Source organism: Aptenodytes patagonicus, chromosome 3 (genome assembly GCF_965638725.1).
Source record: "Aptenodytes patagonicus chromosome 3, bAptPat1.pri.cur, whole genome shotgun sequence".
Lineage (NCBI taxonomy): Eukaryota > Metazoa > Chordata > Aves > Sphenisciformes > Spheniscidae > Aptenodytes > Aptenodytes patagonicus.
This window is the reverse complement of record NC_134951.1, coordinates 102,030,176-102,148,452: the sequence shown is the minus strand read 5'-3', so window position 1 is coordinate 102,148,452 and position 118,277 is coordinate 102,030,176. Positions and strand designations below refer to the sequence as shown.

General features: G+C 36.9%; 1 protein-coding gene across 2 annotated transcripts; it reads right to left on the bottom strand.

Moving 5' to 3' along the window:
• Positions 1-3,589: 3,589 nt before the first annotated feature.
• On the bottom strand, positions 3,590-98,782 carry LRPPRC (leucine rich pentatricopeptide repeat containing). 2 transcript variants are annotated; one of them, XM_076334448.1, is made up of 38 exons: positions 98,720-98,782; positions 87,057-87,262; positions 83,950-84,072; positions 83,115-83,236; positions 82,966-83,024; positions 82,147-82,233; positions 81,537-81,663; positions 80,325-80,469; positions 79,409-79,551; positions 79,017-79,122; positions 78,828-78,935; positions 72,776-72,894; positions 72,051-72,144; positions 68,149-68,218; positions 64,995-65,022; positions 62,635-62,692; positions 61,410-61,516; positions 61,120-61,197; positions 60,722-60,772; positions 59,894-60,007; positions 58,555-58,685; positions 57,038-57,123; positions 55,203-55,407; positions 46,831-46,955; positions 46,086-46,192; positions 32,722-32,790; positions 32,364-32,454; positions 28,836-28,978; positions 28,639-28,726; positions 23,788-23,911; positions 19,959-20,047; positions 16,347-16,551; positions 14,026-14,165; positions 13,748-13,863; positions 10,713-10,787; positions 9,155-9,239; positions 5,380-5,522; positions 3,590-4,090 (listed from the first exon to the last, which is right to left on the bottom strand). In XM_076334448.1, the coding sequence occupies exons 2-38, from the start codon at positions 87,250-87,252 to the stop codon at positions 4,034-4,036; spliced, it is 4,014 nt and encodes a 1,337-aa protein (XP_076190563.1). In that variant the 5' UTR covers positions 87,253-87,262; positions 98,720-98,782; the 3' UTR covers positions 3,590-4,033. The 2 variants fall into 2 exon arrangements, with proteins under 2 accessions (XP_076190563.1, XP_076190564.1); XM_076334449.1 differs by having other exon boundaries at positions 87,057-87,259; positions 98,720-98,780.
• Positions 98,783-118,277: the final 19,495 nt, after the last annotated feature.

Below are 118,277 nucleotides of genomic sequence, written 5' to 3'. Positions count from 1 at the left end.
ACTGGCAAACCACCAGAGGCTGCAGCCATTCTGGAAAGGAAGTATCTTTTTGCAGTTTACTTTACACAGAAATTATGAGAATGATTTTAAGAAATGCAGAGAAATCTTTGCTAAAAAAGGCTAAACTCAATGACAGTCTCAGCTTTTTCTTACACACTCACTTTTTTCACCTTTACAGCAACAACATAGTGGTGCAGGAAATTGGACATTCCTTCTAGGTGCTGACAGATTTCTCACATTGACCAGCAAAACCTCCTGGTCACATCCATCACTTCTGTCCCTTCCTCCTCTGCTGTGCTCCTGGAGAGTCCGGAAGCATCACACCTTTGAGAGAAGCAATAAATACGGCAGTACTCCGGTGAACACGCTTCCAGTCTTTTTCTCTGTCAATATGTGCACTCGTGGTCCTACCTTCAGTGTTATGATCCTCCCTTGTTACTGTAAACTGCAGCTGGAATCCTGCTGACTCAGGCATTCAATCTATAAAAACCTTCTGAGCTGCCACTGCCAAAGACACGATCCGTTCAGCTACTCCATTTTCAACAGTGGGTACGTATTAAGGAAGTCTGAAGACAGCTACTAACCTACCAAGCTACATTTCTTGCTATAGAAAAGGGTCTCAGGAGACAATGAGTTGAACGAACTGTTTTAGTAGGTAAGGATAGAACTACAGCATGTAATTATCATGCTACAAAATGACTGTATTGGTAGTTAACAAGCTTTCCCATACTGAGCTCAAAAACCAAAAAGCACCCTCCTCCTGCCCCTACCTCAAGGGGAGTGGGGGGAAAGAGGCGAGTCCGTAATGCGGTGCAGGGCACGGAAGTGAGATTAAGTCGTCTCAATTCAAGCAGCAAGCTTTTTCCAGTCCTCTCAACCCCAATCAAGACACACTATTATGCAAACACACACACACACTCACACAATTTGATTTTTACAGTAACGTGTCAGGTCGTTTCATGTCAGCACACTCTCAGCTTCCCACGGAGGCCTCTGGAAAACCGCACTCCTATCTCACAGACACCGCACCTGGTCTGGATCTTGCACAATCCCAGTTATCCACTAGCCGGTGGCAAATAATTCTTTTCTGCTTTACAGGGATAAGTGCTATGGCCAGTATGACAGAGTACATTTGGTATCTGGACTAATGAATCACCGTGACAAGTTTGCAAGACTGCCATTCTGCATTTCGTCATCTTACAGGTTTCTTTCTTTGAATATGAAGAAATAAAATAATGAAACTGCTTACTTATTCGGTGAAGAAACGCTAACCTTCTAAACCGCATTTTTCTTCATGCTTGAAATGGCTGAGTCTCAGCACACCAATGCACAAGAAATATTATCATTTCAAGCGTATTCTAGAAGAGTCGGCACAAATGCCGATTCTGCAAAACCTTCCCAGTATAACCTCGTTTCAGACGGAGGTGATCGTGTCCCGGAGTGGCACAAATCCCTCACTGTCCCACATTTTAAAGACAGGAGAGACTGCACTCCTCTGTGTAATGATTCCTTAATTGTACACGAAACATTTACTGGAACAGAAAATCAGAAATATTATCACACAATGGCAGCCTTTCCCTATCCTTTGAATAATCTCTGCTTTCCCATCTCTGCCACAAGGCTCCATGGGCCAGGGCTATTGCAACGTGATCCCGAGCGGTCAGCGTGCACCTTCACCCGTTACCCTATCACTGCTGCCACGAAACCCCGGTGCTGTTTGGTGTCATGCTCCTGCAGTGCCTCACTGATGTTTGATCGCCTCAGCAGCCGGCTCTTTCAGCCCACAGCTTTCCGTGAGGTCACCCAAAATGCAATTTCAGAGCTGGAAACAATTTAATTTATATTCTTCAGTTACAGGCTATCAAATTTACTTTCCACTTCCACAATTGCAACTATAAAATCACAGGGCATTATTCTGTTAGAGTTCAGGTCAAGCAAGTTCGAAGAAAAACGTGTCGATGCTAACCAGTACTAATCCTGCATGGTCAGACCTCACGCATGGGCACTAGCAACAGGCAGTCATGCAGCTGGCTGCGGCCTTGCGTGCTGCTTTTCGGCCTCAGAAGGCAGCAGCCAGCAAACACAACCCGCCAGTATCACAGCACAGACTCATGACAAGCTGCAGCACCTGACAGTCAATTGCACCTGGTCCACGACCACATGAGATTCCACCTCCTCGTCAAAAAGGTAGTTAAGATCTACAGATCTGCTGTTAACTTCCCCTGTGATGACCTGGTGGTTGCTTCAAGTAATACTCATTCTCTTCCTTATCCTATGTGCTAGCTTAGCTCAAAAAGCATACAGGCCCGTTGCCACCAGTTATGCTCAGATGTGACTCCACTTACCGGAACACGGCTACCGCTGTGGAACTGATACTCACAAGATGACCTCTACAAACAAGAGCTGTGGCACTAGAGAAAGGGTCGCCAGCTAGCTGACAGTCTTCAATATGCTGCTATGACACTGAAACACATGTAATATAGCTGTAGCTTTAGAAAAAAGAAACACCTCCATTTGTGAAGCGAAATAAACCCAGTACTGCCTAGGCTTGCTTTCAGATAGGGCACGCAACCATTAGGCTATGAATGAAATTCCAAACGTTAATGCCCGATCTTGACAACGCAGGAACAAAGGGTGCCAGACGGTTAGAGCCATGCGGGTGCAGTATGTTGCCGAGTCTACGCTCCTGAAGTAACAAAGGTCATCGTAAAACCACACCACCAACGGAGCAGACACAGCTAGGATCCATACAGTTTGTTTGGAAAACAGAATTTACCACTCACCTCAGCCCCTGGTTAGTTATGCCTCATTTTTTTTGAGTACAGCGGGAGTTTTAATGTATTTATAAATATACTAACTAGGTAACAAACTGGAAATTTTACTTCAAAAAATTAGGTCCCAATTTCTTCCCAACTTTGACACTTTCAGATTACTGTACAAGTCTTTCAAAATTTTGTCAAAACCTTGTGTGCACACACGAATTTTTAATTACCACAGTGTTGCCTATGTGGGAAAACCTAAGAAAGATAAAGTTAACCCACTGAAAATGTAAAGATCAATCAACAAAGTCACTAAATGCAGAGAAACAAGCTTTCATTTCATTAAAACCTGTTTGAAGTACTGCATAGGCACTGCATTCCATTTGTTACACCAAGGTGTGCATTTCTGAGTTTCCATCATTATTCACAGAGATAATGGATGTATTTTCTATGTATTCTTTCATCTTTGTAATTTAGAAGTGTCTTATTTTCATGATCCCACAACTCTGGACTGTAAAACTTCACATCAGAGTAGGTTTCCTCCCACATTGATACAAATAAAGCATGCCCGCCAGTCTCCCAGCAAGCAAACAACTGCTACCCCTGCAAGTCATGGGCACTGCTTTGTTTAGAAGGCGTGTTTTCATGGATATGCGGTTCTTGTACCCATAAAATTAACTGGACTAAGAGTTATGAGAATGAATTAAAGATGCTATAAAACTACAACACACAAGCTAGTGTAAATGATAGAAGTATTTTGTCTTTACCTATAATATCGAACGCCCTAACGAGATACTTAACACAAAATAAGTACATTTAGGAGAAATCTAAAAAAAAAAGATGCATTTATTTTCTGTGTAGATACAGATGAATCCTGAAGATGATGTTCTTTACCCTTCTACTTTCACCCCAAAGTAGTAGGCAAACAGCAGCAAAGGGTAAGACAAGTTTGCTTAAGTTACAGTTACATACCCCTCTAGTGACTTTCTTGATATACATATATTTGGTGAATCAACAGGAGCCAAAATACAGTTCAGGTTATAGCAGATCATACATTAAAGCAGAACTAGCCTAGAAAGCTGCGTCTTGGTATTTCATTAGCAATTTTAACAGCATTTCTATTAATGAATGTTCCTATCAATTACAGCTATGGAAAGTGCTGTTTAAACACATTTATATTAGAAATTACACAGAACAACATGCTTTTTTAAATTTTTATTGAATGTAATATTTAAACAATTTCATAAACAACTAAAGCATAAAAGACTGTCTGTTCATGATGCTTCCAATCTTCTTTTCCTCCATTTTTCCACATAGAACCTGAATGTCTCCTATAAACAGAGTGGAATAAACAAGTTCAACACTTTTTCAACTGAAAAGTTACTAATTCTGAACAAAGTCTTATGTCCTGACAAAAGCAAAATCTATTATTCTCTGTCATGCAAAACTAGATCTGTATTGAAGTCTGTATAATTAAGAGAAATACCAGAGAGAGAGAGAATAAAAGGAAAAGGAAAACCTTGCCAAAAACGCATAATGAAGCTTCTATTACAAAATGCAATAATATAATCAATTTCATTTTAAAAATGAAAATACTTTTTAACTGCAATCTGCAATTGTGTCAAAAAAAAATTATGAGACACTTTTAAAGACCAAGCTGCATTAGAGAAAAGTTGAACAGGGAAAACCAGAAAATGAATCATTTCAGTGACTTTGAAAAAACACTCTTATTTTCACTAGCTACATGTAACAGACATTCTAGGTTTTAAATTTACACAGTCCAACTGAAAATTCAGATTATAAATCATCTGCAGAAAAAACTCCATGGTTGTTAAAAGGCTAAACTGAACATTTTATGCCAAAATTTTCTCCAATTCTTTGCAAAATGAGAAAAGAAAATCACATTTATCATGAAGCAATATGGAGAAACAGCATATAATCAGGTCTTTACAGAACTACAGAAAAACACTTAGTTTAAAATATAAGAAGTGGCAAGAAAATGGCAATAAAAAGTTTGCTTAGAGAGGGAAAAATATAGTAAGTCTTTAAAGTCTGCTTCGCTAAAATGGTACTAGTAGACTATTAGTCAAAGGAATGATGTGAAAGAAGTATTTACAGTCTTGACAGATTTAGTGTCATGCTGCTTGTCACCCTCAAAATAAGATATATTTGCACAGTTGCATATATCTCTTGGCAAGGCAGCTAGAAGCAAAGCTGCAACAGAAAAATAATTCCTACAGTTCTAAAATCCCATCCTACTAAAGCAGCAAGTTGTACTGGATACAAAGCAGGTAATTAATGAAAACTAAAACCCATTAATTGTTAATGATATACACGTGTAAAATGCCCCACGGACAGTTGATCAAGGTACACCTGTAGATGAGTGCCTGATAAGGATCAGGTAGTTTAAACATCGTAAGCCCCAAGAGATTTTATTTCCTCAAGTCAAATCCAATGCAAGATTACTATAGCTCCTACAACACTCAGTACTTCATACGTTACCTCCTTTGAGGAGTCTCTGCAGAGATCTAATCCCTATGTAATTATTCATGCAATTTGTTTTACTAACATTGAACATACACAATTCTGCATATCTATTTCTTAATTAGGAAATACTCACAGGGGGTTCAGTGAAAGGGACGGGCTCTCCCACTTTCTTCAGAAAAGCTGCTAAAGATTTCAGAGATAGCTCGTGCAGCTGTATATTCTCCGCTTTTGTTTTCTCATACACAGCCTTTACAGAAGCAACATCCCCATCCAATTCTGAGGAAAAAAAATAAAAACAACAAAAAAAACCCCAGTGGTTAAGTGTTCCTCTCTTCACCTGTTTCCATGATGTCACGCGTTCCTACTACTTGCCAAAACATATTCCAAGTATTTTAACATACAATATTCCAAATATTCTGGATATTCTTCATATCCTACTGACAATTCACATAAGAGAACAGAACGTACAGCCATTCTAGCTTTCCTTTTTATTTGAGGCTGGATGATCAATTCCTTAAAGAATGTGCTGAAACCACAAAGGAGTAAGAGCCGCACAGTGAGAACACACCACTCTAGGATGTGAGATACAGAGCCATATGCCTCTTTCTGAAGCAAATGATAAAAAATAAAAACAAAAGCTAGAACAAAAGCCCCCCCCAAGTTCAGCATGTGAGAACTCTAGAGCAGAATTTAATTCCCTTAAGTAAGTGCAGAATATTGTTATGGTTACAGGTGCTGGCTACATCAAAACTATAACCTAAAGGAACAAAGAAAACAAAGGTCAGATGTCATTTTAGAACACAAAGAAAGACCCATTTCATCCTATTGAGCAGGAGAAAAGTTTTGCTGACCCACTAACACTATTACAAACCTTAACTGCTTACAAACCAGTAACATTTTGTGGATATTCCAGAAAAGGCACCATCCCCTGCAACAGGTTCTAACTAATCCATTCTTCATTTATTTAAAGGACTATTCACTTCTGGTTGTAGACGAGTGGAGTATATTTCTCCTTCCTCTAAAGTGGGAGAGCGGAGAAACCCCTCCTTCTACATGGACTCTCACTTAACCATAGACTTTGCTACTGCTCAGGCATTTGCTTGAGAAGCATCAGGATGAAATTAAAGTGACCCCTGACAGTTTCACGGTTGTCCTCAGGGTCCTAGAGGCAGTACAACAGTTCCTAGCACCTTGTGAACAACAAGGAAGCCATCATATCCAGCTAAATTCATTTTATTGCTTGGGAAAACGCAAACATCTACAGTATGGGAGCTGTCTCAGGTCTTACTTGTTCACATTTGGAAACACTATCTTCACAACCAAAGGGGCTACAAAAAACAATGGTTCTTAAAGAAAAAAAAAGCTTTAATTATACAGAAATGGATAGCTTGTGTCCCTTTCTCATGAGAAAAAGCTTCCCACTCACATCTGTCAAGTGGCTGAGCTCCTTTTTGAATGTGGGAGGCTACTGCAGAAACTGCACGAAGTGATAGCTTAATGAAAGCCTAATAGAAATCCTTACCTTTCTATTTCTTTAAAATAGATGTATTTACTGTATGGAAAATAAAAAAAAAGCTAATACTTAGATTGCGTTTAATAGACCACGCAAATGTGATTTTACATATTTCCTTTTTCTAGAAGGTATACAGCAAAGGAAACCTAGTCCTGGTAATGCATCATATCTCAGGACAAGGAAAGGAGTAAGTGTCCCTTTATTTGTTCAGTCATGGATGTCTGATATACGATCAGACTTCTTTCAGCTGTGATCTATATTCTACTGTATCTTTGCTAAACATAGAAACAATTATAATTTTATTTGTCCATTTATTTTGATAACTAGCAACAGTAACCAATTGTAGTAATAGTACTCTGTTATTTTTAATTAGTTAGAAAGGGGAATGAAAGATAACAATAGGTCTGACAGGAGAATCATTTGTTGTCTAGAAAGTGATGATACTACAAGGTTGGACTTGGTCCAAAATGAGAAACCATGTTTTAAAGCTTACTAAGTGTAAAATGAAAAAAAAAAATCTTTTATTTAAAAGATCGTATTTCTAGCCCTCTTGGCTAGAACACAACCTAAGCACAGCCTTCGACATTTCAGTTATGCTAAATGTTTTGCTGATGATCATTTTAACAGCCAAATGAAACTAGCATATTCACCACTGCAGAAAGTATCAAAATGGAAGAGAAAGGATGAGGGGAAGAGGCAGCTAAATTGCTGTTCCTGTGTACAGGTCTGTACATATTATACATGGTGGGGACAGAATATAGTAAATGCCCCCGAATATCCTAGAAGCAGGACACCACCTGACTTCCTTAAAACAGAAAGATGCAATAGAAATGCAAAGATATCCTAGTATGACTCATCCAGCCCAGCCCTGGTAAAGTGGGTCAAGTAACTGATGTGCACTCTTCTACCCCATACAGGAGTGGAATCGATGTCTCATACAGGTAAGATGCTTGTACAGAATAACCTGGGAACAGCTTTTAAAACTCTTCATGCTGGTACTGAATGTCTCCTCTAGAACTTGCTATGAGCCAGCTACATCTCTGCCGGAAGAAACTACAGCAACCATCTCTTCACATACAGTGTGGCTTCACATGTTGAATACACTCTAACCACTGTTTTAGGTAGAATAGAGCAAGCGACTGATTCTCTGCAATCTCTTTATGAAATTGTTGTACTATGCTGTAGTCGGAAAGGATATTGAAAAAATTAGTTAGTGCACTTAGGGAATTTTTACTGAGGTAAAAGCAGTAAAGGGCTAACGACAGTGTAAAGCAGCAAGTACAGTGCTGGCGACAAAAGGGCGGTTTTTTGTTTTATAAAAACATGTTAGAAAACTTACCCTGCTGTGAATAAAACTATGGTGCTAAACGATTTTGGTAGTGATTGCTGTTTTGAATGTTGCTGAGCAAGTGAATTTTCTAAGTTAGATACTACATCATGAGAACTTCTACAAGTTGATTCAAATACACTGAAGTTTGTATTCCTTTAAAACCATACCTTGGATTTGGGTTTAAAGTGTTTTACTTAATTATTCCTATTTATCTCCTCTGTGATAGATTGGAGCACAAGGGCTTCTGTCATTATATCTTTTTGCTTGTAATACACGTGTGAAGAGTGTTTACTCCCTGTAATAAAACTGGAGGACCATACAGAGTACACAAGGCAAAGGACATTACAGCACAGAGACGCAAGCCTCCAACTGAGTGTTGCCATAGGGGCTACATGTCCTGGTTTTTCAAGAGTGAGTGTTGCAAATAAACATATTTAAATAAGCAACTTGATTTTTTTAGAGCTGTTCCTCTCGGACTTCAACTATAAAGAGAACTGATTAGCACTTCAATCAACCATTTAGGTAAACCCAAATGAAGGCATCTGGAATATTAACTTTGGCTAAATTAAAACAGGTATAAAGAATTTACACGAATAACAATAAGGTCCTTGCACGTTACCGATAGAACTAATCACTTAGGATTTTGAAACACACACATAAAAGGAACCAATATACTTATTACATGTTTCGGGGAAAAAAGCTAGATTCATTTTAAAAGCCATTCATTTCTACAATATTTCTCTCCATGGGTTAGGATGGATTCTTTTTTATTCCACGAAGCCCCTACTTAGCCTCTATTGTAGCAGTATCCTTTAATGTAATACAGCTCCTTTTGTAAAGGATTCAAGGCTTGCGTCAGTTGGTTGCTTTTCCAACCTAATAGCTAGGGTAGTATACAGACCCAACAGATTTAAAACAACAATAACCCCCCCCACCTCTTTGTGGCTCAAACTGTAAAGCAAGTTACACGGTGCAGATCCTACTCCCCTTTTTAAGGGTTTCCATGACCTTTCTGAATGTCTCAAGAGTTCTTACTAAAAAACTATTCCAAGGAGAGTAAATTACCGTAACATCTCACGAGGTAACAGTATGCAATTTCCATATCTAGATGCTCAGGAATCAGTTCTAGAAGTGTCTCGATCTTCTTTGCCTATGAAGTTTAATGCACAGACAAAAAGAGCATTAACTTCAAATCTTAAAGAAGAAAATAAAATTGCCAAAGTTAAAAGAGCTAAAATAATTATTCTAAGTGATATGAACTGTGCTGATAACAAGGAATGGAATATGCAACTGAAAGTAGACATAACTTCCTTCCCAAAATTTCACGTGCAGATAAGAAATACTCAAAGAAATCAGGCACAAAATAAAACAAACGAAATACAGGACTAAAACCCATACTCAAGAAGCCTAAACATTAGTTTCTCAATTTTTTTTTGAAGGAGGCAATTCGTGTATTAATGAGAATATGTCAGGATTTCAACCCATTTAAAAAAAAAATGCAAACCATTCAGCAGCCTTCGCTGACCTAGACGTCAATGGTAGCTATGATCAGTGCTTAAAAGAAGTCAGATCACTAACTAATGTGCTTAAATCTGGAACCTCCCTCCCTCAACCTCTGATTCCAGTTTCAAAAACGCTCTGGTCCTGAATTAAAAAAAGTTTACAGAAATTAATAACATCTTTATCACACACTACTAACTTCTATGTTATTAAAATTTCAGCTTGAAAAGCTAGAAAATGTCAAGTTTTTTAATGTCTTCTACAGACATCAAAAGGTGGTGTTTACCATTATCTTATTTATCATCACCACTTCAGCAGAACTTTAAATCTACAGAGTATTTAATGGCAATTTCCACAAAACATAAATGTGCATTTTCCTTCATTTGAAAAGTATTTATTCTAGTTTATGTATTAACTGTCTCGTGATGCTGCTCCTCTGTGAAAGAGAAGTCAATGTGGTTTTGTATGTGTGTGAGTGTTTTGGGGTTTTTTGTTTGTTTGTTTGGTGGTGGGTTTTTTTGTTGTTTGTTTGTTTGTTTTTTACCTTGAGGAGGACATATGAGGAGGGAGGGACAGGAGTAGAGAAGGCACATAAATGAGAGCATTTTGAGCAATAGGGAATGAGTACAAAGCCAGGAATCTAAATAAATGCTCAAACTAGATACATGCCCAAACCACCATAACAAGTAATATGAAATGTGTCTTTTAATGTAAACATAGAGGCATTTTATCATTAGAGAGAGGCTGAGGTTTTTACTTGCATTTGTATTCATACAACGTAGCCAACAAAATAAGTACTTTCAGGTTGCGATACTGAACTGGATAGTGCAGTAAAACATTCAAAGCACAATGTTTGTAGGATATAAAGTATAACATCAAAAATGCAGGAAATTACTGAAACAATAGAAAAATATTAACTCCACCCTCCATATCCATCATCATATCCATCATGCTCCATAAAGTAAGCTGTTCCTTTAAATGTAACCAGCTCTGCAAATTAACCTACCCAAGAAACCCGATAAAGCCGTCAACTGTGAAGTTCAAGATTCAAAACACTTCAACAAAGGTTGATGAAATAGTATTTTGCTACATATACAATGATATACATGAAAAACTATCATACCTGTCCAGGCCTAGATGCTGATCTAGCCATAAAACTCACTAAAGTGCTCTTCTCCTCAACTAATGCACCACACCTCTAAAGAAAAAGAAATAATTAATGTAGCAGTCATGAGTAGGTTAGTGATAAACAAAATGACTAAGATGAAAATTTCCAATTACAGATGTTTAAAATAATATACTAATATACTACCTATTTACAAGGTAAATAATTGACCATTAGTTTGAAAAAAAAAAGCCACCACTGAACATAGGAAACAAGTTCATTTCATGCACCCTTTTGGCAAACATTGTTTTTAAAACAGTAGGTATAAAGTTTGTTTAAAACAAAAGGGGAAAGAATTAAACTAATACTTCAACATACCACAAAAACCGAGGTTTAGGACTGCAAAAGAATGAAAAAGAGAAACACTATTCCTCTCCAATTATACTGCCAAACATTCACAAGTGAGCTAGGGATCATAAGGTTAATTATACATTTAATAAGGTGTCAGGGAGATAACTGCTCGTTTCTTTATAAAAATTAAAATGTACAAAGCAAGTTCTCTTTAAAGTATAATTACCTACACTTATGCATACAAAGGACTGATTTCAATCTCTATTTTATAAAAGGCTTTCACTGCGATAGACAGTGTTTGAGAGAGAGAGGGAGAGAGAGAGAGAGAGAAGTTGAACTTAAAAAAGTTTGAGACAGACCAGATAATCAAAAATCTATCTTACTTTAGAAACACAGGCAAAATAAAATATACAAGACAGTATTTTAGTGTATGTTCCTCAAAGGTGTCAGTCTTAAAATTCTTACAACGCAGTGCTTTTACCAGCTGTGAGATATTTTGTCAGTACCAAAATGCACAGGAAGAAGAGAATATTGTGCATAAATATACACATACCATGAATTTACTACATTCAATTAGTATTTTAGACATATGTGGACAAGAGATTTTGGTTTATGCCATTATGAATGTACTGTATGTGTAATATGGTTTGACAAGCTCTTTAAGGTCCAGGTGAAAGGGTGTGAAGCCTCATTCCATCAGGCAAACTGAGACAAAAAGGTACTCGTAGTGTTCTGACAAAAAAATTGCTTTATGGTGATAAACAGAGGCGAAATATTCATGGGAGAAACTTGCAACGTTTTATTTACCTATTCTAGCCATTCTCACCTACTGTCAGCATAAGAAGTAAGGATGCTCTGAGAGGAAAGAGACAGTCTAGTTGGAGAAATGTTTTCCACAGCCCCCTTTCATGCTGAAATATTAAACCACTTTTGACTTCAGTCAGTAAAAGCATTCTCCCTCCAGACAGTACAAAAGACACTGTTGCTGTTTCTTGAACTTTTAAATAGACTCTTAGATGCATTTTTGAAAGCAAGGATGTATATACCATGTGTATACTAGTATTTCAGATTATTACAAGCAAAATAATTAATTTAGATTGTGGCTTACTTTTCAAGAAAATAACGAACAATGGACAGTGATTATTACTATCTTCTAGTTACCTATTAGTAAAATGCTAGATCCACAATAGCAATCAAGAATGTTTAAACACAACTGGAAGTTTTTCCTGCACCATATAAAAAACAAATTTTCTCATATACACAGAAGTTTCAACTTGAGCTTATCTGTTAATGTGCACTTAACATGAAATATTTTAAAATTGTCCCCTAAGATATAGTATATACAATGTTATTTCAAGTATGCTATAGAGCCATGAATTTAATTCCAACAGTTGGATGCTGTTGTAATAAGAAGTTTTGGGAATATATGAATGGAAATTATTCCATGTTTTGAAAAATTTTAATGCCACGCAGATTTTACTTAAAAATGCAAAACCCCCTATCTTCACAAAAGTAAGCAATTGTAACCGATTTTCATTCACTCATTCCATTTCATTCATTTCAATGAAAGAGCAATCAAAAAATCAGGAAGAGTAAAATAACTTGAGATTTTTTTTGCATTTTGATGTTTCATGCTATATAGCAGGAGCATTTTATATCAAAATTGCAGTCTCCTTTTAATTTAATACTCAGATGACCTGTTAGGCAAAGCAATAAATGAAGTAATATTCCAGAGCAGGGAATATACAGATAATACACCTCACACCGTAGCAGAAGTAACTGAACACATTTGTTGGTATGCATTCTTCTCAAAAAATGGTCTTGGAATATCATAAAACATCTGACGGATGAAGCAGAGCTTTTTCTTTAACAGCTTAAAATACTTAGGAACTGCTAAATGAGTAGTATGCACTACCAGGAGACGGTAAGAGGCCTCAATTTGAGGCAGGAGCCTACGCACGCAGAACAACCTGCAGAATCGGTGTGACTGTTGGACTGCCACCTGCTGGGATGAGCCTCCCTGACGGGAGCCTGTTTGTGCACGCTGTCAGCGGCAGCTCCCATCACCCATAGTTCATCCCACCTCTGTACAAATGGCACGAATGCAGTTGTCTCATCCCCTGAAGACCGCTAACTCAGCTGAGACCGTGGCCCAGAGACCAGCATTTGTCTTTTAATGCTTCTGTGACACTCAAGTGAATAGAAAGCAAATTCAGCTCTTAATAAACCTTGAATACAGCACATACAATATAGCAACCAAGTAAAATAAGGTCCATGAAAAGCAAACGTTGCCTGCTTCTGGTTTGCAAACTGTACAGCTGTAAGGTATTATTATGTCTATGGCACTTAAGAAATTATGTGAGAAGTTGCAAGGAAATGGTTTGCAGGAAGCAACTGCTGTCTAAGAGACAACTTAAAAAAGAATATTTGCTTTGGATGGAATTTCAAGCAATATACAAGTCTTCCTTTATTTCCTTCAGGTTGTTAGAAGACAAAAAACCTTCCGACTCTGGCACCCACTAGTACTATTCGTACCAGAGTACTAGCTCATAGTTTGGAATAGTCTGAACTGTGCTACTGCTTCTCACACTGTAATTCAAAAGCATACTAGCCTATGCTATACCACACCTCTTTTTGACAATTTCTCAGTTAACCTTTGAAGAGCTGTAAGCATTTCTGTACCTCTCTTGTTATGTCATTACCTGTATCAGCGATCTGGCATCATCCACTCTGTCTGCACTGACATATTGAAGGAAAAGATCTGTGACAGGTCTGTAAATTCCAAACTGACTGGCCAGTCGTTCTGCCATCACACCAACTGCAAAATGATGGGTACATAAGGAAAATCTCTGATTGAAAAGCCACTTTTGTAAACTTCACCGGCACAATTTATGCTGACTGAGCAGGTTTTACAGGTAATAGCTCTTTCATAACACCTCTGTCTAGTCAGAATATTTAAATATAGTTGTAATTAACTTACATTTTTCCAAAGCTGGTTCTAATCCTTCCTCAGACACCTTTCTTAACAAATAGGAAATATTTCTGACAGCTTGATCAGGATTCTGTGCACCGGAGATAAGCAGAGGCTCAAGGTACTCCACGGCAGCATCAAGGTCATTGCTAGGAAAAGAGATTGAACTGGCTTAGTTTCTGAAATCAAGATTTCTAAACCTAAAGAAGCAATTATATTAAAGTTTTTGTTTTCTACATTAAGGTTATATTTCCCAGGAATGGTTGAGTACCTATGACTTCATTCAGATATTGTAAAAGTGAAACCATTTATGACTGAATGAATAAATTGACCCGTAAGTAAAATTTTTTTAATGACCTTTGATCTGTACAAAGCCTAAGTAATTTTGACACACTTGTTTCCTCATTAAGAGTTTAGCTAGCTGCTTTAGGAAAGTGTGTTCTGCAAATCTAGAAGGCAAAATCAAAACATTAACAGAAGGTATCTGAATAATTAATGCACACAACTCAAGTATTTTTTTAATGCTATTCAATTAATTATTTACCCGATTTTTCCCATGCCTGCCTTTTTGGATGCAAAAGACAATAGTAAATGTCGTTTGGTCAGTACCTTGTCTAAACACTTTTAATCTTATGGCCCAAGTATAGCAAATGCTAATAAAATAATGCAGGAAGTATTCACTGAAGTGTAAACTCTACTTCTAGCATTCTAAAAAGTTCAAATGACAACATCTCTTATCAGTCCACTCTAAAAACTAATTTAACTGAAAAAGAAAATCGGAGCACTACGAATGCTTTTAGGTGAAGCAGAAAACGCAGCACATTTGAAAGCTATGAAAAATGCTTTGAAAACTATATCAGAAACATGAATCTACCAATAAAGGAACAGGTATTAAAAATATCTGTAAGAATCTGGTTTTCATAGTTCTCAAGGTACAGCTTGCAAGATATTTAAGAATATATAAGGTGCATTATTATTTATGGTGCTGCTAAGTCTTTTCATACATCCAAGCTAGTTTTGGTATGGGAAATGAAAAGTTGATGCTGCTTAAATAACCTGTGCCTCCATACAGCAATTTATTTATTTATTTATTCTTCTCGCCAATCTACACCTTAAGAACATGGCATGACTTTGCAACACTTACGACGTGGAAATACAGGAAAATATGCAGCTTATGAGACAAATCCTGAAGTATGTCACCTATTTGGAGTGTTTAATTTAGGCAAAAGTCAATGCACTAGAACTGTGTGCCAAGGACCACTCAGATCTAAATATTTACAGGATCAGTCCTTTACAGACAGATTGGTTTTCAGTGGCTGAAAATATAGTGAGCTCACTGCTGGAACTGGCCTGCATGGTTCTCCTTCAATTCAACTCTTCTTGCTGTTCCAAACACTTCAGAGGCTATTCTCTCTGGTCTGGCATGCCTGAGGCGATCAGGTATCTGTCATGTACTACACAGTTGTACAGCTTTCCTGCCAAGTCAGACACAGGAGCTCTTCCTGATGAAACTGTTTTGAGCTAAACTAACAGAATATGTAGGGTTCCTGAAGACTGGTTCTGGCAAAGCATATTTGAGAAGTTCACAGTATGCCCTTTCTCCCAGAAGTACAGTTTTATACAAAGGATAAACTAGCACAGTACCAATGTATCAACTAAAACAAAAATGCTAGGCAGAACACGATACTGAATTAAACAGTTGAATCAAAAGATACTCAAAGTGTGGGGATAATTATCATGATCGAAACCGTGGCCTAAAACAGCACAGCAGCCAGTTTTTTTTATAATTCTGACAAAAAAACCCCACCACTCCACACATATGTCTGGCTTTCACATTTTGAGGGTAAACACAATAATATTTTGTCATTTCAACTACTGGAACAGGTAGCAGATTTTTGTCTCCAAACAAGTATTATATACATAATCTGGGGGTGCTAAGTTCCAAGATTTTTTTACCTTTATACTGATGAAGTAATTCAATTTTACATTCAGATTTCATAGGGCTTTTGATCTAAGACCAAGGAGAACACTTCACATGAGGTGTAACATGTTAGAACAAAGGTGTCAAAGCTAAATTACACCACCAGAGAAGACCTTATGCTCTCCCAAATGCTTCATAGCTATCTCTGTATTTCATTAAATGATTTTCAACTCCAAATGTGTTTGGGAAACGATACCAGAACAGAACTGAACAGCACACTGTGCAACTTGACCAGAATTATAACAGGTAGGACACTGTAAGAATAGAAACAGAATGAAATGGATAATACAAGTCATTTCCCACTACTCTGCTTAAAAGAATTACATGTACCAGTCCTAGAAATACTTACTTCTTAGTATGAGCCAATGCAATAGCATTAGCGATTAGCGAGGCAGATACACCGATTGATTTTGTGATGTCTTCCAGCATGTTTTTAAGTGCTTGCAGGTTCTTTAGATCTCCTTTTTCTGCCAGAGTCTGAGTGAGCGCAATAACTGCTGGTCTAGTAGGCAACAAGCCGCTGTCAAGCATTCCTTTTAAAACAGCCATGGCATCTAACGATGGTAAAGAAATAAGTGAAAAGGAAATCAGATTTTAGTTCAGAAGGCAACCCTGCTGTTGGTATCATTAACCCTACCCTTTTAAAAACATGTACAGAAAATAATTATCTTGCTGAACCTAAGCCCCAAAATTGCATAGTGAATTATAACTTGAATATATACACACGCAAATAAAAACTTTCAAGAGTAATTCAGGTTAAAATGCTTTAATATTTGCTCCATAAAAAGTATTAAGATACTTTTAACATTTATTTAATTTATTTTAGTATCCAGCTCAAGGAAAGCAGCTGTGTCATAAATGTCCTTCATTATGACCTTAAAGTCATGACCTTTTCAGCTTGTTTTTTCTCCAAACTATAATCAATTTTCATTACTAAAAACCAAAAATGTTGCATACTTAATAGTTTAAAAATGGAATTCATTACTGAAACTGCTAAAGTCTAGTATTCAGATTTGTCTTTTTAAGTGTGCACCAAAACTTTGTTTACCAACATTTAATTTTTAAATAAAAGCACGGGACACAAGTCTCCATATGACAACCAACATAAACTCAAAACTGGACAGTTACCTCAAGAACTCCTAAAATTATAGCAATTACCTGTGTTAAAAACACACAAAATCAATCTCCTGTCCATCTGCCACAAATTTCCCAAACCCACCGCAGATACAGTCACCCTCATTTCTCTAACCAGAATTCTTGTCAATTTACATTATACATGAGCAAACACACACAGAAAGACATGCCCCTCTGGTAAAAATCTCTTACTCCTTACCAGCACAGGCAGGATTAATCACAGATAATAATTATAATACCAAGGGATAACGCTTCTAACATAATATACACCCACTTGAACTCCACAGCATTAACATTCCAATTCAATATGCAGCTACTGCAGAAACCAAATATTACCTTTAACATGAGAGGAAGAAAAAACATCCTGTATGCCTAACCTTCCTTCGCAGCAAAGTTTCTTTCTACGTGCCCCCCCCTTCCTCCCCCCCCTTTCTTTTTAGGGGGGAAAAAAGGAGCAATACATCAGGGGCAAGGTTCCTGAAATTTAAAAAGTAAACTTAAAACACATGCTAAGTTCAAATTCTCTCCTGACTATAAGGGTGAACCTCCCTTTAGCATGGAGCATGACCAGCCTTCTCAAGAACAAGGACAGAGGAAGATTTGAAAGTTGCATGTGTGCAGCACTACTGCAAGAAATTATGTACTAGTAGTATACTAGGTAATTCTGCTGGTATCTTTTTTTTCCTTATGCAAAAGCACTCATTACTATTAATCTGAATTCGTAAGTCAATGCCTTGATCTTTCAGTACTTAAAAGCAGATAACTACGTGCTCGTGAAAACCGACCATTTACCGTTTAAAAGGCTTTCCTATAAACTCTGCAAATTCCATACCGTGAAACTCAAGTTCTGACTCTTAAAATAACCTGGGTTTTACCAAGTTCTTGCTAGAAGATATTAGAGCTCTTACGAGTATACTTAGGAACCTACATAAAGACTTTTAACTATACCACATTACGTGGCAAAGAATGATGGTGAACTATATGAGGAAGCGATAAAGCAAGCAAGTTTTACACAAGTGAAAGCCTTCACAGGATGTAGGTCAAATGGAGCTCACCACCAAAAGATTACAAAAAGACTGTGCCCAAAAATTTTTTAGGTAATCTATGAGCCTCAGAAAACGACCAGTATGGTTATAATACTTAGTAGCTTGCATTTTCAAGGCTTCACTTACAAGAAGAGCAGTATCTTTCAAATCAAAATAGAAACAAGGATCAAGTCTGACTATTGAATTAAATTACCAAAGTAAAGCTTGTTCAATGCACAAGATAAAGGAAAATGTAATTTTGCAAAACAATGTAATTCCACAGACTTCTTGAGCAACTTTGTATTGTGCAAAACGAAACACTTTTAGAGTACAGCAAGGGAGAGGGTTGACATGGCAGAGAATTTAGTATGCTAGCTAAAAAGAAATCATGTAGTTAGCAGAAGAGATTGGCAGAAACGTCAGTGACATTCTGAAGAAGTGAAGATTTTTGGTGTGCGATATTTAGGAAGAACTGGCAAAACTTTGTGGCACATAGGACAAGAAAAAGCAGAAAATTTGTTAGAATAAAATCAGACAGGAAAGTCAGGTGAAGGACTTGAAAGCTGCAAAAACTTAAGACTTGCAAAGAGGAAGAGAAGCAATTGCATTCACCACAACTACTTCAGTCGATGACACCTGGCAATGATGTCAGACTGGAGACTGAATGGGGAAGGAATCTGAAAGAAGTGAAGTTTATCAGCTGCAGGAAAGAGTACAAGTGATGTACTCTTGTACAGGTCTAGATGCATCTAAATGCTCATCTTGGAGTATTTTAATGTAGCTGATGTTACATGGGTATGGGCTACTACAGCTACGAATAATGGAATAAAATAAAATTAGCTGATGGCAGAATGGATCAAAAATATTTTCTGGTATGCCTTCTAGTATGAAAGTAAAACCCAATTCAGTGTAATACATCCTCTTCGTACATAGCTGTTTTAACGCTTAAAGGTACTGATGAAAATACGTATCAACACTGTACTTACCCTTGCACAGGGATAAAAGACACAGCACTGCATGTAAAACTATGTGCTTGCAGAGTTTTCCTCTCTCACAAGAGTTCTACAGAACAACTAAATAAGTAAAATGTAACGCTGTGGAGCTGAACTCCAGGCTGCAAAACAACCAATGCTTAGAACTAAAATAAGACAACTATAAACTTTATCCACCATCTTGTTGGGTACCCTTACATACTCTTCAGCCACCATTTTCTTTTCTTTTTAATGTAACAATGATGAAAGAAAACGAAACTGAATATTTTGTTACTGTTGGTATTGAGAACTATTAAAAAGTATTTGATTAAGTTTTTAAATCAATATTATAATCATTTTGTGCACAATCATGCACATTTAACAGTCAATTTAACTCATCTGGTATCTCACACAACCAACACAATATGCAAGAAACAACTGCTGGGAATTGTTTCAGATGCTCTAAAGTATGTTAATTTCCAAAGCAAAATGACTTGTGCTGTGAATTTTAACGCACTTGAAAGCCTGTACTTTCTCTCGTTCTGGAGCACAAATTTTGCATGTCTGAAGAGCTGTGATTCATCTTAAGAAAACCCATCTTGTGTTAAATGGAATGGAAACTGGACTAAGTGGTCAAATGACAAGTACATTCATATTCAAGCTGTATTATAAATGCATGTACAGTAATTTACGTCTCTCAGCTACCACAAAAGGCTCTTGATAAGCAGGTAATTTGCTAAATGGACTCCTTTATCCAAGTATTCGAAGGGCGTTACAAGAAAAATCTGCAGAGGCATTAATGTGACGTAAAGGTCAAGCATTGTGACATACCTTTCAAATAATCCCGCCTAACTTGCGATATGATGAGGAGGCTGCTGGCAGCACTGTTCAGTGTGAAGCCCTTGATGTGGGTCTCAGCACTAAAAGAAGCAGACATTTAGAAAGGAATTACTGACATGCTTCTGATACGATAATAAATGGTTGAGCACCAAGGTGAAATTATAAAAACTACTGTTCGTATGTTAAAAATATTGCTGCAAAATATCGACCTGGAGACAGCTTTTGTGTTATCCTGTCAATGGTTATAGAAGGATAATTTTTTTTTGCATTCTGACAGATGACAAAGTTGGAAGTGAGCAACAAAAGAAACAAAGTACAAGATTTTTTTTAAACAATCGGTTCAGATTCTTGAATGCTGACATATTAGATGACTAAAATAACTGCATGCCCTGCATTGTTCTGTTGTATCCTAAGCTGGATACTTTTTCTTCTTTTTTCAATAGTCACCATAATTATAAAATGTAAAACTATTCTTTCAGCAATAAAAATGAAACATTTATTTTCAGCACTGTATATTTTAAACATAAACTAAAGCATATTATGAACTAACACCATATCATTTGGTTGATTAATTTTCAAATTTCTGTCATCTAGATGTATACAGGTTTTAAAGTGAACATACGACATTTGCTGCCTTAGCCACGTTAAAATTGTATTTCGCTTAACAATTCTTTATCTCCTATAATACAAAACTTCACGTATCTATAGCAAAGAGAATCTTTAACAACACTGCTAAAGCTTTTCTAACACTCTGGAAATTAGTCAAGAGAGACTAACCAGCGATCACGTTGATCTTATACTACAAAATGTTCCCGTTCCTAAATGGCATATAGCCACATTTTTAATATATCAGGATAACTTTACAAACGTTCATTTCTAGATTACAAAATCTCTACACAGAAAAGGGGGGCATTGCCATTTACCATATCAGCAATCAAGATAAACCTCACTGATCATCTTGTGGCAAACAACTGAGCAGCCTACCTACTTGAACTTAGAGGCTGAGCGGATTGGGAGGTAAGCAGGGTCATTGCTAAATTATTCTCCTCAATCCCAAGAAAATCCTTCACATCACACACAATATGACTATCCTCTCAGTCACTTTCAGCCTCCCAGGCTCACAAATGCAGTCACTGGACTCGGGATTTTCTTACTCTCCCAACCAATCCTCTTAATCCCTGCCTAAGCACCCACTGCTCAGTTCCGCCTTTTTTTTTTCCCCTTTGTCCCATCTGTCAAAGCCCCTAAGTCAACAATTCATGCATGAGACTGTAAATTACATATAACAAAGGATTTACTTTCTCCAATCTTCCAATCTTTAGTGTGATTAAATAGATGTTAGCTACTATTACAGAACTAATCCATCATTCTAATACTCCTAAATTTCTATTTAAAACTTCTTGGACTAAATGCAGTAAATATTCCTCAGAACAGTGCTAGAATGCCAAAGCAACTAGACTTGGGTTGACCAACAGATCAGTAACCTTCTGGGTTGGTTGATTGGTTTGATTCCCACCCCACCCCCCAAATGCAGAGTAGGAGTGCAGTTTGCTTCTACCACACCACTTTCTCATGGAAGTTTCTCAGTTCTGATAACAGGAGGGTAGTTTTAAAATTATCTGGCCTTTTTAAATTAAAAAAAAATACTTATTTTGTTGCCTATGCTAGTACTCATACTAAGGCTCTCTAAATAGTATTTAAATTTCAAATTTGGCTTCAAGCAGAGTAAAAAGAAAAAGATGTTAGCTTATATAAATGAAGGTAGCTTTCCTGTATTTTATGGAAATATTAGGAGTTGCACAAGTTTCAGGCCACTGCACACATGTAGGCTTTGTAGGAGTAATCTCTTTGTAATATGAGGTTGGAAAAATTGTCAAGCATGCAGAAATGTGTGCGAAACACACAGATTTGCTATTCCTCAACCATGTATACACACACAATCACTTTCTCTATTTCAGTGAATAATTTAAAACTTAGACTTTTGAAAATGCTTAATGTAAGCATGATTTTGTTACTAGAAAAAAAGATACACAGATAAACACCATGAACACTGCCAATATGAAGCATTTTCTGTCTTGATGCAACAGTGAGCTGTTACAGGCTTCTTAGAATGTCATTATTTGGCATTTCCATGCTACAAGATGGAGTATGAGAGTTCTGAAAAGCACAGGGTTTATTATGATGGTTAGCTTTGACCAGTGACCAAGAATAGAACCTCTTATTAAATCCTATTTTCTTTTTTCCTAAATATCTCAAGGTTCAGAGGCTTAGTCCTTTAAAACACATCTCCAACTCTTTTAGTCTTTAAATTTTTTTTTGTTCATTTTTTTCCTGCGTTTTGAATTTACATACTAAAACACTTATCTAAAGCGGGGATTCTGAATCATCAAGGAACAAGCCACCACCTTCTTTCTGCTCTTCCAATCTGCAAACTACTGATAACATGCAATACTTTGTGCATCTTCCTCACAAGTGTGTTTGAGCCATGGAGCAGGGAAACAGTCAATGCATGTACAAATCTTCAGTAGCAAGTTTCAAACTTCTTCCCCGAAGAATCTTTCGATACATCTTTTGATACATGAATATTTTCTGCATATGTTTAACAAACTACCTAAATTTTATCAATATTCTTTGTACTTCTAAAACATGTCCTTTCCATCTTCTGTTTACAAAGATGTATATCAGTTACTTCAATTTCAGGGAGCTTAATTTGATAAACTGTTTTAGTTCTTCCTTGATATAAGCCATATATCCATCAAGCACAAACATTCCTTATCATGAAGTCCAGTTACTGAGACCTATTTGAAAAAACATTATTTGCTCTGCTGAATGCAGAACTCAAATACTTTTTCAATGAAAGACATTTCTTCAGTCTAAACACTTTTAAAGAAAACATGAAAATAATAAACATCATCTTACACTATACTGTTCCCGGACATCAAAACCTAAGTTGACTCTAAAAATTATCAGATTTTTATAGTGCCCTATGCATCCCGTAAGTTACCTACAGGCACTTTCAAATTCACTGTATTCAGTCACACACACTTGATGACAACCACTATTCTTGTTTTAGCTGAAGAAACTGAATGACTTAAATTACTTAAACTTAAATTTTTGTTGTTCTTACCTCTACATTGATGAGTAGTTAACACTTCTACTTTGAAGCCTATAATCTGACCAGAGTACACATTACAGGCAATAATTAAAGCAAATGGTGTACCATTTAAACTAAAGGTGTACCAATTAAACTAAAGGTTTAATTAACTAAAGGTTAATTAAATTCTGGTGATTCTAATAATATGTGACAGCAGGTTGGATTTATTTCAGAAGTAAGAGCTGGATCTAAGGTTTACGGTCATCTCTTAGCCACTGGCATCACATTCAAATGTACCATTTTGCATTTGGCAGGCAGCCAGCTGTGAAGGAGCGTGGGTAGAGTAGGACAGCAGCAGGGACAGGCGTTGAGGGGAAGGCTCACGGGCAGTTAAGTGAAGGAATCTTGTCTGTTTGGATATTGCTCTAAAGAGAAAACGGCAGACTGCCAGAAGGGTAGACTTCCAGTTCTGATGCCAAGCACATCTGTTGATACTGTTAGTTGAAATGAGTTATTAGCAATCCATACTGTCACTCTAGTTCCTTTTTAATATATGGCATATCGCCCTATGAAACACTGGTGTATTTCTTACCATAACTCCTAATTACCAGTCATGACCTGTTTTCCCATTGAAAGATAAGGACTTACCTGAAAATGATCCAGAAGTTACTTAAAAACATCCCCCCCAAACCATTAAAATCCCCCCCAAACACAGAAAAGCCTTACGCATGTTTCACTTCCATGGCTTCTTCAAGACAATTCTGTGTTAACAATGCTTTTATAAGGGTGCCATAAGAACGATAGTGAAACTCATTCTTCCCTTGCATTTTCAGGAAAATGTTGTAGGCCTCTAAAAAAGAAAAAAAAGCGAAAATGAAATGTCGTATCGCAATGATGTTGATCATAGAAAAAAATCAGCTATTCATTGAAAAGGTCCATCTTAAATCTGTTTATCCTCTGCTTACATCTTTGAGCCCAAAGTTGTTGGTCACAGCTTGTTCAAAACTGCTTGCATACAACAAGCAACTGACACATACCTCCACAGAACAAAAAGTTCTACAGCTACTGCTGTTTTTTCTACATGTGGCTGCTGCTTAAATACCAACACAGCTGGTTAGAAGGGGAAGACTCAGGATTTTTAAAGCAACACCTAATTCTGGGGTATATAGCTACAGTGTCTAGTGCATGATCACAACAGTGTTTAACAAATAATATAGGAGGTGATTCCAATATGGGGAGATCAAATTATTTGGCTACGACAAGATTTATACAAAACATACAATTTACAAATATACAGATATTTAACAAGTAAACTACGCTGCATTTGTTTGACTGATTAACAGTTTTATTTCATGCATTCACAATAACTGTCAGTGTATGAAAAGATGTTACCAAAACGGGGGAAAAAAAATGATAAGCACACTTTTCAGTCATTTATTTTTCTGAAACAAGATTATGCAGCTATAAACATGCAGCTAGAACTGCTATCCAGGCTGTAACATATGCTAGAAAGCTGTGTTAAAGAACCACAAATGATCTTTTATATCTAAACTGTGATTGCATGTTCCATTTAATGAAATTCAAAAGTTAATCCCTTTGCTAATTCAAATCATAGCCACAATAACCTTTAAAACTTTTCAGAAATACGTGGACTATTGCTACAAATTTCACAGCTAAGCGTTAAGTTTTTTTTCCTATACTTTGAAAGTAAAGATGAAGACAAAACTCATTTGAATCTTACTGTCACAAAGAAGTGTCGCACTAATAGCACTTACTACAGTGTGCTGCGGAATTTTAAGCTGGCATTCCCCAAACCAAAACTGTTGGTGTGCCTTTTGGTTTGAATCTTAAATCTTCAAAGAAAGAGTATACATCAAAACCTCTTGAGATGTAGGCACAGCAATGACTATGCATAAAATTTATTATTTACAACACACAAACTCTTACACCGAGTTAATAATTAGAATTAACATTGCCATCCATAATCTACTTTGGACGCTTGGAGCTACATTAAATATATCTATGAACAGAGATAAAGGATAAGAATATCAGAGTAAAAATTAAATCCACTTCTGTGTACGTGAGTTTCATGTATACGGGAGAGACAGAGACACACGAGAGAGATGGGGAGAGAATATGACTGATGTCTGACATTACAATTGTGATGGCATTGTCAACCAAAAGACTGATAAAACAACAACAGAACAACACAGGAAAGGTCTTGAAATCCTCTACTGTGTTTACTTATAGGTCTGAGGTTAAAGCTTGGCCTATTGCAATGTGCTGAACTCTCTTGCCTGCTCAAATGCTGAACACCAGCATTCATACTGCTCACGCTTAAATTCAGTGGGAAAGACATTTTTCCTTCCCCTTTTCTGAAACCTGAGGTACCAGTAGACTAGCAATCACATTTAACAATAACTAAACCCTTTCACTGGTAAAATCTATTACAAGCGTAACTAATTATTTCATTAACAAAAACGTAGCTGACTGGTGATAGGTTTGTTCTTTCTGCTCATGAAAGCCTGTTCAATTTCTGTTTTTTAAAGCCAAAACCTCCTTATGATTGGAGACTCCTACAAAAGCTCTGCTGTATTCAGACTGAACTAGGATTTCACCCTGTGTTTGAATATTGCTTTCCATTAGTTGGGTACAGAAATGGACCTTGCCACCAGTGGACACGATGTCAAGCATATGTTACCATCAATTATCAGAGTCCACAAAATGTAAGATCTATTTCTACAAGGAAATACATTTAAAACTTTTTTGTAACGACTAGTTCAATGAAGAACTAAAAATCTTTGTATCAGTTTTGTTCTCCTATTCTAGGATGTTTTGTTGTGTACGTCAGTGCCAACCTCACAATGATTATCCTATTCAGATTATTTTCTTAACTTTATTTTGCATCAGTGCAAGTAGCATGTTTGAAGTATACCTAGATGAGTCTCAAATTGAGACATATGCCTGATCAGGTATTATCAGCTTCTTACTTCTTCAGATGGCATCTAAAATTACTAAAATATATTAGTATTCAAAAGAGGAAGTTCTCAGTTTCAAAATCATATTGTATTATAGTAGCTATTTCAAATAGCAAGATTTGTTAGAAAAGTGACAACTTGCCGAGAAAGTCTCGGTTCTCAAGACAGTTAAATTTGTTTCAGCAATTGCAACTGTTTGGGCTATGTGTAACATGATCCCCTAGAGTCAAGTTCTCACACTGAGGAATCAAGATAAAAATGAGAATATGACTTTGCATAAATCAAGCACTTCAGAGAACAGATTTTCAAAACACCTCCATGTCAGAGCTGATAAGTTCATGAAATTAGTTACATAACTAGATTACGTTAATCTTTTTCCTATCAAAAAGCTGATGTTGATAAAAAGTTATATCCTGCCCTATTACATTCATATCAAAATTACATTATACTGTTATATAAGAGTGACAACTTTGTCTTAAGAAAACTATAAAAGCTAAGAGAACTGTTTCCCAACATTTGTCTTTTTTCACTTAATTCCCAATAGCTCTAGACCTCCTTGTCTCGAATACTGCACCTTTAAATAAAAGAATATGCAGGAATAATTTACTGATAAACTCGGTATCAAACGTCATCATAGACTGTTAGCAGTTACATTTTATATTTTTGTTTTACACTAGTCTCCCTGCAAGGTCCAAGGCATATTTAGTTTCTTCCTGCTCTCCACTTGATCATTTATGATATCAAAGGCACAGGACACTTTTCTAGGAATAATGTATTCCTAGATAATAAATACATGCATTCCATTAATTTTGTGTGGTTTTCAGTGAAAATATTTCTGTTTCTCATTTTCTTTTGATTACCAAAATGTACCAGCATGAATAATTTCCTGAAAACATTAACTTCATGTCTGCCATAATACACAATTCTTAAATTCATATACGTAACACGAGATTGCACTCCCTACATACAGAATATCCAGATTCCACTTTAGACTTCTAATCAGTGCTCCTGTAACTGAATAACTCTGTAGGGTCATTTCACTAACAACAGAAGTTAACTGTGTGAATGACTGAAAGATTCTTCTTTTAAAAACTCAAAGCTTAAAAATCTGTGTGTTCAACTTGTAAAATACACTGATAACACTCAGAGAAGAAAATAACTAGGTATCTTGTATTTATAAATCTTCCTTATTCAGCAAAATTATTTTTTTTCAAACATATTTAATTCTATTTTCTAATCTGCTTTCAAGTGAGATACCTAGTTATTTGTCATACTATAGGCGACAAAAATAAGGATTTCCAGAATATTCAAGTGCTCTGCACCTTGGCAAATGCTAGAAATGGACTGATTTCCGACCCCCCTTGAAAGGTCCAGTAATGCTAGTTCTGACTCTGTGACCCTGCTTTAGGATGAGATGGCTAGGAATGGATTTCCAATGATTTACACACAGACTGAGCCACAGGAACCGCACTGAAGTACACTCCTCCTTTCTATATACAAAGGCAAATACCCATGCGTAAGTTAATTCTGTTTTTATCTGAGGCAGGGAAGTTTGCACAGAAGAGCTATTACTTTTTCGTAGCAGAATTGATCTGAAGTGGTCTCTCAATAAGGCCATTTTATTTGTGGGGTGGCACCCACAGGCACAGGGGTTTGGAAACAGTGAACTGTGGGGACACAGATTTTGATCTTTTGTTTATAGTCTGTGTACTTCTTTGGGGGAGGAACAACAGGAGGAAAAGTCTGCAAATTCTACAGCAAGACATAGACAACTTTAATCTTAGTTGTAAAGAAACTGAAGACACTACGCAACACATTGAATCCTCCCTTCAAATAGAAATAAATAGCCTTGCAACATCAACAAATACAAAATAGACTAACAGATAAAAGCCAGATAGGAAGAGAGCAATGATTATCTCCATAACACAGTTCCATCTCATTTAATCTCATCTATTTAATTTCTTTGCCAAATCTATAGCTTAAATAAGGTACCTAAAGTATACCTTGGAACCACATCTGATCTTATTATTATAACTTCAACAGCAGGGGCAAGTACAAAACAACTTCTTTTAATAGGTAATTACCTTCCCATAAACACATCCCAGCTACTTCACTTGATATTAATCTTTCTTCTCACCACACTTCTCGTGCCTCACACCATAAAACTTGTGACCAAACAGCTAGATTTTCTGGGAACCATAAAAATGGTATTTTTAGCATCAATCCTGTACATAAGTTTAGTTTATGGTGTTTAATGGACACATTTGGAAGTCTAGAAAATGGTGTTAACCCAACCGTATGAAGTGAACTACAGAGCAGTAATACTTCGGTAATTTTAAAATTGGCAGCTTCACCGCAGACTGGCTTTCAAACATGCATTTAAAAGTCAGCATTTCCAATGACATTTTAAATATTTTAGCAAATCCTTTTCATATCAGCTTCTGAAGCAGAATATTGGCAGGTAACATTATCATGTACCTTTCCTAACATACTAGAAAACCAGCAAAAAGCAGCAGCAAGCATCTGTTGCTCAGTAGTTAATCGAAATCTTAAAATTAATGCTGAAGGGGGAGAAAAAACCCAGTGGTTTTCAGTTTACCTTTTGCATTGTTTTTCTTGCAAAGCAACCTTATTTTTCTTTCTTCCACATTAGAAGCACTTAAACTTCTGGTATCTTCATATCTAACCTTTAAAACAAACAAACTTAAGTTACTGTAATGCTATCTGTTAATATTTTTCAATGGAAAGAAATATATTCAAAAGTATTGTTAGCTAGGAAAGTTAAACTCCATTTACCTTAGGTACCTCAAATGGAACAACCTGACCGTTTTTCTCAAGTATATCAGCCAGCAAGGTCAGTGTTTTCTCACGAGGAACAACATTTTCTTCTTGAATTTTAGTCCAAACAGCCTCAGCCTTTCCCCAGTCACCGTTTTTCTCTGAAACAAGATTCAAATCTTCAGATAAAAGCACATTCAGAGTATACGAACATATCTAAAATGATTCAAAAAAAGGTATCTTTGGAAAATAATTCATCAATTAATCATGTACTTCTGCTTCATATGATCATGACCTTGAAAAGTTCTAAACTACTTTTAATACACAGAGGACACCAGAAGATGCAAACAGAAAAAAAACCCAAAAGGATTGTATGAATTTTCAAACGAATGAATGAGAAATCAACTCAAAAATATTGCAGAAGTGTTCCTCCTAGCTCATCAGTTCTAATATTCTTGATTGTTAATCGTAAAAACAATTACAAAAATTTCTAAATTATTACAAAACATTAACACTCTAAGGTACCACTTTTAAGTTCTATTCTGAAATTCTTGAAATGAAATCCTCTGGTTATGTTGCTACTGAGTTAGAGCATCTACATCCCAGAAGTTTACCACTTTCAAGTCAAAGAGCCTTCAGGCTCTCATTTTACTACGAAAAAAATGTGTATCTGAAGACTGTAAAAGGTTAAGTTTTCTGAAAGAGAAAAACTTAATAAATTGATACCAAATTCACATAATATTTCAACTGTTTTCAACAAGAATAGCAATTTATATATGCACAACTGTACAAAACCACAAACAAACAGAAAGCTGAACTTTGTGAAAGAAAACAGTTAATTACTATTTAACTACATAGAGCAGGTGGTTTCCTGTGTCTCCTATCGTAAGTCACCAGAAGAGCATTGACTTCTGGTTGTAGGTCCTATTCACAGCTACCTAGCCCCAACATCTGCAAGCTGTAATCTGTCCGTTCCATGGTTTAATTCAGAATCCCAGAAACGAAGAGATGCAAGGCAAGAAGGCAGAGTCAAAAGGCGGATGATGGAAAGAATCGTTCCCACAGCAATCTCGGCCTGTAACAGCAGCTCTTCAACTATTCTTCCACTGTTCAGTTAAGGAACTTCAGCTGTTCCGTAGCTCAGGCTCCACTGACTAGGTCATAACACAAGGAAAAGCTGGAGCAGCCACCTGGAAGCAGCATGACACACTTGGATATTCTCTAGAATTGCTATAAAGTTGGTGTTTCAAAGCAGCATGTGCTGCTTTGCAAACAATATTGCAACGCAATACCGAAACGTTACAGTGCAATGTTCTCTTCTTTCCAGGAGCAGCATGGGTTTAGGAAAATACATGGATATGTAACTAGGCTGGTTCAAGGTCCGAGCCCACTTTCAACAAGGTTCTGGCATCACTTCAGCTTTTTAGAAGAGGCAGCAAACTTGGCGACTACCCTAAGTCAGATAAAATGATTGGTTTTAAGGACTAAATACTACAGATAAAATTTTAAAGCAGATTGTTGTAGCAGTTTAACAAAGTAGGACAGAGAATGTCTTAATTTTTCACGTGTTTGTCCCTATGCTTGACATTTGTGAGGCCACATCTAGAGGACCGTGTCCGGTTTTGGGCTCCACAACTATAAAAGAGATGCTAGCAAGTGGAGCAAATTCAGCCATCAAGACAGACACGGTGCTGGAGCAGATGAAGTAAAAGAGGAAGTTGAGGAAGATGAGTTTTGGACAGCCTGGAGAAAAGCAGGCTAACAGGGGATCTCATTGCTTTCTTCAACTACCTAATTGACAGAGCGAGCCAGTCTCTCCTTGGAAATGCACAGCAAAGGATGAAGGGTGATGGTTAAAAGTTGGAGCAATGCAGTATCTGAGGATGATCAAACCCTGGAACAGGTTGCCCAGGGAGGTTGTTTGATTTGCACCCTTGGAGGCACTCAAAACTTTACTAGACAAGGCCATGATCTGATCTAACTTTGAAATTAAAACTCCCAAGGCTCTCTCCAGCATAAATTATTCTCAGATTCTACAAAACCAAATGCATTGTTTTCAACATTTTTGATCACAGCTTGGACTAGATGGTAGATTCTTTTTTTTATATGCTTAAAATAGATCTGAAGTTATAGCTTAGGTGCACAGTGACAACCTTCTACTGTACTTGTGCATGGGGCAGCTTTGATAGATAATCTAAAATGGTTGAAAGCAGGAATGCGCACGGTTTTTGTCTTTTAAGATGACAGAAACCCACAAACATTTTCCACTTCTTTGAATAGATGGAATTGGTTTTGTCTTTTGAAAGAAGACTGAAGATTTTGCATGACAGAATTTGATAAATTGTATCTTCTTAGATTCTCTTCCTAGCAGGCACACTGTCAGACTTAGTCACTGCCAGAGGTGAACAGGATTAGCGGAGAAATAGGAAGGCTCCCTCCCTGTTGAGACAAGATTGCTTTTCAGGCCTACTTGATTTTTGATAGTGAACCAGTATATGCAAAGCCAGAACTGGGTAACGCTACAGTTTGGTTTTGAAGCTTTCTGAGGCTGTACAGGAAATGAAAAGGAAAAAAGTTCTCAAGGGGTCTCTGGTCATTTTTTTTGTAGAAGTACTAATCTCTTCTGCTTGTGGTAAGTGCAATGGGGAAGAAGCCTCCTTCATTACTATATGAAAAGAAAAAGAGGGTTCGGATAATATTTTATTTAGCATTAAAACATCATTAGTTCTAGTCAACCAAAAATATACATGGGGAACAGCCTAAAATTACTTCAAGCTCAAATGCAAGTTTTCCCATGACCAAATATATCAAATTGCTGTAATGGTTCATGAATACATATACACATTACTGAAGTATATAGCAATCCCTGTAATGTTTTTTTCAATGTCCCAATTTATTATTTAGTGCTCCATATCCAATCTTAACACAAAATGTTTTTTTTCAAGACTTCAAAATAATTAGAACTAAAGTTTCTGAAATTTTTATTATGTACAATACAGCATGATACGCCGAATAACAAAACCAGCACAGACTGAAAAATACAGAAAAGAGGAAATGAAAAACACTACAGATACATCCTACACTAAGTCTGTAGCATAGAAATGAACTTTCAATTTTAGAGACTGTTCCATTCCTATAAATGATGCAAAAGTTAGGTTGTAGCTCGTGAAGAATTGGTATTTTTAAAAAATGCACCTTTCAAAACCAGATCAAATTACAGGATACTTCAGATCTTTATCAGTTATGAAGATATAACAAATCAGCAGTTTTTCTTCTTTAAGCATATTAAAAACCAAAACAGAGTAAACTTTCAAATTAGGACACAAGACAATAGCATGGATTGGAAGACCTGTAAAGTTCTATGTAAGTGTTGAGGTCTGCAGGTAAAAAAACCTGTACTCTCTCCCCCGCAAGATGCCTCAAGAAACGGTATCCAGGCTAATTGCCTATCAGGATAGAACTCCTCTCCAATTCAGGGTTATTTCCTATCTCCAACCACAAAAGAAAAGAGATTACAACACAAAAAAAGATCACAAGCTCACTTACCACACAGTTGAAGTAGGCAGTAGTACATCTCATCTCTATCGCATTCAAACAGATTTTGAGTTAATTCTACCAAGTGTTCCAAAGTCTCCATCTTTTAAAAGAAAGAAGGAAGAACATAGTTATACCTCAGCCAAACAATTATTTTTCTATATACGTGCACTTACATGCTGTGTGCATTCAACTAAAATAATACTTCTGTTTAAGTATACACCAGCATTTACACAGAGCATTAAGTTCACCTCATCAGCCTGTCACACGTCCTTTCACAAACATAAAAATCACGCAATGAAATATTTCAAAACAATTTTTCTTGCAATATAATGACAGTTACATAGAAGACATCATACGAGCCACATACCTGATTACTTGATATACACTTTTTTGCAAACCACTGCAACCTTCCAGAGTGCGCTCTCAAGCCAGGAGTCTGTAAAATATTTCCACAAGAAACACATTACTTCACATAGAACATTCTAAGGAAGAGTAAACATAATGCATGTACTCATAATAAAAGCTCATAGTTTTTGTTTGTTTTTTGAAACCTGAATGAGACTACAAGCTCACAAATAATCAAGTGAGGTTGCATTTATGAGAGACTTAAAAATTGCAGTCATTTTATTCAAGACGTTTTCCTTTTTGGTTGAACACTGCTGAGAGAGTTGAGTTAAAATACACTTCAGATAAAGTGAAATGTTAAATCGTTTCTATCACCACAGTAATAGAGCATTATTGCTGTTACTCATGGTAATCATTTGTATTACTCATGGTAAAGAATATTACACCAAACGTTTCCAAACTGTCTTCACAATGAAATGTTCATATTCAACACAACTGCAATGTCTTAGCAACTAGAAAACCATGCCTCTCAACTGCAACATCACCATTTGGTACCCTTTCTCTGCTAACATTAGCTATTTTCTTACAGCTATCAATACCTAAGAACAAGTGTTTTTAGATATTGACTTCTCTTGCTCAGTAAGAAAAACAGGAATTTACAGAGCAGGAACTGTTACAACTGTAACATGCTGCCAATGCAGATGCCAGGTACACTAACTGTAAGGCAATTCCTGTCCCAGAACACAGCAAAGGCTTACTCTTAAGTGTGTGTACACGGAGGAACTGATGCACAATGGTTAATATGCCATAGTTCTTTCCGTTATTAATTTTCCCAGGTTTGATGAGCCTTTGCTTATTCATTCCTTTGTTATTTCGAGCAGACTACAGCTACAGAATACACATCCTCAAAAAGGTTTCAATCCTTGGAAACTCCATCTGGTATAGACTACCACGTTGTGCCTTCTTGGCACCACAGACCATAATCAAAATATCGGTTCCTCCATTTAAATACGTTCTTAAATAAACATAGGAAAATTCAAATGTCCTGAAGAAACATGTTACAGGCATGCCAGTACTTATGTCCAACGTATCTAAAAAAAGATACAAAAAACCCTGTGTGCAAAGCATCCATCATTTTCACCTCTTACCCCTCCCTTCCACAGAGTACTTGAATTTACTTTCTTTATACTCTCTTGTTTCAGCACAAGGATCATTTACAGAGAGGGCTCTGCTTTCATTTCAGGTGTCCAGATTCACATTAATATATCTCAAAGTGATTTTGAGGAAATGTCTGTTCATCCCTACAGAGAAACATGTGTTTTGACTCTTGAAGGCTTTTAGCTGTTAATATTATAAGATGTCTCTACTGTTTAAACGTGAAGTGCAACTTCCAAAATTTGAACACCACTTCACATAAAAGGTAAGAGGCAGTTTGAACAAAAAGCTGTGAGAAATACTGAGTCTCAGTTCCAGAGCAGCAGGAACAATTACCATTGAAAAAGTCAATTTACCTTCTGTCTTTTTAACACAGATAAATTTCCTTTTCCCATATTCTCCAAAAGCAGAATTATTACCATTACATCTTTCTGAAAGAATTCAGCATAATTCTGAATTCGGAAAACCAACATGCAAAACTTCAAACAAAAATGTTAAAATTTGCTAAATCTATAGGAAACAGTGTTCTGCAGAGTAAATGTTAGGCCGTATAATCCTGCCAACCATTTTATGCAATCATTGTAAGATTTTTAAAAAATAGGATGCTAACCCCACAGTTCTTCAACATGGACCATCTTTTCTATGTATTTAACTGTACTATAAAAATAGTCTCAACCCAAGAGGTTACAGAAAAATAGCGGCTTCTCAAGTATTAAAAAATGGTATATATTAAACACAGTTTTGCTTTCCAGGTACTTGCTTTCTTTCTGATTAGCTCTTTTCCCCAGTTATTTATGTTTATAGGTACCTGTTCAGTGCTTTAAGAGCCACCAAGCAGTTTCACATAAAATATGCTGAAAACTGAGTCAAGAATTAACATCTTACACAACAGGCTCTTGAAAATGAAAAAGAAAAAAAATGTTGCCTGCATTTGTAGCTAATCCTCTTTAGGACATGGTAAAATTCAAATGCTGAATTCACTTACAACTTCCAATATCATTGCTGATCCGAATGCCAATGAACTCAACAGCTCCAAAGCTACAAACTTTTTATAGTAAATCCTTTCCTGTTCAGAAATGATTGATGCGTCTGTCACTACAAGGACAGCTGAGTTATACAACAGATATCCTTGTGTTTCATTTTGAAATTGAGAAGTGTTTTCACATACTGCAGGTCTCAATCATCAAAAGAACATCTAGGTCAGATTAACTAAATCTCCAGGGCTTGCCTGATAGTCCATATTTGTAGCTTATCCCTTACCATCTTAGGGAATTTTAAACATTGCATTTAGCAGGAAGCAGACTTTCTACAATACAGCAGACTAAAAAACAGAATTAAAAAATGCAAGGAATAATAATAATAATAAAAAAAAAATCAGTAACAAACCGTTACTCTACTCTTCCAAATTCCCATCTTGCTTGTTTCAGTGGACAAAAAGAATTCTATTATTGAGTCATAGTGTTTTGGTTTGGGTTTTTTCCCCCATTTTTAGGGCATTCACTGCTTTAAAGAATGAAACAACTATTAAGAGTCTCAAGCAATTCATACAGCATATAAACTAAACATGGAGGTTTTCTGGCTTTTAAATTCTCTTGGAATATAAAACAGCTGTACTGTACCAGACCAAAGGTTCATCTAGCTTTTTATCCTCCTCCTAACAGTGCCTGTGGGAGAATATAAAATGACTGAAAACCCAGCAATACTTCCCCCTTTAGTGCTCTTTCACTCTCCAACTACTTGAGGTTCAGTGGGTCACACTGTTTCTAGTAAGTGATTTCTCTTCCATGAGCTTTTCTGGTTGCCCTGGGAACCCCATAAGATTTATCATTCACAAGATCTTTTGGCAAAGGGTTGCCTCAATTACCTTCTGCAGAAAACAACCAAAATACTACCGCTTTGTTTGTTTTCAGCCTAGCTTCTACCAGCTTCATTTAAAGCCCCTAGATTTTGTATTGGAAGACAATGCACGATTGATTTCTCTTTATCCTCTCCATTTCATATTAATTCCATGAGTGGTATATATAATAATTCCCTGTTTCACTATTTCTTTTCCAGGCTAAGCAGAACTCGCCTACTTAGTCCTATCTCCTATAGAAACCATTCCATACTTTTGACCACCTTTGTTACTATCTTTCTGAGGCTCAGCATACAACCCTACACTAAATTTACTCATTGATTCTATACCTTCACGCACAGAAAGGAAAACTAACCAGAAGGGGAAAAAACATGCTGCATCTTTAGAAGAACTCTTGCCCAGCAGCACTCAAAAATCACGTGAATGCAACAATCCTAACACACTGAAAGCATCTGACTTGTTCTCCTCCTTCCTAGAACCAGTCACTTCAGAGAGGTGATTGAAAGGGTCCAATCACCAGAGAAATCTTTTCTGTACTAACATTTTTATTTGAGCTAATTTCTACCTATTACAGCTGAAAGAAAACAGATTGTCTGGGAAAATACTGACCTGTCAGAGAGGATTCTGTTTGATGTTTTTCCAGATTTTTAGATAATGATAGAAATATTCAAGTTTAGTTTACATTAGTGTTCTGTAGCTGTTACAGCTAATAGACCAATACTATTTTTTTACTTTTAAAAAGCCTTAAAAAAAAAAGTTAAGTAATTTACAAAAGACATATGGAAAACGTTTATTTACTTCTCTCTACTTGCCTAAAGCAGCCTTTTTCTCTTTAAACACAAAACTTAAGGAGAAAAACTACAAAAACCAACATAACAGACCAGAAACCCTGTAGTATTGTTCAAAAGGAGGGACTTTCAGAAAACTAAGAGTTGAGAATGTCCCAAAACAGTACCACTTTTGCTAGAGCTGGCTTAGGATGCATAATTATTTAAAAGCCAGCAAAAGTATTTTTCATTTGGCATATAGATGACACGAGGTGGATTACTTTTGTTTTAACCTTCCAACACTGCACTTCCACAAACTACTGCTGTCCACTGGTTGGCAAAATAATGGTTACATATCCCAGACAACTTGTTCTAGCCTTTCACAGTATAACTTCACTGTGAATAACACATCAATCCTAACCTTTCAAGTTTAACTCTGCCCTCCTTCAGCGTTTTATGTTTTCTCCTAGATCCTTACATTTTCTTCCCAAATTTCAGTCTTTTCTTAGGGAAAACAGTTCTACTATAATCACCAACACAAACATTGGAAAGAAACAGCCAAATTTTATAAACGCTATCCATGCTGCACTTTCTGATGGTATTTTTTGGACAGGTAGATCCAGTCATTCCTCTCTTTGCAGCTAAAAAAGCCAGTAATAATAAAAGACAGCTAATGCTGCTAAGGAAGAAGAACATTTCATGATGAGTTACATCAACAGCCATAACAGACTTATGTTACCAGTACCAGAACCAGTTACTGAGATTTAGATGCCAAAGCAATGTCTTGCAAGAAAATGCATTACTTCTCCAAACAGACAGCCTTAAACAGACAGCTATAAGAACTGATGTATGTCATTTCTAACAGCTCTCTCCAACATAAGCATCGGTGAAAACTGAGCATTTGATGGGAAGTTCTTTATTTAAAGACAGATTTTTCCCTGATTCCACAAAAATGTCTATAAAATCTCAGAAATTCCATGCAGCTTCAATGAAGCCTGAGATATTGTTGCATGGCAGCTTAAAGTTTTTTACAACATAAACACTGTATGCTATGCTTCAATCTTCCCCTACATTCAAACACTTGGCAGAAGTCCTCACTTCTATTAAGCAGTAGGTGTACTGCTTAATCAGAAAGTTAAAAGAATATGCAGATATAAGTTTTTGTACCTTATGTAGCCATCTGAATCTAGTTGATAGATGAGATGGTTAAAACTATCTTACACTTCTGTTATATCTTTGCCTCTTATTAAATACTCCTTTCACCTTCAAATAGCAATGCATTAGTTTTAAAAAATACTGATTAAAACATTTATATTATTTTTTTAAATAATCTTAAATCTGCGTTCATATGCATGAAACAAGGATACCACTTTGCTGCACTTCTTACATTATAATCTTTATAGCATAATGTAAGTGAAGAACCCTAGTGGGATATACAGAAAATACAGAGGACTGTTTTGATTACTGGCTCTGAACGTACAAATTTTTATGCAATAGTCCAGAAGTTTAGAAAAGAAGCATCTTTAAAGACTGAGGGATCTAAAAATAATCTCTGCATGAAAAAGCATCTTTCCTGTTGCAATCATATCAGCTATCTAATAAAACACATTACCTCTCTCTAGCTCTGCTTTTCTTTAAGTCATTGTACTACCACGATAACACTAGAGCTACATCTGTATATGGCAGCTAAAGGAAGTAATACTTTTCTACAAGTTCATTTTCCACCTTGAAAGAAGTTTAGCCCTTGTGGATTTCAAAAATGCTTTCTTTAGTGATGGCATGGAAAGATGTCCTTGTTCACTTTGTTCTTTCTAAACAAAATAAAACCTTGCAAACTGCTTATAACTAAGATGGGATTTATCTAATAAAGGAGTAATTGCTTTTAGTTTTTTGTAAGCAAGTCTGCCCAGAAATAAATAATATGACTAAACACACCCCAACCCCCAAAATACTGATTTCTTTAGTGAGCAGCTTATCTGAAACATCCGGACACTTGCACAACTTTTTGGGTAAGAGATAATGGTATGAAAGCTTGAATACAATTAAATCTATACCTTCTACTTTTCGAGTTTGGTAACGAGGGCAAGTACTCTAATATAGCATCAGAGTTTTGAAAATTATGAGTTGCTCCACTACAAGTTATGCTTTCAAAAACTACACAATTATAGTGTATTTGGTATTTTATTGGCACTATTTGATATTTAATGAAAGACATAAATGGACGCATGTCTACATATTTATCCTCCCTAAGTCTCCTGTTGGGAGTGATTACAATTCAAGCTCAAGCTCTCCTTTCTGCCTATCCTACAATCACCTGGGGTAGCAACTAGCCTACTTATACTAGGTTAATTTTTACATAAAAAGCAGCAGTAGTTCACAATAAGAAAATGCAAAGCTTACAGTCTCTACTGGGAAAAGTGACAAAACATCAGTTTTTACTGGTGGTTTTTTTTTTCCTGAAGTATGTAATTGCCTCAAAGCTTCTGTCAGTTACGTAGTTCACAGACTACCAACACAATTAGTATCTGTTGAGTAAATACTCATGATTATTTATTTCTCTTGAAACAGAAATATATGTTGCTTTATGTTAGGCAGACATTGCGAAAAATGTAAGCAAACTATTTTCCAAAAATACCAAAATAAAAATAGGAAATAGCTTTACAACTGTAGTATTACTCATGACAACTGAAACTGATATACGTTTAAGTACTATTGGAACACCCTACATTTCCAAGAGATATTATGCAGTGAAGTATTATTATAAAAAAGATCATTAGACAATAAGAGAACTTGACAACAATAATCACACTGGAAGAAAAGATGACATCAAAAATATGCAAAACCCCTGGCTCAAAACAAAATCCTCAAGGATGTTCTAGACTCAAAACAGAGCAAAAATTTGCTCTTTGCATTGTAATGTGATTTTATGTTGTATGATGAACTCAAAAAGCATTATAAAACTCAGTAGTATCTTCCCTCTAACACAAAGTCCCTGGAGCTAAGAAAGGATGCACAGCTCCTACTGTGATCCCACATTCCAAACACATTACCCTCTCCCTTTCTGGAAGGAATTTGTTCAATAGTCATCTCCTTTACCAAATTTACTTATTTGAAACATATTCATTTGCTTTCTTTTAAGAAAGCAGTACTTAAGAACTTCCAAATAACATGCACTGAACTCGTAAACACCCCTTTTTTTTTTAATTAACCCACATACACATGCATGGACAAAAAAAATCCAACTTCATTAATAGCTGTATCAGAGTCCAGTTTCATAAGAAGTAGTAATGCTTTTATCAGCCTAATAGGACTCAATCGTAAGAAAAAAAATAATCTTTTCTTGTAATTATAGGGCTTTCGTGCCTAAAAGCTCTTCAGCCTTTCCCCTCCCTCTCAGCTGTATACAGTTACTCTAATAAAAGCTATTATACCCCCTACAAAGTACTCCTCAATCTCAGACCACTGCTATCTGATACAATTTGCATTCAACATTCAAACATTTAAATTTTCTTCTAATCACCTCCACTCTTTTCTTAACTGGACCAAAAATAAGTCTTTGTAGGTAAATTCAGACACTAGATATAACCATCATTAAATTACACATTAAAAAACCCCCTAAATCCCACTGTCACAAATCAAGAAAGCATCTTCTCCTGGTAGTTTGTCTCCAGCATAAAATCAACAAGACTCAATTTTATGATGTAGACTCTTAAAAAAGCAATCTGGATGAAAGAAGGTTGTAATCTCTCAGTATCAAGTAGAAATACTCTCATTGTTTTTATGGTAGATTAAATCCAATGGCACTGGTATCTTGAGGTCTGCTGACAGTGGATGTCACAATTCTTTGCTTAATCTATTTACCTCCTGAATTAACTTGACATCTGTTGATAGATATATTCCTGTACACTAAACTCACCCAAAACAGTTCTTTTGTCAGGTCTTGAATTTCAGCAGCAAATGCCTTCTCTTACATTTATTCACATTGGAACATAGTTCGTTAAAATATTTCACAACCATTCGTCCCTCAATTCTTCACATAAATGTCTTGAGATATGAGAGATATGATATGACATATTTAACTATTAAATATAAATGATATATTTAGTATGAGAGCAGAAGATGAGGAAAGTATCACACTTAAAGTCTGCTTAAAAGAACTCTGAAGCCATGCACTACGCATTGCCATTTTCAAGGGAGGTTCCTCTAGCAGTAAGCAAACTTGTACAGGTTGGTCTTCTACTAAAAAATTTTGCCATACGGTTCTGAGATCTTTCCTTATATCCCTGTCCTGGTTTCAGCTGGGATAGAGTTAATTTTCTTCCTAGTAGCTGGTACAGTGCTGTGGTTTGGATTTAGTAGGAGAATAATGTTGATAACACACCGATGTTTTAGTTGTTGCTAAGCAGTGCTTACACTAGGCAAGGACTTTGCAGCTTCCCATGCCCTGCCGACTGAGAAGGCTGGAGGTGCACAAGAAGCTGGGAGGGGGCACAGCCAGGACAGCTGACCCAAACTGGCCAGAGGGACATTCCATACCATGTGACATCATGCTCAGTACGTAAACTGGGGGAAAGCTGGCCGGGGGGGCTGCTGCTCAGGGACTGGCTAGGCATCAATCAGCAGGTGGTGAGCAATTGCATCGTGCATCTCTTGCTTTGTATATTTTATTATTATTACTACTACTATTATTATTATTTTATTTCAATTACTAAACCGTTCTTATCTCAACCCATGAGTTTTCCCACTTTCACTCTTCCAATTCTCTCCCCCATCCCACTGGGGGGGGGGGCGGGGGGGGGGCACGGGAAAAGAGTGAACAAGCAGCTGCGTGGTGCTCAGTTGCCGGCTGGGGTTAAACCACAACAATCCCAAATACAGTAATCCTCTCTTAGCCTTCATTTCCAGTAAAACTACAAACCGAGCAGAAACTAGATTTTACTCTTTCATTGAAAGAACAATTTTAATTTAATAGGTGATGTGATTTGATCTAAAAAGTTTTCAAGAAGTATCTGTCAAACAACAAAAAACAAACACCTCCACCAACTCCTAGTTCCTATCAGAGGAGTCCATAAGCTCCTAACTAAAAATGCCAGTGACCTAATACCCTTTTTTAATGTGGCGCGGTTTTGGGTTTTTTTCCAGAAGTATTTTGCTGTCCAATGAAATATAGTTTAAGGTGTAATGATTTCATCAATACAGTGCAGAAATTGATTTAACACCAGTTTAAAACCTTGTATACTTTAGCCATAGGTGTAAAGTGTTCATTTCTACTTCATGAAAACATGGTTTAGACTTTTGCTAAGGAGATTTAAAGAAGGGCTTGCTTGAACCTCTGCTGCAGGACTGTTACAGTACTTAAGGATATAGAAGTCTTGTGACTCTACCAGAAAAAGCCAAGCATGGACCTGGGCTTAATTACATGCAGATTCAGAGAGTATTTTGATAATTGCATTCAGCATGAATAATAAATTAAGGAAAAAGGGTGAGTCTAGAAATATTCAACCATCATGCAGGTAAAACAGCTGCAAGTATGAGATCTCAGTGCAAAATTCAGATATGACCAAATAATTAAAATTGGACCAAAATGACAGACAACTATAATTCTAACTAGTTTAGGTAGTGAAATCTTTAAACCTCCATGCAGCATGCAAACAAAATAACAGAGTAACAGGTGAATGGGGGAGGAAGTAGACTCCTCCAAGGTGGTGTTACATTCCCTTTTTCATTCCCACTCTTATGGATGACCTTCACATCAGTCCAGCTCTCAACCATCAGCTCGATCAGGTTAATAAAGTGGCAGTCAACAACTGAGTAAACGTAAGGGAATTCTAATTGTCCAGTTCCAGCAACACATAAGAAGCTCTGGATTGGAGGGATTTGGGGGACTAGGCTCTAGAAAATTTTCTTGCCATTTATATACCAGACTTAAAAGAATAATAGGCCAAGTGACTCTTCCAGACTCTCTGATCTACCACCTGGACCTCTGGAGCAACACATATGAAGAATTACATAAGATCTCTCTCCAGGAGAAAATCTGATTAGATATTATCAAAATAAGACAACATTTTAGAAGAGAGCACCTTTCCAGAAGGTACTATTTATTGAAAATCCTATTAATTGAAGAAATAATCCTATTTATTGAAAATTTGTATCCCTTTCTTTTAGCCTACATTAGTTTTAATGTAGTTTAATTTAGCTAAAGTCAATATGTACTGACTTTATTTTCTTTCTTTCTTTTTTCTTTTTTATGAAAACAAAATTGAAGGAAAAAAGGCAATTAAACTGCCTTTCCAAGTAAGGGAAAAATTCCTAAGTAACCAGAGCTAGATTTGGTGACATAGAATTCATGCTGTGCCACTGCAAGGGAAAGCAAGTTAGCACGTGACCTTATGGCAATGTATAAGAAGAGAGATGTGCCAACTTTGTTTTGACGTGATCACCTTTGAAGGACTCAAGACAAAAGCTAATTCATCAGTTGAGGTGCAGTTAAGAACTGAAGACTAAATCATGCTTTGATGTACTATAGCACCCAATGGTAGAACTTGTTCCCAGTGGAAAGCAAAAGAGCATCTATCAGCACATCCATCTACCAGCATAACTTCAAGAGCTCAGGAATCTCCAGGCACAGCTAGAATAAAATAGACTTTTACTTTACAGAGCAGCCAAGGCTACCTCATTTGGAGGTATCGTCTCAGAGAGGTTTTCTTCTCTAGCTACCTGCCAAAGAACAAATGAGAACAGGCTTTCAAAAGCTTCACAAGGTAGTCTAGCAACATTGGAAACCATTACCTTATCAACCAAACTCTGTGAAGCCTTAGAACTTAGCTGCATTTCCCCCCCCCAGTCTTCTCAATCACAGCTTCTCTTCCACTTAGCATCGCTTCAAAAGAGATTCACACCACCAAACCACCCCATGCTTCAGTTTACTTGTTCTGGTATCGGTCAGGTGCATTCTTTGCCTCATCTCCTTTCTATTCACCTTTTGTTGTCTTTTATACTATCGTTCTCTGCTTAGTCTTGGTGTCCTTCCAGCAAGCAGATGAGCCCCAGAGCTTTCAGCTTTCTTGCTGTGACAATATCCCACAACATAAGCTTATATATATGCATGCACAACACATTTGTGACTAGATAATGTACATACACAACTCTGACCTAATTTTTATAATCTCACACAAATCTTACCCTTCTTCCTTTCCCACTATTGTCACCCAGTTGTATTTTACCAAAAATTGAGGTTTAAGAGTTATTTTCTTATTCCTGGGGCTTTGAGTTGCAAGTTTTTCAAAGCAGCAGTTGTCATTAAGTTTCACATAAGCATCTAGTATACGTCTGATTTCTAAAAATAGCAAGAGCAAGCAAAGGCAGTGGTCTCCAGTGAGTACCACCCCATTCAAACGACCATATCCTCCATGGTCTTCATTTCCTTAGCTCCTAAGGAAGTTTTTTTCCAGCTTCATTACCACCCTTTTAGATGCTCTATTAACTCTGTAGATACTTTAAAAACAAATGATATCACTAAAATCAATTGACCACCATAATCAGCAATAGATGATAAAAGTACGTGCTGAAAGGTAATCTATGTCTAATATGCAACAGGATCTAAAAAGAGAAAGCAGCACCAATTGATCACCTTTACTGAATATTATTTCACAAGAAAGAATAGAAAAACAATCTGAGATGATCAACAAGAGAAGTAATGTAGTCGCAAAAACCACTGGACTAGAGAAAAGGATACATATACACCTTGTACTCCATCTTCCACGTTATAATCATTAAGGCTTCGACTTCCCAACAAACAAAAAAAGCAAATAGTAACTTGTTTAAGGTTTAAACCAATAAAAGCTATTTTCTTCTTTGGCAAAATACCAATTTTAAGATTCCCCCCCTTCTTCTGGAAAAAATTTCTTTGAAAATACTTAACGTATTGTTACATAATAAAAGCATACTTAAAATACAAGACACCATATAGTAATTGATTTTGTGCCACGTTATCCACTAGTAGAATACATGCATACTATTCCTAGCTAAATCCCTATACTCCTAAAAATTCTGGAATTTAAAACCTCTTTTTCTCAACAGCATCTACAAAGCTCTAATTCATACTTCATGGAAGTTAGGTAAGAGCAAGAAAACCTCCTCTAAAGAGCATAAAAAGCCAAGAAAACTTCCATTTAGTCTCCAGATATCATGTGTTCAGATTCACACCTAAGTGTCTGCTTGTGGTTACTAATAATTTATTATCAATGACCAAATACTGAATATTTGCAGAGATAATTTGGCACCTATTATGAAAATGACAAGTTTCAAAGCCCCATCAATTTGATAATTTGCTTACTATCCTATTCATGACTGCTGAACTGTAGCCACCAATATAAGTTTTGAAAAATTAGATGCCAGTATCAAAGACACAGCTGCTAAATCACACCAACTACCAACTTTTCTTCATTTAGCTTTAATTTTACTTCCAATTCTCAGATTTCATCCTTTTACCTCCCATATGCTTTAATTACTATAAAAAGAACTCAATTCCTCAGTATCATCTTCTGTCGGATACTGATACTTCTATTCTTCTGTATTATAAGACTTTGAGCTACAAAAAACCCTCTCAGAACAAAAATGTCAATGCTTCAACATTGTGCTTAGCAATTTCCACACACCCCGCAGCAGGACAGTATTGTTCCACCACAGACAAACAAGCAGATCTTCAGTTAAGATTTTTTAAATGCAAGAATCCTATCAGATAATTCAAGTAAGGATAACTGGTATCTCAAATATTCTAGGAGGAATTAGGGGGAAAAAAGCATACTTTGTCTTAGGAAGGAAAAAAAAACCCCAAATTAGGTTACAGTTATGTACATACATAACACAAAAACAATGAGGACAAAGTATTACTTTTTCTGCAAGATGTCTCCTCCCACACATTAACCGGAAAACTTATGCAGTATTTTAAAAACATGCAACTGTATTAAGAAGAAAAATAATCACAATCTGGGCAGACTCTGCAGCTGCCCCTTTGACTTATCAATTTCAGTAAGCACAATTTCAATCAAGTCTAGATAAAATATACTAATCCTAAATAGAGCAAGTTTGTCACCTACCACTTCCTATAAGCTGCTTACTATCCTGAAAAAGAGAGAGAGAGAGTAGAAATGCTAAATTAAATGCCAAACAGTAGCAGACAGCGCTTGTTTGGCTGATTAACTTGTAGACAAGCATTACAAATAAATCTGAGCATGGTCTGCAGCAAATTAAATTCCAGTGCTTTTAAGAACAAAGAATTCCTTCGGAAAGAGGATTAGCAACTTTACACCCAGGAATGCCAGTTTAATTTAATTGTTCCACAATCCGATATTTAATATGCAAATATCATTTTGATATATAACAGTGCATTTGAAAAAGTGAGGAAACGATTTCAATATACAACAAGACTGTCTCTCTTCTGAACTGTAATTATACAAAATAAAGCTGGTCGAGGTTTTTTTTTATTATTGGGATTGAATTCTATTAACATGAATCAGAACAAGTCTAATTAAAGGTTAAAAACTTTAAATGTTTCTAATTACGAGTCTAAATAGCTGCATGATTAGAGTACTATAGTTAAAATCCCACCTCAATGACCTTCCTGGCCTCTCTGTATTTTCCTGTTTGCAAGAAGGCAAAGAAGAGATCATAAAGAGCCATCATGTCACCGTATTCTCTGCTTATAAAATCTGAAACTAAGGAGAGAATAAAACTCATTAATTTACTAAATATATTGAAGCATTTTAATATATACATCAGATATTCTTAATACTAGTATTTTCCAAGCATCACAAACCTCTGAGAATAAGCTATAGGGAATTAGATTTTGAAACACAGGGAATGATTACAACATATTACACAATTTGTTGTAGCTTTGCGGTTGAGCATATTTAAAATGTTTTTCTGCACTGTATTTTGAATTACATTCAACAGAATAGACAGACTATGTATTGACATTCTCTAGTTTAGAGAGTGAGGATATAGGATTTCTTAACTGCACAACTCTTTGAAAAACGTGTTGTTTTACTGTTGTGTTGTATTACTATTAAGTTGTTTCTTAATAGCAATATACATAGCTAGAACAAGTATTAGCACTAATCTTTGAGAGCTTGATGCTGTATTACCCAAACATTAGGTTTCTTCTACATTTAAAATTAGTATGAATTTTCAATCTGAAGAACCTAGGCATCATTTAAGTGTTTTAAAGTTACACATATAAACACAAACAATTTTGTTTTCTTTCAGTTGAAAGAAATGATATACAAATCATGGAAGAAAAGCCTCCAGAAAACACTCCATATAACCAGACAGCATTTGACTACATGCAACTAACCCTTCTGCAGAAGATCAGCGTCTCCTTTTTCTATCAGTCTGCAGTAGATGTTATGAAGCTGAAGAATTTTACCATACTTCTTGTAACAGTTGACTAAAGCTTCCAGAGCTGCAGGCATGTCATCCCTTGTGGAATGAAACAAAACAAAAATAAAACCAATCAAACATTCCAGGCAGGAGCAGTGCATGCTGAGCCCACTTTAGTCTTGAAAATTTCAAGGAAAATTCATTCAGCAGCCTATAATCGAAGAGTGTATTCCCCCCCCCCCCCCGCAACATGCTACAGTTATTTTTAAATAGGTAAAGTTTTCCTACAAACAAATACCATGTATGCTTGACAGCCACAGAAATGAAAACAGAACTACAGATTTCTGCTTAAACCTCTTGGCTGTACAATTTTTGATTGCATGACCACTGTTCACTACAAATTAACCAAAGGTGTGAATGCTCTTCATCATTAGATGCACTTGGTTTTTGAAGTAAAATTCTTAAGTTCTGCTATGTACTATTGTGACAAAACCCCAATTCCGTGGAAATTTCAGTTTGTATTTGAGAGTTCTATTTTTCTTGTTAGTAAGTAATATTGTGCACATTATATTACCTCCAAATGTCTGTTTGGACATTTTCAAATTTTAAGCTCTTTCAAATTTTTCCACAGCATTTTTATTTCAGTATAGACCTCCAGAGTTAACTAAGTTAGCCACAGCTCTTTAGATTGCTTTATACTTGTTTTACACCTTAGCAGACTAGCTATAAATCATCTGTTGATTTCCATTTTGTCACAATTGAAGGGCTAGCATTCTTCCATTTTATATAAATGTCAGAATCCAATGTATATTTTCTGCAATGAAAATGTAATTTTTGCAATTAATTCAACAATATATTAAGGTACCAAAATGTATTTTATGCTAGCCTATCCATGTCACATAGAGCCACGGCACTAGTATATATCCATGGTACTAGTAAATTAGTGCGTAAGATGCTGACTTCCTTAAATGCACTTATTCAGGTGCTTTTGAGCAGTAAGTACCAGTAACAAGTATAATATTTCCATTGTTATCTCAGTCCTTTGCTGACTTTCTTTCCTGCATATACAGTATTAACGTCTTCAGAAGTATGCACAGTTAAAATGCAAAACTGAAAAGGCATAAAAACTATCAGATCTGAAACTTAAAATAACAACAAATATAAATTAACATTCTACACTGTGCAATTAACAGAACTAAATCATCTGCTGCAGACCCTTTTTCAAAGTATTACAACCCAATCTAAAAAACCAAACCAAAACCAACAGAGGACAACCACTGAAACACTAGTAAAGCAGTATGTGAAGTTGTTCTTTGAAGGGGAAGGTTTAAGCTGAAATTGAAACAAACCAAGACAACATGCACAAAATGTAGTAAGTAGCCAAACAGTCAATAAAACTGCATTTTAAGTTTCAAAAGGCTTATCAGAGGGTGGTGGAAGTAGGCAACGGGAAAAATAAATAAATAGATAAATAAATCATGTAGCAGCAGCAGCTGAAGGCCTTAATAAAACTGACTTGAAATAATGATTTTGCATTCCTGAAGCAACTTTATTATTGATCAACTGAACCTTAACAAATTAAGATATTACTGCTAAAAGAAGCCAAATTCAGATGTCCTCTCCTCACACCGCATTTCATGTGTGGCACAAATTTTGCTTTTTCAAAGAATGAACTATCTAGACTACTATATACTACTATCGTCATCTAGGCTAATATTTTAAAAATTTTAAGAGTAAGACACAGAAGAATTAATTTTGTTCAGTAATACCGGCATTCTGAAAATGAACCTAAGATAATGGATTTCTACCTTATCCCCCTTACCGAGCCCTGTTTACAGTGCATCTTCTGGCACCCCATGGAGTCATTTGAATTTTTGTCATTTGGGGTGAAGACTAAATTACAGGTTAATTTCAAAACTGCAAGTAGATGTTGCAGGCTAGATTACTGTCATAAAAGAGAAATACTATGGTAGTTACCATAGACAGATACAAAGCTTTATATAATCAGTATTTTTCTCCTGCTTTAGATGCAAGTTCAGTTAACATCTAAAAAAAAAAACAGTTTTACAGAAAACTACTCAATTTCTAAGGAGGCACAACAACATTTATACATTCAAATTAAAGTTTTCAGTGATAAATCTAGCTTTTCAGATTGATGCTCAAACAGCCATAGTAATGTCTCAGCTGTATTCCTAAAGGATTAAAGTGACTGTTTTTAGGTCAAAGCTATCAATAAATGAATGAATAATTGGAATGTCATTCAAATAGGAACATTAAGAGTTTTCTAGTCTCTAAATGTATACTTCTGAAGGCATTAATACTGTATACGCAGAGAAAAAAGTCAGCAAAGAACTGAGATAAAAATTGAAATATTGTACTTGTTACTGGTACTTACTGCTCAAAGGCGCCTGAATAAGTCTGCATTTAAGGAGGTCAGTATCTTACACACTAATTTACTAGACATTTGTTTTGAATCTATCGAAATCTGATATATTTGTTCTGTTGCATTCAAGCAACCAACCAGTCATCCAGTTTACTAGAGAATGGCATTTATACAACAGATAAATGATAAAACTGGCAACAATTGGCTATAAAACAATAAAGGGTATAGAAGTTTAGCCTCTACAAAGAAATTGTTTGTACTACTACTGCAAAGAAAAAAACATCAAGCTTACGCTTGTACTTGAATTAATGATTCTATTCAACAACCTGCGGTATTTCTTAATTGTCACAAACTGCAGTTAATTCCAAGTAAGTATCAGCAACTACTTTTGTAAGCAGTTTTTACAATCCTGTTAGAAAAGCCCAGTGAAAATTAGGAACTTACGGTAGGCTTTAAATTTTGCGTATAGGTAACATTTTAATGTGTTTCTTGTTACGACTCACTAACTTAAAAGAAGAACTGCACAAAAAAATTTTCCACATTTTAAGAAAATGCTATTTAGATGTAAGGATTTTAAGCTAACAAACAGCCGTACATTTGAAAATATTTGGCGGTCTTTCTGTACGAACTTACGCATGTCGCTTTTATCATCCCAAAGGATACTTACTACACTACTACATTAAAAGCCTGGTCCAAAATTACTATTTAATTAATATGGATCAAGTCAAAAAAGAAATAAAGCCCACATACTCATAGCCATGGTAGAAAAATTTGATTTCCAATGTCAGTCTGGACAAAATAGTATTTAAAATGTGAACATAGATGATCCATGCTTCATTTTGAGTTGGCCAGACACTACAGCTTTAAGTCACTCACAAATATTATCTGTTCAGAGCTAATACCCGTTCCACTTAAAGATTAGGTGTATTTTTCCCTCTCATTGAAACGTGTTCTTTTAAAAAAGAAGATATACTATGATTTTTGAATGACAGAAAGAGCTTCAGTCATCACTGTATTATGCTTGGCCCTTATGTAATCCCAGAAGAGTCCTACTTTGGCATTATTTTTCAACTAAATTGATGCTAGGGTTAAAACATCGTAAGTTTTTTGATTCATTTGGTTTCTGTTCAGGATGCCTATTAAGTCCAAGATACTATGGGCACAATCTTCCAAAATATTTGTGTGGGCAATTTTACTCACACAAAACTATTTGCAAGAGACGAAATGACTCAGATGTCTGAGTGTTTGCAGAACACACTCTGTAGCAGGACTGGCTATAACATGCATGGATATAACATCCCCCTTCAATTTCAGCAAGCCACTCCCCTCTTGCTTCAAGAATGTAGCACTAAATCTAACCCTTTTACTTGTAATAAACAACTTTCCCAACCAGAGAGTCTGCCTGATAAAAATAAGACTCCAAATATTGATTTTAATTGGAATGAAGTGCTGCAACATTATGCATAAAGCTTTAGTGAAGTGGCAATTTACTTAAGGGGTTTACTGATTGAAAAGCTCTCAAACCTGAAATCACTAGAGAGGTAGAAAGAAAAAAAGGTTCTCTCTGGGGTGGGGGTGGAGGGTAGACTGGTAAAACAAATCCCTCTCTACAAATCTGAAGCAGATGTTAGTGTAGAGAGAAGTCAATTCAGCGAAGTACAATCAGCTTTACAAAAATTATTCTGTTAAAAGAGAACGGGCTCTTGAAAGAGCTAAATGTTTTTCTGTTCATTTGCTATACTAAGGAATCTTCAAGGAGACTGGTGTTGCAATTACAACTAATCCTCCCCAAAAAATTAACTGTGTTGAAGGCTTTGTAATTTCCCTAGGTACAATTTAGCTGTCACTTACTTTAAAATTTACTCAAACATGCGTTCCGAACAGCACTAACTTCACATGTCAAGTGCTTTCCAGCCAATTGAGTCTAAACTGGAAGTCGGTGTTAAACAACTGAATGATTAGACAAGATAGCTCATTTCCCTGCTCTTTTGTTCAGAATAAAATGCCACATTTACATTATCAGACTCAACAGGATTTTCTGACAGAGGGAGAAAAAACCCTAGTGAACACTGTCCGTACCAAGCACATGAAGCCTGTCATTTACCAATCATCCTTCAAAAAGCAATAGCCATGAATGTAACTTAATTACGACCCAATGATCCTTGACGAAAAATCATCTTATCACTGTCCTGTCCCCATAGGGCAAACGAGACACTTTAGTCCTTTGGCACTGATGAAGCTAAATTCCTAATTGCAATAATACAGTAAGAGAGCCAAACATCCCTAATTTCAATGCAACATGTAGAGTTTTAATACAAATATTTGAAATAAAGATGCTAAAAACTAGAAAGAACTCTCCCCACTAGAGATATTTTTTCCCCACTAAAAAATCACCTAATTTTAAAAGATGCTTATTTTTAAAAGTAAATTTAGAAGTCAATTAACTTGCATGTGCTACAGAATCATCTCAAACAAAATTACAGGTGAATTTAACTCCATGAAAACAACAGAACAAAAATTGTAAAGGCACTGGATTCACGCTGTATCTGCTACATAAGAAACTAAACAAAATGGGTTTATATAAGATTAATCACAAACCAGCACACAATGCTTTACTGGACAACGCTGTATTAAAATACACTAACCATTTTTAAAGAAACACAATCCAGCTATAGCCTTTTCATCGTTTAAAATACAGTTATTAATTAACTGCTTGCGTTCACTGACTTAAAACTACAAAACATTTTGTTCATACAGTCTGTAACATAATGTTTTCATAGCTCACCTGCAAATTTTCTTTCCTCTGCTTAACAGCACTTCTGATATAGGTAATTAGTAAATTTCAAACCTGAAGATGTTTTGTTTTGTTTCTTTTCTCAGAGGTGATATTATTCAAGAAGAGCAGAAACAAACTTATGTTAATGGAAAGACAGGAACCACATCAAGTTTTTAAGATGTGTATTCCTATTTTTGGTTGTATGAAAGTTGGCTTATGCAGCTTTCTTGGAAGAAGAGAAAAAAATCATCAGTAGTTACTGTATCTGTTAATGTATCGTCCTGTAAATAGGTATTATCAAAGTATCATATAGCACAGGAGCAGGTTAGCTTCACAAACCTCTTCAGTTTTATGAAATGGCTCATGTTCAAATAGGTTTTTCCCCTGACAGTTGGTAGAGAAGGTAAAAGCCAAACTGCAATCCTTAAAATCGTAAGAAATTTTATGTGGTGTAGGTAACACAACCTTTTCCAACTATCATCAGTTGGAAGAACCAGTTCAAAAGTAAGACATGTTTTAAGAAAAAGTACAAGCTCTTCACATTCTTGCAGCTTTTAGAAACTAAGATTTTTGTCATACTGTCCAAGGCAGGTTTATCACCTTGAACGACAGACCAAGATTCCACATGTGGACCGCCTCAATTTTTAGTGTGATTTCACCATCTTGAGAAACTGTTCAGAGTCATAAATAAAGATTGTACAATTAAAAGCAGGGGGATGGTTCCCCTTAAATTTACTCAGGGTAAAAAACACCAAGATAGTATGAGTTCTCTCTCTAGTTACTTCAGTTCCATATTTCTCAAAATATTAAAGGCAAAATGTCCATTCTACTAGAATATTAGACTTTGTTAGCTTTTCTCAAGTTATACTGTTCATCATCAACAATTTTTTTCTTTTCCATGCTCTGCTGCAAATTGTCACTTTTAACATGCACTAGGACTTAAGTAAGAATTTCAGAATAGTCAGGACTGGGTACAGAGAAAAGGGGTAGGTGAAAACATTTTACACCTACAATTGTTGAAATCTTCAAAAGCAAAATCACAGATTCCTTTACAAGCAATTCAAAAGTTTGAAATAAATTAAGAACACAAAACACCAGCACAACCACTGCTGTGGAACATTAAAAAACACCCCAGAGCTAATATCAGAGGCATGCTGACGACCTGCAGCTAAATGACAGCATTTTCAGCATGATACCTGAGCTGTAGGATGGCAAATAGTAAGCACTACTGCTGAAAGAAATGACTAACATTTCAGTCACTCATAACTTTCAAAAACTCTTTGCATCTCCAAGACAAAAAAAAAAAAAAAAAACAAACCCACAACCAAAACCCAAAAACCAAACCAAACCAACCAAACAACAACAAAAACCCCAGTGAAATTCAGTTATTCCTCCCAAGCAAATTATGTGGAAAAAGCTTCCCCCTTCTGTTCTGTCTAACATTGGAGAGGAAGCAAGTCTCTCCACCCACAAGGCAGCAAAAAAACCCATAGGAAATGAGCTTACTTTGTACTGTATTTATATATATCTGAAATGTATTAAAAATTATGCAGGTGAGTACCAATGACTTGTAGCCGTACAGTTCCACAGTATGGAATTACTTTCTCCTTTAAAAATATAGTCTCATCAAAAGTCCCTTTATTAAAAAAAAAACCACAAAAAACAAACTTTCTAAAAAGTTTTACCAAACATTTATAATCCAAAAGAATATGGAATCAAACTAAAATAACTCTTTACTGTCCCCCTTTGCATCCACACATGATCACATCTTTATTTACATCATCATATACTATTTCTCAAGTGAAAAGAACTCAAGTAGCACCATGTACAACTTGCATGTCAACGTGCATAAAGCAATTATGTAAAATGCAGCTGCTCTTACTGCACACTGCAAAGCATATCGGATATTTTTCCGACACATTAGTTACATATGATTGCGGTTAAATTACTTTCATAAACATCTGCCTTGTCTTGTGATGTAACCAAGGCAGTGTTGCTGACTGAAAAGATGTACGCTATATTCTTAATTGTTGACCACTACACTAAAATACTACTTTTAGAAGAGAATGTACATGTATCTACCAAGAGTTACATCTTTTTGACAAGAATTCTGAATACAGAAAATGTTATACACACCTTGCATACCCAGAATACTTACAAGAACTAAAAAAACCTACACGTTAACAGAAATGTTAATACGCACCTTTGAGGCTGACTTACACGATACTATGAAAAATTCACTAATTTCATAGGTATTATATTTAAGCCAAGAACATTCATATACATGAACCAAACAGCAAGAAATTGATCAATCACTCTAGCTGCAAGAGATTAAAATCCAGCAACTACATAAATGACATAAGAGAAAAATAAAAGGATAGTGCATATGGTAAAGGAAGTGAGAAGGGACTCTTGGATCAATTTTAGCAAGAAATTGTTATATAGTTCATATGTACATTAACTCAAATACCCTACACCTCATAATGAAAATTTATGCAAAGGAGCATGACACATGGAATTACAGATACTTCCTGCCAGAATGAATATATGAACTTCCTTTTCTCTATTAAATGGGATTAAAAGTGTATACGGGGCGGGGGGGGGGGGGGGGGGGGAATCATAATAGACAAACCAGACAGTACTTTCCTTGAATTTTAATTTACAGCAACATAGCAGTCTGTTGGCAATAACATCAAATTATTTGAATTATGTGAATTAAAAATATTTCAGTGTTCAACAACCGCCCTTCAACTCACCTGAGATGTATTGGATGGCACAGCAAAATAATGCTGGTTTGATGGGAAAACACATACTAAACCACAAGAGCTGAGAATATACCTATCATGCTCTGAATAGCTACCTTGTCAAACTGACTTTAGAACCAACTAATTCAAAGGATATTCCAATATACAACCACTTCATCTCTCGTGTCCATAAAACACAGCTGTTGTTCCCAGAGACCATGATGTGATGCGTAACTGATGAAAACACTTATCTAACTTAAGAAAACATATCCTTTCATTACTATTCCTAGATCACTTAAGTATTATATGTGCATGCATGTGTGCATGTTTATGTGCATGAGCACTTTCAAATGTGAATGTGCAGCTGTGTATAGCATACACAGGTCATATAACACAAATATCGTATCATAACTTGTTTCATCCGAAGCCCAAACATAGCTTACTTTTCAAGGTGAACTGTAATCAGAGGGGAATGAAGGACAGCAGTTTCTGCCAACCCCAGGTTCACAATGGTCTCATGTAATCGATTCACTGTTTCAACTTCACCTCGCATGGCAGCGGCATTAAGAATGCGGAAGAAAGATGCAACTGTTTTGCCTGAGATAGGAACATCCTTCTCTCTCATCTCCGTTAGAATGTTAATAGCATCTACAATGAAACAACACAAAAGACCCTTAGGTAATTTCATGTAGGGAAAACAAACTGCTATTAAAACAGCATTTCAAACCCAGCAGGAATGTAAATTCTGGTGTATAATGCCGATTTCAAGTTAATTACTACTTGCATTTCTAAACGAGACTACAATTATAAATCCACAATAGCATGGTTTTATCATTTTGCTGCAACTTTGACTACAAATTATAGATAGGAACTGTGTGCCCACTCTGCACCACATAACCCTGTATAGTCTGCCCTATAGCTGCAAGATTCTACTAAATGGATGCTTTTATCGTTCAATGCTAACATCTGCTAAATCACTCCATTGTTTCTTCAGCAGATGGCTTGTCACGAGGCCAGATAATAAAGATATGTTTACACTGTATATACAGCCAGACTAATGGTCTGATACCGATAGGGCCTGTTTGCTGTGTCGATACTAATTAGCCAAGGAGAGCCAATGAAAGCTTTCTAACAGACTGCATGTTAAAACATTAGGTTCATTAAGCTTCATTAGTACGGCAGAAACAAACATTTTGGTATATGGAATAAGTGCATTTTTATAATGTTCTTAATTATTGCATAGACAGAATGTTTTGACCACTTTACATTTGGCTACATTTATGAATTGTTTTATTTTCTGAGGGACATTTATGCTCTTAAAAGCAAGCTAATCTTTTCAAACTGCTTTAATGTAGAGGTGGTCATGATCTGATTTATTATGATTTGGAAAACATCAGCTTTGTTTATTATTTTTCTAACAGCAAGCTTAATAAGAGGCCAAGACAAATTTCAAAGAAAGATCTTACGAGAAAAAAATTACATTAGCTTTTTTATTTTACTGTATAGCATTTTATATAAAACCGTAACATTTTGTGTCTAGGCTTGGACCACGCTTTTACGGTGTTAAGTCTTCTACAAAATCATAGAACCTGATATTCAGAATCATCTTTTAAAGTTGATGACAGTCTAGAGTTCTTTTAAAGATCAACCAAATCATGTAAATTACAGAATTATATTAGACTAAATTACAGAAATTAAAGAGCTAACAGCCTAATGCAAACATCTAGAAATACAAAATAGGCAGTTTGCAGAACACTCATTAAAAGCCAAAATTTCCAGGCAGTTTGACAGATTGACTCTAAAATTCAATAACAAACACATAAAAGAATACTAACAGAAAAATATATACTTCATAAAAAGTTAAATGATTTTTTGCAGTACTTAGCTCTTATGAGAAGGTTATGTTTATAGGTTTTATGTTCAGCCTTCAGACCTTCTTAAGCAAAAACAAAGCCATTAGTCTAGGCACATACGCAATTTGTGCCATAAGTCATGATCTTCAAACTCAATCCAAACAGCAATGCTAATAAAAACTAGCTGCAGAAATGCAAAAAGCACTGAGCTGTGCAAATGTAAATGACAAGCTTGCCAATCCATTAAAACTAATGGCCTGCACTGTCCAAGCATCTCTGGTTGAATTCACATGCAAATTTGTATGCAAAATGTTCAAGCACTTTTCAGGACATGATATACCATTAATATCAACTCACATTTTTATTCTTGAGGCAAGATACCTTTATTATATAGCAGAAACACACAAAGAAAGCAAATGGATTACCTTCTAGTCTACCATGCTTTCCTAAGACTTCTACCAGTGCTACGTACTTTCCGGTGTCAAGAGCAACAGGTGAATTCTTCGGGAAGCTAGAAATTAAAACGTTAAGAATTGTATCAACAGAAGTTCACATTTTATGGATTCAGCTTAAAGATTTATTTTTAAAACTACATAACAAAACAACAGCATTGAGAGCTAAAAGTTATAGTAAGTATTAAAGGAAAAATCTGATAGACTTTAAAAGATGCACCATTAAAATGTGATTTAAAAATATTTTCCACGTACCTTCCCACCCCCAAAACCCAAAAGTTGCAATTTAAAGAGCCAAATGGCTTAATTAATTATTTGGTAGTTATTGCATAAAATAGGGTATTTCCCAGAAGCCTGGGAAGAAAACTCAGCCCGTGTGGCTGGGGCAGGGCTATATTCTTTTCGATAAAGAACATGAAACTATTCACCTATAGTAACAAGTTAAGAGCTACTATTCTGAAGTTTCCGCTATGTATTTGTTTTCTTTTTTCTGCAAGTTTTAAAATTAATTCCTTCTCTGTTATTTCTTTTTGTAACAATTCAAAAAGTCACTTCTTAGCAATACTATGCTCGACTTCAGGCAGATCAGTAAAAACATGCTACTGCAGTGAAGCTCCACTGGAAGACTCAATTTTACTTTGTGCAAGCTCGCTAGGGGGATTGTGCAAGAGTGGTGCCAAAACCAATACACTACCATTGTTTGCAGAGTGGCAAATTTCTTGATATTCTAGCTCAATCATTTCGCATAATTTCAAACACTAGCAAGGTATAATGAGCACCTGCCTGCTAATCTACTGTAAAACCAAAGCAAATACTTTGTGAGTGCATATATGAGAGAACCTGAAAGTAACACATAACTTGTTCTGTATTCACTGTAGCATCAGACTGAAAGGAGGCTTTCAAGGGAAAAAGGGAAGGGGCAAATAGGAAAGTGATCTGTAAGAATTTGCTCTGGGATAAGTCATGCATAGCATGTTTTTAGCTGGGAGCTAATTTTCACAGCCAAAATACAAAACTCTGTAAATAAAAATTTCAAGTAGAATGTTTGTTGACAGTCTTAAAATGATGTCACTCAGAAACATTGCTATTCTAAAGACAATATAGGTGCAGCATATTCTAAATACATTCTACATGCTATTCTAACATGCAATACAGGTACTTTTTTCCCCCCTTAAATTAAGCCAAACTTCAATTTAGACACTATGTATGTTTAAAATAAAAACAAAACAGATCCTAACATAGCAATTTGCCTTTAAAAAAAAAAAAAGATAATTACTGACCATACAAAGAAGCTGCTTCTGATGTTCAATTATACAAAGCAGATTTTTTGTTTCAAAAAACCACACCCTTGACTGTTTTAAATGCACATACATTCATGGGAAAAACTAATTAAAAATGGATGAGGGGGTTAATACTCAACCTACTTAATTCAACAAGGTCTGTGTATCAGCATAAATCTCTGTGACATGTTTCAGTGCCGGTGTACTTACACTTTTTCTTTCAGGTTCATTGCCTCTTCTACATTATCATGTCGACAGCACAAATTTATTAAGGCTGCATAGCCACCGACAACCATGTCCGGTTCGTATTTGGCTTTCACTTCAAGGGCTTTTTGCATATTCTAAAAAAGGAACAAAGCAAAGATGTGAACTAGAGGAAAAGTCAATATGACATTATGATTCTTATATGTTCAGTGTGCAGTTACATGACTGCTTTAGTGCTTTTAGTAGTATAAGATCACATTTGAAAACACAGTGCTGTAATGCTTTAGCAAATTTTAAGAGTGAAAGTTACTTTGTGGAAATTATTATTTTTCTAAAAGACCTTTTAGATTAACTTGAGAGTAGATTTCTACATAAATTTTCTTGCTTTACGTTTCTATTTCTAGCACATTTTAATGTAAGACTTTTTTTTTTAATCCAGAGAGACACCATAAACATGATTAACCCAAATTCTAAAATAGTTCTTATTTATTTGGAATTCGTAACAATTTTCACCTGGTACACTGCCAAACACATAACAAAACTACTTTCTAAAGAATAAAAGAACTTAACGATCCCATAGAAAGCTTTTTTTTTTATACATTCCTATTCATACATTTGACCACTTTGAACTTAAAATGATGTTTGCTTCTAGTCTTATTTCATATGCAAAATCGTAGAGACAGACAGCTGAGAATCACTCTTTCTAAACTGTATTCTTAGCAACAGAGAATATTGTGCTATCATCTGCACGACTGTTACTGTTCCTATATATACAGCTTTATAGGCAGGATCATACTGAACAAGAAACTGAATAAAAGTGTGGTGATACCCCACAAATTACAGACACACACTAAATGAATGTAAACTACAGCTGGACGCCTGCCGAATGAAGGCAAGAGACCCTTTATCTCAGAAGAGCTTTCCTCCTGCAGGAAAATGGAATTTCAATCCCTGCATTAACAACCTAGTAATATTTGAATTGCAAATGAGTAGTGCATGTATCAGTTGCTTGACAATCTAGATATAAGAGACCGGAGCCATGGCTTGAAAGGACATTTGGCATGTATGATAAACCTATCACAGCTGTTACTATCATTCACTTTGCAGATTATTGTAAACAAACTTCAGCAACCCCAAAACATGCCATTCAAGGTGTTGCTGAAATTAGTTAACCTTTTGATTTAATTGCTTTTTGCACTTATGTTTGATTTATAAGCATCAAACCATGAAACCTCAAGCACTGCACTTGTCTTTGCTTAACTATGTCTTTCCACAATACAGTCATTTATGTCCCTTTAAAAATATAGCTATGTGTTTCCAATTATCTCTGCATTGCTTAAGATACCTCTTCTTCACAAAGAGCATGTATGAGTTGTTTCAAGACATCTGTAATAGGCTGGTTTTCAGCTTTTCGCTTTTCTAGTTTCTTCTCCAAAGCAGACACGTCAGATTTAGCACTCTAAATGGAGGTAACAGAAAGAATGTCAATTGCAAAAACACCCTTCCCCGAACAACTTGTCGGATCACTTTAATAAAAAGACAGACAAAATAATCCTCTTCTTTCATACTACAAGAAATTTTTTAATCATTTAAGGTGCTTTTATCTGTTTAAATACTACATACTAATTGAAGATTTAAGTCAGAATACAGTAAAAAAAGCATTAAGTAGCATATCTACAAAGGTCAACATTACTATTTCTCTTGTACTCAGTTCTTTGTGTTCAGGGAAGTAGGGAATAGAAGCCTGTTTCTTCTTCCATCTCCACTCTGCTCAGATCAGAGATGTAAAGACTTGACACTCCACCATTAGAAGCAGTATGGATTTATACGGTTCCTGCCACTCAAGTGGATCACTGTAATTTATAAGCATGAATTAAGCCTCACACCACCACTGTTGACTAACTAGAACTTTCAAAAAAAAAAATTTACCGGACAGGGAAACTGAGGCATGAAACCTCAGCCAACTCCAAGGTCAAGTATCAGGTCTAAGTGAAAATCTGGATAGCCTTTACTCCTACTCTGGAAAGTAACCTCTGAACTTCAAATGGTAGATTTAAATAACATTAATACACTTCCATGATCTGAAAGCTAGTGATTACACTTCATCTAAAACTCATATCCAAACATTATTATTACAGTAAGAACAAGCATAGCTATCCGTGAATTTACTTACTTCTGGAATGTTGTCTGTAGACAGGGATTTAAGAGACAGTAACCTTGCATCCTAAAATACAGTAAGACAAAGATATCACTAATCCCCCCAAAAAGTTTAATCTCTAAGTACGCATATCATGCTAAAACTGTTCAAGTTAACTATATAATTGCAACGTTAAAAAAAGCTGTATTCTGCAGCATTATTACATTGACTTGAAAAAGCACTTACTAAATGTATCCCTCAAACACTTTCACGTATGAAATGAAAACAGCTTCAACAGTGACAAATCATGGAAAGGTTAAAAGGCTTACATATAATCACTGCATAAAGATATTTATTTTGCAAAGGAGAATATATTCACAGAGTACAGATACTCCATTTTTTAGCTTCAAAGTAATTGCTAGAGAACCACAGACCTTAATTAATTCAGGAACTTGAGAGGAGTCCAGCAGTCTGCAAATGCCGCTGTAGTGGGTTGTAGGGATAACTATGTTCTGTACCAAGAGGTGGGGAAAAAATTATATGAGTTTTGAAACACAACCAAACTGAAATTTGTCTAACAGAAATTATCTCGGACGTAATTCAAGTCTCCAGCTCTTGCATGTCATTGAGAAGTGGTCTGGTTGTACTTAAAAGCAGCAATTTCAAATCTAATAGATACATGTCAGGCAGGACAGGCATTATGTAGCAAAAAATGAAATGGTACCATCTTCTTCAGCTGATGGAAGTATTGTCTCAAACGCTCCTCCTTGGCCTGTACCTCTGAGTCACTCATGCTGTCAATCAAGTGATAAAGAAAATAGCCAACAGCTTCTGTGGAAAAAAACAAGAGAAAGCATTCCACTAAAATTACTGAGACTGTCATGTTATCAAGATTAATTTATAAGAAATCATTTTGGTGTGAGATGTCACCCTGATGAGAGGCTCTGAAATGGCAACAATGATCACTGAGGCATAGAGATTATGTGGTTTGGGAGCACATATCTAACTGGTGAGTGAAAGGAATATTAATTATTTTCAGACCTAGTGACAGCTTTTCAGTACAGAATCTTACTTCAATCTATTTTTTCCACTACTGTGTGACAGAAGTGGTACTGCCCAAGGCCTTCCCCCCCTTTCCTGCCCGCTACCCCAAATAGTTGCCACAAATATTTTGTCATTGCTCAAAAGAAAAAACAGATTTCTAACACTTTGCATATTTATTCTGTACATTTTACCCATTATATTCCATCACCAAGCTACATTAAGTATTGTAATATTAATAGAAAAACATAAAAAATATTTTAACCATTAGATCAACTAATACTGAAGAAGTTGCCTATTAGCCAATGAAAATCAGGATTAACAGATTTTAGCAAACAGTGCTAAGTTTCTTATGTATGCAAATGTAAAAATATGTGGGGTCCTGTAGTTGAGAATAGGAAGAGCATCAATTATTGTTTTCTCAAAGGTTAGCTTTCCTCATACCCCTTGTCCCTCCAGGCACAACAGGAGGAAAAAAAAACATGTTTTTTAAAAACCAGATTATACAAAAAAAGTATACTTATTTCAAAATAGAGGATTTGAGATGTTAAGATATTGCTTCACAAAATCAGAAGAGCTACTAAAGGTAAAACTAGGTTGAAAACTTTTTTTTTTTTTTAAAGTATTTAAGCACTGATACAGTGTTCATTCTAAATTTCTGTTTTGGTCGATAAATTTACAAAAATAAATCGTTATAAGCAAGTTTGGTTTATAATTCTAAAAAAAAGATCTCATGGATCTCACAATATATGCTCTGATTATTTGAATCAGGATTTTACCCAACATGTTTTCAAATTTCACTTTCAAAAAGAAGCAATCAGTGTTTACTGTTGTAATCCTTCAAACCCATCATTACACAGAAGAACGGATTTGTGGATAAGTTACAATCACAGAAATTGAAACTCTACCAGTTGGTCCTGGAGGCGTCAGGCAATAACGTTCATCCTTGTACAACAGTTCTGTTATCTGGTAAGACAGAATAATCGTACATTGCAGCCAAAAGAAGCAAGCAAGGACAAATAGTATCTGAAATTGAATTCTCAAAATAATAAAGCATTTCTCTGTTAAAGTATTATTCTTTACCACATCACAGTAATTCCCTAAGAAATACAAGGAAGTTTTTTTTCGTAAATAATAGGTTTTTCTTAAAAAAATATTGCAAACAGAAATGCTTTCTGAGTTATGGCAGTAAGACAGACACTCTAGTATTCTGTTTATGTATCATTCTACAGAAAGTTAGCTATCGTAAGACATTGCTTAAAGCAAATATTAACCAGTGTCGCTCCTGGAGATGCTACAATTATGTTCCAATTTACTGAAAGGCTGAAATTGGCCCATAAAGCTTTTTTTTTTATTTTGAAAAAAGCAAATACATAAAGAAAATAAAGAAACACAATTTATCATGTCCTGCTAGATTTAAGATAACTAGTACAGCTGTTGTAAATAAGTGCAATTTTGAATGACAAAATATGCATCCACAAAAATTAATTGCATTTGACTAAATTTAGCACACGTTCCATCAGTCATACAAACTGAAGGAACAGGTAGATTTTACTTCATCAGAGGAAAAGAAGCATTTACCCAAAAGCCCCCACATCCTACCTACAAATACTTTGACCTAAATTACATCACCTTAAAAATCCATTTGACTGTTCTTAAGGAAATTACATCATCTTTAGTTAAAAACTGAGATTTTAAGTATTTCAAGAATTTTGCTTTCTCTGCCATGATTCTAGAATACAATCTGAAAGAAGTTAGAGGGAAATGCATTCCCATTGTCAAAGTGCTGTGTTTTAAGTAATGACAAAAGAAAAGGAACCCTCACGTTCAATTGTTAATGAAAATGGATAAACAAAGCCAGAAAATACCAAATGTGCAACAGAATACTGTATCTATCACTTCTCATTCTACCAACACCACGGAGACTGTGCACAGTTAAACTACAGCTTTCTTCTGCCCTTTTGCCCTCATCCTCCTATGACAAATCAACACACAGAACCACCTACAACTACAATAAAATCCAAGAAAGTCATGATAACACAGTTCTGAATCAAATCTTAGAGAATACCAAAAAGGATGGATTACAGGGAAAAAAAAAAAAGGTGTGATACTATTTCTAATGCTAAGTATCTGTTTATTTCCCAAGTTAGCATTTCTTATTTTAGAAGGTTAACACATACATTTACTCATAAATTTAGCACAGACAACAAAAATGTATCTTTCTTCCATTGTGGAGAACAGCAGAAGTAACTCTAGATACTACTCCATGTGCAGACCACCATTATTTCAGTCCTCCGACTATCCTTCAAAATTATTTTCATAATGGGAGTAATAAGAGATCCCCTTTTTTCCTCTCCCTGCCCTCCCTTTTTATTTTTTAAATGCAAAAAAAGGAAGGACAGAGGCAGAGGACAAAAACATCCTCTCACCATAATCTTCACACAACAGAAAATGGTAGCAAAATACCTGCACCTCACAAGCTGTACCTGATTTACATAAATCATTAATCAGTGACTTTCCAAATTAGAATTTCCATTTCATTCCAAGATTTCTCTGCAAAATCTAAAATATACTGCAAGCCATGTACTAGTTTATTAGTCAGCAGGTACAGTATCGAAGAAAAAAAAAAAAAAAAGACAAAAAGCACAGTGCATCCCTTCCCAAATTCTGTAACCACATCCTAGGCAGTATCTGCCAACATCTCCCCTATTCTAGTGCTCTGCAAAATTTATTGACCAAGTTATATTGCAGTGTCTTTCTAATGTAGCCCATACCAGGGAAGGCAAGATGATCAGTCATTTCCCCTTGACTTCATCCAGGTGATTTCTTTTATCTGGCTTTGCCTTCAAAGTTATATGACAGAAACTTTAAAATTCTAATTGTGCCTTATTATTTTATTAGTACTAGTGTGGGGATAGGAAGAAAGTTTAGGGAAGGCAGGAAAGGGAATTAAACAATGTCAGATTGCACAACCATGGCAGACATTGTTCCAGAAGCTTCAACTATATGCTACCTTCAGCTATAATAACATTGATCTACAAACTGGAGTAGCCATAAGCTACACTACATTTGATTTTTCACAATTACACTTAACTGTCCAATTTGAAAACTCAATTCATACAGTTGTACAATCTGCCACTGACAAAAGTCTTGCTCAAATTAATCAGGTCTACAATTATTGGGCTCAGAATTCAGATTTACAGTAATGCATCATAAACATGCAGTGCCTAAAGAACTTGATTTTATTCACAGCATTATCTCTACTTACCTTGCTCCAAAGATGTACATCATTTGAGCTGAAGAGGGCAGCAAAGGATAACAAATTAAAAGCAACAAAATGATTTTACTCTTGTATCTTTTTTAAAAAAATACACAGATCATTAACACTGAGGCTCTTATTAAATTATTTAAATAAAATTAAAACACAATAATTGCCACATATTGTTTAAACCAACTTTGTACAGAATAAGTATTGTAGTTTTTACTATACTGCATATGGTCATAGTTTCTGCTAAATAACTTAAAATAATGCAGCAATCCAAACAGATAACTAAGACTACAAGGAATATATTTTAGTTTTATTTTTAGTTCAATCTTTTAACATGTCCTAATTCTACTTTTTTATGTTACACTTCATTCTATTTAGCATTTCAAGAAAATAAGCTTCACTCAAACAAATCACACTTTACATAGCAAACACTCAATATGCGGAATTTGCTAGAGCAAAAATCTAGACTCCTGTGCATTAAAATTATATTTTTAGTACAAACAGGTAACTACAGGCAGCTATAAATGCATTTATACCATGCAAAAAAGACAGTAATCAAATCTCTTACTTAAGGTATAATGTCTATTAATGTGACATAAATAGATAATATTTAAAAAACAGAAAACAAAACAAAACATAGAACTCTAATTTCTCCCTTCATAGAACAGGACAGAACTTGATGGAGAGCACTCCTCTCTACATCATCAGGTTACAACCAAAGATCAAATGTTAACCAGTTCACTAAAGTATAAAAAACCCGACATATTCCTATAATTTGTAGAATATCAGAATTCTCACTAGAAGCTATAACTTTTCAACAACTATAAAGCAGCATTAACCTAGACAAGGCTAAGAGAACAAAAAAGTATGACCTTATTTTATCTTCCTATAATTCTCATATGGGGAAAATAATACGTCAGTCTGAACAGCTGCATATAAACTTGCTAGCATTCATAGAAGTTTAGGATTTTATTTAGGAGGTTCAAGCCTATGAAACATTTATTCTTTTTGTGCAACTGCCACTTGTATTTGAAAACGAGTCAATGCAGGTCCACGCCAGGGCAGGGCTGGGGGGAGAAATGCTATCTGTGAGGTTAGTTAAGCTTTCCTGGGTGAACTCGTTCCACCACTGACAGCATGACAATGAACTGCAGATATCAAATGCATCAATTTCCTAAAGTACTTGACTCTGAAATAGTAATGGTACATCAGGCAGATAGAATGGGAATACTTCGAAGCAGTTACTAGAGAAGAGTAGCTTCAACAGAAATCGATAAACTAGTCTGCCACAGACATTGTTCACATGTCCCTGGTGTCCATACCCTGTACTTTTGTACGCCAGTCCTAAACTCCGCTCATTTGAACATTCAAGACTTGCATTTAGTCATAAAATTTTGCTGTGGACTTTACAAAAGGTACAAATATTCTTTTCTTCTATCCTATCATACCCTCAAGCTTCATTTTCAGGCTGTTCTAGCCATTAAGTTTAAAAATAGAAAAGGAAACATGAATTTGCAGGTTTTCAGAAACAATATAAAGGTGAAATTTGGGCACAGCCAGCCTTGTACATAGTATCTGAAGCCAGGTAGCAATAAAGGCAAACGAGAGATTAATATTAAAGAAATAAAAAAACTTATGCCACACTTAGAAGTGGCAAGGAGAGCGGGGAAACAGTAAGCTGAAGTAAAAAAAAAACAAAAAAACCACACAACAAAAAAACCCACCAAAACCCCCCAACCTTAATTTCCCTCAGAATTCCAAGTTTTTAGCCCAAATGTCCGATAACTAGAGAAATCACAACAGTAGTAACTGTTCCACCACTGCGGAGAGTATGATTCTTCATCAGCTAGTTTTCACAATACAAGCTGATAACATTTTAAAGATACTTTAAATCACATTCTGAACACCTGCACAACTGTCCAATGGTAGGGGTATTTTATGCTAGCACTGGTTGTCTGTGGTAGACATTGGTATGGCTTCCTTTCTAGTGCAAGTCCTACTTCAATTGAATATTTATCTATACTTACAGAGAGAAAACGTTTCAAAAATCTGTTACCTTAATTAATACATCTGAAACGGATGATTCTGGGGCTGACTACTCAAAGGAATAGTAAAATACCCCTATTGGATCTAAAACATTATTTCACTTATCCCTTGGATGTCAAGGTCAGCTAGGGCCTAGGTAACAAACCCAATTTGAACACTGGTTTGCTTTCTCTCCTTTTGCCATGGTAGAGCAGGATCAGCTAGATAGAACTTGCAATTTACTAGGAAATTATTTTGGTCATATTCAGCCAATACGTTTTACTAATACCCAACCTAAACATAGTTATAGCTCATAGCCATTACAAAATTTTAGAAAATAACTTAGTCAACAAAATCAGCCTTCAGACTCTGGTCCTGAGTAATATTAAGTGACTGCTCTGGTTCCCAGTGGTGTAGGTATGCTGCAGAAAAACCCCATTCACAGTCCTAAATGTTTGACTGGGGCAAACAGTGAATGATAGAAATGCTTAATTCACATATACTTCCACAAGCTTAAGACAACCCTGCAAGTTAGCAAGGAACCCTCCTTGCAAAACGGGACCGTATGGCTGTGAATACAAAGTCATGGCAATGTAGCACAATACTAGGTGTTAAATGTGAGCATTCGGGAGTTGTATTAACCCAGAGGGCACAGAAAGCTATCAGATGTAGTAGAATATGCCTGGCTCCTACCGGTATTTCATCTTCATTAAGTACCCATTTACTTTAATCTTAATAGTGATCATATTTAGGGAAATCTTACATTAGCATAGCAGTTTATAAACAAAAGTGAATAAAGGTAAAACCCCGAATGTTTACTACCCGAGAAGTTTATATACTGTCAAATACCACAGAACAAACAAGAACAGCGAAGTTCTTTTTAATCTACTATATATAATGCTTCAAAGGTATGCTCATATATAGCAGAGGCAAGGAAACCAGGGAGAGCAGAGAGGAACAAAGATATCCTCAGATCTGCTAGAGCTGGAATCCTACTTTTAAATTTTCAAACATGGGGGGGGGGGGGGGGGGGGGGGGAGAAGACTGCACAGACTTGTGCTCAAGGCGGCAAAAAAAGAGGGAACTTTGCTACAGAGGAAAAAAAGAGGTATTCATACAGCAACCTTACCTTTTAAAACCCAAAATGAGGCTGTTTCTAAACTGACGAATATCAATAGGAGGTGTGCTTGCTGAAGACACTGTAAATGAAAGAAATGTTTCTAAATAGTCATTGTAAAAAAAAACCCCTGAACTGCAACACGTCAGTAGGTCGTGTAAATAGGGTGTCATTAGAAGAACTATTTCGTTAGTTTAGTAAATGCTGACAAACTTTTGTAAATCAAAATTTCAAATACCAGGGTATTTGAAACAGTCCTGGTTTTATCAGCTCCAAATCTGCTCCATTTCCAAAGGGATCAAATATTCTAAGAGAGAGATTTTTCCCTCTTCATTGCCTTTAATGTCAATAGTTAATACATCTGTCTTTTACACAAATTAGTAATAGGAGTAAGCATCTTATCTGTAAAAAAGTACAAGACTGACGAAAATACTATGTCCCAAAAAGCAATACAAAACCCAAACAATCCTAATCAAGAAAACTTGAGATATTAGTGCTGGAACAAAAAAGATCCATCAGAGGCAAATGGTTTGCTAATTGTTTCAGACTGAATACCTGCCCTAAAATAGGCTTTACAATTTTGCCTTCTACTTTTTTTTTTAATTTAAAAAAAAAAAAAAAAAAGACACTTTCTTAGGTGTTTGCTTCTGCTGGTGTAAATTGCCTGACAAGAAAGAAAAAGTAGTTCCATCTGAAGTGCTAGCCACTGAATTAAGTTAAACATAAGGGTAAAAACAGAGAAAGATACACAGTTCTAAATGTTGATATTTACAGCATTGGTTCAACACAAAGGAAACTGTAAAATTATTTAAAATTAGATGTCCCTGAGAGTTCATTTACAGTTATGCCCTATGTCCTCATCTTTACATCATTTCTTGGCTAAATATTCCAAATCATACTACCTTCTTCCTTTAGAATTGCTGTTTCTCATTCCAGCACTGTAGTCCAGCAAATAAAAAAAATACAGTAGTAGATGCATTTAAGTCCTGTATGAAGTTGTTATCATCTGACTTCACGATCACAATAGAATTAACCCCTGTAAAAACCTGAATGCACTGGGCCCTTTCAGCAAGGGCTGCAATATGGTATATGGTAGAAGAGAACTGAAATAAAAACACCAGCTCTATAGGAACCTGGGAAATAAAAGGCAGGAACAACATGCTAAAACCACTCCTTAGTCTAACTCCAGGCATTTAGAAAATTAAAAGTTTTAAATGTTGGAATGTTTATTTTTGTTTGAAAATCTCAGGTAAAGTTGGTTTCCAGAAACCCTCAATACAAATCCTCCTCCAGTGGTATATTAAACTTTTTGCTCATAAAAAATGAGCAGAAAAGCATCTTAGTATGCTCAGCTGCTGCTGACAATTGGCAACCTGGTTTCCTTAGCAACAAACAAGTCTGAGAAAATCAAGAGGCTGACAATGAAGTGGAATGGAACGGCATGATAAAGGGAAAAAGCGGCTCTCATGTACCCCGCCTTATGCGCCCAGATTCCTCAGCTGATGCTTCGTAGTTTTCATCTTGTCAGTAGCAGAAATCTATATGTTAGAAGGTATGAGAAGCTGAATCAATACACCTAGAAAGCAACCAGCACTAATAATCAACCTTTGCCTCCCCTGACTACACTGATGAGACATTCTTGAACTATTTTCCGTCCTGCATCTATTTTTCCCTCTTTGTAATACTGCAAAAGGAGCCAAGTAAAAAAAAAAAAAAAAAATCAGCTGTTTAATATCTGTGCCTTATCATTACATAGGTGCTAATTAGATTTACTAGCATTCATTTCAGCTTGGTAAACTATTTACAGGAGTACCTTCCTTTAAAGCTCAAGTTCAAAAGAAATTTTGTATGTCTCCATGAATTATTAACCCTAGTCTTTGTAAACAGAAATACCACTACAAGATTTAAATTCAACACACAGACAACAGCTAAGTAATACACTATGTGAGACTAATTTCATGACAGTAAGACAGAATGCAGCCTACTATATGTGCCTGTATCATACTTTTGATATCATATACATGTACCATATACCAGGCACACACATTTGTGCCTTATAACACATTAAAACCTGACTATTTCAGTTATCCAAAATGAGCGTGCAGGGGTGGGTCTACTTTTTCATGTAGGAGGAAAAAACCCCCACTATTTCACTATCCAGAAGAAACTTCATTGCTCCTAATAAATACTTATCCTTTCAAAAAAATTTCAAAGTTATTTTAGGTACTTCATTTTTCATGGTTAATTTTTTCTTTGTAATAAGAACAAACAAAATAATGGCAGAATGTAAGGTGAATCTTAAAGATTCACTAATTGATAAACCTCCAATACAAAAATTAAATCACTGATTAGTAACTACTCACTTAATTTTCTCATTTTCAGCACAACAGCTTCCCAGGGTCATGGTGTATAGACTACATATTTCTACATTTGTTAAATAATAGTTAATGACAACTGCAGCAAAAGACTGCTTAAGCTTTTCCATGAACCTTGGACACATAAAACTGTTTAAAAAAAAAAGAGATTTTTCTGTATCAGATTTAGTCCAAATTCAGATGTTTTATTGTTGTCTCAGTATATTAGGCAAATAAAAACTGTATTTGTTTTAAATTTTGAAAAGAAACATATTCCTACTTAACCAAGCAAATCATCCCATCCCATACATTCAGTAATGATGTATATTAACTTTTTGTGCTGTTTTTGGCTGAGATAGAGTTAATTTTCTTCACAGTAGCCACTATGGGGCTATGTTTTAGATTTGTGCTGAAAACAGTGTTGATAATACAGGGATGTTTTCATTATTGCTGAGCAGTGCTTACACAGTCAAGGCCTTTTCTGCTTCTCACACCACCTCACCAGCGAGTAGGCTGGGGGGGCACAAGAAGTTGGGAGGGGACACAGCCGGGACAGCTGACCCCAACTGACCAAAAGGATATTCCACACCATGTGACGTCATGCTCAGCATATAAAGCTGGGGGAAGAAGAAGGAAGGGGGGGACGTTCGGAGCGATAGCATTTTGTCTTCCCAAGTAACTGTTACACGTGATGGAGCCCTGCTTTCCTGGGGATGGCTGAACACCTGCCTGCCGATGGGAAGGAGTGAATGAATTCCTTGTTTTGCTTTGCCTGCGTGCATGGTTTTTGCTTTACCTATTAAACTGTCTTTATCATCTCAACCCAGGAGTTTTTTCACTTTTACTCTTTCGATTCTCTCCTCCATCCCACCAGGGGGGAGTGAGCAAGCGGCTGTGTGGTGCTTAGCTGCCGGCTGGGGTTAAACCACGACACTTTTGCAAGCACTGAGCATCAGAACAATCTTTGGAGAAAACTCTTAAGAAGTGATTAATTCATGCTGTCAAAATTTCATCATCTAATTAACTCATCAGATTTATACACAACTTCCATGACCAACAGATCAGCAGAGCACTCTCAGGTTAACATCAGTGCCAATCAGTTCTTTAAAGTTGGTTCTTTCATTAATAATTCTGTAGTACTTCAGAGCCATAATGTTAGACTAGCATCCTGTTGTAATTGATGCTGCAAACAAAAACAATCTCCGCACCAACAACTTAACAGTCATTGTGCAAGGCAAATCGTTTCCTTAAGCCCTCTAAGTACAAGAGGATCAGAATCCTATCACAATCACAGCAAAGCTGTGATTTGTAAATATCTTATATGTAAATCTTACGGCCAGGTTCAATACTAAAAAAGAATTTAATCATGGTATGTTGTCCAGAATTGGTAGTTTCAAACAGTCTGACATCTCATCACAGAGGACCTCACATAATAGAAGTTTTGCTCAAGTTTCCCACATATATTTAAACCTCATGTATTAATACATGTAAATCTCTTAGCTACAACCAATCAACACTACCACCAAGTATGTAGTAACATTCAACATGAAAAATACTTACATAGAGAAAGAACATTGTTCAGTCTTCCATTTGCTGCTTCATATCTTATTTCTGCTACAGAGAGTCCAACACTTTCAAACAGGCAGTCATTTTTCTAGAGATAAAGCAATCAGTCATTGGAAGTACACACAAAGAAGACCTTCTGATACTTTGTATTTTTAAACGCTTCCTTCCCAAAGAACACTGGCATTCTTGTATTGATAGCTGTTGAGAACATAGAAGGTGCTCTACAGAAGTAGACATGGCTAGCCAGAGAAGTTGCTACTGATCCAAAATTATGCAGCTTTTGTATTGAAATCAAATCGCAAGAAACAAAGTTACCAGAGGCAGAAAGAGTGGGACAGTTAAACTCAGTCTGCAATTCTGAATTCTTTCGCAAGTAAAAAAAAAACCTGCACCAGAAACAACTGTAATACTTCTAATCCCCAATAAAAAAGGGACATCATTCATTTATTTAGTTTTCCACTTCAGGAAACAAGGCTAGTAAGTCTTGAGCAAAATATTTTGGTTAGCTCTGAAAAGGAGAAAGAAACGAAGCCAGAGAAAGACATGGTAAACAAACCATCAGTGCAACAAGTGTTTCAAAAGTAATCTAAATATTCTGAACAGGCTTCATCATACCAAGTTCATGTTTAGAGCACTACTGGGATCTAAAGCCTTCACAAAGAACACAAAAAAACAAGCCATGCAATAGTCATTTTTATGAATTGTAAATGTAAACTCACCTTCAGCTGGGTACGGGCAGTTTCACTAGTAGCAAAATTTTTAAAAACATAGTCTGTGTATGTTTCTGTATCAAGTTCCACCCCCAACTCGTGCATCACTTTGAGGACCTCAAAGATACCTATCAAGGCAAAATTGGCAATGCTAAGCATTTCAGAAAAATGAAAACTTGATACTCAACATTTAAAAATAAATGTTGCTTTTCAAAAAAAGGACTTGTCTCCTCAATTTCCCTCCTTGAAATTGCCATGCAAATTCCTGCATTTTTATTTTAGGTGTAAATAAAGTTCTTAGTTGTGAAACTTAAAATAGATTTACTAAACTTCCTGTTCTGTGCTGTACTATCAAAACCATGAAATTCTTGGCTAGTTTGGAAGTTGCTAGTATACAAAGTTATTTTCTAACACAGTAACTATATGACAGTTACTTTTAGTCATGTTTGCAAAACATCTTTTAGAGCTATATATCAAAATGTCCATATTATTGTGCATAAAAAAAAAATCTGAAAATTTGGTGTAAAGTATATAATCAAATTCAAGATACAAATGCATTCTTCAATACATAATACATTCTTACTTAGCTTTATTCCCAGTATCCAACCCTGGTTAGCAAGGCAAGCTTTCAAGATTTGTCTCTAGATTTGTTTAAAACAAATCACATTTTTGTAAGCAAATAGGTTGATTTGACTCTATCAACACATCAGCTTCAAACTGGAAATTCAGAGAAAGGCTGGAGTCTCCCAAGCCCCAGTGAGGCTACATTATAACTTTTACAGGGTTCAGATCAATTCACACAACTACTGTATATTACTACTGTAGATACGCATTTGAAGACAACAGATACCAAATCTTAATAATTCAGCAATTCGAGTGTAGAGTTTTAGAGTATACGTCATGCTTTTTAATTGCTCACACTCTTCTTATTTGCAGAAACTTCTTACAGTAACCCTAGCCAGCAAACTCTGAACCCCTGTCAAAACCAATACAGGTATTATCATTTTTTGCTGGTCTAAAAATGATTTGTCAGTTGCTGCAGGACACCAGTACCAAACAGCATATGTTTTTTTCAACTTGCATTTCATACTTATTACTTTAAAAATGTAAAGTTTCCCAAAGTCCCTGTCTCTGCCCTGGAGTGCCACCTATGGAAAAGTGACACTTCCATGAATATTTTATGCAGTGCACTATGGTGCAAATAATCAAATGTGAATTCCCTTTGAGCACTTGAAAATACATGCAGGCAAGTCACACTAGATTAAAGTCGCATCATCTGTTCGAGTTTGCCTTAAACAAAACTCTGATTTTGGCCCAGAATCTGCAAAAATATGAATAAAGAATTAATTACAGTAAGTCTTTCTTGATACCTTTCAAATTTTGACAGCTAGTTTCTATTTCATGTTTTCAACTTCCCAGAAAATACATTAAGTCCTCTTATGCTGAAACCTTTTCAAACATAACTGTATCTGTATCACTAGAAAGTAGTTTGAAGACCAAGAACTAGATAATGTAGTGAATAAGGTGTGGTGAACTCAGGAGATTTGAGTTCAAATTTGTATCTAGAACAGAGTAGAAAAATAGGCTTATTAAGCATCCCCATTCCCTAGTAGACATTTGTCAGAAATGTCTACTAGGGCACAGTTCCCAAGTAGGAAAGGGCACGTATGAAGATTAGAACACCAGCACAACAGTGAGATGCAGAATAAGGAGGAATACCAGTAACAATACTGCACATAGACAAATTAATTGCAAACTTAAAAAAAATGCTGCCACAGAGTTCCTCATTTCTAAGATGGCTGATGTACAACTTGTTGGGGGAATAGAAGATTAATGAAAACCAACACAGAATCCTACAATTTTGCATACATTTTCTACCTCATCGAGTGAACTACTTCATTATCACATAAATATCTTCCACAATACAAAGCAGTGAAACGCTCCCACTTCAATCAAAATACTATAAAATTGTCAAATACGTGCATGAAATAGGACTTGAGCATTCTGTGTGCGGACTTTTAGGAATTCTTTGCTCCTCCTATTGGAAAACACACTAACCTCTTCTCTCTCCCCAAACCAAAGAAAAGACTAAAGAGAGAGACAAAAGCGCAGTCACATTTATCTAGAACACTAGTCTCCCAAACTTTTTTGAGAGCACACCCCCAATACATGTATATTTATTTAGCCATTATACACATGTACTACTGTACTGATATATTATGCACATTATATAACATACACAAAAATACAAAGTAAAAAAGGATGAAATATTTATTTATTTATTAACAGCCCACTCACACCCCAATGGATTGCCCTGCACATCCCACTTTGGAGACCACTGATCCAGAAGACTGGGTATGACTAAAACCCACAGTAAAGTCTTCCAGCCATCTCCCTGCTTGATCAGTAACAGGTTTTTGAGATCTTGGGCTGAGATACGTAAGGACCACAGGAGCTGAGTATTTAAAAACAAATAACTGAGTGAGTGGAAAGAGGACAGAAACAGGCAATAAAACACAGCCAAACTTCTGTTCTCCTTTTTGTCAATACTGGAAACAGCACTCAAACACCCCAACAGAACAGATTCTAGCCTCGAATCAGTATATCCAAGAACAAATACCAGAGATTAATTACAAGATCGTCATAATATTTCTGTGGTAGAGCAGAGCAACTTGCTGCTTTTCAAGAAGTGAAAAGTGAGACTTGCATTTCAGTCCACCTTTCATTTCCTAAGTTTCTCACAATAAGTCGTGCCTTCTTCCTAAAGCAGTCCCATCAGAACAGGGGGGATTTCTAAGGCAGTTACGTACAGTTCTACATGTGCAAGGGCAGTAAAATTGGGCTTTAAGCAGTTTTCTAAGAAAAAAACCCAAAACCTCCAGTTTGAAAAGTGAGGTCACATTCAGGAAAACGACATAATATTTAACATATTTTTGCTGTGCTGTTAATTTCAGATGCACTCAGTTCTTTGCCAGAAAAGTCTGTCTACAAAACAGTATTTCAAGCAGTTACTTTGTGAAATCACCATCCTTATTCCTCTCTGGACTCAGACTCTTATTTCCCAAAGTAAAAATTGAATTATCGTTCACTAACCACGCTTTGTGTATATAACAACAGTTTAGTAGAAAATCAAAGTGAGATACACAACTGACTTTTGAAAACTGTCTTTAAAAATAACATGATTATACAAAGATGAAGGGGAGCTATAAAATACTCAGTCACAAGTGTAAGTCAAACATTTCTGCTTATTTACACTAGGCCCTCCTGTTTTTAGTGTTTAATCTGATACAAGATGAATCTCAGTGCCAGTAATAGTTTCAGACACACCGCATATCGATCTTTTAAGCCCTCCAAGCACTTTCCATTCCTAAAAGCATAACAGCATTTACTTAAATAAATACTAGGGAAATAATTAATTATCAACTTAGAGAACAGATGCACATAAAAGCAAGAATGCCCCATCTGAAATTATTTGCCTGTGTAAAATGACTGAAAAGAGCTGTTTGCTATTTCAGAGTGGTTAAGTTCTCTACAGCATATTTAAAAGTGACCTTGCTTAGTTTCATTCCTCTTAGCCACCACTTCACTGCTACTTTTTTTTCAAACTCAATTCCATAATACAGAAGTTAAGGAATTTCCTTCGATATCCAGTGTCAGCTTTTGTTATAATAAACATTAAACAAACATATAATTAAACATTGCTGCTAGTTATGTAATTGTTTGGGTCACATTATACATACTTATTCAGACATTTGTACCCTGCAGTTCTAGATAGGTTGTTGCTTATATTCTGTGTTCTTTAATGATTATTTAGTCCACTGTCTACATCCTACCAGATTTTTAATAGTTTTTCCTCAAAGTTCTTTTCCATTTCCAGCCTCACCTATACTGAGATGCAAAGTTACACGCATTAGGCCGGTCATTACTACTTTGTAGAGAAAGGAATTGCCACCTCATTTTTGGTATGAGATGCGATACAGTGTCTATCTACGCTTTTGTTCACACAGCTGTTATTTTTTGCTGCTAGAAAGCACCATTCTGTTCATTTACTATCTGCTGTCATGTTTAGGTTCTCACTGCAGCACTATTCTTTGCTCTATTTTTTCTATGATACAATTTCCGGGTGGGTGGGTTTCCCCCCCCCCCCTTACTTTCTTTCAAGCATATTGGTTGTATTTTTAGATAGTGGATCTCATTTACTCATTTTTATTATTATTAAATTCCGAAAAATGAACATAAGCTTACACATGGGAAAGAACAAGACAACTTGTTTCACTGCAGCAAGAATAATTCCACTGATTCTTCACTGCAGAAGAAATTGCTTAGGTATCACCTTCTGTATTTTAAGAATTGCAAAATCACTGACTTTTATAGGTATGCACACAGGAGTAACATTCCCACTTGATAATTCAAACTCGGAGACTAAGTACCAGGTTACAAAAATGTGTTTGCAAATCCACAGTATTATCATACAGCCATACAGAAGTTTATGTATCAATGCCTTTGCAGATAGAAGAAAGGCTCTCTAGAAAATGGCAAAGAAAGCCAGTATTGAGGGTTCCTTCATCAGTTTTCTTCTCAATTTGCTTACGTGACTTCCAGCAGCAACTACTAGCCAAAACAGTTGATTTCTACAGTAGGAGTCCAAAATAAGGCAACCTCTGATCTTGCCAAAGGCCAAAAAGAGATATGAAAACTTGTTTCTCTCGACGGTCAGATATTGCTTCAGTTTTGGGAGCTAAGTCTAAATCTAAAAGTACTTCTGGCGTCTCTTATAATTGTGTTAGCGAGGTGAAATTTTCCATGGAATAACAGAAAGCATGTTTTTTCAGTAGGCAGCATCCACATAGAGAAGTATGACATTGATTTCAATTTACTTATTTTTGGCAACATTGTACTTCAAGTAAGTCACAAAGGACCCAACTAAAACAACATTGCCAGACTTTTAAAATATCATAGAACTTTCAAGCATTTGAAAACCTGGGAGAAGATAAACTTGGGAAGTAGTCTAGCAGGAACAGAGCCTAAGGAGTTAATAAAAACTGAATATTGTTTTCAAAAAGGCTTTTCGAAAAAGACTTGAGACATTTTTATAGCCAGAAACAATTAGGGAATACTTGTTTCAGCATTTCTTCCAAACTGGAATGTGACTGTGTATTTAAGATAAAATTGCGATATGAAGAGTCTGCTAAAAGCACTTTTTTTTTGTTTGTGCATTTTGTTTGTCACCCAGTGTCACACTAACAACTCTGCATCTCATTCTAAAGCACATTATACTGTGAGATAAGATGAAAAAGACAGTTTTTTGTTTCCCCAAGGGGGAAGTACTTCTGTTAAAAGCATCTTTTTACAATACCATTCTTTCTGAATTACCAATAACGCAAACCAAAGAATTAGATACTGTACTCTAAAATTTAATATTTGTTCAATTCTTATTCATATCCTGTAGACATCCCCATGTGTAACAGGGGAAAGTATGCTAAATGCTTAAACCTACTTAAGAATCCCAAAAATTGAGCATTTCTGTCCTTCAATCAGTATGCTGTCAGGTCAGGCTCGCACATTCAGCAATGTAAGCTCTCCTGCAGTTTTTATTATTGTAACGAAACTCACATCTGGCTTTAGCAGGTAGATAATAAGAAGTGGGCTTGAAAAAAGGATTGGGTTTGCAGTCCAAGAGAGCTATTATAACATAACCTGATTTTTAAATTCTTCTCTCAGATTTCAGTTTCTTCAAGAGTAAACTCTGTAAAAGGTAATCAGCAGCAAAAAGAACCAGTGGAAGGCAGAAAGAATGTGAAGAGTTAAAAAGATAATTAAACACTCTCTCACATCTTTCTGTGCAAAGGTAGACTTTAAATTTGTAGAACTGTACCATGATTAAGAAAGGAGGTTTTAAAAAAAGTCTTTCTGAAGGCAAAATTGTTTGCAACAAAGACAGACATGCAGCAAGGTCTTAGTTTACTTTGAAGAGTCGGCTGAATCTCATAGCAATGTTTTAATAAAGATTTGTGCGCTAGGTTTGCAATGAAGCTAGAGGAGCATTTATCAGATAACTAACCTTTAAGATTCTTCTCTTTCTGGAACCCAACTAGCAGCGGCCAGGAATAGTGAGGTCTGAGTGGCAAGCCCTCCTCTTTCATCATCTTCATCACATCAATGGCCAACGCTGAAAACATTTAGAAGATAATTAAACAGTGACCAAGTATTTTAAATAAGCATATGTAAAATAACTAAATAAGCAGAGTACCTGGTTTGTTGGCCTCCAAAGCGCAACGCAAAATAAATGGTAACGGTGCTGAGTGCATTTTTGCTTCTTTTAACTCATTACAAAATTGCTTCAGCTTGTTCATGGGCTGCGAAGAATTTCAAAAATTAATTTAATATATTTGTCCATTTCTCAAAATTCTTAAGAATGTCAGATTCTTCTAATATTTAGGAAATGGATATTACGCATGCCAAACACGATTCCTTTGTGAATTTCAATTTACTGTGCAAATTGATATGAAATAATAAAATCCTTCTTTTATTCTTTAAGAACCGTGCAAAAAATCTACTATTCTCCACCTTCACGGTTGCATTAAACTATATAAATATACTGTTATTAGTATATTAAGAAAAAAGTATTACTATTCTGCATACCATATCTCTATTTACACAATGTTGCAAGAAGAAGCTACCCTGGTCCGTATTATCACGTGATAAATGATTAAAAGACTTCAAAATATGGAAACTTATATCTTCGAAGCCATGAGTTACCAGAGTCAAACACAGGTTCATTGCATCTAGCAATTGAAAAACAGAGAATGACAAAATTAAAAAAGTGCATATAACTATTTTCTCATTAAACTACTAAAATTAGTGAAAGCTAGGAAAGTAAATGTTTTACAAGTATCATTAGCATACTTTTAAACATGATTAACCAATCAAATTTGAGACTACCTTTTTCAGAATTTATATTTACCAATGAAATTCACTTTTCCCATTAGAAGACCATGCCAAAAATTACAGAAGCATCACCACTGCAGCATGACAGAAGGATACTAAGAGGAACACATTTCTAAACACATCAAAAAGGAAAAAATGGATGAAGTATAATTAACAGTTATCAATCAGATTACGCACACTGGGATCCAAAAGTGACTTTAACTGTAGTTAAAGAAAACTATATTCAGTGTTTAGTTTCCCTTTTTATGATATTCAGAAAGAGTTGTCACAACAGGAATTACAACAGTGTTGTTTGAAGAAAGGACTCCACGCTTACTGCTTTCCTATAAAATCCTAATGAATTTTAGAAGTTTAAAAAATTGATAGATTAATTTTTGTATGTAAATTATTAAAATTGGTTTATATTTAAATTTTATAAAATGTGATCTAAAGCAGTACAAATGAATCCACAAACTAATGGCAAAAATATTATTTTCCCTAAGTATTCAAGAGACAAAGTATAAAATTACCGATTTTTGCTAACATTATTGGGGGGGGCAGGGGAGAAAAGAAAATGGTTTTCCTCTCCACCGTGAGTAGCAAAACACTGCTGTAGTAACCAAGGACATACCTGGAATTAATTCCCTTTCAAATCTTATGCGTTCTTTAATATCTTCGATGTACTGAGGATATCCAGCCTTGGCAAGGCTAAAAATCACCTGCATCAAAATCCTATCCATAAGGTACCCTTCAGTCTTCTCAACCTCTTCTAGAGTCTGTAAACCAGAACAAATTTAACTTTCATAAACTCCAAAGTGACTCAAAACAGAATACATTAAAATTAAATAAATAATAATTAAAAAAAAAAAAAAAATCACAAAAAGCTGGGGTTTTTTCCTTTTTTAAAACCATGGGTTTAGATACATGGAATATGGTAGAGAGAATACCTAAGATCCATAGAGAGGGCCTCAAACACCCTTACACCGTAAAAAGAAAAAGGGACAGATAAAAGGGATATAATAGATAGTTCCTCTCTAACATCTAATAATATTTGAAAACACCAGAGGTATTCCCATTGAGAGATGACTTTCAAAAGAAATTACTTTGAAAAGGGGAGAATGATTAATCAAACTTTTTGATAGTGTTTGGAAGAAGGTTGGTCGATGAAGATTTGTTTAATTTGTAAGTCACAGAACAATATTGTTTCCCACATCCTCTTCCTTGATTTGGTCTTCTCCATCTGATACTACTTATTAAACTCAAACCAATTTTCTTTTCTCATTCCTTTCCGAATATTTCTTTGATTTAAAAAAAAGTAAGAGAGAATACTTGAAAAAAATCAGCTACACAAAGGGCTCTAAGGCAGCATTATCTTATCCACACTTCATGAATACCTAAGTTGTTGGCATGAACTCTCAAGAAAAAATCAGTTTTACTGGAAAGATTCTGTGGCTTCAATGGGAACCAAAGAATGGCTCACTAGGAGCAGAAAAATCAAGGTTTGCTTTTTATTTTAGAAATAAATATATAAATATCTCACATGCATTATTTGTCTCCTTAAAAAAAAAAAGAATTATTAAATCACTCACTAGCAAACATTATCTTCTCAGAGTGAAAGGCAACTATCAAAAGACAAGTATTTTTCATAAAGTATGAAACTGCTTTCAATTAACCAGCTATTCAGATGCAAAAAAAAAGAAAAAAAAATTGTTTAATTGCTGCAGACTAGGAGGAAACAAGTTATAAAATTCAGTATTATTCCTCCTGCATGGATAGTAAGCATTCCAAAGTTAAATCAAACAAAAGATCAAACACGTTGTATTTAAACTCAGACTTGCAATACCTTTTTGATGCTACCAGCATCACCCTTTTCAGCGTACACATTCAGCAGTGATAAATAGGTGTCTGGACCTGGTTCAACACCAGCCATCCTCATCACTGAAAGGATATTTTCTGCACTCTTCATATCTCTAAAGGAATTCAAAAGAAAGACCCTCAGTAGACTTAATTGTAATAATGTTTCTCGTGACTTCCACATTTCCTCATTAATTAGAATTGGAAACAAAGACTGCAACAAGCATAGCGGAAGTTATTTTAAGTAAGTAAATCCTGAAAAGTGAAAGTGCAAATCTTTTAATTATTGTATTACTTAAAATACTCTTTCAACTTTAACAGTTGAAAAAGTTCAAAACTAAGCACAGCAAATTTCTTTTTCAAACAGTACAAAAGTACAGTAATTTATCTTGAAAATTCAAGATTTTCAGACACAAAAAAAATCTAGTTCTTTTGTTAAATAGCCCTGTTTTGCTTCAAAAATGTATAAAAAGACAGTCTTCTATACATTATTATTCAAACCATCACACTATTCTGCAGCATGTAATTTTTCTATACAGTATCACTTTATATTGTACAAAGCTAGAAGAAAACAAAAGAAAAAAGGTATTAAACTTTACCCTGATCTCGCATGACCTTTCACAAGGCTACTGAAAACTGCCTCAGTGATTGGGAGATCTTTGTTCTTCATAAATCCAAGAATCTTACTGCAAAATACAAGACAGTGAATGATTAAATTTTTTTTTCCTTTGAAAAGACATACCGAGCTATTGCTGCTCTGCTGGAGAAGTACTGTATCATCAAACAAAACCAAATCCTGATCTCACTGAGCAATTACATTTGGGGATGCCGCATAATATGCTCATAATTTGGTCATTTTCATTTTTTCAGATGAATTGTATTTGTTACTGAAATACGCAGACACAAGGGCGGGGCTGGGCTTTTTTATTTTTATCTTCCTTTTTCTTACTACTTATGCCCAGCAATCACACTGTTGCAACTTAACCTTGCTAAAATTAAAATGTTAGACAGATATCCAGCAAGCCCTGCGTAACAACAACAAAAACCAGAATTACTACTATTTGCGCCTTAGCCCACTTTGTTCTCAAATGCCTTTCCCAGTAGCCATTTTCTTACATAGGCACTAAGCCTTCATAACCTCACACTTTTTCACGCTGGCTCTAGAAATGACAAAACAAGTTATTTTCTGAGCAACTTGAATATAATTTGATTTGAACACACTGGTCTGTCACTTATTTTTATTTTGCTTAAGTCTCTAAGAAACTGCTCTGCAGTGTTTGGTTAAAATTTACTTAAACCCCCTCTTTGCTTTGCTCAATTTAGAAGAATTACACTGAAATTAACTTTAACTTTAATGGTAGGGAATATGAGAAACAGATTTTGTGGAAATCACTTTAAACATAAATGCAAAAGAATACCTCGCTCCTTCAATGTCACCCTCATTGCAGTAAGCAGCAATCAACCTTTGATATGTAACCTACAGAAAACAAAAAGGGGAAGTTAATGATTTCCATCCAATAAATGGATACTACTATTAAGAATGAAAACACCACAAAAAGGTACCTACTCGATTGGGCTGCACATTAGCTTCCTCCATTCTGGCCAAGAATTCCATTGGAGAAAATTTGTGCTCGTTCTGAAGGTAGACTTTAAGTAAAGCATTATAATGGCTCGTATCATACACAGCACCTAAGGAAATATTTCAACCACAGTCAGTGAACGTTGATTCTCTAAATTCAACATGATTTTATAGCTTTCTCAGGTAATTAATTCCATATCAATTTCATTCTGTATGAACTTCATGTATAACCAGACGACTTAATTTTATCCACCTTTGAAATATCAGACATCTATTTATCAGCACACGTTTATAAAAGGCTAAAACATAACAAGAGCACAGTTAACATCAATGCTCATGTGCATGCTATTCCACAGTCTCTACAGCTGTATTTATTTTACAGATTCAGCAATATTGCTATCAAGAAGCAGTTCACCTATGTAAGGCCTACTTATAAATGACTCACTTAAAATAAAAAAATCATCTGATAAAATAGCTGGTAGCACTAGGAATACTCAGCCCACCAGATATCAAGGTAACATCTAACAGAAAAGTAAAATACATTCTTACAATAATCAAAACCAAGCAAAAGTCCAATTTAAGCATCTTATAAAAAATAGAATCTTTAGATTTATTATTAACACCCCTAGATGTCAGTATAACTCCCAGAATAGGAAATAGGTCTCTCACCTGAATAATAAAACCTAGAGTTTATTTGGTAATGAGTATTTGCTGTTATAACCTAACATTTAAACACTAATAAAATACGTTCAGTCTTTATTACAAAGAAAGTAACCAAAGCACATAGCTGTTCTTGCAAGAGGGACTAACAAAACCAACCTACCCAGTTCTTTCATCTTGTCCCATATCATATGGGCTAGTTCTGTTCTTTCAGGTGACAATACCTCTGGTAAAAGAGCACCACAGCTTCGCAACAAAAGCAAGGTCTGGTTACTCCCTGGACACCCTGCAAGTGGAACACAACCACAAATTTCTTTATAAATAATCATGCATTTAATATTAGAAAAAAGATTCGAGACTGACCAACTGAAGTATTTAAGCATTTTGTATAGAATAAAATCTTCTCCAAAATTGGAAGATTTTTCTGAAGAGGATACCCAAATTATTAAGCAATGACACTATTATGCGCTACCATGAAAAAGATTCACGATAAAACATGCCATTTAGTACAATAATGAGCTCAGCTGAGCAGAAATTTTAAAAATTACAACACAAAATACTAAACTCAGATGATCTAGTACTTTAAATTTCCTAATCCAAGATCCATAGATCATTTCATCCTAACAGGGCCATAACTTCCTGGTAAATTTCTAAAATTGCAAAATACTTCATACCAATTCCATACTATTCCAAAACATTCAGAGTAATGTTTTGGAATAGTTCTCAAAGTATTCAGAGACATTCCACATTTAAATTTCCATTTCCACTTCTGCCCATGGCTCAATATAAAATAAATGACATAATTTACATCTAGAGAATAGTGAAGGAAACTGTAAGGATGTCTACCATCTCTGACTTCTGTACTAGCCCCAGAATGTTGAAAAAGTAACTATGAACTCATCTTTCTTGGACTTCACTACTACCCCTGAGGCAAAGTAAGGCAGAGCTACAGAATCTGTCACAGATTACCCAATAAGCTGGAGACATAAAATTTTTTTCAGTAACATCTTTATATGCAAACCCAGCAATTTCTAATAAAAAGGAGAGTTTCTTTAGAAAGCAGCATACTGTAAAGAAAAAAAAAAAGGCAAAAAAATGCTGTCTATTCCTTTCCTATCACAGAGAAAGGTATACTTCAGAAGTAATTTCATCTAACAAGGAGCAAGATAAATGTTCACATGCAACATAAATGATGAAAAAAATTCTGTAAGGTTTTCTATCTCAGAGACATACATGCAAACTTGAAAGATTCAGACTTCCAAAATGACTTGAAGTCTAAAGCATCACTAATGCTTTGTAAGTTCCTTCCAAATCATCATGCCAACACTCCAAAGTTGTGTATAGCCCAGCATAGAGGCAGGAGCTGTTGCCAGTAAAAATAATCTCCAGCTGCTGCTGATCACTGTAAGTGTAATTTTTAACTATACAGAGCTGTAGAAACAGCTATACAGCTATAAAATAATGGCAAAATAAAGTAAAAAACCCTCAACAGCAGAAAGCTATATACCGTCTAGAACTAGATCTTCAGGTACTGAAAAGGACCAGCATATCTAGGATACCACATAACTATTGTAAACTATGTTTCAAGAGCGCAATCTACAGTAGAAAAGTTATTTATACAGAGTAAACTCATCTGGGAAGAAACACAGGCAGTAGTGGGAAAAAAATAAGCAATAATGAGAAAAGAAGAGAAATAAGTTAAAACATTGAGAGGAGGCAGGTACAAATTGCAAATGGGGATTTGAACTTCTGAAGACATAATGGAGTGGTGAGGTAAGTCATACTTGACTAACTTTTAAATCCCTGCATACAATTAGTTCATGCAATAAAAACACCCAACACATCTCCAGTTTCACAATGCCAGTGTTATACTAGTGACTGAGTACTTTGAAAGGCAAAAGAAAGAGGAAAAGGTTTGGCAGTATGAGTATGGAAAGATGCAGGACATGATCTACAGCAAGCACCTTCTTTGGGCATTTTTCATGTTGTAATTAGAAATGGAGGAACTATACGAAACACAGGCAAATCTTTTTAAGAAATCAATAATAACTAACCTCCCATGCTTCTGCTAAATTAGGTTTCAACATGATTAATAAAAAGGACTGAATTTTTCATATGGAAATATTTGTCATTTATTTTAATAGCATCCTAGTTAAATCTCTTGTGAAGTTCTATGCTTTTTTTTTTTTAATACTTACACAGAAGGAAACCACTATAGGCAATTAATCTTTTTGTTAATATGACTTCCTAAAAACTGTGTAACTAATCAAAGATCATGAAGAACTGTGATTTGCAGGTAAGTTTAAAGACATAGAATTCTTGCCAAGCCACACTCGCAAATTATAAGTTTATACCTAAAAAAGACAAAGCAGTCAGAATCAGAAAGGATATCACAAGCAAAAAGAAAAAACTAAGAAGTTCAACAGAAGGAGAGCACGAATTGAAGAATCAGCTTTAAAACAGTGAACTACAAAACTTTTAAAAGCACAATTCCATGTATAAAAGCCATTAACAGTCCAGAGCAATACATAGCAAAGTTTAACACTAAAACAAAACAATACATGCTGTCATTGATAAATATTGGCAGTAATACTTAGTGAGTATATTTAGCAAGTATCTCCATTGACTCATCCTAACTGGTACCAAACCTCATCAACTGTGGTACCTGGTTTGCAAAATATTAATATAGTCTGGCTATTTTTAGCCAAAGGGGTATTGAATCTGTCAGAATGAATAATGCCTCAGCTGTTTATTTTTGTTTTATTCAAAAAAAATAAAGCTTTCTTGTCCTGAACAACCACAGCTACCTGGGAATGCGAAAACTTGGAGATCACCTCCACATTTCCCTGTATAGTTCCATTTTAAAACAAATAACCTCTCTCTTAAGGACGGCATGGTTTATTACAGACATTTTAAAAATATACTGTTCAGAATGCACAATACAATTATATGAGGAAGGTGTAACACTACCAGACTAAAAATGCACAATAAGCAGGGCTATATAAGATTTCTTGAAAGTACACTGAATTTTTACAAGACTTACAAATTCCCAAAGACAAAAAAAACTGGAAAAGTAAACACATGCATTCAAAGCAAAATAACATCTCTAAAGCATTTAAAGTCTGTTCATCAACATATGCAGCAGATTAAACAACACTGAAAGACAAAATATAAATCAGAACGCTTTCAATTAATTTCCTTGGTTTGATGAATTGTTACACTGCAGCTTTAAATTTAGCTTTTATTTTGTTTTAATTGGAAGCAACTTACCTGTTTTGCATATTTCATGGAAGATTTTTAGTAGAAGGGCTTTAGGGATGCGGCCAGTTTTTCTGACAGAGTTATCCAGTTTATTTAATGCCCAGTCAAACTGCCACATCCGTCTGGTTTGAATTTCTGAAATTGGTTCTTCTTTAACACTTCCCTTCTCTTGAGGTGCAACTGTAAGGAACCTTATTTGGTACATGATGTTTCTGCTTAAATAAAAACAAACAAAAACAGAGATTACACTTCTGTGAGTCGTTTTGCAACTACACTAGTCACACAATGTCAAAAAGATAATGCACTTCTTGATGATGAAGTTTCTCAAAAACATTCCATATTGATATAAACAAACACAGGTGATTCATTCCAGTGTCTTTCTTCTTAAAAAGACAGTCATGTATATTTTCTCACAGTGACAACTGTTTCTCTGAGATCTTCAGTTGGATTCACCTCTTAAGTTAAACGGTTCAAATACTATTCCCACAAAACAAAAAATTTTGAAGTCATCCAAGTGCTATAGAAGTCTGTTGTCCCATTATGGCTTCTCACAAAAGCTCTCACATGCTTTTGAAAAATCACTCTAAGAACAGTCACAGACATCTCTTTCAGAACACAGCAAATCAAGGCAGCAAATCATACCTTTCTTTTCAATTAAAATACACAAAAACGAATGCAGAGGCCAGTGTTTTAGACAACAATGGCTTAAAGAACAACTGGATCATTCCCCATTCTGTAGCATTTACATTAACAAGCATGAAGTGGCCATCCTGTGATGTAAACCAAATACCAACACTGCATTTGTTTAAATATTTATTTTCTCAAAATAAAGTATGACAACAAAAAACATAATGAGAAAGTGTTCTTATTTCTAGCAAAACAATAAAGGCTCATCAATTCTTTTCTTTTTTTTTTTTTTAAAAAAAGAACAACTTGATGTACATAAGAATAAGAAAATAGTATTTGTGCCATAGCAGAATTGTGAACAGCCTATGCAGGTAAAAATATCATTACACACAAACATTTCTGGAAGTTTGTTCTCCATTATCCTTACAACTGCATAAAATAAACCAGACTATCCTCCTCCAGAATCCTATACAAGAGAAGTAATACATGCTGGATGGCAGAAAGAAGATTCAGCAACTTCTGAAATTACCCTCCCTCATCTCTAGCTCTCTAGACAGCTCTTCAGCTAAAAAAAAACCTAGTTGTTGTACTCCCTGCTGTTACAGATGTTCCAGGAGTCCTATGCAGTAACGGCTGCACATTTTTGAAAAGGCAGCCTAAAAGTGAGTAGTGCTGGCATTCTCTACAAACCAATTTCCCACACCTGGAGCTTTTTCACTGATGTATCTGCTGGTTGGTTTCTCACCAACCAGTGCTAGTTTAAGGCCCTAGGAGAGGAAGTCCAGTGGAGGAGAAAAAGCTTGCTGGCAACTCAGTGTTTCAGCAGCATTGGCAGCAAGCTGCTAAACAGCAGAAAAATCATCAGGGGGGTGCATATCAGTGTGGTGGAAAAACCAGACTGGTGGTTTACCATCTGGTCGCCTCTTGTGAGTAGGAAGTAGCCCAAGGACCACCTTTTTCTTTGCTGTTCGAAATCCTGATTTGATAACTGAGCAGGCTGTAAGTTCTAGGAGTAAAATTCGTTAAATAAGACCAGCCCGAAGCAGAATCTCTTTCCTAATGGAGCTGTGAAAACAGTTTAGCAGATGTTTGATCTTTGAAGGCATTAAATAAAAAATCCTTTAGTAATGAGGAACATCACTACCACTTGGCATTATCTTTTTCAAGCTGGCAAATTTTACACTGCCCAATCTCCTCGAGTTTCCTCCTGAAGAATTTTCCAGAGGCCAGCAAATTAGCTGCATTTTATTTGACTAGGGAAAGGATAAGGAAGAAAGAATCGGAGAAGGGAAAAAAAGACTGCCAAAAAAGAAGAGATCCCCTTCCTTCAGTCTCAGTTCTACCTCCTTCTAGATGCAAGTTCCCACTGATTCCTTTGGGCTAGCTCTCATTTTATTCAGATCCCTCTGTGAGCTTATTTAACTCACTAACCTGGCACAATACCAATTCAGCCACTTCTACCAAAAAAAACCCCCCACAATTACTGTTCCATCAGGTTAGAGTGGCAACAGCTCAGGATGTCCAAAAAACACCAGAATGAACCAGGAAAAAGAAATGGAGTAGGAATAGGTGGCCAAAATCAGAGGAACTAGGAAGAAAAAGAAGAAACTGAAACACCACTTTTGGTGGTAAGCAGCTCGTCAGATAAACGCTATCAAACTTTTTTTTTTGTTACTAGTAATGCCATCTCTCACTAGAAGTATTTCCAAGGGTGTCATTTTCCCTGATTCTTTCCTTCCTTCCTTTTCCTCTTCTCCTTCTACCTCATCATCTAACCAAAGACAGGGTACTTTCCCTAAAACAGAAATCATTAGACTAATTAGAGTTAAATCCAGTAGTACAAGGTAAGAATAACAGTAAGATACTAAATCTTAACTCCTCTTGGGTGTAACAACCAAATGAGAGGTCTACAACTTAGATAAACTCTTTAATAACACATAAATAGCAATACTCAACTATGAGCTAGCTACCGCATAGCTATAAGAATGAAACTGTAATGATTGCAAGTTCTTTATCCTTTTTTTCTTAAAGATATAGATAAAGAAAATGGTATCATCCACTCATATACCCATTAAAAAAGCTACTTGAAAGCTTTTCAGAATACTTCAAATCAGGTTGGAAAAAATGCTTTGGAAGCAAGCAGCAACACAGGACTCTGTCTTTGTAACACAGAAATTGATACTTTGATTGCCATTAACAATCAAAGCACAAGTGGACGAAACTCCTGTGCTTCAGATTAAAATTGAAATGTCTTTTTCTATAAAAATCTGCTATTGTTTCATAGTATTTTGCAAATTATTGAATTATATCTTATGCCACATAGCACACTTGTAACCATAAACTAATTTGTATCTACAGTTCTTAAGTCCTGCACTTACAAAGCCACCTTTTTAAGATTCTCTACATGTCAAAAGTCACAAACATTTTAAAGCACTTACATAGCTCAATCAGATTAAGTATGAGGATAAAAACATATGTGCATGCTCAAAATATGCTGGTTAACAGCATAAGAGGATTCTAAAGTTTCATTTGTTACTAAACTCTCCCTGCTTAGTATTTAGCATGATGCTGTTTATAACATAAGTTTAGAATATTATACTGTATCAATTGCTACAGTTGCACACTGTAAAATATTATACTCTTATATGAAGCATTATTTTTTATACACTAACTTAACCTTCTGAAAGATCAGCAGAATTGGGCATTTCTATTTACACACAGACACACACACACACACAGATATTATCAAATATGGTAGTGGTGTTTCTGTTAATTTATACTGATTAAAGACATTTTAAGGAATGGCAACATGGGAGTCAGTTTCAGTTTTGAACAGACAGGGGAAAACAGTATGAGAGTATAGAACAACCTGAGGAACTCAAACTTCCACTGGCATCCACCTAAATTACCATTATCAATCTGAAATATAACATCTAGCCTAAGACTTGGGTATACCTTATTATCTGTAGGCTTTCAGCATTTGAATAAATTACACTTTTAGCATTATTTAAGGCACTGTGTAATGCTAAGCCAATCCCATAGTAAGAATTTGTTAAAAATAACTGTGACTTCAAAAGCTGGATGAAGCTACAGGCATCTAGTGTCTTGAATTTGGTTCTACAAATGAATGTAGAATGAATGCCAAATGAATTTTGGCACTACAAATCAACTTAAAACACAAGACTTAAGAGAAAATGGGGGGGTGGGGGGGAAGCTAAGAGCTCACTATTCTAAAAGATTAAAGATTGAGCAGACCAGAAAGACAGCTTCCAAAAAAATGCAAACTTAATGAATTAAGGGACACAGTATCAGGTTTGATTTCAGGCAACCAAGTGAAGGACAGAAGAATGCAGTAGACGACATACTTATTGAACATTGATACTAATGGCCCAACCTCCCCATGAAACAGAAAAAGAAGATGACAAAATGAAGCAGTTATCCATGCATCAGGAATCTTCAGCAACCTTGTGTGATCCTTCTTTAATTTTTAGAAGTTGAGAAAGAACACACAATTAAGGGGAATTTAAAAAAAGCAAGGATAAAAATCAAGGCAGCCGTGTTAACCATTTCAGTTAGGAAGTAACATAAAAAGACAGCAAGAAAGGCTAAGTATAAGGAGGATGATTTTAGAAAATACACATACCTCTTAAAATGGAAAAAAACTACAGATCATACACTGTTTAGCTTTCAAAAAATGTTAATTGCAACCATACTATGTAAATTTTAACCATTTTACCATGACTAAATTTTTAACAAGGAGATGGGGGTGTAGGTGAGAATAGGGAAGAATGAACTAAGTAATTTCTGGAAACATTAAGATACGTTATATTTAAGACACATTAATGGACCTTACTCAATCTCCAGTCCTTTGGAATTACCTTCAAAAATTCATGAAAGTTTTGGGAAAAACAGAAGCATAATCAATAAAAAGTACGGACTGATGTACAGGCTTTTGGCACCATGTTACCTGACAAGCTCATAAGCAAAACAAGGAGATACAATGTACTTTTGATTAAAAAATATGGGTGCTGTAGTTGTTTTTAAAAAAAACAAACCTAAAAAATATAAAATTAAAATGTGTTGATCAGGGTTTGTTGCAAAATTGGGAATATATTTTGTGGGATTCTAAATTAAGCTATCTCCTGACCCAACTGGGAAAAGACTGGTACGACCCATGTCCATTCAAAAACTTCATTAACAATTTGGATGACAGAAGTTAATAAACTTATAAAATTTGTAAATGACACCATAATGGTGGTAAACTCTTAGAAGGAGAGCCTCAGACTTCAGAGTCATCTTGATTACTTGATGTAATGGTCTGGAATCAACAAAAAGGAAATTCAACACAGACCAAAAAGTTGTACGTCTTGGACAAAAAACAAATGCAGAAACATAAGATGGTGTACAACTGGCTAGACAACAGTACAACTGAAAAAGTACTGAAAATGAGCCACTGCTAAACATGAAACATCACACAGCAAAAAAGAAAACTTCAACTCTTCAACTCCTGAGAAAAGCAACATAAAGTACAGAGAGAATTATTCTACTTGTCATGGTGTGTTTACTCACAAAAAAGCAAGCTTAAAAGACTCGAGACTCATCTATCCCATCCCATCTCACTCTCCAAGTAGAGAAGCAACTGTACCTAATCCATCAGGCATCACACTGGTAATATTAATTGCTGTAATATTAATTGTAATGAAATATTAGAACAGGATGCTTCAACAGTCAAACTTTCTCATTTGGAAGCTTATAAAGTAAGATGGGGGGGGGGGGGGGCGGAATCTACCACACGTGACTTTGGCATTTCTGATCCTGCCTCAGTGTTAGATTATATAGTCTTATGATGTAACCATATTTTTCCATATTTTCATTAACTTTGTTCAGAATTAAATGCTATGCTACACAGCAAAATGCATGATACTTCTCCAAGGGCTGCAATGAGTGCCAAGTATTTACTTTAATCAAATACCTTTAAACAGCATTTTAAGATTTTCCCCATGTGAAACATTATATTTTCAAGCACATGAAGCTGCACAATAAACTGCAGATGTTTGAATTAGCAATCTGATTCTTCCCCAACATGTGTAATTTCTCTTCACTATGCTTCAGAACTATGTTTCTTTGTACCTACCCAGAGAAGCTCAAAAGGATATATTAAGCCCTATAGAGTGATCTCTCTCCTACTCCCATGATCACGAAATTAGGAGTAGCCTTCCGATATTTGAGCCTTTACATAATTGTACCTTTACACCATTTTCAGCTTTGTCTCTACAATTGAGAGGGTTAAAATTGCAGACCTTGCCTACACAGGAAAGGTTAACCAATTATACATTTGTAATCCCAACACACAACCACCCGCCATTTAGCAGCAGCTTTTCACCTCCAATTTAGCTCACAACATTTGGAAAGTAGTTGAAGATAAACTCATAAAAAAAACTTATGCAGAGATGAAGTGTGCATGGGGAAATTTATACCAAGTCAACTAGTAAAATTCTTCTATGTTTGCAAGGGTTTAATGAGAATCCCAGTACCATGCTAATGTACTTAGATGTTTTCCATATTTCTAGAGCAGACTAAAGGCAGTGCCTTCAATTTCCTGAAAGAACACGTTACACACCAGCCTAAGTAAAAAATGTCCCAGCTTTCCCAAAACTCAAAAAGTAGGTGGTTCCAGTGCTCTCCCCGGCAGCAGCAGAAAGTTTACTTTCTGTAAAACCTGACCAATTCCAAACATTCAAAAAAAGAATTACAAAGCCACCATATGCATATTTTCCTCCCTTTATCAGAGCCACAATAAGGTAGTTGCTATGCTTTTTCTAAGAAAAGTACTGACTATTTTGTTCTTTCTAAACTAAATAGGCGAAAGGTGTACGAAATAGTTTTCAAAATACAAGCCATGCTCAAAGTAGAATAATGGTAAACTTGAAAGAGTTAAAATTCATTATTGTACATAAAAGCACTACAGACTTGACATTAGTTAAATTTACTAAATATAAGACTAAATATACCACCTGAGATCCCAGCGTGATTCACATGACTGCTAAACAGTATTTCCCCTGACTTAGCTATGTGGCCACCTACAAAAAAAGGCCACAATGTTCAGGCCACTGTGTCCTTGTTTCAATGAGATACAGTAGGATCCTACGAGAGAAAACTGTTTTTTCATGTAGACTGAGAAACCTCAAGTTTCTTGGAGAATATCTAAAAACTTTGCCTAAGTGATTCACAAGAAGCAAAGCAGAACAACTTTGCTTTGTGCTGTTTCTTAGGAAGTCTCTAGACATTTTATGTCTGTCAATAAAACACATACAATAACTACAACAGTGCAGCTTGTGAAACTTTACTATGACAGAGCATTGCTTCAGTATTACCACAAGCAAGTCTACTGAATGCCTCCTCTACATTTAAAGCCCATTAATTCTATCATTTTGCTAATGTAAAGTAATTAAGCATTCAATTCTACATTTTTGTCCACTGGTGATGGATTGCTGAGTACGACAGTGAATAGCCAAAAGCAACTTGTTTGCAGCTAATTTAAAAAAAAAAAGCACCACTCATTAAACCATGAATCATTTGGGTTTTTAACTTATGGCTTACCCAGAGCTCAAACCAAATCCCCCCAGATCTGAAACAAGATTCTTTAAAAGGGTATTCTCCCTCCCATCTCACCAACATGCTTTAATCTTGCAGACACACCACAACATACCAGAAGTCAACAGTCTTTACAAGGACAACTTGAAAAGCATTGCACATGGTACCCTCTTACCAACTTCCTCAGCAATCACTCCTCTGAATAGAACACCGATATGGCAAAAAGCAGAAGGTTTCACTACAGCACAATTGGCTGTTTGGGGAGATGCTCTTTGCTCCGCACTCCCGAAAACCAACATTTAAACTCACAGACGAGAATCTCAAACTGAGGAAGTGACAGCAAGGCCAAAGATGCCTTGCGAGACTTGCATGTAGAGATTCCACTTGATTTTCCTCCTCAGCTATACTTTTATGATCTATGCCTTAGGAGCCTAATTTTTCTCCTTTTTCTCTGAGGACAGATAGGGTGTCAACTTCAGGATGAGTATCCTAGCATTCGCACATCTACAAGCGCAGTTCAGCAATACAGCTGCATTGATCTAATATCACACAGTCGTCACGCAAGGTTCCCTCTTCCCCTTTTGCCCGTGGTCCCACCCTTCTCGAGTTCATCAGATCCTTAACTGAGCCAATAAAACCTGTCGATCTGTCTGAAAACTTTTTCCTTGCAGTCTAGCAAATGAAATCAGCCCAGTAATAGGTCCAAGGAGCACCCTGATTTAGAGCAGGACAAGCTGGCCAGCGATGGGAGGGTGGTCAGTGTGGGAAGAACGGAGCCAGTACCCTTCCTGCCAACACTAACTTTCCCACAGCAGCAAGCTGTAACATCAAACCATAACACAATCACCTAGAGTATATAGAATAAAGTCCCCAAAAGATATTCTGATGTTAATTCAAAATCTACTCTGAACACTCGTCAATTGAGAAGTTTGTTACAGCATTCTTGACAGTCAGCTACTAGCAGCAAATTTAAGCACCTCTTCCCTTAGTGAAGCTTCTGTGAACAAAGTTCCAGTAAATACTTAGTACCACATAAATCAGCACAGTGCTAAAGTTTGTTGTTGTCGATCTAAGTTTGTTGTATTGGTCTGTCATGGCTTATTTATCTTGTTATAATTGCATGGCATGAGAGTGATGACATATAGCTCAGTATATTTCACATTTCATACTAGAGGTAGTCAAGTGAAATAGTAAGTTTGCCTTAGATCTGATCTGATTTGCTATGAAATGCTTCTCAACCATCCAATGCAATCAGAAATCCATCTACTGTCCTAACTCATTTTGAGAACAAATTTAGTTTAAAAATCAGAGCAATATGATGCTTTGATAAAATCTCTGCTTGAATGTGAATGGTTGCTGTTTCACATCTCTAAAGAAGTTAACAGATTTGCAACTTTTCTGTAACCATTATTGTAATGAAAGTCTCAAACTTACCTCTGAACTGACTTCATTATGTTCAATGCTACAGCAACAATACACCAAGCACACGTAAACACAGAGTCATTTACCGAGTTCTCTTGCAAAATGCTGGATTATTCCTTGTTATTCACCCTTAAAACTGAGGGGGGGGGGGGGCGCGGCTGGGTGTCCCCACTATTCCAACTAGAACTTTATCAATATCCTCTGGGTTTTATTGCTGCGGACTGCATTTCACTCTCAAAGTACCATCTTGAGACCTGAACAGTAAGTACAGCAAGTCTAAATGTTGTCCATATGTTATTCTAGTTCTTCAAAAGAGGTCCATTTCCAGAAATTAAGGCTTAAGTAGAAAAAAACCAACAATGAATAGTTTCTAAAGGTAAAAAATGAAATGCTGTTATATGCTTGTACGTGCTATTTCAGTTCACAAATGTTACCTTTGCTTTACACTTTGGTCCTAGATTATCACTTGTGCACTAGGATGCATAAACCCATATAGCAAAGTGACAGTAAGACAAAAGATTTTAGGTGAAAAATTATCTTAGGAATGAAATTACTGGACAGAAAGAATGCACAAATTTAGGTGTGCTGCTCAGTCTTACTCCAATATAATTCACAGTTTAGACCAAAACCTAAAAGCTATGAAATAAATACCGCTGCTGTTTCCTGTGAATATGTTCTCTACCAAGCACCTTTCTCACAGTTAACTAAATCTAGCCTGAGAATTAAAGAATTTTCAACACAATCACTAAACTATCCCACATATGACCCTATTTATACTTGAAAATATAGAAGAATATAATTTGGTGCAAGCAAAAAGTATCATTTGGGGGGGGAACAACCAAAAAAACAAACCCCAGCTGTTAGAGCCAAATTACCATCACATAAAGCACTTTTCAAGTTCTTTCCAGAAATGCCGTTCTAGAAAAAAAGCGGTTAGTCCTTCATCAAGTCATAAGTGAATTTTGATTAATATTACTTCTTGCAACAAACTAATTTAGGAAATTAAGCTTCCAGTTGAAGAAAACAAAAATCAGCTGAATTAACAAAGTAGAAAAGTTTATTCATGATTTGCAGCTAACTAAACTCGTGGTTCTGCTGCCAACCATGCAGCAGATGTCTTCCCAGTTCCTGGTCCTTCCTGCACACAGATCTACTCCATCCTTCACACCAACTTTAGCATTTAACAATCTGTTACACTTCAACCACTAAAACCAGCAGACAACTATATTCTTTTTTAGGTAAGATTTCAGTCAGGCTACCAAATAAAATCAGCTCACAATAGGTTTGATAAGCACTAAAGCTACTGCAGGTAGCAACAACTTCCTTGTTTTGGTGGTGAGACTTCCCTCCAGGAGTCCTCTATTGCTGACTTTCATCTGTTCCCATCCCTTCTCCTGAACCAGCTCTGGAAGTCACCAAGTCCTCTGCCGAACATATTTATCGATCTAGAATGGCAGACAACTGTTCTGGTTTTCTACCAGACATTATGTTACATTGACTTAGAGGGACCACCAGAGCTGTAACGAGGCACAAGCCCCTTCCCACCCACCTGCACTGGATCCTCACTAGCTTCTGTAAACACTGGAAGAAACACAGCAAGCATTCATATCCTTGGAGGAAACTGATCTAAACTTCTATTTAGTTAGGCATTTATATTTACAAGTTATTTATAATTACTTTAATAGTTTAATTTTACACAAATTTTTAGTTAACAGCTGTAACTATAATCACAGCAAGTCATTTAACATTAATGAGAGCTAAGCATCTCAACCCATTCCCACCTCCCTGTTTTAAGACTTAGAAACCGGACACGGCGGAAACCAAAAATCTAACCCCATCAAGGCTCAGAAGTCATAAACAAACCTTTCTCTCATTCACAGGCAGTTTGAGAACTTGCTGACAATGAAGTAACCCTTAACATTAAAAAAGTTTGCACAAATTTTCATGTAGTTGTAACAGCATACTCGCTATATGAAATACAAAAAATAAATACCAAACTCTTTGACATAGCTATCATCTGTACAAGGTGCTTCCTTCTTAGGACAACTAATTAAGGAAAAAATTGTGGAAACAACTAGCTTGCCTGTATAACAGAATGCTAACATCACCTCGTGATTTATTAAAAAAACAGCGCGTGCAAAAAACCCTGAAATATCATATGTTTCCTACACAGATGGATTCTGACATGTTCGTTCATGTATTCAGGGCTGAGCCTTTTGTACACCTGCATCCAAGAGGTACACGCTAAAGACAAAAAACATCCCAAATGTGGAGCTGCAGTGCACCACCACCACTGAAGAGAAAGTTTAGCTCTCCCAAAACTAACATTTTTTTAATAAAATAAAAGAAAGTACTCGTATTAAGGAAGGGTCGTGTCTCCAAACTTCTTGCAGGGCACCAACCACATAGCGTGGTCAAAACAGCGACAGGCATGCACACAGGTGGGCTGAGCTTTCCACCCTACCCGCGCGATGGAAGAGAGGGAACCACAGCAAAGGAATTAAGACATTCCTCCCGGTAACAGACGCGGCGGAGTCTGCCAGGCACAGTGAAGAAGCCCAGGTTCCACCTGCGGGTACCCCCAGTCAATCACTGCTTATCTCCGCCCGGCCTCTCCCCTCCTCCCCTGCAGAGCTCGTCCCGCTATAGCGGTATCCTCCGGAGGACAGTGCCCTTTGCTCTCCACAGAAGGGAGAGCGCTCCGCTTCCGTTCAAGCCCAACGAGGCACCGCCGCCGAGCGGCGCTGCGGAAAGAGCGGTCGGCCCTCGCCGACCCAGCCGGAGGGAAGCGGGGCTCCCCCGCGGCCTCTGACCCTGAGCGAACCCTGCCGCGCACACGCGGCGAGAGGCCGCCGGGCCGGGCCGCGGGGCTCCCGCCGGCAGCCCCGGGGGGCGGCGCAAAAAGGGGCAACGGCCGCGGGCGCGCGATGCGGCCCAGCCGGCAGTGCCCTTGGCCACGAGGACCGCCGCCTCAGCGGCCCGCCGGCCCACCGGCGAGCGCCGGGCAGCCCCGCGGCGCAGGGTCTCACCTGGCGGGGGCCGACGGGCGGGCGGCGACGGCGGCGGGCGGGCGGAGGAGAGGCAGGAGGCGCGGGCAGAGCGCCCGCAGGCGCCCGGCGGAGCTCAGCAGCGCAGCCATGACCGCCGCGCGCGCCGGATGCGGAGGAGCACGTGAGGCGGGCGCCGCGCTACTGCGCACGCGCACCAGGGGGCGAGGGGGCGGTAGGCGTCGGCGCTCCGCCTCCGCCGGCTCGCGCGACGGGAGGAACCATTCCCCGCAGGGGGGGGGCCGCCGGCCCCGCTCTCGGAATGGATCCCCGCTCAGGGGCCGGCGCCCTTCCAATTCCACCCTGTGCCACTGATGGGACATTCCACGCAAGGTCGGCTGCGCAGCCCCAACCCCGGGTTGGGTCGACCGGCAACCAACCCGGAGCTGCTCCAGCGGAAGCCGGTCGGGAGGGTGCCGTCAGGGGGAAAAAGCGTGGGCTCGGCGCGCCTCGCCGCGCTCCTGCGGGCGGAAGGGAGCACAGGGAAGCACGGGCTTTCCCGGCCGCCTCTCCCGGGAGACGGGCACCGCTTTACGCGTCCTCCGTGCAGTTCCGCGACAGGTGTCGGTCGGCCCGGGAGGGTCTGGCGGGTGGGTAGCACCTGCCCGTCCTCGCCTGCGGAAGGAAGTCACGTGGGGCGCGAGCGGCCTTGCCCTCTGCGGCGGGGCGGGGGCGTTGCGCGTCGTCCCCGCACCGGCGGGGCGGAGCTCGGCGGGCCGTTGGCAGCCGTTGCGGGCCCTCTGGGCGGCGACGGGGGGGGGGCCGGCGGGCTCCCGGCGCCCTGAAGCTCGGCGGTGGCTGCCCGGAGGGAGAGGACGGCGGCTCCCGGTAGCTCCCGCTCGCTCGGGGTTTGGGGCGGGACGGAGCCGCCGCTCGCTGTCTGGGGGTTCCTCCAGACACCTCTAAAAGCGCGGCAGGTGGCGTGCAGATGCGAAAGAAGCCCCTCGGGCTGTTCTCGGTAATAAGAAACACTCCGTCTTGACCGAGCCACTAGTTGGTTTGTACGTGTTGCTGTAGGACAGCAATACTTGCATAGTTGGGCTGGGAAAGCCGCTGGTGGCGGTCAGCCTTTACAGGGGCCTCTGAAATGTCCTCATCCCCTACTTCCCCCCTTCTGGGAACAAAGTGGGAGGGAGGGGCAGAGCGAAGAACCTTAATTAAAAACAGTAAATCTCTACCTGAGCGTGTTTATATTTTCTAATATAAAAAAATCATCTGCATTGATGTTTCATTTTGGCATGCAAGTTAAAGCTGCTTCCTATGACATGAAACACTAAACTAGATAGGTACTTATAAGTTAAGTGCATGTCTTCATACAAAAACCACACGATTTTTTTTGCCATAGATTGCAAACAGTTACTCCAGGGGGCAGATTGCTTATCAAAAGAGATGAGATAGATTGATTTTTATCCAGTCGATTACGATCAGCCATTTCTGATTACACTTTACTTCATAAGACGTGTCACCTCATCAAGATGCGAAGGGCGCAGTTTTTAAAAGTTATGAACACCCGCTTTTGCTGTTTATAAGAAAGTTCTGGGTGCTCAAGACTTCTCATAGTCAAGCCATAAGGCATGAGCTACAGCTAGTAAGACAGTGTAATGTTACTGATTATCATGGCTTCTGCTTGTATGACAGTGTTCGGTATTTCGCAGAATACGGAGTTCAGTCTTAACAAGGAAGGCCAAGATGAATTTTTTAACCCAAGTACAAACCTAGCAGCATTCATGCTAATTATTAGGCTGGCCTAGGTATGTGCTTACCAAACTTGATTATGGGGTAGAGCCCCTGGGAGCTCACTCTAAAGACACAATACAAAAATGCCTACAATGCTTACAAAAGGGACCAGAAATGATAAAGCGAATGACTAGAAGAGTAAAGGAAAATAACGAGATGACATTGGTCAGCATAATAAATAGTAGGTTCTTGTTGCTGAGACTTCACTGCTACTGAATCAGTAAAGAACAGTTTTAAGAAGTGTATTGAAGGAGAACAATGGAATTCCTCCGAAGGACAAAGAAAATGCAAAGGTGTTTGAGAATGTAGTAAGTCGATAACAGGGTCTGAAACAATGGGCTGCTCAGAGAGGAGTTGTCTTTTCACTACTGAGTGAGGGGTCGTAGATATGATTCTGTAAAGACAGCTATTTGATGTGAAAAGGCAAGGAGGTCCCAAGGAATTAATTCAAAATGTGATATACCTGAAGCAGTAGACTTAGGAAATTATATTTGCTGAAGTTCTCTGAATGGATGTGGGGGTCTAGATCACATTTATCAAGGTCTGAAAAAGAGAAAAATTTTAATGGGTACATTGAGACATAATGTTTAGAGTCTAGCTGAGAGTTTCCGTTCTCTGGATGAAGAAAACAAGTGTATTAGATATGTTGTTCACGGAGAAAAATTACTACCACTCGTATGCAAGAATCTAGAGAAAGCACTGTATGGTAGTGCCACCACTAGTAGTTGAGAAACAGGAGGAGTTACTAGGTGAAGAGTGCAAGTTTTATTTTAGCCATGCCACGCTTGAGTTGATAAGTCGTACACGAGATGTGAGTGAGGCACTGGGGTTTCAGTATGGACAAAAAGCTTGAGATAGATCTGTGGGTCCTCAGCACAGTAGCTATGCTATATTTGTAGAAAAGATTATCCAGAGATAAAAGATGCAGATCCAAAGATACGGAAAAGGCCAAAGGCACAAACGTACCCAAAGAGGGGGATGAACATACTCGTCCAAGTAGGAGGATTGCAAAAGATGCGCTAGGGAAAGGAGGGAGTCATAGAAGCCACAGAAGGAAAAGCTGTGGTCAGCTGCACAAGGGAGAAGTGAAAAATCAGATGTGAATGAGTCCAGGCTAAGAGAGGTTGGAAGGAAAGGCGTGTGGCAGACAAGGGAGCAGGAAAAGGAAGCAGTCTAAGGAAACATGGTTTGTTGGTCTTGCAACCAAAAGAAAGAATTAACAGAAAGCTCCAGACGAGCATGAGAAATCCTCTGCTGACTTCCTGTTTTTTCCTCTCTCTAAACAGGCCACATCCTCCAAGATTCTTGGCTGGATTCGCTCTGCTCAGGCAATTTATTCCCATCGTTAATGATTCCCAGGGGACTATCGCTAAGGATAATAATTAAGCAGTGCCACGTTATTATGTTCCTGGGCCCTGGAGCTGTGTCTCTACTATTGAATTCCTATGCTCTATGACAATTTCAGCCTACGCCAGAGAATTGCCTGGCATAGTTTGAGGAATTAGCATCAAACAGCTTGGGGCTGTTGCCAGTAGGCAGTTTGGTGATGGCCACGCTGTGCTGGAGGGTGGGAGGATTTAAAAGTAGGGACTCTGGCCAAACTCTTCCAGCCGGCTTGAAGGCCACAGAATGGTTCTGGTTATTTAAGGTAACAGATGGGCATTACGTACATGCATACTACCTCTACTGCACCTTGTAAGTTCTGATAAGGTTTCTGCTAATTTCATAGAGAGTTTATCATAAACGCTCCTTAATAATTTTTAAAACTTAATTGAAGTGTGACATGAAAATTTCCAAAGCAAGCGTTATAATAACATGCAGTAATTGGAGCTTGCTTCGCTTACTCTCCCATCTTTCAAATAAAACCCCATAGGTACAAAACAGCTAAAAAAAGTAGTTTATGCCACAGTTGGCTTTGGAAAATCTGGAAATCCAAAGTTAAAATTACACTATAAATGCATCCCCAGAATCTGAGCAGTAAAAACTTCTGGAGTGAATGATCCAAGCTGTGTCAAAATGCCTTTGCAACAGTGGAGGAAACGTAAGAGGACATGCAGAAGGGAATCGGCGTTGGCCTAGGACTGTTGCCTTTAGGCAGTTTGGATGTGGCTGCTGTGTGTCAGAGGGTAAGGTGGTAACAGGGATCGTGGCTAATTGCCTTTGTCTCATATAAGAGGTTTATGAGATGTTAACCTTTGAGAAAGTCAAACGTGGTCTGTGCTTGCAGGCTGTGCAGTGGGGTCGAGGTTAACTCCATGGTTCCTTCGGAGGTCTCAGAGGTGCCCTCTACTGGCTTGAGCTGTCTGACGGAACCATCAAATCCCTGATGGAAAGGTGGGGTTCATTTCTAGAGTTTTCAAGGTGGGAGGTTTTAAGGTGGGCACAAAACACCTTGTGCTGTGTAGGGGGGGACCTCTTGCTCCTAACCTCCTGATACTTTTGCCTGTTCTCTCCTAAATTAACATGGCCTCATCTAGAGGCAGCTCTGTGTGGGTGACACCAGCGCAGTAAGACATCCATCCTCCCACCAAGGTCATAATTCAGTGTGATGCATGGTCTGTGTTACGCAATGGGCAGAGGCAGCATAGTTCCCAGCATTCATTTAGTGGCTGCATTCATCTTGGGAAATCGGGAAGGTTTGCCACAGAGAGAATGATTTGGGGCATTTCCCTGAGACTTTAGGGGAAGGTGGGACATGGAATTGAGAAGATGGTGAGATACATACATATTTGTATTGTTGGTATCACTATTGGTTTTATTTCTGGTGGCTGAGTAAGGATAACCTCAGATTTCAGACAGTGTGGTACTTAGGAGATTCTGGTATGAAGAATATGCATTCTTAATATATCTTATCCATCTTAATATATCTATATCCATGATATTTGAGAAGTCGTGGCAGTCTGGTGAAGTTCCCACTGACTGGAAAAGGGGAAACATAACCCCCATTTTTCAAAAGGGAAAAAAGGAAGACCCGGGGAACTACAGGCCAGTCAGTCTCACCTCTGTGCCTGGGAAGATCATGGAACAGATCCTCCTGGAAGCTATGGTAAGGCACATGGAGGACAGGGAGGTGATTCGAGACAGCCAGCATGGCTTCACCAAGGGCAAGTCCTGCCTGACTAACCTAGTGGCCTTCTATGATGGAGTGACTACGTCAGGGGACACGGGAAGGGCTACAGATGTCATCTATCTGGACCTCTGTAAGGCCTTTGACACGGTCCCCCACAACATCCTTCTCTCTAAACTGGAGAGGTATGGATTTGCTGGGTGGACTGTCTGGTGGGTGAGGAATTGGTTAGATGGTCGCATCCAGAGGGTAGTGGTCAACGGCTCAATGTCCAGATGGAGGTTGGTGACAAGTGGTGTCCCGCAGGGGTCCATATTGGGACCGGTACTGTTTAATATCTTCATCAATGACATAGGCAGTGGGATCGAGTGCACCCTCAGCAAGTTTGCAGGTGACACCAAGCTGAGTGGTGGGGTCAACATGCCAGAGGGATGGGATGCCATCCAGAGGGACCTGGACAAGCTTGAGAAGTGGGCCTGTGTGAACCTCATGAGGTTTAACAAGGCCAAGTGCAAGGTCCTGCACCTGGGTCGGGGCAACCCCCGGTATCAATACAGGCTGGGGGATGAAGGGATTGAGAGCAGCCCTGCCGAGAAGGACTTGGGGGTACTGGTGGATGAAAAGCTGGACATGAGCCAGCAATGTGCGCTCGCAGCCCAGGTGGCCAATCGTACCCTGGGCTGCATCCAAAGAAGCGTGGCCAGCAGGTGGAGGGAGGTGATTCTGCCCCTCTACTCTGCTCTGGGGACACCCCACCTGGAGTCCTGCGTCCAGCTCTGGAGCCCTCAGCATAAGACAGACACGGACCTGTTGGAGCGGGTCCAGAGGAGGGTCACAAAAATGATCAGGGGGATGGAAGACCTCTCCTGTGAAGAAAGGCTGAGAGAGTTGGGGTTGTTGAGCCTAGAGAAGAGAAGGCTTTGGGGAGACCTTCTTGCAGCCTATCAGTACTTAAAGGGGGCTTATAAAAAAGGTGGCAGCAAACCTTTTAGCAGGGCCTGTTGCAACAGGACAAGGGGGAATGGCTTTAAACTAAAGGGGGGTAGATTTAGACTAGATAGAAGGAAGAAATTTTTTGTGCTGAGGGTGGTGAAGCACGGGAAGAGGTTGCCCAGAGAGGTGGTGGATGCCCCATCCCTGGAAGCATTCAAGGTCAGGCTGGACGGGGCTCTGAGCAACCTGATCTAGTTGAAGATGCCCCTGCTCCTTGCAGGGGGGTTGGACTAGATGACCTTTAGAGGTCCCTTCCAACCCAAACTATTCTATGATTCTGTGATCTTGAGGGAACATGACAAAGAAACCAAAAAGTGACCTTTCCCTATGGCTTGCTCTCTAAACCTGACTGAAAGTGTTGGCTTAAGCCTCTTGCCTAATCTCAGGCATGCAATTCAGGTTGAAGCAATAACGCCTCTGGAAGAGATGACTCAAGGCAGTAAAGGACAGAAGGATAATCACGAATGTGGTTCTCTGTATGTTTATATAGATATAGATATATCTATATACAGATAGTCTTCTGTGACAGCGAAGAAAATCTAAGTCTAAATTCACGCCTGCTGAGGTTTTTGTACACTTTTAATATCTCATTTCCATTTTCTTCTGGGAGGAGAAAGTGGGATTAGCTCAAAGTACTCGCACGATTGTTACTGCAAACCCTCATATTTTTCTGTTGAATCTCTTAATATTTCTCAGATCTTGTGAAAATGCATATTTTAACCTCATTTGCAAAAAACCTTAAAGCATAACCTGAGAACATCTGATCAATTTAGAGAAAAAATGTTAGAAGAGTGTTTTTTAAAACAAATGTGTGATTTTTAGAGCTTGAGTTGCTTAATGCTAGCAATAATGTGATTTCCTTGTTTGGAATATTTTCCAGCATCCCAAATTGCCTCCAGCTTTTATTACTTCAGTGTCTTTCAGGTCTTGTAATTTGGCCAGCGTTACCTAACATACAGCAAAGTAGGTGCTCCACGAGAAATCTCTAGTTGCAATAAGATTGAAGTCAAGTTTTCTGAACTAGTCAGGTTTTATTTTGAGAGGATGAAATGAAGTAAGAAGTTCAAGAGCTATAGAATTGAGGTGGAGATGGTACAAATGAACACATTGTTCAGAAGGAAACTGGGGAAGGGTGACAACAGAAGAGTTTGACAGAAAGGAGGGAGAAATCTGTGAGATGGGAGTAACTGAGTAACTGGTAATGCTGCTGACTGGATGGAAAAGGGATTGTTGTTCACCTCCCAGAAACAAGGTGAGAGTAAGCACACAGCTCACTTGCAAGAAGACAGTGGGAAGATCCATGTATTTTTTGATGGACATTTAAGATTAAATTTTGTTGCTCAGATGCCTTTGGGGGCTGTTTGTCTCTCAAGTGTCAACTGTTTCCCCTCTTCCCCCCAACAAAAAAAGCTCTTCTCATCCATGCTGTAAATTTACTTAAGTTTAAGCCTTTCTTATAATCTATGGAAGCCTGACTGCATAGCTTTGATGGTATGGCATATTGTTCTGCTTTGTTCTGGGTCTGGCAGGGTGATAAAATCAAACTGAGGTACTGGAACAGGAACAAGCAGTAGCAAAGAGAGAATCAAAGAGCCAAATCTTAGGATTTGTAGGCTAATATCTAAGAGTCTTGTTGAAATGACAAATAAGGCGGCAAATGAAGGAACCGGAGAAAGATAGATAATAGACAATTTGAATTGAAAATTGCTGCTTGAGAGTCCTGTTGGTTTCCATATAAAGCATGCTTGGTTTTCATGTAAAACGGTTCCTTTCCAATGGCCAGTGGTGACTTAATCTCTAACAAAAGGCTAGGTTAATTCCTTATTGTATGTATCTGTTAGTTAAAATGTTTCTGCAGGCAAAAGTATGCCTTTGCTGTTGTTTGATCCCACCCAAAATCTTTGATGAGCTCTTTTAGAGCTGTATTGCACTGTAAAATAATTATTTCCACTGAAGATGCAAAAGAATTTAGCTCCCTGTTCTCCTCAGCTCTGTTAGTTTTGCAAGGTTAGTAGAAATTTTAATAAATAGTAGAGCCTTTATTTTTGTAACCAAGTCAGCAGATCTTATCCTGGCTATAGGGAGTAGATCTGATGAGTAAGAAGGTGCTTTTTTTATATAGTTACTTTTCAGAGGATCACAGTTTGAAAATGGTTGTGACATAACTGGGTCACATCTGAAATTTTTCTATAAGCTGCATAAAATGAGAAGTTGAGGTGGCTGCTTTTGTCAGAAGGTATATTCTTAGAGCTGTAGTGAATCATATAGTTGAGAGGTTTGCATATTTTACTGTTACTGAAAACTGCAAAGCCATCATAAACCTGTGACTGATTAGTAGTCCTTCAGTCTCGCTGTTGCTTTTACATAATAGCAAAGTAAGAATTAAGACATATATGCATGTGCATCAAATATTGTGTTTCTTCTGTCATTGCCTTTGTTTTACATGTTTAATTGTGGGCATGCTGTACTACGAAGAATATCACGTCCCAGGGTTTGGCCATTATGAGTGCTGGAGGGGAGAAAGTAGTAAGACAAGTTTCAGGAATGGTAAAACTGTATTTCAGCTGCCGGTAGCTCTAGTATGTAATAAATAATTTTCAGTTTTTGATGCATGCTTTAACTTTTGGTTGGAAACAAGAATGGAATGATTCAGAGATGATGCAGATTGCTAGCTGGACTGGGAAATTATCATAAAACATGATTCATAAGCTTACAGGGTTTACCTTAGATAAGAATCCTTATGCTGTTTTTGTATCAGTGGGCATGCTGGCTGATTCTTCCTGCCAAATCTCCTCTTATCCATTGTTTGTTATCCCAAACAATGAAAAAATTTTATGATTCTGGATATAAGACAGATTGAGAGCATCTAAAGTCTAGGCTTCTGGTTTGGTTCAAGGTATTTGAGCTTTTCTTACAGATGTCCTGATTTATCTTAATGGCTATTGAATATTTTTTAGGAGTTGGGCAATTAGTCATATGTGATCTAGAAGGGTTAATCCAAGGGCCACTTAGAGTCTGCAAAACCTAATCCACTAACATTAAAACAAATGTTAAATTCCTTGGTGTATGCATACAGTATATGTATACCTCACACATGTCTACCTCACTGGTATACATGCCAGGGACAGATACAGCATGCTACTACACATTTGTACGGCTCATTTGTCTGAACAACACTTAATTTAGTTTCATTCAGGTCATTCAAATATAATATGGGTGTCTAAAATGGTAGTTGGATTATCTCTATGAACAATAATCAAATTATCTTTTATTGTGTTAAGAACTCCCATTTTTCTGTTTATTTCTCTTCCCTCAGAGTAAGTCCACAAACCTACCTGACTGAGAAGACAGAAATATCCAGAGAGGTGCAAACAAGCATTTTGAAGGGCAGAGAGCAAGAATCTCTTAAAACAGATCAGTCACTGATAGAAAAAGTTTTTTATTTTTTTGACAGCTGGTCTGCTTTGAGAGAGTTTTCTTCTCTTGCTAATTTTTCCGTCATCCCTGCTGGACATTTCTGCCCCACTGGTTAAGTGAAATGCCAAATCAAATGTTGATATGGCTGTGCTCTAACTGAGGAGTAATATTTCCAATTGTGAAGGCAGGGCAGAAACAATTATTTTTTTACTTTTTTTTTAAGTGCAAGTACTGATTGTGTTACAAGACAAAACTTATAACTCAAGTGTCAATTAGTCATGTAGAAAATTTGTATTGTTTCCCTGGCTTTAATTGTTTTCTGAAAGCGTTTCCTCCTGAACTCCAGAGCTGCTGAATTTAAAAAACGAATAGATATACTTACCGTAAGTAGGGCTCCGTGGTGACCTTTTCCATGTTGCTTTAGGCCCCTGAATGGGTTCTATATATATTTTTATGTTGTGTCATGAAAAAATCTGCTTTTTCTCAAGGAGTGCACACTTGCAGTAAAACATCTTTCTAGCTAGACCTGTGCGCACACACAGTGAGTTAGGGACAAAATGTCAGCTCAGCTGAAAGAAAATTTTCAGTTCATGAAAGTCAAATCCAAGTGTGAATTCCAAATTTGCTTAACCAACAGCTTGAATTCTCTTTGTGGTTTCTGAGTACTTTATATTTTCCTAGCTACTTAGCTTTCATACTACTCAAAATAAACGTTTATCATTAAATTCTGCAGACTCGTATCAAACAGATTTTTTTCATAAACTTCAGTTAGGATGACTGGACTGGGTATCGTTTAACTGGAGAGAGTAACCTGTTTCAGCAGCATGGGTTGTGTTGCTGATATTTTCCCATTGCTGCAATGTGTGAGGGATGGAAAGTTCAAGTATTTCCCATAGGGCAGATACTGTCTGGATAAATCAAGGTAAAATAGCGGTCGAATATATTGGGCTATCCAAGGTGCAGCACAAGTGATCCCTGGAAAGGAAGAAAAAATTATTAACATTTTAAACATATCTCCTATGAAAAAATCACTTTTGCTTTTCCCTAACTTGTCTAATAAATTACTTTAAATACATGACTTTGTGGCATAAAAGTATTTGTGTGTTTCTGTAAACTCACATTTTAAAGGCATTAATCAAAAACATGCAAAAGAGATGGTATTTTTAGCAGTGCAGAAAGCAATATTTCAAACATTGATGCACTCTGCAAAATCCTCTGCTTATTATTGGCAAATATATGTTCTGATGAAGTCATGAAACACTTTTTGATTATTTTACTAAATCAGTGACTCAGACAAGAATTTCATGCTCCACTAAGTCTGATTTTGTACATTGAATATTGGCCTTAAAATAAAATTTAAAAAAGGGCTTTGTCCTCATTTGTTTTGTTTCTTGATTGTTGCTGTTCTTTGGAAAGTACCAGTAAAAATTGCTTATTTTCAGAGGGAAGAGTATATTGCATCTTTCATAGTGAGAATTTCTTCCCACATATCTATAATATTTGAGGTAAATAAATGTTAGCAAGGAAAAAAATAAAATAACGAGTTCTTAAGCGGTATGGCTAGGTTTATAGACTTGCAGGACAAAGTGAGATTGAAGGATTCTTCCTCCTCTTCTGCTTTATAGAATCATAGAATCATAGAATCATTGAGGTTGGAAAAGACCTCTAAGATCATCGAGTCCAACCGTCAACCCAACACCACCATGCCCACTAAACCATGTCCCTAAGCGCCTCATCTACACGTCTTTTAAAAACCTCCAGGGATGGGGACTCCACCACTTCCCTGGGCAGCCTGTTCCAATGTTTCAATGCAAATGTTTATGCAAAGGAGCTTCTGGCTACGTCTGATCCCTGGAAAATTTCTCTTCCATCCAAGAGACCAGAAGTCTCTGCAACACACACTGTGCTAGGTTTGCGGCTTTCGTGAAAATCATGCTATGTTGCCTTGAATCCTGTCTGAAGGTTAGGCACTCTATATTCTTCAGTTATTCAGAATTTCTCAGTGGCCCAATACCTGATATAATGCCTTATTGTTATGCAGGTACTCTGTAGTCAACATTTGCAAACAAAAAGCAAGGAAGAAAAGTATGTTTACTGCTCTCTAATATTAGCAACATAACTATTAGGTTTAAACACAGATTTTGAAAAATATGCAACTACCTATACTTCAAAATGAAAACATTTCTCTGTTTTATCTAGCCAAAAGGTTCCAGGTTGCTTGTAAAATGTAATGGCCGGGATCCGGTTGTTACATTAAAACTCTCATCCCAGAGACTTCTCTCATTAAGCACAAAAAATAGGGAAAAGGAATTTTTTCATGACATGAAAAAAGAAGAATTCTGTTAGTAAAAGGTCAGTTTCTCAGCATAAAAGGCAGAATTTTCTACAATGCAGAAAATGCAGAAGTACTTAATAATGAAATGGTTGTAATTTACAACAAACCTGGATGCCTCCATATATATGAACAAAAAAACTTTTTTGCCGCACAGTGAAGAGGATAAAAGGACTACTTTTTAGCATTAAATATTTTTATGTAAGCAGGTTGAAATAAGTCGTCCCAAGAGGTTCTTAACAAACCTGCCCTGACTAGTGATGTTGATTTTAAATGAAAATCTGAGAAGTGCCAGAGAATCAGGAGACCGATCTGCCACTGTTGTAAGTGATAAGACAGTTGACTTGGGAAATGAAATATAAGACAACTATTTAGGCACAGAGCTTCAAGAAAGTAACAGGTCAGCTGATGATGGACTTCATCAATAGAGAATCAAATGCTGAGAATACAGTTAATGTTAACCAGCATGATTTCACAGAAGTTAGGTCTTGTCTTTGATATTGTTCTGACAGGACTACCAGCCTGGTTGATAGAGGTGACAGCTGTGTTGGCACACTTTGTAAGGCATTTGACTTAGTGACACAAATTAAAAAATGATTGCTCTTCAACAACAGTAAATTGTAATATTCAAAATGTATTTACTAGGAATAGCTAGCAAAATAAATTATAATCTAGTGAGGTTATGTAGAGATTATTCTCAGCTTAGTACTTTACTTAAAACCTAAAGGAAGAATCATTGTCTGAATTAGTGAGAAAAATCATGGAGCAGTAAGTGATGGAAATGGCTCACATAAAAAGTTATTTGGATCATGTTGTCAGCTGGTACGGATGAACAATAACCGAGTTATTTCAGCACATGTAGATTCAGGTGTGTTGGAATCAGTGGTCACGGCTCAAGAGGACTTTCTTGGAAGGCCACCCTCCCCGGAGATGCAGAGTTACCTCCGTGAGACCTGCCTGTGAATGTCCACCATGTAGGTTAGAAGAGCACTAGGTGATGGGGAGGGAGATATTGCTGGCACTGAGAACACCATCATGTGCTGTGATCAGCTTGATGTGTGCATGTATTAGCTCCTGTATCTTTGCTTAGAGAGTATGTTAAGACAATGCCACACCATATCCATCCCCACTTCTCCGTTTAAGTCCTTCTTCCACATGTTGCTTATTTAATGAACATTAGCATCCCATTTTACCATGTAGCCCCAAAAATTCATGGAGGAAAGGCAAGGACAGAGCAGGAGTCAGGGAAATATATAAAAATTTGAAAGAATTTTGATGAATCAAATAAATAAGCTTAGCCTGATCTTTATACATTGAAAAGTGCTTGTTCTGTTTGAGGCAATGTATCAAAGTGTGAGGCTGTCGTGTGAAGGCAGTCTGATATCTGTGGGGGAATCAGTCTGTCACTAAGAGCTGAGGAACCCTCTGAGCTAGGTAGCAAGAAGGTTATATTAAAAATATCTCCCTTGAGCTGTATTTTGCTTCTGAGTCCTGACTTGCACCATCCTTTTGTGCTGGCACAAGTGTTTACATAGCTGCTTGATGGGTGTATCAATCCGGGCTAGTTTAAGCCAGAATTCTCAGTCCTTATTTGTTTGCAAATTTTAGTAGAACAATAATAAAATCGGTGCTAATACTGCTGACGGGTTCCAATGCTTTATAATGCTCTAACTGAAGTCAGGCCAAGTAGAATATTTTCCTGACGCTTAGCTGGGGAGCAGGAGGGGAACTGAAGAGAAGGACCTCAGTGATGACTGTTAGCTGTCCGTACCCTGGGTTCCTGTGTTAGATGTTCCCTGGCTGTGCACTATGATCTTTATTAGTAGTTCTTACTGTGCTTCTTTCAGCATTTAATGCAGTTCTGGAGATAAGCTTGCTATAATTTATCAACATTTTTAAACTTCTATTTTGGAGCAAGAATTCCTTGAAGTATATAAAGCTTAAACTGAGAGTAAAAGCATACTTCGTATGCTTTGAATGACAAGAATAAGGGGGACTCCGCAAAGATTTAGCTGGTGATACATACAGTGCTTTAAATTTACATTCTCTGTTTTGAAAAGAAGTTAAACATACAGAGAAATATGTATGGTCATGGCCCAAAGTTGTGTTTCTGGTCCTTGTAGAACTTCAATGTAAGGGCTTCATCAATAGCATTTTAGGGCGTGCAAGGACTTATGGATCAGCTCAATAACATTTATATTTGTTTAAATTACTTCACTTGCTTCAGTTCAGTACTACTATTCATTTTTCTGGCCAGGTTGTGTTTGAATCTTGGATAATTTGTTCGTTCCTAGTTTAAAGACCAACTAGAATGACAGCCAGGTTAAGCGTGCCCACTTTCCTCCAGGTTCATTTACAGTTAACTCTCATTATTTGATCAAGACTCTCCATCTTCCCAGAGTTTTTAGTAAAAGTTATCTGTACATGACAAAATTCAAGCTCAAGCATCTAAAAAAGATTTTTAGAAGAACAAATGGAATCTTAACTTTTTACCTGGAAGACCACTTCCAACACTTTTAAATCTGAATCTGAATTTAGAAGATGCACAGTGAATTAGTTGGAATGCGTTAGGACTCCAATAGGAAGGGTTTTGCCTATGGGCATGATAGGTCAAGAGGGGAATGGAGCTGGTCCCTTATATTAAGGATCTTGGCAAGTTCATCTCTTACTTCCCCCCCCCCTAATATTAGCCCTCAGAATTTAACTGTTTTCTTCTGTTTTATAGTTGTGTGTATGTGTTACTTTTTTTATCCCTGAACTACACTTTATTTCCTCATTTTTGGGAGGAATTTAATTGTTTTTGTCTGGGTTTTGTTTTTGTTTTAATTTCTGCCTATAAACTTCACAATTTGACATTTTACTTCCATCTTTTTAACTTCTCACTTGACAGCTCCAGCCTCTGGCTTAAATGTACCTAAGGCGTATCTTTACTAAGATGTATGTGAGGATAGAGATGTGCCTAAACATTAGTGGGGCGCAGACCCAGAAGTTCATTGAGCAAACATTTTTCCCTTACCAACACTGAATGCCATTATGAATATTTGATACATGGGCGACCATACAAAGTTTTTTGTCTGTATCTTTTTGCATTTTCACCTCTTTCTCACTTGACTTTGACAAAACATTCTTTTTTCAGACTCATTCTATTATAAGAATTACTTTAAATGTAATTTGAAAATAAAAGAAAGCCCTTTTACTTTAGTTCTTTTGCTTTATCATAAAATTTATAAAAGGAGATGTTTTGTTTAATTTTTGGAGGTAGCAGTAGGTCCCTAAGAAAACTCTGAAACATTACTTAATTGGTATTTTTTGTCCTTAAGAAGAAGAAAATGTATCTTCAGTTAGGCAAGGTATAAATTACTTTCTCAGTTATTCACGTTTAATGCAATCCATATAGCACACAAATCTTACCCTGCTCGTTGTTTACCCATCCATGGAATCTGTGAAGAAAAAAAGTACATGTGGCTTGCACTTCTAATGCAAGCAAATAAAACTTGGAATTTTTTTCTTTTACATATTAAAAAGCATCAAAAAAGAAAGAAATATACGTTTTCCCAGTCCACTTAAAGTTTCTTGGGCTTGGTTCATCATTAGATTTATACTGAGGATGAATTTAGCCTCTGTATTTTTCCTATCCTACACATATTTTCCCACTCAAACCAGTCCTTTTTTTACTTTTTATTCCAAACATTTGCTTCTAAGCCTTTTCCTAGTCTTCTCTGTATTGTCAGGATCTGCTTTTCTTCCTTTCCTATTACCTTTCCATTTCTTCGAGTAGATCTCTTTAAACATTTACAGTTTCAGAAAGTTTCCAATCTGCCATTACTACTAAGCTCTTAAAAGAATTCCTCATCTAGAAATGTCTAAGTAGGACATTGTTACCTCATCAAAAGATTAAAATATATTTCTAATTATGTGTCAATTTAAATTGTAAAGCTCTTGCAGAAATCCTTGTGTTTGGTGGTCGTTTCCTTAAATACATTTCAGTGAGAAAGACAAGGGTTGCGAGTGTCAGCAAGATATGCCTTAGAACTGTTTAGGTTTGATTGCATTGCATTATAGAATGCGTCATTACTAGTTTAACCTCTCAAAGGTTTTCAGCTGCTGTTTTATTTAGCTGTACCGACTACACTGCCTACAGCAACTCCAGGCAATGATTCCCCCAGTGGCATGCATGAGCTGCCCTGCTCTACTGCAAAAATACATTATGGCTGAATTTGCCCTCAGAGTTTGGAAAGATCTAAAGTCTTTGGAGACTAAAAATGTGTTTTTTCTTTGTTTTAGCTGGCAGTATGAGCCTCTGGCATTTTAAAGTGCAAGTCATTAGCGTCCACAAGGGTGATGTTAATATGTCTGTGTTTCAATCTCAGGACATTTTCCAGTTGCTTCTGCCACAACAATCTCTGCCATCTCAGTGCTTTTTAAGCCCCTTGTGAATTCAAGTAAGCTTTGCAATGCCAGTAGGAATCACTGTAGACTTCGGCTGAAACCAGTTGCTACCTGATTTATTCTTTTTGCAGTAGTTGGCAGTGAGGTTGAAAGGCATTCAGAGCTACGTGGCGGGGGGTGGAAATGAAGACAATGAGGGATGTAACATTTAGAAACGTGAAACACAATCAAAAGTAAAACTAGAGGATTTTGGACAATCTTAATTTTTTTCATTATTTGTATTTATTTTTTAAAATTGAGGTGCTATGATTTAGACTTATAATAATACTCAGTTGCACATACAAAATCCCAGCAGCAGTGATAACATGGCTTCCAGAAATAAGAGCAAAATAAAGGATCAATTGAAGCAATCAAGAGCGTAGCCTAAGGGACCAGATGACAGTCCTCATTGACGAGAAGGACGGAATCTGTCAACAAAGGTAATGCCTTGCGGGAAATGCAATAAGGCAACACAGAGAGATCAAGGGCCGACCCTTTCACCCAGTATGTAAGCGCCGAGTGTGGATGTACAGCGTGTTTGGTCAATTACTGCTTGCTTTCACTGGGAGGAATGTCAGAAATATTCCCCCTTCCCTTTTAGACTGCTTTACTGTATTCCCTCCAGTTCCCAGCTCAGGTATAATCCCAGCTCCCACAACTAAGAGGAATGTAATCTAATCAGAGGGGTAGGGCAGAAGAAGAAAAGAGGTCTGAATGTGAAGACAACCGAGCGAAGCGAAAAACATGAACATTTTGGCAAGCATTGCTATTTTTAGGCATTTCATGTGGTCTTAGGGAAAACTAAGTAGTATGGTGCCAAGTCAATCGTGCTTGGGGTTAGATCGCAAGGTTTCACAGCCGTCACTGCCTGTCCCCGCTGTGTAAATATATAAAAGGACTGGGGACTAAGAAATATGGTTTCTCTCTTAGTTTTCTTCTGATTCATTATTGGTTTCCCCCAAAGCGTCTTTAAATTAAGGACTCTGCAGGGGATTATTCTCTCCAGCTCCGAGCAGGGGGGTCTCTCTGGCACAGGTTCCTGCCCGCTCCTACCGCCAGCGTCAGACACGGGTCTTTCAGAAAAGAGCGGGAAGGGTCATCTGCGCACGTGTGCCCTCACGCACGTGTCTGCCATCTTGTACCCAGCCTGGTGATGGCTTAGTGTGAGAGCTTGAACGGAAGGGATAACCCTGGATCACATTATAATTACTACTGCCCGGCTGATTTGGTGCTTTATAGAACCGAATCTCTTGCTCATGAAGTGTATGAAGAGTCCCAGAAGGGTTGTGGTTTGGATGAAGCCGATCCAGATCTTCATACCTGCAGGTAGTGAGATCATGGTGTATCGGTTAAAAAAAATTAGTCCTGTTCACCCATTTATTTTTACATTAATTATTACATTTATGGATGAATATAAGGCTATTCGGATGTTTCTAAATTCAGATTTCTTGAAAATGTCACAACTCCTTGTTCTGGTCTTGAGTAACACATTTTCCTTTGGATCATTAACTTTTATTCATAATATTGGGAGTGCATATATTCGTTCTGGCCATTTCCTTCTGTTCATGTGCGTTATAGTAGCAAGTAGCTCTGATCCAGGTAAGACCTTACAGAAACTCGTGTTGCTCTGAATGTCGGTAATAGTTTATATTGTATATCAGTCTGACCTGTTTACACATTGGCCTACAAGGAACTAAAAACTTCAATATAAATTTCAAATTTGATCAAACTGCAGCGATTCTGTGCCTGTGCAGAACTGGGAGTGGTAAGGATGGACGGTGCAGGTGATTAAAAAGCAGAACCCAGGTGTTGGCTAATTCACAGTACCCTAAATGTCAACGTCTGAGGAGAGGGATGGACTCTTATGTTGTATGGGAGGAGGTCGAGCTGTCTTATGGGAACTGTAGCAGTAAATTTATGGTCACTGGAATGAAAATTCAGAGTTTTGTGGCTAAAGTTGCAAAGTGAATGGATGGCAGTGCTAAGCACAGACTTGGTTTGACTTTCAGTCCCGTATACCACAGCACATCGTGCCTCTTTTTATTCTATTTGAACGTGACTGGAATCAGCAATTGAGGGCCTCCTCATGCTCTGAAAACTATTTTAAGATGCTCCTTTTAAAGTGTGAATTTGACAGGATTCACGGACAAATACCAGAAATAAAAACTAGTGGGCAGTGTCTTGTATTTCTCCTCAGCTGAAAGTTGCACATCAAAAGCAAATGCACACTTAGAAAGCTTTGTACATGTTTTACTGACAAGAAGAGGCAAGGATGACTGTGGGCCTGTGTTTGTGTAACACGTCAGTATGATGTAGATGTTCAGCGCATCTACATCTTAACAGGCTGAGTGTATCTGATGTATTTTCTATTTAATTTATTATTATTTATTTGCAAAAAAATCTGAGGGCATCATACTATTTTAATGATTAATGGCCAAGATTTCTTTATATTGTTAAAAAAAATAGTATTCCACTTTATATAAATTCAACACAAATTGTTTGAGTATAATTGTCTGAGAATAATCAGTATTCCTTTTATATAAATTCAACAGAAATTGTCTGGGAATAATAGCTACAAGAGGTTCTGTTTTGCATATCTATCATTCTTCCAGGCAGATGCTCTAAAAGCATTTTACAAACAATAATAAATACAGCTTTACAACACCCTGCTGGTGTGAATGAATATTATGAATGTTTTTTAAAATAGGAAAACTGAGGCATAGACATATTAAAGCAAAATGCCTCAAGGGTAGCCACTGGCATTACTTTGGGATGCTTCCATTTTCTTTCAGTGAAAGAAGACGACACTACATTATCAACCACTACATTATCAAACTGGTGAAAGTGTAAGGAAAAAGTTTTATGCTGCTGTCATCACTTCTGCCTTGTTTTTCCTTGGAAGATGAGTGGTAGTCTAGGAGGATGTTTAGGATTTCAGAGAAAATCATTTCAGATTAGCTGGAAAGGGCTGTTGTGAACATCATCAGACTTTTTGCATAATGTAGTGCATTAAATATTATGACCCTTATAATTTGCAATAATGTACAATTGTATGTGAACATAACTTTTAGATGACTTTCTAAAATAAATGATGAACATTTTACATTTTGATGGTAAATCCATTCCAAATTTTCTAGACATGCATTTAAAAACATTTATCTTAAATGGGCACAGAAATATTTTAAAATGTCAATATCCTTATACCTCCGACACAATATTACAAACAGAAAGGTATAGAAAAGTTTTCCCCATTGCTGCAGATATTCAGTTTTGCTAGTGCAAGAGGAAAAGTCTTATTTCATAAGTAAAAAGCCAAAGGAGAGACATTGCATGAGATGTTAAAAGATTTTGCAGTCTTGATGAATAATAAGCAATAAAACCCCCACACTAGACTCCATTATAACTGTAGCCCATAGGTGCATCCAAAGTTTGATCTAAACTCTGCTCCATGGATATAAGAAAGCTAATTGAAGCTGATGGATCGTTACAATAATGTGAAGTTCCTTTGGCTCTAAACAGGGTTGGTATATTTGTAACTTGATTATACTAGCTGTCTTGATTTTTTG

Excerpts from the sequence above, each read along its gene's own strand:
- LRPPRC (XM_076334448.1), bottom strand. The coding sequence starts at position 87,252 with ATGTACCAAATAAGGTTCCTTACAGTTGCACCTCAAGAGAAGGGAAGT. Across the intron at positions 32,791-46,085 it reads AGGCCAGGAAGGTCATTGAG|ACTCCTGGCTTGAGAGCGCA; the intron begins GTGGGATTTTAA and ends AATATTTTACAG. Across the intron at positions 9,240-10,712 it reads CAGCATCTAGGCCTGGACAG|GCAAAGAAGATCGAGACACT; the intron begins GTATGATAGTTT and ends TAAACTTCATAG.